The 143,428-nt window shown below is 37.8% G+C and overlaps 8 protein-coding genes, 1 long non-coding RNA gene and 1 other non-coding gene across 17 annotated transcripts; 2 read left to right on the forward strand and 8 right to left on the reverse strand.

The window, feature by feature from the left end:
• Window positions 1-3,763: 3,763 nt before the first annotated feature.
• ubl3b (ubiquitin-like 3b) lies at window positions 3,764-12,195 on the reverse strand. The gene is made up of 6 exons (XM_044126202.1): window positions 12,015-12,195; window positions 11,388-11,492; window positions 7,957-8,065; window positions 6,746-6,832; window positions 5,239-5,316; window positions 3,764-5,049 (listed from the first exon to the last, which is right to left on the reverse strand). The coding sequence occupies exons 2-6, from the start codon at window positions 11,412-11,414 to the stop codon at window positions 4,997-4,999; spliced, it is 354 nt and encodes a 117-aa protein (XP_043982137.1). The 5' UTR covers window positions 11,415-11,492; window positions 12,015-12,195; the 3' UTR covers window positions 3,764-4,996.
• Window positions 12,196-14,942: 2,747 nt separating this feature from the next.
• Window positions 14,943-25,929, forward strand: foxo4 (forkhead box O4). The gene is made up of 3 exons (XM_044127636.1): window positions 14,943-16,838; window positions 20,469-21,912; window positions 22,678-25,929. Exons 1-2 carry the CDS (start codon window positions 16,389-16,391, stop codon window positions 21,891-21,893), a joined length of 1,875 nt encoding a protein of 624 aa, XP_043983571.1. The 5' UTR covers window positions 14,943-16,388; the 3' UTR covers window positions 21,894-21,912; window positions 22,678-25,929.
• Window positions 25,930-29,376: 3,447 nt separating this feature from the next.
• Window positions 29,377-42,617, reverse strand: sesn4 (sestrin 4). Its single transcript, XM_044127637.1, has 9 exons — window positions 42,218-42,617; window positions 33,381-33,578; window positions 33,111-33,293; window positions 32,053-32,298; window positions 31,527-31,641; window positions 31,277-31,401; window positions 30,196-30,362; window positions 29,962-30,106; window positions 29,377-29,690 (listed from the first exon to the last, which is right to left on the reverse strand). The coding sequence occupies exons 1-9, from the start codon at window positions 42,281-42,283 to the stop codon at window positions 29,601-29,603; spliced, it is 1,335 nt and encodes a 444-aa protein (XP_043983572.1). The 5' UTR covers window positions 42,284-42,617; the 3' UTR covers window positions 29,377-29,600.
• A 913-nt stretch (window positions 42,618-43,530) lies between these two features.
• On the reverse strand, window positions 43,531-55,979 carry zgc:92907 (uncharacterized protein LOC436733 homolog). Of its 3 annotated transcripts, XM_044126226.1 has the most exons (6): window positions 55,783-55,979; window positions 55,609-55,704; window positions 52,400-52,662; window positions 52,149-52,311; window positions 50,910-51,048; window positions 43,531-50,834 (listed from the first exon to the last, which is right to left on the reverse strand). In XM_044126226.1, exons 3-6 carry the CDS (start codon window positions 52,478-52,480, stop codon window positions 50,723-50,725), a joined length of 495 nt encoding a protein of 164 aa, XP_043982161.1. In that variant the 5' UTR covers window positions 52,481-52,662; window positions 55,609-55,704; window positions 55,783-55,979; the 3' UTR covers window positions 43,531-50,722. The 3 variants fall into 3 exon arrangements, with proteins under 3 accessions (XP_043982161.1, XP_043982160.1, XP_043982159.1); XM_044126225.1 differs by having other exon boundaries at window positions 52,400-52,659; window positions 55,609-55,979; XM_044126224.1 differs by having other exon boundaries at window positions 55,609-55,979.
• Window positions 55,164-55,973, forward strand: LOC122836597. Its single transcript, XR_006371572.1, has 2 exons — window positions 55,164-55,359; window positions 55,600-55,973. It is a non-coding gene; the product is annotated as an uncharacterized LOC122836597 (long non-coding RNA).
• Window positions 55,980-57,025: 1,046 nt separating the features above from the next.
• On the reverse strand, window positions 57,026-62,504 carry rap2c (RAP2C, member of RAS oncogene family). Its single transcript, XM_044126548.1, has 4 exons — window positions 62,246-62,504; window positions 61,541-61,885; window positions 59,469-59,754; window positions 57,026-58,165 (listed from the first exon to the last, which is right to left on the reverse strand). The coding sequence occupies exons 2-3, from the start codon at window positions 61,811-61,813 to the stop codon at window positions 59,476-59,478; spliced, it is 552 nt and encodes a 183-aa protein (XP_043982483.1). The 5' UTR covers window positions 61,814-61,885; window positions 62,246-62,504; the 3' UTR covers window positions 57,026-58,165; window positions 59,469-59,475.
• A 4,947-nt stretch (window positions 62,505-67,451) lies between these two features.
• mbnl3 (muscleblind-like splicing regulator 3) lies at window positions 67,452-95,184 on the reverse strand. Of its 5 annotated transcripts, none has more exons than XM_044126770.1 (8): window positions 94,900-95,184; window positions 86,951-87,861; window positions 78,351-78,515; window positions 76,797-77,000; window positions 76,464-76,703; window positions 75,525-75,678; window positions 72,199-72,290; window positions 67,452-69,866 (listed from the first exon to the last, which is right to left on the reverse strand). In XM_044126770.1, the coding sequence occupies exons 2-8, from the start codon at window positions 87,122-87,124 to the stop codon at window positions 69,864-69,866; spliced, it is 1,032 nt and encodes a 343-aa protein (XP_043982705.1). In that variant the 5' UTR covers window positions 87,125-87,861; window positions 94,900-95,184; the 3' UTR covers window positions 67,452-69,863. The 5 variants fall into 5 exon arrangements, with proteins under 5 accessions (XP_043982705.1, XP_043982702.1, XP_043982700.1 ...); XM_044126769.1 differs by having other exon boundaries at window positions 69,714-69,863; XM_044126767.1 differs by lacking the exon at window positions 72,199-72,290 and having other exon boundaries at window positions 67,452-69,863.
• Window positions 95,185-95,773: 589 nt separating this feature from the next.
• hs6st2 (heparan sulfate 6-O-sulfotransferase 2) lies at window positions 95,774-99,166 on the reverse strand. Of its 2 annotated transcripts, none has more exons than XM_044127058.1 (2): window positions 98,210-99,166; window positions 95,774-97,755 (listed from the first exon to the last, which is right to left on the reverse strand). In XM_044127058.1, exons 1-2 carry the CDS (start codon window positions 98,782-98,784, stop codon window positions 96,975-96,977), a joined length of 1,356 nt encoding a protein of 451 aa, XP_043982993.1. In that variant the 5' UTR covers window positions 98,785-99,166; the 3' UTR covers window positions 95,774-96,974. The 2 variants fall into 2 exon arrangements, with proteins under 2 accessions (XP_043982993.1, XP_043982992.1); XM_044127057.1 differs by having other exon boundaries at window positions 95,774-97,758; window positions 98,210-99,164.
• A 1,465-nt stretch (window positions 99,167-100,631) lies between these two features.
• On the reverse strand, window positions 100,632-100,794 carry LOC122837652. Its single transcript, XR_006371805.1, has one exon. It is a non-coding gene; the product is annotated as a U1 spliceosomal RNA (small nuclear RNA).
• Window positions 100,795-102,209: 1,415 nt separating this feature from the next.
• On the reverse strand, window positions 102,210-115,063 carry slc25a48 (solute carrier family 25 member 48). Its single transcript, XM_044127189.1, has 7 exons — window positions 114,838-115,063; window positions 112,708-112,751; window positions 112,107-112,178; window positions 111,542-111,794; window positions 109,047-109,334; window positions 105,374-105,507; window positions 102,210-103,075 (listed from the first exon to the last, which is right to left on the reverse strand). Exons 1-7 carry the CDS (start codon window positions 114,887-114,889, stop codon window positions 102,971-102,973), a joined length of 948 nt encoding a protein of 315 aa, XP_043983124.1. The 5' UTR covers window positions 114,890-115,063; the 3' UTR covers window positions 102,210-102,970.
• Window positions 115,064-143,428: the final 28,365 nt, after the last annotated feature.

The raw sequence follows: 143,428 nt of genomic DNA on the forward strand, positions 1-143,428 counted from the left end.
TCTGAATAGGCCTCTGACTGAAAATGCTGTAGTTGTGTGACAAGGATGATCTGAGTTGTCTGTGAAGTTATTTTATTAAAATCCCTTCTCTGAAAAATAATTTCTAGAGGTTCTAGACCAGAACAGAACCGACCTCGTCTGCTCTGTCTCTTCTTTTAGACGGCTTCGCTGTTGCGTCTCCAGATCAGGTGAGCTTCCATCTCTGATCCACCTGACAACCACAGAGTCATCCGAGTATTTCTGCAGATGACAGGAGTTTGTTTTGTGCTGGAAGCTCTGAAGTGCACAGAGTGAGAAGAAGTGGTGTGAGTACAGTTCCCTGTGGTACTCCTGCTGCTAACCACCTGGTTGGACACACAGTCCTTCAGTTTCACACTGTGGTCTGTTTGTCAGGTAGGTATTGATCTAGCTTATTATTGAGGCCTCTACTTGTGTCTTCTAGAGTTTTTGACAAAAGATCCGGTTGAATTTTGTTAAATTTACTGGAGAAATAAAATCTCCACATAATTCTTATCCTTTAAGATTTGTTTGTTTAAAAACCAAGACTGCACGCTAAGTAACTGGCTCATTCAAGGTTTTCCTTGACTTAAACTCTTCACTTTTATGGACATCGATGCTGCATTAGAAACAAATATTCAGCATTAGCCAGAAGATGAAATAAATATGATAAATAATATCTGGACTTAATAAAGTGATGCTTATGCTGCTCCCCATCATAACCATATGAGCGGTTATTCTGTAGTTTTTGCCATCATCTAAGACTGTTGAGAATTTATCAGTCATATAAGCTTCAAAACTCTAAGGATGTGGGTTTTCTGGTGGTACTGGTGTGGACTGGAAACCAGTACTATGGTTTTCATACTCCTCCCTCCTGGAACAAACTCCCAGTTTTATTAACAGGCTTCTTGCTTTTTAGTAAATTACTTAAAACTTTCTGTTTTTGAATAAAGTTTCCATTTGCAAACTTTTCCTCTTTAATGTCTATTAGGATTACTAATATAATTTGTTGGTAAATGTCACAATAATGAGGAAATGTTTGTTTAAACTGAAACATTTAGACACACTAATGTTACTACACCTTAAGACTCTTTTGGAAAGCGCAGATGATGATGATGATGATGATGATGTCATGGCTTTAACACACTAACTACTCCCTTGTGACATCAATTGAAATAAAAAGTATTGAGTTTCCAGAAGTCTGTTTCATCTTGATGCACAGTTTCCAGATGCCCAAAGGGGAAAATGTTGATCTGTTCAAACAATTACTGTCAATCCAAACATAAACAAAATCTTACCAAGGATTTTTGGAATACTTTGTAATGCAAATAACTTCCTTCCTGCCTGCAGCATCATCATCTGCAGCAACTATTTGATGAAACGTAATATGAATTGAACATTTAATTTAGGGATTAATGGATAGTTGACAGAATTTTCATAGAATTTAGTAATTGATTAATCATTAACTAGAATATACAGATGTTAAAAAAAGCCATATGATGAAAGAATAACACAGCTTGTGTTATTCTTCTTAAACAAACATTTCATCATTATCGTGACATTTATCAATTCTCGGACCAGGCGATATTTGCCGCATGTCTTCCCCCCTCTCCTGTCAGCCTACTTTCATAATAATCAAATTTACTTTGTCAAAGGGAAATTAAAAGTTCTTGTAACTCATTAATTTAGATTTTTCAAAGAATTATTGAAGATAAGTTTCTTTCACAAACTTTGCTATATTTAGCCAAATAAAATGGATGGATATAGCAGAGTCTGTTTTTTAATAAAAACTGGCCAAAGTTATTATGAAATAGAAATAAAATGATAAAAGAAAATTCATTTGTGTTGTACTTCATATTTTCTGCTTAAGAAGATATGAATTCTTGATGGAAATTATAAAAAGTGTTGTGTGGCCCTTCACCATTCAGTCAAGGGCCACACAAAATCAATCCAAGGGCCACGAATTTTAGCCACACCTGGTCTGAGGCCTTTAAATAAAAATCAGAAAGTCTTTTCATCTCTCTAGACTCTGGCTGCAGGCGCGCTTTGAGTCATGTCAGCCACAGAAAGAAATTCATCCTGCAGAGGTAGCAGGAACTGTGGGGGGTTTCGGTAGCCGACAGCTCAACAAATCGCCTCTCTAGACTCTCGTTAAGACGCAGCTGATCACCTCTGTGGTCAAGTCCTGCTCCGTCACTCTGCAGAAACTCCCAGAAAAACAACTCCAGATAAGTGGAAACTGTGGCACACGTCTCCTCGCTACATTGTGAAAGAGGCGTTTGTTGAGAGATTTGAGGATTGTTGAGAATCTCTGCCAGAGTTAAGTAGCAGCAGACCAGAAAACAGCTGCTGAAGTTCAGCTCGGTGGAAACTTTTAACTCCTCAGCACGCAGTGATGACAGCTTTCCATGCGACACTCAAACTGTTAAATTGTTTTTATGCCTCTAAACTTTCAAATACTACGCTGCAATAAATAGACTCTTATTCCTAGTTCCGGACTACTTAACATATTTTTTAAACACCCTATTTAGGATCCCGCATTAGGCTAACAGAGGGACACTGCCACCTACAGGCCAAATAGAACAATACACCACCTATCTGAAGAGGATATTCACTGAATAAAATCAGTTTAAACAGAAACTGATGAAGAGTTTTGGATTAACCATTCAGTCTTGGATTAAGTTTGCAGTATTAGTTTTTGTATTCATGAACAAAGAGGAGTAAGAGTTTCTTTGCTACAGTTCTGGTCCGTTCCTCCTGATAAAAACAAACAAACAAACAAACAAAAAAATAAAAATCATTAGTGCTTCAATTTGGTTTTTTTATTTCTTATCTTCCCTACAACTTTCTAATGCGTCCTCTTTGAAAAACTGCTATAAAGTCTAATATGCACCACATTGTGTCGGTCTAACATGTAAAATCCCAATAAAATGAACTAAAGTTTGGAGTTGTAATCATGCCTGTAACTAACTATTATTGTAGTAATCAATCTATTTCTAATTTTGATAATTGACTCATCAGATAAAAAAGTGCCACATGCTACAGTTTTTTTATTTAACTATTTAAGTTTTTTATGCACAAAATACATAAAAAAAATTCCATTCCTTTTTTTTTTTTAATAGGGAAACATTTTATGGCCTAAAATTAAATGTAGTGACATTCCTTTAGTAAATCTGAAGCAAGTGAAGCTAAAACTCTGCAACGTGAGGAGTTTTGGCTGAAACTTTAGAAGCTAAGGTGTTTATATATTAAATGCAAATATGTTTGGTAGTTTTGAATTAGTTGCTGCTGTGAATATTCTGTTGTTTTTAACAAATGACCTTTTGTTGAGTCAGTTCACAATTAATCGATTGCTAAATTAGAAGATAATTTCAATAATTCATCACAATCAAATTTATCATTTCATCTGTAGTTTTAATGTAACAAAATGTGGAAAAAAATAATCTATTATAAATTGTAGAAGGAACAAGTGAGGAAATGGGTGATAAAATTTTGAACAGGAGAATTTTATCAATTTAATATCTTTAGAAATGATCTTAAGATTTTAAGATGTAATAGTTGGTGTTTGGGTATTAATATTCCAGTCTTCCAAAAATGCATAACTATCAAGTTCAAACTTCCTGTCAACTTTAAACATTTTTAACTCAAAAACACGGCGGCCGGCTGCGTGAATGACTACCAAGCGCCCTGAGCCTAGCGAGTTTTCTGGGGGAAATTCTGTTTAAAAACCCAAAAACTGAAAAAAAATGAATCTGAACCCAAAGAATCTGCCTTATGTAAAGATTTATTAATTTATAATACAAGCTTTTATGTTGACAACATTGCATTTTAGTTTTTTTTTTCTTTTACATTTATTCATACTGAGCTAAAACGTCATAGCAGTGACACTGACAAAAACACAAACCAAAGGACACTCAATGGAAGGAATCGAAAGGTTTCCGCAGCCTGTCACAGTGCACCACTTCAAAATAAAAATCTCACTAGTCCTCACACAGTCTGCAACGTGCATCACACACCCTCAGACAGACTCGCACACAAACTCAACAAATATCTATACACAAGATAAAAATTGATATATTTAAATTTCCTTATTAATGATATTAATGAATTCCACAATAAAAGGCAAACATAAAATATAGACGGCATCCAAAATGAAAGGGAGGTGAAAACCCACCCTGCTTTCCTGTTCTTCCCCACATCAACCACGGGGGGGGGAACTAAATATTCTGCCTCGTTGTGAGCCTCCGTTGGTTGGAAGGAGGATTAAACTAACACCGTCTCTCCCTCCCGTCTTGTTTTTCCGCTTTTGTTTCTACTCACATACCGTTATTGCAACAAAATACCAAACAAATCCGTGGATCCAAAACAGTTTCTCTTCGCCGAAGCTTCTCCGACAGAAACGAACAAACGCAGGCGGTTCAGTTAGTTCCGCAGAAAATGTCTGGGAAATTTTCTACTACATGAGAGAAAAAAAAAGAATAAAAACAATGTTGAAGGAGGAGATTAACCAATAAACACTTCATAATTAGACAGGTTAAGTGCAGCAGGACCCGGGGAATTGTCCATGTAAATAGTAGAGGCGGGTTAGAGCTCACAAAATTCTCTATAAGTCCTTTAAAAAGCTGTGAGCTTCCGGGTCTTTAACACTAAAAATGCCAGCTTTTTAAAAACACCTCATGTGTGGCAGAGAGCATGTATCGGTGGAATCTTAAAATTAAAAAGAAATGGCTACAGAAAGTAATGCTGACAGTAAAAATTGTTTTGGTGGGGTATATTGGCACGAACAAAAACAACAACAACAAAAAAATGCCTCAGATCGGACAAGAGTTCAACCAAAGCGTCCCCGAAATGGGACTTCTTGTGATTTCTTCCAGATCTGCAGACGAAGAGGCGAGCAGCAGGAGAAAAAAGTGAGGGAGTTTGTGCATGTTTAGGTGCGCGTTATGTTTAGTTTGCATGATGTTGGGGTAGAGGAGGAGGGAAGGGGGTTTCTGATGCTTTACAAGAGGAGGCAGCAGTTGCTTTCTGTGGTTTTTTCTCTGTTCCTCTGACCTACAAAGACAAGACAGGAGAGACGTGCAGATTTAAAACCTCGAGTCGATGAGAAACTCCAGCCGTAAACAGGATGAGCAATGAATCTGTGCCTTAGTTTGTTCCAAACATGCAAATATTTACTAAATATTCCAGTCAACAAATTAAAACTTGGAAGGAAAACTCTCTCGGTTTTAAGACAACACTAACCATGAGAGTTGGGTTCTGGAAGAGTCTCCCTGGCAACCAAGTGCATGACGGTTGTTCGACCCGGTGGCAATTTCAGAGCTTCAAACAGGAAACGAACATCAGTAAACTGTTTTATTAATTATGCTACTCTATTCAAAACATGTCCAATACATTTTATGCACAAAGTTATTCTTAGATAATGAGATTTAAGCTTAGCCTTTGAAAAGTAGAAGCGGAGTCTGCTGCACAACCAACAGGAATGTAGCAAGTGGTTTCTGGATGGTAAGTGAACAACAAAACATTTGTCTTTTCCAGCAGCCATTGTACAGCGCATATAGCAGAAAATCCAGCTGGCAAAACATGCTGGAGGTTGGCTTGGGTTGCTAGGTAACAGGGCTGGGCACGGCAGGGGTTGTCATGGGGATAATTTTGAGGTTGAAAGAAAAGGATTCGTAAGTAAACCTGTCTTGATAATAACTTTTGCTGGATGATAAATTGTCCCAAGTTTGTTCTCTCAAAGATCCATAAACTTTAATTTTGTAAACATTTAACACTGGAGATGGAAGATGTTTTAAATATCAAAAAATATAAAAATCAACAACCAAAAAAACAATAAATGAATCAGAAACAAAATCCACTTAAAACAGAAACCATAAATAAAATGAAACGTAAGGTCTTTGTAAACCAACTGGCCTTCCAGAAAATATTAATCATCTGAATGAAATGTTTTTAATCCAATTCAAATACAAATAAACTTTTCACTTTTTCATTTTCTACTAGCTGAAAATTCAAATAACAAATGATACCCTCATTGTCTCAATTTCACTCAACCATGTCGTTTTAAGTTTTATCATCAGTAAAACTCATTTCTGGGCCAATAATCAATCAATCAATCAATCAATCAATCTATATAAATATATATATAGATATATCTTTTGCTCTATAAACATATATAGATATATATTTATTTACATTCAGTATTGAAACGTTTCTGCTTTATTTTATCACAGTTACACCCTGAATGTTACAGATTGGTTAATCAGACTAGTGTTCAGTCCACTGAAGCCAACAATCAACTCGTTCATTTGACTTCGAGCCAGTGAGCTCATGCGGAGAGTAGCGGGGTCAAAAGGTCAACTGCTTAATGAGTTTAAAGAAAACAGATGATCACATTCATTCGCTCCTTAGACCGCTTTGGCGAGGCTTAGCCGTTAATTTCTTAAACCACAACCTGCTTAGATAAAGGAAGACTGCTACTGCAGCTGCAGGTCACGTCATTTAAATCAAATTTACAGTAAAGTCTGTCGTCAAGAATGTTCCTAAAGATTTGGTGCAAACCGTTTTTATGTTCTCCATTAGATAAACATTATTTGTTTGGTAAGTTTGATCATTTTTGATCATATTTCCTTCAGTTGTGCACCTCTTGCTTTTTAAACTGTCTTAAGCACTTTGGCTGTATGGAAACTGCTCTACAAATACAATTTTATTGATTGCCGGTGTGATTCGGTTGCATCAGAGACGGTCTCACCTCCCAGCGTAACGTTGCCATGAAGGAAGCGCCCCTGGAAAATGAGGCGCAGTATACTGGGACTGCTCACCTGCTCTTCCTCCCATCCTGTCACAGAAAAAGAAAAGCGTAATGTAAAATGTTTTTCTTCAACACCATGTACACAATTATTAGACGAGAAAGTATTTTGACCAAGAAATTGAATGTATGGCTGTGTGAATATGGCATGAAAAATAAAATCTCAAACTTTGTGGGACCATATCTATATCTATTTTTTTTCTGTCAACAAGCTGCTGCTGTGCAACCATACATCTTTGAAAAGCAGAAAGTGAGCCTCCTATACAAACAACACAAATGTAGCAATTGATTTCTGGATGGTAAATCAACAACAACACACTTGTCTTTTCCAGCAGCTATTTTACAGTGCAGATTCGTAAAATCAGCTGACCAAATGTTCTTGAGTTCTGTTTGGGTTGCTAGGTAACGGTCCGGGCTTGGCTGGGGTTACTAGGTAACGGCGTAGTGTCCATGGAATTTGACTTAGCATTTCAGATTTTTTAAACTGGTTTTAGAAGCAGTTCAGACCCAAATGGAAGTACAAAAATGTGCAAATAGTGAATTTTGCACAACAGATCCACTTTTAAACATTAATGTTTAAAAAGGTTTATTGACATTTAGGATTAACTGGGAAACTTTTTTCCCCTGGGGCCAAAAATGACAAATTTAACCAACTCATGGGCCACAAAATTTATTTAACTAAATATGCAAATGTAATTTTTCTTTGACTTTAGTTTAATTTGCTCAATAAGTTACATTTTTATTACATTTATACATCCTTAAAGATTCAAAACATAAAAAAGGCTTTAGACTGTTGCCTTATTAAAAGACAAACAGACAACTTAAAATATTTGGGGTCATTGGTAGATTTTTATTTTGTTGACCAAATTTTAATTCTTCTTGACTTTTGATCAATCAAAAATTATTTCAAGGGCCAAAAATGGCCCCTGGGTCGCACTTTGGCCACACCTGGTGGAAATGTGAAAGTGTACTAGATAGAAATATTCTAGATGTATTATTTGGTGAAGTGCAACATAATTTACAATATCCCACACTTTGGACTAAACGTACTTCAATAGAAGACACATTCACTTATGCATCTTATTGGATAAAACTGATCTACTTCCAACAGTTGATGTAGACTATGTTCAAGTTATAGAATCCATACAACGTACCTGCAGGCCAGTGGTCAAACACATGCTTGGCGATGTCTGTGGCCGAATCGTTTGGAGAGAAAGTGAAGTCTTGTGTTTTGCCGCTGACCAGGATAAGGCGGAGATGCACCTAAAAAAACAACAAATGAAAACATCTCAATGCGTCCAAAACCAGAACTCGTAACATCCGAGTCAAACGGCGTTCACACAGATACAATCTCCCCAATTATCAGCATTGAAACTCCTGCACTTCCTCTAACCTCTTCTGGCATGAGGTGACCTTCCGAAGGCTCAGATGAGACGGGCATTCCAGTCTAATTAGATTTATCCACAGCAGATCTCCTCTCTTTGACTGGCTGACTTTGTTTGGAGGGGGCTTACGGTGAAGTGAGCCCTTGGTGCCAGAGACAACAACAGATCAGGGTGGGGTTAGGAGGGAGAACACGGCCCCTTTGGTGTCAGGGTGCTGCCGCTCCGCTCCGGACCATCAGGCTAATGCGATAATCCCAGGTGTCCCAGACAGCGCCGGGTTATTAATTTAACATGAAGTCAAAAGTTGATAGTGGGTTTAGTTGAGAAGGATTTGTAACAGTGAGGCTGAATCGAGTCATCAAATTTTTGGCTTTTGAAGATTTAATTTTTGGGTTTCCAGAGTTCAGAGTAACTGAATGCCTAAGATAGCCGTCTTGTTTGACAAGCCAGTTTTACAGTTTGTGCTTAATTGGACTTTGAATTCTGCTCAACTCAATGACAGAATATGGGGGTCACACAGGGCTGGACAATAAATCAATAATATATATCGGAAAAGGCACGTGATCAATATCAATAGATAATACCTCTGATTGAACATTCAATGTTCTTTAAAGAGAATATTCACTGAAATTCAACCCAGAACTCACTCACTCACTCTTTGGTTACCTAGCAACTCACTCTTTGGTTACCTAGCAACTCACTCACTCTTTGGTTACCTAGCAACAACTTGTAGAGTAACTGCCATAGCAGCAGTTTCAGGTTTCGCCACAATGCCTCATAACTGTTTAAAAATATAAAACAGCAGCGTGGAGTGAAAACCGGATAAAAAAAAAAAAGGAAGGATGGATGCCAATAGTTTGGCAGCATTTCATATATTTAAAAACTAATCACTAATTATTGATACTGACTGATATGAAATGCTTATATTGTGATACGTTTTTCAGCCATATTGTCCAGAACTAGGAGCGTCAAGCCACGATAATTTTTTTAGCATGAGAATAAAGTCATAATATTACTGCAACAAAATTTTACATTAAAGTCAAAATAATTAGAATAACGTCATAATATTAGCAGAATAAAGTCGGAATGAGAATAATGTATCAATTTTATAAGAAAGAAAGAAAAAAATAACAAAATGAGGAATGTTGAGCATGTTGTGAAGTTATAATTTGGTATCTGTTTTACAGATAAGGAAGTACTTCATCTTTTAACACATCAGCAACAAATTATTGTCAGTATAGCAAAACTCTGAAACTACTGAGGTAATGAGGGTATTTCGAAGAACGAACCACATGATCTGGATAACTACTGAAGCTTTCCCCCCTCATTACATGTTTTTTCTTTTGATTTTAAAACATTCTTCTGGTAAAATTGCATCTTTATGAGTCTGCTTTATAATAGATTCATAAAAGAATCCAATGTAAAGTGTGTGTTATTGAGAGCGACCCAGGTGAAAGCCTTTCCTGACATTTCCCACTGATTAGCAGGCGGTCCATGAACTTTCTTCTTTTGATAAATCACAGGGAGCAGAACAAAGCGACTTAGCTGAATGAGTGTGACGTCAGGGAGAGAAAGGGGTCGACCCCGCTTCCTGATCTGTTTACAAACACAACCCACCGCCCCCACACCGTCTCACCCTGTCCCGCTTGTGAGGGTCCCTGTGAACCGGATAACCTCGCCGTTTGGTTACACGTGTGTGTCATCATCATCGTCATCAACAGGCTTTGTTCGCTTTTATCCCCAGCAAAATAAAAACAAAGTGAAACCTGCCTGGTTTCCCATGGCAACAGCATACATCACAAATTCCTGAAATGTTTTTCTAATCTGAATAAATGTTTTACAACAGAAACACGCTTATAATTGCCTGTTTTCTGGATGTGAGAGTGCTTAAAGAGACAAAGGTTTGAGTTTGGCTGTTTTTGTGAAAATATTATCAACCATAACTTCCTAATGGACAGAAATAGAATATGTAAATTTTTTCAGATGAAACATGTGAATATAACATAACATAATATAACCAAGATCTTTGGTAAACTCTTAAAAAACTATTGATGGATTGATGAAAAAGAGATTTATATCCTGTTTTTCATTAAATGAATCTAAATTAAGAACTGCCAGCATTATTAAACAATAAAAACATCCGTACTTTTTGAGTAGGCCTGTTGCAATAAACAATAAATCAATTAATTGCATAATAAATTAAAATGAGCTCAATCATTTCCATTTGCATAATTCATTGTTTTTCTCTTTTCTGTCAACCAAAAACTGTATAACAAAAGTCTTCAATCTGGTGCTTTAGTCTCAACTATATCTTCTTTTAAAGAACAATTTTGTTAACAGAGACTTAATTATTTTTTTATTTGTTGTTTTGTTTATTTATTTTATATATTTAAAATGTCGTCCAGTTCCAGTATTAAATGTTCATTGAAACTGGAAGTTTATCGATGTTTAAGGATGTGTTCTTGTATTATTATTACTATTCCATCACATTATATTACTTGGAAATGGTCTCAAAAAAACAATATTATCGTTTATCAATTTTATTCTGAGACAATTTATCATCCAGTAAAATTTATTATTGCGAGTCCAGTTTTTGAATAAAAATCAAATGGGACATATGTATTTGCAATGCATTTTCTGTTGGATTTAAAACCATTTCTACAAAGGAACCTGCAGAATGTTCAAATTTATGCATTAGCCCTTGAAAAAACAAAAACAATACATCAGATTTGGCCAAAGTCAAATCAGTAGGTAGGAATTCAAAACCCAGAAATGTTCTGGTTTAGTCATTTGAAAATATACAATATAAAGACATTTCTATTCAAGATTCCAGTGTTGCTTGGCTAAATAATCTGACTTAACTTTGGCTTCCCAAACATGTGACAAATATTTTGGTTGAAATTGGGGGCAGCACACAAAGAGGGTACAATCAATTGGTATCTAAACCTTGAAAGGAAAGTAGGCCAGCGTTTAACCGAGATTAGACAGATGGTGATCACGGGAACAGCCGTCACGATCCCAGATAAGTGTTTGTGGAAGTTGGCTAATCCACAACCCCCCTTCCACGTCCCACCGAAACCCAAAACACTTAAATTATCCCAACTTGAGCTGCTGCTTGAAGCGCCATGGCAATCATACACAATCATGGCTGATTAAAGCATCTTTTTGCTCATTGTTGTTATTGTTCAGGTAGCACTCACCAAATCATTATCCATCTGGGTGGTCATGGCTCAGACAGGAGGAAGGCCGTGGAGCAGAGAGGACAGGACGGATGCGCTTCAGCTGCTGGAGACGGGGCCAGAGCCCTGGCACAAACAACACCAACACTGTGAGGCTGGATCCCACAGCCTGGCACCGAAACTGCACCGCACTCACACTGCGACCCGCTGAGCTGGCATGTTGCTAACACTACAGACAACTTCACTGCACTGTCAGTCAAATGTAATCTATTAATCAAACTGTTGATACAGCAAAGCGAAATAAAGTTATAAAGAAACACGTTCGCGGAGCTCAGCGGCTTCTGCCAGATTCCAGCAGTTATCATGCAATAAAACTAGCTCGTAGGCTACAATTTCGTTTTTAGCAACAGTAAACCACCATAGCTACTAACTTGCTTAAACCGGAATGAATCCAGAATGATTATTTATAGGTTTTTAATGTGCAAGAAATCGAATTTTGTCAGAGCATTAAGCCCTGTCCTGCAAATCTCGACTTCAAGTCTATGCTAACGGTAGCATTAGCTTCTCTGTTAGCTTAGCTGTTACTGATGCTATCGCTGGCTAAACAAAACCTGAGAAATGACGATGTTTCTGGGCCTTTGGCCTCACCTGCATCTGATGAATCGGATAAAATCTTTCATTCAGTTAAAATGAAGGCTCGACATGAAGTAGTTTTACGACGTATGTTTTCGAAGGACTGCAGATGGATATCGTTAGGTTGGATCGGGTTTCTTGGATGCTAATGGAGGGGAAGACACCGGATGTTAGCAAAGGCTTCTGGGGATTGAAGTCTACAATAACAAAGCTTCGCTCTGACCCTTAAAATATGTCGAAGTAGTGTTACTCTACTAAAATGCATTCCCGTAAACTGCATTTTACGGGAATGCAGTTTAAAATGCATTTAAACTGCATTCCCGTAAAATGGGAATTAAGCAGACTGTAAATTTTTTTTAATAAATTCTGACTTTAATCTTAGAAATGTAAGATTAAACATTCAGATATTTGATCTCAGGGGATCTCTGAGATTCTGAATAGTGTGATTAAAGTTAGCAATATATATATATTTAATATTTCTGAGAAAAAAGTTTGAATTCTGAGATTAAAATCAGAATTCTGACTTTTTTGACAAAAGGGGGTCCACCTATTCAAAATTTAGACAACTAATGTTTGAACAAAGGTGGGTAGAGCCCCCAAAAAATTACACTAGGAAAAGTAACACTACTTCAACATATTTTTACTTAAGTAAACCTAAATTAACCATCCAAGAAATTACTCAAGTAAGAGTAAAAGAGCATTTGGAAAAAGGTGACTCAAGTATCGATCTGATCAAAACATCAATAATTTAATATTTAAAAATTCCATAATCAGAAAAACCAGAATATAAAGTTATGTGAAAAGTTTGTATTTTAAATTCAAATTTAAAAACACTATTAATCCCAAAGAGAAATTAAATGTTGTTGTAATTCATTAATTTAGATTCTTCAAAGAGTTATTGAAGATCAAGATGCCTGTTGGCAGGAAAGATCTTCTGCAGCAGTTTGTACTGCACTGAATCTAAGGACCAAAATAAAAATATTATCATAAATGTCAAAATCAGGCAAAAGAAAACAGTTTTCAAATCAATTTCTTTCAACATAAAACTTATGAAACGTTAAAAAATGCAGATGTGTGTCTGTGTATGGTGAATTTTTGGGTAAAACAAGCTTGTTTGTTGGGTAGAATATCCAGAAATGTTATTTAAGTAAGACCAAAAAATACACCTAAAAGTACATGTTTAAAAAAAAGTTATGCAATGTAAAGTAGAATAAATATAACTAATTATAAATCAACATATTTGAGTAGAGCTTTCTGGATTGGACAATATAACTATCCCCTGATATTTGAATTCAAAAATCCTAACGTAGAGGATCTTTAATTCATAATGATACTGGATCCAATAGAGAAATTTGACTGACATAAAAGAAAAACTCAATCTGGTGGTTGGATTCCTTTACATCACCATTAGTGCTTTTAGTGTGCCAGAAACGGGCAGAGTAGGTCTGCACCTGGCAGTCAGACACCTGGAGCCAGTGGACCGTCCCAAACAGGAAACCTCTCAGCAGTACTGTCTCAGGCATGACTCAACTAACAAGGAGCGGCACAGGTTTAAAAACAAACATTAAAGATGGAGATTAAGTGCAGTTTCGGTGGGGCGTGTTACTATTCATCTCAATGGACGGGAAGAGTCACTGGTATGCAAGATGAATCAGAATTACAACACAAAAAGCTACTCAGAGGTTAAACCACAAACGTATACTGTTAGATTATCATGCAGATAAACTACAGTAGTCACTTCCTACTATACAATACTGGAACATTTTTCAGTATTATAGAGGCTCAAATAACAAAAATATTAAAGATAGACGCTCTTTGAAGACTAACTATGACAACTTACTTACCTTTTCATGGATTTATCCATCAATCAGAACTGGCTCAGAGATGGAAAAAAAGTGCAGTTAAACCTGGGGCTGAAAATCAAGAGTGGATCTGCCATTCTGCTGGGGTGTGTGCTGGATTAAAATTAATAAGCCATTACCCCTTCTTCAAATCTAGCATGTGGATTTTATTGATTTGCTGCATAAAGAAAAGCATTAAGAAGTAATGTGCAGCATAGCATTTAGAGTACAATCTAATTTGCAACCTAGGTTAGCATTTCAGTTACATAACATGCAATTTAAAACAGCAATAAATGACAAAATATAGGCATTAAACAAATAAAGCCAAATAATTCATGAAAAAATAATGTTCTAGCGTCACCAATCTATTATTCCACCTTCTTTTTTTTGAAGTGGCATATTGGAAAATATTTCCAGCAGTGACTTTTTGAGAACAAACATGTGCATGCATTGTTGTTAGAAGTATGGACATTACCTGGAGAATACTAACTTGCATAGATAGATAGATCATACACATCTACACAGGAAGTCCCCTGCAGAATACTGCCACACTTTACAGCCCCTATCATAATAAAAAAAAAAACGGAATGGCAGTCATTCTTAAAAGTATTTGTGGGAAATGTTATTTAACAATAATCATAATAAAGCCTATAAATGTATGCCATTATTATGATTATTGTCTTCTGTATTTAGACCCTAAGCAACAACAACAACACATTTTGGCTTGATATTTCCTGAAAAATGTGTATGCTTTTTATATAAAGATAGCTCAAAATACACATTTGCAATATATATATTTTTTTATTTATGACTATTTTTGTAGTCAAGTTAATTTAATAGTTGTTTTTGTTCACTCTTTATTCCCCTATTTTATTTAAGTAATTTTATTTGTCCTAATTTTATGGCAGCCTTAATAGTCTATATTTAGTCATGTGACATAAATCACAATAATTCGTAAATATAAACCGCTATGGTCTAGAGCTCTGAGAGCAATTACCGCTCTAACCTGTTTAATTGCCAGTAATCATCTTAAACGGACAGCGTGTACTCAGCAGTCTTTCATAAACAGTTACATAATACAGGTACATGTCGCCTCTTGGAGCTGCTGCTTATGCCAGCGCTGTCTGACACATGGGGGGACTCCGTTTCCCAGAGTTCCGTAGGGCGCAGGCGCAGATCGCGTTGCCTAAGAGTGGTAAACAGACGTCAGAAGGGAGTCTTCGCCTCGAGTCAAAACAAAACAAAGCAAAATAAGTCAAAAAGAGAGCGAAGAAGCGGATATTTGGATCGCTACGACGACAGAAAGTTTCTCAAAACTCGCCTAGGACCTGAAACGGCTGCTCGACGGAGCCTATCTGAGGTTTTTCGCGGAGTTTTTCACGGATTGTAAACTCTGGAGTAGCAGGAGCTTAAGCAGCTAGCGTTGCGGTGGCTATCGTGCTGTTTGGAAAGTGCGGCGGCGACTTGGAGCCGACAGACCCGCTGACGGCTGAGCTCCGCTGAGTTCCCTGGAACAAACTGTGGGATTCCTTCACCGAGTCCGCTAAACTAGACTGGAGTTTAGTTTAGCGGGCGGTGTGTGAAGTGTTTGACCGCCGTGTGAGGCGGCAAGACTGTGGGAGAAACATGGCAGTTGGTGACATGCGCCTGGCCGCAATGTGGCGTATGGAAAGGACCTAAGGCACGGACTTCAGGACTACGGTTTTTTTTTAACACTTATCCTATTTTTTTTTTTTTTACTACAATAAACTTTATTAAGTTTTAAGGTTAGACTAAAGCACATTCCCTTCCCCTTTTGTCTCTTTTAGACATAAGTTTGGATGTTTAAATCCCAGACGGGACACAGAGACAGTGGACAAAGTCTCAGGATTGTTTGCACAAAGTCGCTCCTTGGACATTTTTACTATTAACTCTAATTCAGCCGCGCTGGTTAGTGACTGCTGATTTTTATATTCTTGCTACTTTTTGTTTGTTTGTTTGTTTTTATTTGCAAACGTGCTCTTCAAACATAAAAAATATGTTTGACGGAAAAGTATGAAAAAATAATCTGGAAATTTGGTACAGTAGGATATTTTCACTCATTTCTAAAATATTACTTTGGTGATTTTAAAAAACTTTTTATACTTAACTAACTTATTTTTTTTTTTTATATGAGCAGAAACCTCTGTAGATCCAGATGTTTAGATGCTCATTGACACTCCTTCACTGTTGTTTGTGTTTCATTGAAACAAAGAGACTTCTATATATATAAATCGGAAGGTTTATGATAGTTACTATTAAGGAGATTATTTGGGTTCCCTAATCTCCAATCTGAGGATTAACAGAGGCCATTGGTGTGTCCAGATTATTGCGTCTCCTTTCTAGGCCCCTTAGTTGAAGCCCCCGTTGTGACTGAGGTATATATGTGTGTATATATATAGATATATATATATATACACACACATATATATATATTTATGTCAGCAACTTTTAAATTTACATTTAAATATTAAAAAGGTAAATGTTTTAGGAGAACAGAACTTTGTCAGAGGGAGTTTAGAGAACCAGCATGGAGGAGTCTTCAATGCCCCCCATCGATCCCGATTTTGAGCCGCAGAGCAGACCCCGCTCCTGCACATGGCCGCTCCCGAGGCCCGACATCTCGGCTGTCAAAGTAGAAGGGGCGGATGGCGCCGAGTCCGCAGCCGGGACCCCGCCCGCAGCCGACGAGGACAAGCCCGAACCGCAGCAAATCATCTCCGAGCCTGAGAAAGCTGCTGCCGCGGCGGCGGAGGAGGGCGGGGTTGTGGCCGGCGTGGGCGGAGCCGGAGCGACGCCCCGCAAAGGATCCTCCCGGCGCAACGCGTGGGGGAACCAGAGCTACGCGGATCTGATAAGCCAGGCCATCGAGAATTCGCCAGAGAAAAGGCTGACCCTGGCTCAGATCTACGACTGGATGGTGAAAACTGTGCCTTACTTCAGAGACAAAGGAGACAGCAACAGCTCTGCCGGCTGGAAGGTGAGCCCTAGCAAAAGTAAACCTGTTGCACATAATGACTTTTTTTTTTTTTTTGCACAACAAATCAAAAGTAAAGTCAAAACTATATGATGATTTAAGATTAGGAAAGATCTATGGTTGCATTTTATGAGATTATTATTGTTTTAGATGTTTCCCACCCTGAACAACTGATTCAAATTATGGCATTCCCTCCTTAGCCTACATTCAGCTGCAGCAGGAGCCTGTTAATCATCCATTCATTTAAGCCATGTGTGCAGCAGCAGGGAAACACCAGAGACATGAAGGGCACCATGATTAAGTACAGGGTCTCTATGCAGTCTGGAAAACTATTGACTTTATTTATTCTATATATACCTTGAAAAAGAGCATAATGGGAAAGTATTTAAAGTAGAAATCTAAAACTATATTCTCCACACAGCTGTGTGTGGTGCAGTGGTGTTCAAAATATTTTATCACGTAGGCCAAAATTGTCAAGTCAAAATGACTAGTGTGCCAACAGAATTTCTAAAACTACAAAAAAGCAATCAATGTATTTCTCTTTTCACTTCTCGACAATAAACTAAACATGCAATTTTTCTAATTAAACAAGTAGAGAAGGTAATTTTTTATAGGAAAGAGAAGATCAAATGATTGTATAGCTAAAAGTATATTTAAAAATGGAGACAACAACAACAATATAAACATTCTTTAAATAGGAAACAATTTCACAAAGTGAAATAGCTGTTACTACATTAACAATTAAAAAAAATAATATGGTACAGATTTAAAACACAAACACTGTAAGAGCGAAAATCTTTCAGTGAAATAAGTTGGGAAAATGTGGATTTTTTTTTTTACCTCAACAAAATTAACTGTGCTACAGACTTATGAGCCATGCCGCCTAAATAAACATCACTAATATGCTAATTAAGGATCAAAATAATAATTAAAAAATCACTTCAAAGTTCAAGTTAATTGAAACTGAATTTAAACTTTAAAAGCCAAGTCAGTTTCACTGTAACATAGAAACAGGATTTATTCCCTTGATTAAATGTAATATTATTAAACTCTATACTGAGAAGGTGAGAAACTGCATCAGGTGTAAAAATAAAAATAATTTTTAAGCTTCAGAAGTTGCATGTTGCATGCTTTTCCAAGCAAAGCACATCTAGCATTTCTAAAATATTTAATTTAAGAGCAATACATGCAGAAAAACATGTAAAAGTTTTTCTTTGAACAGCTGATTGTTTTGTTCCATCTTTAATTTGTTGCCACTCTGTATGGCAAGCCATGCAGGCCAAAACAGACACAGGAATTAGGAAAAATTGACTCCTTAATTTTGGGATATTTGTGATTGGCTAGAAAATTGCAACCTATATTGGAAAAAAGATATCAATCATCTAATTGGTTTATTTGTTCTCAAACTTAGACTTATGTCTATAGACACACCACTCATAGCACTCTGGTTTTAAAAAGTGTGGACTTAGAGCAGGGTTGGGCAATCCTGGTCCTGGAGGGCCGGTGTCCTGATGTCTTCCTGGTCCAACACACTTGAATCCAACAGCTGAATCTCCTCCCAATTGCAGTCAGGTTCTCCAGAGTCCTGCTAATGACCTCATTATTTGACTCAGGTGTGTTGAAGTAGAGACGCATCTAAAAGTTGCAGGAGAAAAATCAGATCAGACCCTCCTCTACCACCCACCCACTCTTTTGTTATGGATGTTTGGTTTCTGTTCCAAAAAAAAATCCTGGATGGGCATATGTTACACCGTTCTGTATTTCCACTGTGTTGGAAATTAAAATGTACAATGTAATTGTAACTTGCCCTTCCAAATAAAAAGTTAAATAAATAAAAAAAATAAAAGTTGCAGGAGACCTCGAGGACCAGGATTGCCCACCCCTGACTTAGAGTAATGACTTTCTGTTGCTAAGCGACAGAATTTGTGTTTCTTGAACGTTGTGGAAAAGCCTTGTGAGCATCTTTCAGCCAGCTGGCAGACAGTTTCTCTGGCATCTGGATAAGAAACATGGCCATGAAGAAGTCTTTAAAACTTTGACCCTTTCTGCAGTGGAACGATATTTAACTCTGTATCTTTGCAGCCATAACAGGAAACCTCCATGACCTTCAGGGTGTCACGTCTGATAGGGAGGCCACTGTGTTCTTAAAACGCCTCCAAAGATTTCACACCAACCATCTGTGTTCTTTATTTAAATTTTTATGCACAGTGAAGGTAAATTTAAGAAAATAATGTAGATTTTGCTGAATTTCTGATTACCAGGTCCAGATCTGAGTTTTCCCACATAATGTTCCAAATTCCATTGCAACTAAGTTACTTCAGTTAGTAAATATTCTGACAATTAATGAGCTAAAAATAATTTTTACTGAAGCTTTTTGTACAATATTTGAAACGTCAAATCCATCCATCCATTTTCTAACACTCTCGTCCATTAGAAAGGTCTGGAGGGCTGCTGGTGCTCATCTCCAGCTAACATTATGGGCGAGAGGCAGGGTACACAGAAACATACAGGACCATGCACACACACACCTATGGACCAGAGAACCCGGAGAGAACCCATGCATACACAGGGAGAACATGCAAACTACATGCAGAAAGATCCTGGGCCGGGAATCGAACCCAGGACCTTCTTGCTGCAAGGCAACAGCTCTACCCACTGCTCCACTGAGCAGCCCTAATTCATAAAATTTTTTAAATAATAAAATAAGCATTTTTTGCCCAACATACAGTAAGATAGCATTCCTTTAGTTTACGCTTTATCATTTGAAGCAAATGATACATCTGCAGGTAAAAAAAATACTCCTCATCTAAAGTCAGCCTTCCTGCTTGATTTAACATCAATACAGTGTAGGTCTGATCGGGTGATAGTATAGTATATATATTGTTGTACAAATTTGGCTTAATTACTGCTCTGAATATATATTGTTTTAGCAAATTTTCTTTCTTGACTCTGTATACTCCAGTTAATGATTAATTGAGAGATAAAAAATCAATAACGATATCTGTTGGGATTGTCACGTGATCAATATCGATAGGTAATCTGATAGAATATTCTCTGAACTTTTCACAGTGGAATCAACTAGGCCGCTCATTCTTTGGTTACCTAGCAACAATCTTCTCAGCAACTGGTGGTTACCTAGCAACAACTCATTGCGTAACATGCCCAAAATGTATCTTGTGTGCAGCTCCACAGCTAAATAGATTTCTCCAATTTTTGGAAAAAACTGGATTCTTTTTTTTCACCAATGAACTCCCTGGATTCTCAGGGTGTTTTATAGCTTTGATAGAATATTCTTATTAATATATAGAATAATCAACTAACTCACTGTTTGGTTACCTAGCAACAGTAAGTTGAGTAACTGGCACAGCAGCAGTTTCAGGTTGTGCCGCCATACGTCATAACTGTTTAAAAATTAAAACTGTGGATAAAGCAGAGAAGGTCACACCAACAATTTGGCAGTATTTCTTATATTTAGAACAAAAAAAAACTGATCAATAATTATTGATATTGACTGACATGAAACGCTAGGATCATGTTGTTTTCAGCCATGTTGTCCAGCCCTTTAGTAACTGAGAGTTTTTTGTTTTGTAAAGTTAAATTTTTCAGATTGTTTTTTCTTATTCTTTTTCTCAGAATTCAATCCGCCACAACTTATCACTCCACAACAAGTTCTTGAGGGTTCACAATGAGTCCACAGGGAAGAGCTCCTGGTGGATGCTCAACCCCGAGGGTGGGAAGACGGGGAAAGCCCCCCGCCGCCGAGCCGTCTCCATGGACAACAGCAGCAAGCTGCTGAAGAGCCGCATGCGAGCCAAGCAGACCAAGAAGCAGGCTGGAGCGGCCGGCGGTGGCGGCGTGCTGCAGGGAGACGGCGCAGGCGGTTCTGCCGGCGCTGAGAGCCCCAACTCGTCGCAGCAGTTCCCTAAGTGGGGCGTGAACAGCAGCAGCCCGTCATCGCGTGGCAGCCTGGACGATGCTGACATGTGGACCACCTTCCGCCCACGCACCAGCTCCAACGCCAGCACCTTGAGCGGCCGCCTGTCGCCCATCGCCCCAGGCCAGGAGGACGATGACAGCCTGCCTGACGACGGCCTGCTGGGCCGCTACGCATCCAGCAGCCTGACCCCGACGCTCACAGAGACCGTCATGGAGGAGCTGGACCTGATCGACAACCTCACCCTGATGACGGCGCAGCAGGGCGCAGCCAGTCCCAGCACGGCGCCGCCGGCACCGCCCACGCCGCTGCCCTCCGCTTCCACCTTGCTTCCGCGCGGCTCCGGCTTCACCTCCTTCCACCAGGCGCACTCTGCCGCCCAGCCCGCCGTCTCCCTCAAAGAGCCGCCGGCGTCCTTCAGCAACTCCCTCTTCAACCCCATGAGCAGCTCCAGCGCTCACGGTGGCGGCCGCTACAGCAGCCATGTTCCCTCCAGCCTGGAGGCGCTGCTGACCTCTGACTCCCCTCCACCCAGTGACGTGCTAATGGCCCAGGTCAGCCCGCTCATGGCGAACTCTGGAGGTCTTGGTCAGATGGGTTTGGGCGTGCGAGCCAAACCCGCTCAGCTGCAGCTGAACAAAGCGCTGGAGGCGAACGCCATGACGCCGATGGCGATGCAGACCCAGATGCAGCCGCCGCCGCCACAGCAGCATTTCCGCCACAACCACCAGCAGCATCAAATCGGACTGGGGATGATCCTGTCCGGACTCTCCCAGGACCCGACTCCCCTCTCCACTCTCAAAACCCACCAGGTGCAAACCATCAGCGCTCATCACACCGCCACCGCTCCGGCCCCAGCAGCCAATCAGAGCCTGAGCCTGCCGGCGGTTGGTCCGTTTGGCGCTCCGACAGGGTTCCAGCCCGGTCAGGAGCGACTGCCCACGGACCTGGACATAGACATGTTCACCGAGAACCTGGACTGCGACGTGGATTACATCATCAACAGCGACCTCATGGACGGAGACGGCATGGATTTCAACTTTGACCCCATCCTGCCCGGAGGTCAAGGCTACACAGGGCCGACCACCACGCAGGGCTCGGCCCACAGCTGGGTGCCCAGCTAATCCAGCAGAACCGCATCAGGTACGCCAACTCCTCTGCTTTACCTTACAGACGATTCTTTAAACCGCTGAGAGTAAAAAGCTGCAAAATCGCCATAAACTGGAAAAAAGCAGCTGAAGTTTGAGTTAAAGCCAGAGTTTTCACAACCCGTCCACCTTGGAAAAATGCATTTATACCAGCTAACATCAGTTGTCACGTAATGCCTTACAAAAATTTTCAAATGCTTTGAGTCTTAATATTTTGCCACGATATTACAACCTAAGGCAGGACAATAAATCAATAACGTGTATCAGGATAGACAAGTGATCAGTATCAATAGATTCAATAACTTCACTGAACTCCAAACAAGAACTGCACAGCATTCTGGGGGATGTAGGCAGAGGAAGGACTTCAGCTGTTTAACTTCCTCTAGGTTGGTGGAATCAACTCATTCGCTCGTTCATTGGTTACCTAGCAACAACAAATTGAATAATTTGCGCAGCAGCAGTTTAGGGTTTTGCCACTGTGCCTCATTACTGCTTAAAAAATAAAACAGTGATGACGTGGAAACTGGCAAAGTTCCTCCATGTTGTTCACACTTTTGTGTTCACTAAGTAAACTGTCAAAGTAGCAGCTTGTCCACATCGTCTGAAGTATTTTCCTTCTACGTCTCATGCGGGTCAGTCACGACAGCAGCCATTTTATTCATCTAAATTTCTCTCACACATTGATCAAGAGCGTCCACATATTTATGATCCAGTCAGCGGTTATGACTCACTCTTGTATCGATTATGTCTTGTCTTGCAGGATCTCACCTCCAGTCAACTTAACCTCACTAAAACAGCAGAACAACTGGTGCACCGCCCCCTGCTGGATGAAAACAGCAAATCCAACATCTGACCTCACGTCACTTGCCAAGACGTTCGGTTACAGGAAGGCAACTATGCACTGCTTTCTTTTTATTTTTCTCTAAATGATTTTTCTTAACAACACTTGGCAACAATTTGGCTGCTTTCTTAAGAACCGGAACTGATGACTTTATTATTATTATTATTGTTATTTGTGTAAAAAAAAAAAAAAAAAGGCGAGAAAAGAAAAGAAAAAAATATATTTTTTGGAGTGTAAAGACAAATCATCAGAGGTTGCATTTCATGTCATGTTATGCCGCAGCAGCTGTAGAGATGGTACGTCCAGATCAAGCTGGCGCTGGTTCTGAACACTTTATTCTTGTTTTTTGGCCAGTTTTGCACCAGCGCTCGCTCGATGCGTTGCTGTGCAGTCGACTGAAAGAAGTGCGGGCGATCAAGCTGCACAGACCCGAGAGAGAAACGGAGAGTTGAGATCAGGAAGACTAACGGACTGGACGACCTTTTGGTGGCTTTACATCGACCCTGTAAATTTAACTCAATTGGAGTTGTTTTCCTTCTGTTTGGCATTTTTTGACAAGTTTGCTATGATAGAAACCAGCTAGAGGGTGTTTTTGTTTTCTCTAAATCCCTGAGGTGCAGTTGAACTAACAAAATGAAGAAATCGAACGTGTGTGGGCATTTCAAAGTATTACACGCCACCAGAATGCCTCCGCTCTCTTATCGTTGTTGTTTTTAGGTTTTCCTCCTTGAGTCTTTGCATTTTCAAAGCACTTAGGTTTCCTGCCACACAGGGACCCCAAACTGTAAAAATTAGTTTGTCGTTTCAACAAATAATAATAATAAAAAAAGAGTATATAATCCTTTAAAAGAGACGATGAAATGAACACGTTGCACCTGTACTTGACGGCACGCTATGCAGATTTATCAGGAGACAGAAATAAAACCTTGAAGGAAATCAAAGGTTTTTGTTGTTGAACGTTCTCCTGGTTACTTGGTGAAATATTCATCCTCACTAAACGTCTCGCGTTTTGTTACAAAAACAAACTCCAATGTGTTCTATTGGGATTTTATGTGAAAGCTGGAACATTTCTCTTTGCAAATATCTGAAAATTGTGGCGTTCAATTTCCTTTTGCTATAGTTCTAGTTTTGTCTCTACCAACTTCTTGCATCTGGAGACAGAGACACATAGGATTTGGTATATCTGCAAATTTGTTTTTGTCGGCTTCTGTTTTTAAAAATCCAGAAATTATCATTTTTTGATTGATAGATTTTAAAACTCTGATTTTCCCATTTTAGCGTGTACATCCCAAAAAATATGCAAAACCCCCCCAAAACAAAACACTTTTTCAGTTTCATTTATAAATTAATTGACTTTTGAAGAAAGTTTTACAAGATTTTTAAGGTGTAAATTATTAAACAATGCATGTCACACTTTTCAGATTTAATTTTTTTACCTGGTCACATTTTTACACCACTTTATTCTATTTTTTCACATAAAATTCCAATAAAACATTAAGGTTTGTGGTTTTAGCGCCTCAAAACGTGGAAAAGTTTCTAAAAGGATGTGTATTTTTGACAAGGCGCTGCAAAACTGTTGTTTTTTTTACAGAGCAGGAGCTTGTAAGAGTCTCCTCTCACACTTTAATTTTTAAATACTAACATGAAAGCAATTAAATCACAGTGTGAGAGGTACCAGAAAAGAATATATTTGATTATAGTTTTAATATACAATCTAGGCTGAGATGATAAATCAGATATTAATACGTATATTACTAATAACAAGTGATGTTTTTTTTTTTTACATTGGAAGAAGCATTCTCAGATTTTTAACGGTGATTTTTCTATACTTTTATTTTTGTAAAGGACAAAATGCATGTGGATTTTTTATTATTTTTTTACATAACCAAAGGAACACTAATATTTGCATGGCATTTAAAAAGCGCTTGGCCCTGACACGGCATCTTCTGTGTACATAAGCTTCGCAAAGCAGACCTGTAATGTGATTTTTACTTTTATTTTTTATTGGTAAGATAAAGGAGGCGAATACTTGATTATGTCAGCTACGATTCCCAGCCACCTGCCTCGCGCTTTTTATTTGTTTTACTCTGAAAATCTGCGTCGGTTCTCATCTCAAAACGAGTTACCTCTCAGAAGCAGGAAAACAGCTGCGTGCAGATTTAATCGGATATTTATTTTGCACAAGACTGGAAACTCAACATGCCATGTCTTTGATTTAATTTCCTCTGAGAAAAAAAATAGCTGAACTAAAATTAAACTTCCTGTTTTGTTTTTTTTCTTTAAAGAGTTTTCATGTTTAGTTGATCAGCCATGTGTATCAGTGCTAGTTGTACTTCGTTTTCTTTAATCTGCCAATATCCAAAACACTAGAGCACGATGTTGCTTTGTAGCAATACTTAAACCTATCATCTCCCGTCTTTTAACATTTTGTTTTTGTTGGTTCTGTGGTCAGAAATAACACCCACCCTGCATCTTGAACTCATTTTTTCACAGTAGCATTGTTAAAAAAAACAAAACAAAAAAAAAACATTAAAGCACTCTCCTTTTTTCCCTCCCCACAAATGTTTTATATCTTGTTTTTGTTTTTGCGAATGATGGTGCTAGATGACATCAGTGCAGTCGGTGCATATCAGGGCCTTTGTATTTTGGATTATTATAGCTAGGATGCAACCAGAACTTTTTGTTTTGTTTTTTTCTGATATGTACAATTTAACTTGGAAGCAAAAGTCAAACTTCTTTAATTATGCATGATTTTATTAAGTAATATCAGTAATTATTTTAGTCATATATGCAACCAGGCTTGTTTTTGTTTAATATCTGATAATTCCCAGCTGAGAGGCTGCAGCAGCTTCTTTTTCTCCAGTTTACGGTCGCTGCCTCTGTGGTGTTTATTACCTGGCTTGTATCTCCAAAGCTGACACAACTTTCTGCTTGTTCTTATTCTTCTGTTATTGTTGGTAGCAGTTAGTTCCTGTATGGTTTTAACTTTCCCCCCCATTTGTTACAGCATTAAAAGTTGGCATAAGGGGACGATGGGTTGTGCAGAAGCCAATTAATGTTTATGGTTTTTAATCATGTGAATATTTTCTTCTTCTTTTCTTTACACTTTGTAAAGTCAGCCAGAGATAAACGTAGAGATGCAGAAATCAATTCAATAAAATGTTTAACCCACTTGGTTTTGCTCATTTGTGACGCTGCAGACTTCAGGATCTGACACCAGAGGGCGCTGTTGCTTCAGCTACTTCCGTTAGTTTCTGAGATAAACATGAGTATGTTTAGATTTATATAAATTTGTTTTTTGGATAGAGCTAACACTTAAGTAAAATAAATGTTTATATAAACGTAATATAAATTTACACTTTAAATCAAACAGCATCTAAGTAGAGCCATGGTTTCTCAAATGTCGCTGCTTTTATAGTTTACTGCAGTTTTATAATACAAATTGTAGGATTTTATCGACGAACAAGTCAACATTATACCGACTCTCAATGATTTACTGGATTTCTGGATCAGATCCTGATTGATGGTAACCCGTTTGGTTAATTAGTGAGTTCAGGTTTTTATTTTTGTTTTGATGACAGACCTCAGGCTCCCCATCGGATTAAGATCTCGAGTTTTTTAACCGTGTTTATAAAATTCACTCATTGATTTACAAGAATATTTATAGCACTTGAAATTTTTCTCGCATTACAGCTACAAACGTCAACTTTCGCATACCGTTAAAGTTGAGCTCTAGAGTTAGCATTAGCATCGAATTGGACTCTGATCCAGTACTGGACTTGTTTGAGTTTTAGCTAAAGAACTCGGATTTCTTTCTGTCAATAGGCAACTTTTTGTCTGAGCAGACATAACGTGGGATAAAAATCCATATATATTGTTAAAATAATATAATAAGACTAATAAGTAAAAAAAAAAAAAAACAAAAAACAAAAACAGAAGAGCTACGGTATCAAGCTTCAATTGAATGGCAAAGAATAAAAATTAGTTTTAAGAAGCGATTGGAAATGATCCAGACTGTTGGCAGATCTAATCTGGAAAGGTAGATTATTCCATAGATTAGGAGCAGCAACAGAGAAAGCCCGATCTCCTTTTCTCTTAAGTATAGCTAGATAGTGATCAAGCCTGAAATCTGGGTGTAGATGGACTTGAAACTCCTGAGACACATAAAGACAGTTACAAAGTCGGCCTTTTATCACCTGAAGAACATTTCCAAGATAAAAGGAGGAATGTCCCCAACAAGATTTTGAGAAACTCATCCACGTGTTTATCTTTTTTCTAATGTATGGAGTGTTTCCCAACCCTGGTCCTCAAGGCACACGGTCCTACATGTTTTAGAGGTTTCCCTACTTTAATGTACCTGATTCAACTCATTGCAATTAAATAAACGCCTGTTAATCAGTCATCAATTGAAATCAGCTGGACTGGAGCAAAAAATACCTACAACATGCAGAGCAGTGTGCCCCGAGGACCAGGTGCCCAAAGTCAGTCCTCGAGGGTTGTCATCCTGCATGTTTTAGTTCTCTCCCTGGTTTAACGCAGTTGGATCCAATGGTGGCTCGTTAGAAAGCCTAAGAAGAAGACCGACATGCTGAAAAGTTGTTACTGCCACCAGAGAGAGAACTAAAACATGCAGGATGCCGGCCCTCAAGGACCGACTTTGGGCACCCCTGGTGTTGCATCAACCTTGCAGACCACTCGGGTCTTCTGGTTCTGGTCTGCTCTGCTCTACAACCCCAGTACCAGAACCAAACATGGAGAAGCAGAATTTCAGCGTCTAATCTGGAACATTAATCTGTAACAAACTTCCAGAAAACCGCAAAACTGCCGAAATACTTACTTCCTTTAAATTAAAACTAAAAACACATTAGTTTAGAGTTGGGATCGATTCATAATAAACTGATTATCAATTTGACAGTTTGCTTGTTTTTTGTATGTTACTTTAAATTGCTCTGGTGCTAAAATGGATCTGAAAAACGAAGCTGTATTCTAGCCTTGGTGCTTCTCTCTCTCAACCCGTCCTCGATATTTTTTTGTTTGGAGACAAGTGGCCTCTTCTTGACTCACACCTGCCTGTTTGTTATCCTTGAGCAAGAACTCTCCGGACTTTCTTGGGAACTCTGAAACTCCAGTCCTTGATGATTTGATAAGTGGCTGATCTGGTTGCAGCAATATCTCTGATAAATTAGCATGTTTGCTTGGAGATAAAATGGTGGAACTTGGACTCAGTGCAAACTTACAACATAAAAACTGAAGCTGCAAACATCTTTTTCAGCTCCATGTGTGAAAAGTGGAAGTATGCAGGTGGGAGTCGGTTTCTAAAGAAAGACAAAAGACAATTTATTTTGATGATACATTTTTTTTTTTTTATAGAAAACATGTTTACATTTTCAAAAACATTTTTTGTCTTTGCACTTATTCTCTTTTTTGTACTTTTTGTTTTAAATATAGTTGTCCATTTTTTTAACATCCATCTGTGTCAAAGGCTCTTGCTGAGATGCTGGGACTTCGCAGAAGGTGAAAAAAAAAAATGGCCGTAAAATGCATTGGAAATTATGCCGGCCATCTTGCGGGGGGAAAAGAAAACATCTGTTTCCACTCGGAGAAGCCGCCGCCGATCGATGCCCGGGTCCAGCCTCCAGCAGTAACAACCCTCCACTTGAGCAGCGCTCCAGTTTTTCTAACCTAAAGGCACCTGTGTTATAACAGCGCTTTTGCTTTGTTTTAAGTCGATATGCACTTGTTTCTTCTGCACGTTGCTAAATCTAACTACAGTCTGTGAAACGTCTACGTCTACTCGGGTTGCAGCGCAACGAGCAGGTCCTACAGTCACACCCAGAACAACACGAAGGGAGTAACGCCAAAAATTTACAGAAAAATGTAAAAATAATAAGAAAAAAAAGACTGAAAATGGATACAGTTTGCTTATTTTCTGCTTTTCAAATTTAGATGATGAATTTTAACCTAATTAGACATGAAAAAGTACAAATGCAAAAGCCCAAACATGCAACTCAAACACAAATTTTCATTCACCAAACTCTTCTGTTGCCAATAACATTCGATATTAGGCGTGATCCGAGTGGCTCAGCTTCTCAGAGGAGTTTGTTTGCAAACGTCCACCGTCTTTAAATTCCTTCTGTCTCCACGTAACGCAAGTAGGAAGAAAGGAAAACATCTCAAATCGAGTACCTTCTCAGAAACGCAAAAACAGGAGGAGAGGAAAGGTGTCAGACCCACACACTTTGTCTTAATGTCTATTGATGAGCTACATTGCATTATAAATATATAAAGTTTAAAAAAGTGCTTATTAAAAGAAACTATAGTGATGTGATAACTTCCAGCAGTCGTGGCTGTTTGTTCTCGACCAGCATCAATACAAAATGTCAGGGAGCGTCACAGTCCAAGAAACATCCTTCAAAGTTGACAAAGATTGTCAAAAAATAAACAAACAAAAAGCCCCTGATCTCCCATTAACATTCATTCACCTTGTACGACAAAAATCTTTTTTTCTTTTTTGGGAAAGCATAGTTAATACAAAAGGAGACTTGTCTAATGAAAAAATAGGAGTGTTGGCAACTGATAACACGACGCCGCAAACAAGCAGCTTCTCACAGACTCAACTGGAACACAAGACAACAGGGAAATTTTAAAATAACTACTAATAATTGCACGTAACCTTTAGAGAGGCAGGATGTTTTCTGAGAAAGGTGAGAGATGTGGTGGGGAGGGGCATAATAAACACGTTAAATCTGCCGCTTCCCGCCTCGCGTCACCGCCGCCTGCAGTTCAACGTTCCTCGTCCTCTCAGGGTCTCTCTGTACCGGCGGGCCGTCTGAACCAGCGCTTCAGGCGATCATGTACCCAGTGATTGCTCTCAAAGCGTAGAGCAGCTCCGCCTGCAGCCGGGCCTCCATGATCAGCAAGTTGACGTGTATCTGAGGACGGAAGAAGAAGAGTCAGAGACATTAATTTTTAAATTTTAAATTGATGTTTTGATCAGTTCAGCACTTAAGTTGAATTTTTAACCATTTTTTTACTTTACAGTCAGAAATTAATATAAGTCACAAAATCTAAAGAAACGGAGCCTGTTGGTCGACTTTGAAAAGCTGCTTCTAAAGTTTAATCTTTGTACAAATTAATTTTGTTTTTTTGAGCAGATCCTGTAAATGCTGGTTTCTGTAACGGGCCGGTGAAATCCTGTCTTACCCGTTCTGAGGCTTTCAGCAGAGTCCAGCTCAGCGGACACACTGGGGTTTTAGTGACGTCTGGAAAACAAGCCACAGCCTTGATGTACAGCTTCAGGTCTCGCTCCAGCAGCTGGTTCACCTCCACGTAGTCATAGTCATCATAACTGAGAACAAAAGTCGGCAGATGCTTATCTAGTAGAGGAGCAGGAGTAGCTCTTGTTTTAGTTTTAATTTGGCATGCTGGTGGTCTTACCGTATTCCTAACACATAATGGATGTAATTCCAGATGGCTCTCTTCAGGTCGGAGCTGTGCAGCGACGGGAGTGACGTGACGCTCCTGAACCTGTCATCCAGCAGGTGACCGATGTCCGAGTACAATCTGTTGATCAGGGAGAAGCCGTGGACTTCCCAGGAGTAATCCTACAAATAAAAATAATGAGACAAACCCATCAAATGTATCTGTAGTGGATTAGCTTTTCATTTACAGAAGACTGAATGATTAAAACCATCCAAAATATAAAGATGTAAACCAGGCTGACGATTTTTTAAAAGCAGGATTGTATTTAGATTTTCCATTATTTCTATTTATAAATTAACTAGAAGAATAAAAATACTTCACAGTTAAAGTGACTGAAGATTTTCTCATTAAATTCTATTCAATTAAGCAAAAATTAAAAATAAAATTATATATTTGGGTTGCAAGAATGTCTAATGGGATAAATATTAAATGCACTGGATTTTATTATATGTTCCAACACCACATTAAATTTTCATTTGTAAAAAAAGAAGAGATTTTTTAGTCTTTAGCTGAATTTGAACCAGGTGGAACTAAACTAGGACACTTGAGGAATTCAGGTTAGAAAATATTTGTAGACAAAGGTTGTTTTTCCTAAATGCTGAATTTATATATATAGGCTATATATATATATATATATATATATATATATATATATATATATATATATATATAAAATATATATATCTAAAAAATTTTTTTTTAACAAATTTGAGTTAATTTCTGCTCTGAGTTTGTTGGTGTTTTTTAGAATCTGAATATTCATGTTAATTACTAAATTAATAAGTTTACCTCAATAATCGATTAATTCTGATTATTTTAGCCGTAATAGAAGATGAAAAGGTAAACAGCTAATATTAAATGCACTGCATTCTTTTTAGGGATACAGGAGGTTTGAAATTTTCAGATTTTCATTTGTGACGTACCCAAAACCACATGATACTGAAAGGCATTGAATTATTGATCAAACAGATTCTGGCTCAAAGTTTGCATCCAGCGTCGGCGCTGACCCGCTCTCGTTTACAACGCCTGGCCTCACCTGAACTCTGAGCACCTGGAGGTGATCCTCGTCCCGCCGGGCGAACTCCTGGTAGCAGAAGTCGGGGTCTGTGATGAAACGTGACGGATCGGCGAAGCACAGCATCTCCTCTTCGTCTTCCACATCTAAAAAAAGGAAGCCGGTGACAGGAATGGAGAGGAGAGCGTGGCGTCCGCTCAGATTTCACACCCTGGAACGCCGTCAGAACGTAAAGAGGAGCTCTGACTGGTTGTTTGTTTATTTCTGCTACCTGTTTGCTGGAGAGTCTGCGCCTGCAGGAGACGCTCCTCTCTCTTCTCCTGCTCCTCCTGGGACTTCTGGATCCTCTCCTTCAGGCAAACCATGTCGCAGCTCGAGTCCAAAGACTGTTGGCACGAAAACGAACCCAGGGTGAAAATACTTATTCCATATTTACAAGAAAAAAAAAAAAACACAACATATCTTCTCCTGTGATGAGAAATGATCTAATTTTGTGTGTAATGTCACAAATGAGACCGTATGTAAAAAAGCAGAAGCATTTATTAGCTAAGGAACAAAAGGAAACTGGCCAGGATTATCAAATAGTTAAAGGATAAAATTGAATCAGTTATGGTGGCTTTCATGTCGCATGTTTTCATTTACAAGCAGCTTAAACCAGTTAGAAAACAATAAAAGTTCAGACATGTCTTTCCTTTGATACGATAACAGCTGAACATGATGCTCTCGTGTTTAAATGATTGTTTATAACGCCCTTAATGAACATTTTGCGTCTGCAGGCTGAAGTCTGGATGGCTTACCCGTCGCCGTGTGATATGTTCGGAGGGTTGCCTGAGCGACTGAGGCACGTTGGCGTTGCCGTTGGCAGCATCGAAGGGGCAGAAGGTCGGCGGGGTGCCGTTGGGAGATTTGGCGAGGTGGGCGAGGTCCGAGTCCGTGTCGCAGCCGAAGACGAAGCTGCAGAGCGAGTGGCAGTGGGCCAGGATGACCACGGCCTGCACCAGCTCGGCCAGCGACCAGCACTGCTCACCGGCCTTCAGCAGCGACTGGAGACAACACAGAGGGAAAACAAGACGCTTAACGCACCGCTCCGATTAATCTGACTGGCTGGAAGGAAAATAAAAACATGTTTAATACATTAATATAGAGATTAAAAGATACCATTTGAAAGCAACGACCTTTAAGGAGATATTAAACATACTTTCTATTAAGCAAACATTATCTGATGAAATATGTTGATTTTAAATGTGTTTTTATTATTTGTTAGCAGAAAATGATCATAATTAGAGAAATAAAGGTAATAAATCTATATAATGTGAAATAAATGGACTTTCAATTTGAGTTTATTGAACGGGTCTGCATTATTGGAGTGAAAACTAATAAATTATTAAAAATAATTAAGGCTTGTAAGTATGTCCACTGACAACAGCAGATAAACGGTTTTCCTGGAACAGTAAGATGTTTTTTCCCCATTGACACATCCAGCAGCGCATACACAAACATGACTGACGGCGCTAAGATCCTCCTGCTGGCTTGGTTGTGAGTTTGATCTTTTCATAGATTGTCTGTCTCATGTTAAACTGTCACAACATGTTAAAAGTTTCAACAAGCATGTAAAAATTAGATTGTTGTAAAAGTTACACACTGCAGCTTTAAATTGAACTTTTATTCAACAGTTCATTTCTTCTTCCTGGAGAAAAAGGTGTACAACTAAGACTATTTATCTCTGCAGCTCCTCCAGAGCTACCATGAGCCTCTTGTGTCTCGGTGTTTCCATTCCAGACGATGGATTTAAGTTTAAGTTAGCTTAGCTTAGTGTAGCTGTCAGACCAAAGGGCACTGAATAAACTCTGCATACCTGGATGTGGGAGCAGGCGGCGAGCCAGGGCTGGTGAGCCAGCACCTTGTTTATGTGGTCAAGCAGGCGAAGACGAGGTGGAGCTGCTTCCAGACCCTGCAACCACTGCGGGTCCCCGCCGGCCCTCAGGAACTGGGCCGAGTGCAGGCACATCAGGTAGCTGCAGTGATAACGGGCCGCCGCCTGCAGAGGAACGTTCAGAGGGGAACTTTTAAAAGAACGGAGCAGCTGAAGCCGAGCACTTCCAGCGTCAGCAGCCAGGTCACCCACCATGATGGCGATGTAATGGCGGTACGGCAGCGGCAGGGGGCCGTCCATGTGCAGGATGTAGTGCTGTGTGCGCAGGAAGCTCTCCAGATACTGGGGGTGGGATGCCATCTGCTGCGACACGGCGTCCACGCTCCCCCTGCTGACCAGCGTCTTCATAAACAGCAAGGACACGCGCTCCTTCTCGCCGTTCACCATCCCCTGCACAAACCAGAACAAACAGACGACAGGTTGGTTTGTGGCAGGGAAACGGTGGAACAAAGAACGTTCCAGCCATTGTTACAGAAAAACAAACCCAAGGAAGTAACTGTGAAACAAAATCCAATCAGGAGGAACTGCTTTTCTCACTGTTAAGTCAAAATAATTCAGAGAATCGCAGTTAGGAGACGGGGGTGGGCGATATGGACTGACATTATTTCAATAACGATAAAGATGATGATAAATAAAACTATTTATTATTACTGCTTTAGGTAACTGTATAGCTGTGAAAACTGTATAGCTCCACTACTAACCCTTTAACTGCGCTTTTACCAGCGTTGCACTGAGAAGTAGCTCAGCTGGTGCAGCTCCACCAGGTCTTTGCTAATTGCTGCTGGCTAGTCTGAAGGAGCTGAGTGGGGGAAGCTTGGAAGCTGCAGCTCAGAGGAGGAGCTGCGTCTCGAAGGCGGAGCTAAGGCCACCAGGCGTTTTGCACAGCTGAATGGTTTTCATGGAGATTAAAGGATTTCTAAAACATGCATGGAAGAAGCAAAGCAACACTCCAGGAAATATCATTATAACATAATGTAAAAGCTCTAAAAAGTTGATTTGTCATGATACTGCCCCTCTATAAATTGTGATTTATATCACTAAACTGCACACAGTGACTGTATTTAATAATATTTTCAAATTTGCTGACATTTATTAATGTTCCCATGGAACAAACAGAGGAGAAATCAGCAAAAATAACATTTCTCATAATACCCTCAGTTTTGATTTTTTATTTACCATCATTATCCAAAATGTATCATGGCAATAAGAAGCTCTTCATGATAAATGCCCACCACTACTATGAGAATCAAAAGGCATCCATAAACTTTTCCTCTAAATCCAATGAAACAGACGTAAACATGAGCAGCACAGCGCCGTCCTCCCTTCACAGCCATTACAGCCCTTAGATTTATAGCCAGGAACGTCTTGGCTCGAGATGAAGTTGGAGCGTCCAGCACCATGTGACGGCGGGCTCAGGCTGCGCTTTGGACCGGAGTCATGTTCCACACCTTAAATCAGAGGAAGAGGGGCCGTTTTGGAAGAAGAGCATCGGCGCCACTGGAGAGTTAACGCATTCCTGACTTCCATTTTCCTAGAAATTCAACAAGCACCCAAACAACATCTCAACAGACGCAAAGTCGGATTGTGTTCATGAGTGAGAGAGGCTTCCTTAGCTTGTTTGATGTTTATCTAATGAAGTCGAGACGCTGGATTAACTTGTTTATTTGAAAGCTGAAAGTAAGAAAGAAAAAAAGAAAAAGCACAAAAAATGCCATTTGCAAAGGGGCTTTACACTGAGGAAGCAAAGATGAAGAAACTAATATGAAAACTGAGCGGAGGAGGCCTGAAAGAGGGAAGCTCGGCGAGGATCGAAGACATGGAGGAGGCCAAAGACTCAAACATGGGAGCGACTGCACTGAGAGGCCCGGGGCCAACAGAAACAGACCCATGTAGAGCGGGAGGCTGGCCGGCCCTCACTGGTAGACATTTACAAGCTTGTTTTCCTTCTCTCTACATATTATAACGGCTTCTAGGAAAAGGTGTTCATGAGCCACAGATCCAGTTCCTCTGGACGGATCAAACGGTTTCATTTCAACTTCAAATGTAGAAACTTTACAACTTTATCTGGATCTGATGGTCTGTTCTACCTTTGATCGTCACGCTTAAACCAGAGAAACACTACCTGGGTAAATAAAAAAAGAAAACTGCAATCTATTAAGGAAATAAAAGCTAGCAAAACCAACCAACCCTTGTTAGGAATAATAAAAAAGTGTTTTGGGTCTCCTAAAATGTTATTTCTCTATGGGTGGAGGGGAAAACAGTTAAAAACTTTCCTGATTTATAAAAAAACATTTCTGTGTTGATGGTTGGAGGCTACATAGCTCTCATTTAACGTCACACTTCTGAGAACTTTGTAGCTGGCAGCCATCTTGGTAGGTATGAGTTACTAACTCTCATGACAGTTGCTATGATAACAATAAACAAGCCACAAGCTTAGAACTAGCTCTCACCTCATTCCTATCTAACTTATAAACAATATAAGAACATTAGATCTATTACTTCATTACAATTTTTGAGCACTCTTGTTGTTGGTCTCCTAGCTACGGTTCATCTATGCTTTCAGCTTGCCTACCAAGATGGCGGTCCAGTGGCACAGATCACTTCTGGTTCAGACGTATGGGGTGATTACTTTTTCATCCAAGGTTTCCGACGGCTTAATCTCTTAATAAGTGAAGCAAATTAAAAACTGTACTTTATTTACTCATATTATCTTTGCCTAATATAAAAATAGTTTGATATGATACCATATATGTTGATATGTGGAGAAACGGGGCAAATATTTTTCACAGCTCTGCCTGTAGGATGACCGGTGCGGACAGAGAGTAGAAGAGCTTGTTTTTGCACCTAAGCCCCGTATGGCTCTTTAGTATTCAGCAGCATGTTTATCTGGCTCAAAGCTCCATGTGGTATTTCACTTCTCCTTGCAGGGGATGATGGTTCCTGCTTGATCCTGCAGTAAGCTCCACCTCATGACCCAAATAGTCTTAAAGGACGCGCTAAACAGCTCGATCCTTATGAACGACACCTTAATCTTATAGTTTCATACAAAGCAAAGTAACCAAGGGGGGTTTGGAGTTAAATGAAACATGCTGAGGCACAGACCCTGACCTTCTCCAGGCTGTCGGCGCCCACAAGAAATAGTGGAGGAGGAGAATGTGGAGAGCACAGGTGGCTGCCAATCAAAGGCCTATAAGAGCACATTCACATGGGTGTTACTCCTCGAACACAAACGCTACTGATTAGCATGCCTAGCTGCTGAATCTAGGTTACTGCTCCATGGAGCGCTGGCTGGCCGGATCGCTGAAAGGAGCAGTGTTGCACCAAGCAGCCTTTCAGAGGCCTGCGCTGCAGAAAACACGCCTCATTTCTCAAGGACCTAACATGTCGGTTGGCACTGGCCTATTTTTATTCCTCCTCATGGTAGAATGGGCTCAGATTGCGATGTTGAGTGATCAGACTTCCATTTTTAGGGTAAATGACACATGAAGCGGCTGATTGAAAAATTTTCTGGCAGAATTCACTGTGGCTTGAGAAACTATTCTACCTCTGAGATTTTTCAATGTTTTGTCACATCAGTGATTTTAAGCAATAGATTGACACAAAATGGTGCATAATTCTTCAGTGAAAGGAAAATAATCCATGTCTTTCACATTTTGACTCAATAGCTGTTTCCATTAACTATAAAATTGTGCAAGTTTGAATAACAATTTAAATTCAGTTAAAGGAAACGCAAATTTAAAAAAAAACTTTTTTGCTAAAGTTTTTGCCCCAGGATGAGGCGTTTATTGAACTGTGTCAAAATTTGTGTTTCTTGCAAACCTGCAATGAAAACTCTTTTTTTGCATCACACAAGTCATGTGATCAACAACCGGATGCCACTGCTGTTACTCTAACTGGTGTAAAGTATATCTTGCTTTTGTATAGAATAGATGAATGTGTTTACAAACTATCCCTGTAAAATCAAACATAAAATGAAACAGGAAAAACCAGTGGGTAGCCACCAGCATCAACATGCTACTTGTTAGTCTCTCCAATCCTATGCAAATGAGTACCGGTAGTCTCTTTCTCTTTTGCCAGTGCCAGCCAAACATTAATTTGATCAATATCTGGCTTCAGAATAGCCAAGGAAGTAGCTGCTGTTGGCAATAGTCTCATAAATTTATGTACAATAACTTTCAACTAAAAGTAGCAGTTTCAGACAAGACATCAGAGATCTACTCAAAATGTCTTAGTGTCGTTGTTAAAAGAAAAAAACAAAACAGTTAAAGCAACAAATCCTCTAAATACCAGAATCCATGGATGTGATTTTGAAATCTAATTTAACAACACAAGTGTCAAAAGTTGGTCTTTCACCGGATTGATTAAGAAATTGGAGGTTTTTTTTTGTAATTTCTAACATGTCTGGACAAAGTCTGACAGAGAAGTCAGACAGAAACAGGAACTACAGTAAAGTTGAGCATTCACAAAACAGGAAATGACACATCCTACCTCTTAAACAACATCTGTCTGCTGACAGCAGCAAAATGAAATATGCAGTCATCCATTTGGGAAAAGCTTTCATGAAAGTCATTCTTACTGTGTTTAGAAGGAGTTTTAAAAAGACAATTTTGATCTTTACTGGATGAAAACAAGCCAGACTTTTTGATAAAGCATTCCTTACTGCCTACCTACTTGAAAAAAATCACACCCACATAAGAAAAAAAAAAAAAAGAAGTGAGAACCATGTGTGGGAGGATGCATTAAACAACAAGGAGAAATCATCTAGACAGCTGTGTATGCATTACAAAACACACTCTGGTTACAAAACCTAAATATCTGTTGTGATTTAATCAGAATAATAAAGTGTTTAAATACTCAAATCACAACAGACTTAAAAAGTTTCCAAACTTTGAAGAGGTCATCAGCACAGAGCTGAGGAAAAAAAAGTAGGTCACCTTCTAGATTTCCTGTCACAAATATTTCAAATCAAACAAGTTTTGATATAAAAGATAACCTGAGTAAATATGTCAAATTTAAATCAAATTAAATGTTTATTTGATTTAGAAAACAAGCTTGCTGAGACCAAAGCACCAGCCTGAAAACTTTTGTCATCCAGTTTTTGGTACAAGGAAAAAACAAGTCAAGCAAATGGAAATTATTGAGCTTTTTTAAATTTATGATGTGATCAATTCATTGATTTATTGCTTACCACAACAGGCCTAGCCACAACTAAATTGAAGACCTGTGATTAACATACTTAAGGCGAGGCATCCATACCCTAAAGTAGCGACGCAACCCCAGATCATCACACTGCCACCACCATGTTTCACTGCTAATATCAGAGGTAAGTAAAGTCTGCACCGATGATGATTTGTTGCATTCTTTTGTGAACTCATGAATTTGCATGTTCTCTTCACTTGTGTATAATCACCTACTTTATAAAATGAGACAGGCTTTATATAGAATTAAATGTGGCAGTAATCAGACCAAAAATTTGGATAATTACAACTAATTATTGGTTCAACAAAGAGGACAATTTACAAACAAACATTTGAATACATTCTGGTTATGTTTGGTGATCTTAAACATTTAGAAGTGTGCAAATAAACTTACTCTGTGAGGGGGCTGATACTTTCTTTTTAATGACACTGTGTTGATCAGAGATCGCATGAGGCAGCAGAGAAATGAAAAACACGGGTGACGTCACTGAGGGGAGGATAGGTAAATGCAGACAAAGACAGGCTTTGATTGCTGCCAGAAAAACAGCAGCACTGTGCAAGTTGCAATATGAAGTGGAGCAAGGGTCCAAGATGACACACAAAGAAGTGGAGGAATGATGCAAGCTTTCTTTCTAAGAGTGAATGATGCAGATAAAGAGAGGGGCATTGAATCTGCATTCTGACTGATCCTAAAGAGATTGTCCATCGTTATCAGAAAACATTAACACCCCCTTTCCTCCTTGCCGGAAACAAGCACTCGGGACAGATTTTGGCTCTGCAACCTGAACTCAAGGAGTAATGCAAAACAACCCAGCTGCAGCCCTGAGCAGTTTGCACAGAGCAAGAGGAGGAGGGGGGTTTGGAGCTGCACTGCCAGGAGAAACAAAGAACTAAATAAACCCACATTCATCAGTGAGTGATTAGATCTGCTGTAAACAAGGCAGGCAGGTAAAGCAAGTGAAATTTCACTGATAAGCCTCATTTATTGAAGTTCATTCCCCAACAAGAAGCTCTTTAATAATGAAATATAAAATTATGTGTCATCATCTATGAGGAACTGTGAAGACAAAGGAAAGTGGAGAAAAAGTGGCACATGCTTGAAATGAAACCAGAACTGCAGCTCACATTGCTGTCTGTTTTATTCCATTTTCTGCATTCCATAATCTGCAGCAAAACATGTCTTTGTTGGACTGCGTTCGGCACAGCGCCCCCTTTCTGTTGCAAAGCGGAGAACAACACTAAGAGGAGAAAAACAACTTTGATTGGCAGTCCAGTTCAGGCGAAAAAACAGCACAATAAGGACGCTCACAAGGGCTGCCGCAAAGCTGAGAAATCTGTCTGTTAACGTGGTTTAACACAATTATCACATTATTTTGTTCATGCATTTAAAACAGCAGTAATTAAATGGCACTGCATTACTTCACACCACACTTAAACACCTTTTTTCCTCCTCAAACCCTAAGATGATGTCACCTTCACCTGCAGCTTCATCCACATAAACGTCCCCAGCCGTTTCTCTTTTATCTCCAACGCGATAAAATTCAAAATATACTCGGCCTCATATTTTAAAATGACACTGAGGGAAAAAAAAGAAAACGGTACAGTAGAGGAGGCGTTTCTGTCTTTGTCCGGCCACATCGAAACTAACCTCCCAACATCTTATACTTGTTTTCTCCTCTATAAAAACAGCCGTTTTTAGATCAACTCTGAGTTAACATTTCAACACAGATGGCTCGAGCTTTACGTGACATTTTAACGGCTGGTGATGAAAAACCACTTGAATGGTGAGTAAGCCAGAAATAAACCAAATAAACATCATCCGGTCACTATAAGTGTTTAATCTGAGTTTCTGACCCATTTCCCGAGCGATAGATGTTAACGTTAGAAGTTCGGTTCGCCTATTTTCGTTTGCTAGCGCTAGCAAACTACAGCCGCTACAGTTAACGTTACTGCGCTGAAGTTGGGTTCCGATTCGGGATAACCGTAAAAGGACATTTCGCAGCTTTCTCAGAGTACTTTTTAAAAATAAGTTATAATTTCAAGGTATTTAAACTGATCAAACCTGAACTGAATTATTAAACATCGCATATAGAATCTTTAAAAAGTCTGTGATATGAGAAACTTGCATTTTGTTTGTAAAAACACAAAAAATAAAAATTTGAAGCCACTTTTGATATGTACATCAACTTAAATAGCCACAGAGTAGTCATAAGGAATCTAAATTTAATACAGGATAACATTTTCAAGCTGAACCTCTTCTACATTCGTTAAAATGCCCAAAAAAAACAACCTTCAAAATGTTATGTTTTTGAAGACCTGGTAATGGCAAAAAAAGTTTTGTGAATCAAAGAATAATTGTGTTCAAGTTTGACCAGTCTAGATACAGCAGATTATACATATAAGCACATAAAACCCTCATCAAAGTAGCCCTCATGTATGTCAAGAAGTATAATAAAGATTTCACACATCAAACTGAGATTTGAAGGTAGTTGAACAATGAAGAATAATTCATCCTATATCTGATTTGCCTAGTTATTGTGAGCTTAATGTTATAAAAGCATTGATTTTTTTAAAACAAAATTTGGCTAATAGAATAATTTAGCATATTACGATATGTGTTTTTAAGCACTGTTCAGTATAGAATACTTTAGCTCAAGATTGAGCTGCCAAATTGTTGAAGTTTTCAAAAATAATCCAATATAGGGTGGTGCTAATACTAAAAAAACACAGGTAAAACACATCATAAACAGTTTCATTACTTATTTAATTACTGAAGTCCATCATAGGCCTGGCTATTCTATTAGAAATTTTATGCTTGTCCTAATTTGACAATATAGAATAAAGTAAGAATGGTGTTAACAGGTGTTAAATAATTCAGTAAAGGTTTGACTGTCTAACTACTTTGGTTTTAATGGTTGACCAAATCTAATTTGGCCCTAATATTGCAATTTGAAAAAAATAAGCTTTCAAATTGCCCTTTTGGTTGTTTCACTTATTGAATAATGTTTTCATGATTATTAAACATGTCCTAAATAGTCTCTGATCAGTCTGTTTATTGTGGTTTTCATAATCCACTAAATCATCATTTCTTATGGTTTCACATTCATAATACGTATTTTGCAACATCACAACTGTGTTTTTAAAATGGATTCATCCTTGTAGCATAATCCTTTCTAGGTTTGACTCGTCATAACCATTGTGATTTCTGACTTAAAGATGGGCAAAATACTTAGATTTAAATGGCCTTGTTTGTGTTTTGAGTGATAGAATAAAGGATTCACAAATTAAAGCTGTATGAAACCCCGAGTAACCTATAGTCAAAGTGACAAATGTCAGTCCTGGTTTAACCTTCCTGACAGTTGAGGCTTTCACGATTTAATGAGGTGCTAAAGATAAAAAAAAAAACCATGAAGTTGCCCTTTTTGGGCTTTGTAAAGACCAATAACAACGCCATGAATTATAAACTGTTTTTGAAGGCTGTGTATTTAACGTAGGCTTTACAGTGATAAGTATGTTAGATTTTTATTTAGAGATCGTCAAAGATGAGATTATCCTTAAAGATGCGGAATAGCCCTTTACACCAGTTCCAAATCGAAGGCCAACTTCAGCGTCTAGTCTTACACTTTGTTTCAAAGTTTCCTATCTGAAAACAAATGAACCAAACTAACTACCAGTTCAACTGACAGCAACGAGAATATGTAATTAACGATTAAAAGAAAACTGAGGCTTTGTTTTAAGCGCCTGTAAAGAGTAGAGCCGTTTTCTTGACAGAGAGACAAATGAATGAACGGTTTTGACTTCCCAGGCTTACACGTCTAATCCCAGCCTTACCTGCTTCTGGACCCGCTTGCACTGCGATATTAGGGGGTACTCCATTTTATTCGTACAGATGATCATTTTCCAAAAACGGCGTCGTCCTGCATGGATCCGGTTGGAGCTGCTAACAAAAGGGAGCGCTTCTGCCGCTGGCCCCCGGTTCTGCCTGTCTGAAGCTGCAGCCTGGACTGAGGAGAGCAAAGCTTCCCGGAGCAGAGCTGACAGCTCCAGTAACAGCCCGGCCAATCACCGCGCAGGAGGCGGAGCTGCTAGCCGGAGGGGGTTAGCTACATGCTAATGAACATCTGCAAAACAACAGCGGAGAGGCAGGGGCACGGCCAGACTGTCAACTTTTAACCAGCTCTGTGTGGGACGAGCTTCTGTCTCTGCATCTTTGATCCAGTTTGTTGTCTTAAAAAAAACCCATTGCAACAATTTTTATTTTATTTTTTAACTTTTCCACGATTTGTGACAAACTTTCCAACATTTTTACGGAGAGTTTAAAGCTGAAATATGTAATTTTTACAATAAATGTGTGTCTTTGTTAAAATGGTTATTATGTCGCGATATAATAATAAAAACATGAGGTCCTCCACCTTCTCCCAGTGTTCCCAGTACTATTTGCTAGCATGGGCGGAGCTACAGGGGACAAAGGGTGGCACTGGGACCAGATAATTCCTGCACACTAGTTGGAATCATTGCAATCTATCCAAATAGGGGGGAAAATGATAAATGTGAGTGGAATAGAGAAAAGAAAGTGTATAAAAGCAGCCTTGGCTTCTCTTTGGCTTCGCCACCGACTGGTAGTGCAGAAAAAGAAAAACAACTTCATAAAGAATCACTATTTCTAGTCCAATTCCATATTGATTCAAAATGCTCAAAAACTGATTTTAAATTGTGTTTAAGTTGTACGTCTTTGCCTCTCCTATTTGCGACTATACTGCTTCTCATATTACACATCCACTTGGCCAGTGTAGAAGAGTGTCTTGCCGACCAAGTGTATTTTGAATAATTATTTGATACTCTTTTATTTAAGAAAAGGTCAAGTAGTTAAGTCAGTAGGAGGGTTTTAGCACTGTTAATCACTTTCACCCCTCCCTCCTAGCTCTTTGTTACACCCCAACAAGCCTGCCAGGAATGCTAAGGCTAACTAGCTTAGCCACTGATGACGGCAGGTAAACGGTTTACCTGTTGATTGTCTGTCTAATATACTGTCACAACACCGTGACAGTTTAAATAAATATGGTAAAAAAATGTTATTGGTAAAGTTACAAATGTATACAATTGAAGATATATGTTTACATACATTGAATGAAAAGAGACATTTATTTTATTTCTGGCTTGTGCAGCTAATCGAAAGAAGAAGCAAAACGATTCCAAATGTGTAGAAAGCGTTTTTTAAACCAAACACGAAAGTGGAACTCAAGATCACAAAACCCATAAACCCAAACAGATACCAAGTTCAGTTTTTATATGGATTCCCAGCAGTCGGTCCTTTTAAGAAAGCTGTGTTCAAAGTTCAGTCAGATTTTATGCAGTTAACAATTTCTGTCTTAACTGTATTATTATAATTCATAACAGTGAATGATGATTGACCGTTCAGTCACTGGACATGTTTACATTGTTAAATATAACCTTTACATTAAAAAAGCTTCAACAAACCTAAATGAAGATACTTATTAAAAAGCCTTAATACTTAAAAAGCACTATTTTTAGGTTTTCCTAATTAGATTAAAGCAGCTGCACTAGTCTGACTCAGACACCAACACTTGGTTTTTGCTGGAGAGTTACTTTTAGGCATAAGAAATATGGCCACAGAATTAATAAAAGAACTAAAAGCCACAGAAAAAAACCCTTACTCACTGAAAGCAGAGTATGTAAAAACAAAAGAACTAGAAATTTATGTTGCTATTTGTCATCTTTGTGGATGAATATAATATTTTAGAGCCAGAGAACCTCAAAATCTCTAAATTACAAAATGCTTATAAATTTTTAGTGGCCACTGAAACAATAGGAGTTTTTTGAGGCACAGCAACTAAAACAGAAAAGCTCTACATTAAATGGATCGTGACGTAACAGCTCTCTACAACAGTCTGGCTAAATGGATAGATTTCCATTGTTTTCACTACAAAATTTATGTTTTGGGTAGATGGATCACTCAAGGAAGGAGTAAAAAGCAGAATATGGAGGCAAATGCAGCTGTTATTTATATATTTATCAAGTGAGATCTTAGTTCACCAAAAATTAGGTGTAATCTAGCAGCATTGTTTATTTCCTCTGTGTCTGAGCCAAATGAAGGAAGGTGAAATTTGACATATAGAGTTTGACTGGTGTGAAAGAATAATGATTTGATAGCTACTTTGCTATAGTGCATTTAAACCCTCAGGTGTATGTGGACTGAATTAATGGAGAAATGTGAGACTTGCATAAACATCACCAGCTTCCAGACATAAAACATTACAGTGAGAAATGCTTGGGGCATCAGAATAATGCTGGTCGGAATTGGAACAGAAATTACATTTAAAACAAAACACATTTGTTAATGTTTTGAATTATTTTTCATTTCTCACTATGTCCACACTTTTAAATCTCTAGATAGGATGTCGGTTTGTTAGATTTCTGAGCTACTGCTTAAATTTGCCTTGATCTCTTTCTCCAGAAAAATCTCCACTACAGTTATGTGATTTGTCCAGACTGGACAAATCACATAACTCTTAATTTTCTAAATTTAAATTTGAGCTGGAGACTTTGCCAACACTAGATTTGTCTTCAGTGAAAAAGAAAAGTTGTAAAACGATTATACGTGACATTTAAACGCTCTTGTGTTATAAACTTTTAAATCTTTCCTTCTCAGCTTTCACCAAAGTTGTTTTTGTATGTGTATTTAAAACCTTAAACCGTTTGCTCAGATTACTCCTTCTTCAGACAAATGTAGGAAAACATTGTGCATTTGGGTGTGACCAGTGATCAGAGCACTGACCAAAACATGTAGGAGGAGTTTCACCTGCAACATATAATTATATTTAGACAGTAGCGTGTTTTAAATTTTACCCCGTCTTGTAGGTGGGGAAGAATTTAAACCAGAGCCAACACCTTAAACCTCTACATCCAAAACAAACCTTGGGCAAAACCTCCCCACAGTGGTGACAGCATGCACTAAATCTAACTATAGTTATAGAGAGTATTTTACAGTAAAAAACAGGCTGAGAGTCATGTGATGTTTTGAAGAAAGAAGCTAAACAAACAAGGTTCCTTTGGAGCTCTTTTTTTCCTGTGATATCCACTGTTGGATGTTGGATGTGATTTTCTCTGCATGGCTGAATCGTGTCCACTTGGGTCAGTCCTGGCTTGTTTTGATGAAAGAAACATTTGTATGGTTTCCAGAAACATTTTGAGCTTTTGGCTCAACCAGTTCAAATGAAATTGTTTTCATAAAACACGAGTCACAACCTTTAGATCAATTAGATGCACTGACGGTCATCTCTGATGGTAATCAGATTCAAGCAGCTGCAACAAAGAAATGGTTAAGTTTCAAATTGGACTTTAATTTTCTTTTAAAAATTCAGATTTTTCTTTTTTATTTGTGTTAGAAATGCTTACAGAAAAGAGGTTAAACAAATTGTTTAGTGATTACTTTTTTAAAATAAATTTCCTTCCCAAACTCGCTGCTTGTTTGAAAAATTGCTCAGATTTTTATTATTATTTTTTTACTAATATTTCAGTCAAAAAATAAATGAAGATTTGGCCATGAAATGACAAAGGACTTGACTATCTTCCTCTTTAAGTAACTGATATATAAAAGTGCTAATCTGGACCTTCTGGAACCAGGCCTTGCTCGCTCCTCTGTATCTTAAGCAAGGCAAAGTTCATGACTGTTATTAGGATTATTTCAAAAGTCCAAACACAATACCTGTTTTTGTAATTACACAAGGTTGTGTACAAATGAAAGCATCTTAATACAATGGATTCACGTTTTAAGGTTCTGAGGAAGAGAACGTTGTGTGCTCCCACTGGGAGCAGCCCAGTAAGGACATATCAGGACAGCGTCTGTCGAGTGGAGACTGGGATGAAACCACTGGGAAAACAACAGCTGCTTTACTTGTTTCTACTTGCTCACTGGGAAGAGCTGGGGCATAAAACGGGTTGCACCCTCTTGCTTTGCCCCACTGCCTTACTGCATGCCAACAGGCCCTAATGGAAGAGAAATGTAGCCAGCCCACAAAGGTGGCCATTTCTTTTATTTGTACCATGCAATTTTCACTTTTGTAGTTTCGCAAATACTTTATGTTTTAAATGTAGAGTAAAACATAAAGTATTTGCCTTTTAATTGTAAAAATCATCACAACTATTCGGGGATTTTTTTTTTTAGCAAACCTGGATGCACTCTTTCATTAAACACAGCAAGAGAACAGACAAAAATATAATAAAGAAAATAAAAATATAATAAATTTAGGGTGTTTTATACATTTTTTGTAATATGGCAAATGTACAGTACCATTTATTGCACAAAATAAGACTATTCATTTTATTAAAACATTGTATGTTTACTGTTGAGTAGGTAAAACATAAAATTCACATTTTTAAAGCTTTTAATAAAAATTAAGTGTTTGTGGTGAGCAAGACATCTGCATGATCTAACTATAGTGGAGATTTTTCAGTTTGTTTCTTCACTTAGTGAAAATCCAGAATGTCTGGTTACAGAGGGTGAAGCAAACGTCTGGCGCTTTAAAACAAGAATATAAAAGCAGCTTGTGTGAACACCTGATGAAATCTTAAACAGTTCTCATATTCCCTTTGGAGGAGAAATTACACCCATTATTTACTGTCTAAGTGGAGGTTGGAGGTGGAGCAGCACCAAACATCTTCCTGAGTGAAACACGTACTCCAAATGGAATAAGTTAAGAATGCTTTTCTTTACATTTGCATCAGTCTGACCAGAAACAATTTACGTTTCATTTTCAGTATGCGTTTCTCACAGGAAGATAATTAATGGCACACAGCCTCCAATCTCTATTCCCCTCATATGCAAATGTGACAAAGTTTAAAGGTTTTAAAAAGCAATCAAATAAACAACAATCGTAATTTTGAGATTAGAAACCTCCTTCACACCCAGCACCTCTTGAACAAATAATCTGGATTTGCACTAAAAGAAGAGAATTTTCTACTGCACGTAAGATATTAGCTACATATAACTTTTTAACAGGACCTCACTTTACAAATCCTCAATTATCCTTTTAGGATCAACTGGTATTTATTTTAAATGTGTTAAGGTTAAAAAGTTTTTCTCTAGAGAAACAGCATCAAATAAAGCACTGTATGTGCATTCGAATCGCTTGAACACGGCCTCATTAGAGAGCGAGACACTTGTCTGTGTCCTTACAATTTGATTAACAAACATCATGTGAATCATATTGTGTCAGACTGAACCAGTCTGAACCAGACAGACTAAACCAAGAAAAAAATAAGACTGCTGTTTTACCCAACCTGTTTATGATGACGGTTTTAATTAAGTAGCATGTACTGCTGACTATCTAAATGATATTTGATGGGCATAATAAAAAGCAGGGAGTTAAACATGTAAAACTAGTTTTATTTTTTTTTTAAAAGGAAGCACTATGTCCTATATTAACTGTCTGCATCCTGTAATTGCCCCTGAATTGAAGCTGTGAGATTGAACACATTTAGTTTGACTTTTCAGAACTGCTCTTTTCACAACCTGCTGGGTGATTTCTGTGAGCTGTGACTCGTTTGAAGAAAGGAACTGAAGAAAGCCACACATCCCAGAATTACAGCAAGACCTGTTCCTCTGAAATTCAGCTGCCAACAAAACAAGAAGGAACTTTCCTGTGAAGGAAACCTGTCAGTTTTTCTGATTTATTCCTCTTATATAACATTCTTAAGAGTTTAGTTAGTGGAAATAACCAAATACACCCTGAAGCGGGTTTTAGACCTGTTCTATTAGAAAGATTTTACTTTCACATAAAGTCACTGGTTGAAAGAACGAGATTATCAGTTGAGTGTTAGTGCATCTGACGTCTGCGTAGCAAGAGCAGATGAAATTGTTTCCTGTTGTGGTTGTCACTGTTTATAGGTCGAAGGGGCAAACTACAGTACGTGCAGCTTTTCAGTCAGCTGTGTTTCAACATCCAACCCGTTAGAAGTTAACTCATCAAGTGCTTCTTGTCTGGGTTTGGGAACCATTGTGAAATGCATCTTCTAATTGGGAATAAAAAAATTTAAGTTGTTAAACTCTAGATCAAAGCTGCTGAATATTGGTATCTGTTTTTGACTGGAGGAAGATTAAGTTGTTCTGAAAGGACAGGAGATAATCAGACCACAAGGTTATGCTTTTGACACCCACTCACCTCTTCCGGCACGCCGACGGTGCCCTTTAAACGTATTTATCCTTTTCACTTTTTCTTCATAAACTTTATGTATTTGTCTTTATATTTAGAACAAACATCTGAGCTACATCTGAATGTCTTTTGAAGCATTTCTCGATCAGTTTTCTCGGGAAATATTTTTGCCCAATCTTCTACGGCTCAGTTTGGCTGGATGGAGCGCATCTAAAATCAGTCAAACAAATTTTTATTTTGGGCCATATAAAAATTAAGAATCTCTTCAACTTGTCTCTGCATTTGATGAAAACCTCTTGAAATCAAATAACATTAGATATATTTTCACAGTAATGTAATTTGGCACAGTCAAAGATTAAAATGCAGATTTGATCAATAAAATAACATTTAAGCACACTTATCTTAGGTTCTATTTTTGGAGTCCACAGGGCCACATAAAAACTTCTGGTGGGTCGTATTTGGCCCACAGGCCTCAAGTTTGACAAATGTGTAATAGATGAATGTCTCTGACTCAATTAAATTAAAACATATTTATATATATCCCAAAGGAAAATTGGATGTTGGGGAGTCAGGGATGTGATCTTTGTCCATTATGATGGATGGAAGAGATGGTCTGAAATTCCAGTGAAGTCTGGCTTTCAACTCCTTAGTTAGTTAGTTAATCTAAACTAGTGGTGTCCAAAATTTTTTACCCCTAGGATAAAAACTGGCATATTTAAACAACTCACAGGCCGCAAAATTCATAAAAATTGCAGAAATTAGTTCATTGTAATTTTTTCTGTTTTTATTTTCACCTGCTCAATAATAAACAGCATTTTTATAAAATCTTAAAGATTCAAAACATAAAACAATGCTTTGGACTGTTGTCTTATTAAAGGAAAAACAATCTCCAAATTTTGAAGGTCATCAGTTGTTTTCTATTTTGTTGGCCACATTTTTCTCATTCTTCACTTGTGGTCAGGGGCCAATCAAAATCAGTCCAAGGGCCAGGAATGGCCACACTTTGAACATCCCTTTCTCTGAATGTGACACGTAGGCCAGAAGTTTAAATGTTTTGGGCTCATCTGACCACAGCTCTTCTTTCATGTTTGCTATGTCAACTCCACAGTTTACAGAGGACTTCATATAGTGTCCTTCCTGCGCTCTTCCATAAATGCCAGATTTGTGGACTGCAGAATCATGAACACTTTAAATTTCTTCCTGTCTGTTGGGTTCCTCTGTCTTCATGATGCTGTTTGTTCTCTAAAAAACACCTGTGGCCTTCACAGAACAGCTGCATGTATGCAGAGATTAAGTTACACTCAGGTTTTATTTACCGATTAGGTGATTTTGGAAGGCTGTTGGTTGCTCAACATTTTATTTAGGGGTATCGGAGGGAAGACACCGCTGTGTGAGGCCTTATTAGTACCAAACATACTTTTTGTGAAGACAGTTTTTTTTTAGTTCATTGATATTCATAAAGAAGTGCACTGTGTAGTTTAGATTATCCAAATAGCATTTTATATTATATTAAACTTCTTCACTGTGATCAACTTTGATTACAAAGTTTCTGATGCAAAAAACAAATCGGATTAAAGCAAAAGAGCTGACCTGCAAGCAAAGATAGATTTCTATCTAGTGGAAAAAAATAATAACGAAAATATTTCCTGAAGTCTTCAAACTAAAATATTTGTGAATATAAACTCTCCCAAAGCAAGTAAAATGCTTGTCACTTTACCATCAAGCAATGTAATTTGAACATTTAGCAAAAAGGATGCAAGAGGCTATTTAGTCTAAAACTGAGTGTTATCATTAGTTCTGACCTTCTTTGTTTATGAACTCAGCTGCAGCGGTCAAACTCAATGACAAAATGCATGAACTGCATAAAGATTTAGAAGTTCAGTCACCTTACGGATGGCGATTTTACATTTGATTTATTGCTTTAGTTGACAGTTTCTGCAAAGCTTTTTCATAAGTCCTCAGGCCGAGGAAGTATTTAACTATAAAGTCATTTTAAAATGGAAATATTAAAAGACTGAACATTCATAGGATCTCATGACTGATATATATATATATATAAAATAAAGAATAACACACCTGCAACATCATATCGTCATGATCTTTCACAATGTAGAGTCAGCACTTTCATGTGAAACATAATCCGCAGTGTTGTGGAATTAAAACATCATTTCACTCCGAGGGCTTTGTCTAAAAAGTTTGCAAAGTTCTTCGGCTGTCCAGGCGGGAACGGCTGCAGAACAGAGAGGTCCATGTTCTTCAGCGTTTCTGTCAGAGTGCTGGACATAAGCGCACACCGTTAATGCTGGCTAGCGTCACATCGTTACGCTGCGGAAGGAGTGAGACGGACATACCTGCATGTGCAGTACAGCAGGTGGTGGTCCATGTGCAGCTGCCGGGCCAGCTCCAGCTGATGGTTGTCCATCAGTTTATCATTGACCACAACTAGCAGAGGTTTGCCGGCACCGAGAGCTTCCAGACAACTTCCTGCTCCTGAAAGGAGGTTTTAAAAAGTAAAAGAGAATTAAAGTTGTACTATTTGTTTGACTTAGTTTTAATTCCTAGAGTAAATATTAGAACCAATAAGTCAGGATCTCATCTTAAAGAAAGTTAATATTTTGCACATTTTATACTTCCATTTGGGTCTTAACTACATCTAAAAAGAGCCGAGTGGTTTAAAAAAAAAAAAAAAAAAAAAAGTTTTTTGGTGTCTGGAAAAATCCTCTCGATTGTTAAGTTAAAATGGGCACTGTGTTGTTACCTAGCAACCCAGGTGGAGCTCCAGCATGTTTGGTCAGCTGATTTAAATGTTGTATGTACTGTACAAAGGCTGCTGGAAAGGACAAGTATTTGGTGTCGACTTACAGAAACCACTTTCTGAGGTCTTGTTGGGTGTGCTGGAGGCTCCACTTCTGCTTTTCAAATATGTACAGTAATTGTGCATCTGTATGCAGCCATTTTCATGTATGAGTTCAATGGTTGAGTTAAACCATTAAACTCAACCAATGGTTTAGTTTAATGGCCACCTGAAGCTTGTTTACATTTAAAGTGACAAGGCCCAAAAACAGCTCATTCTGAAAGAAGCTCAAATTAGGGCAGACAGACCAGACTAACATATCTAAAAAGGATGATTTTGTGCAAAAATAAATAAATAAATAAATGTAATAACCATGTTTTGTACAGTCTATAAACTGTACAAAACCTATCCTAAATTGTTTAAGGAGCCATCATAGGTCACCTTTCAGTTCCTATTGTGGAATATAAACTTTATGGGCTTTGTTGCTGACATCGTTTAAGTACCTCCTCTTTGTTGTTTCAGTCTTGTTTTCATACTGAAACATAATCAGTCTTATCACTGCGCAGGCTTGTTTAATATTAATCCCCTTAAACCCTGGGTAATAAGTAAAAAATGATTCTGCTAATCTGAGTTGACAGACTAAATCAAGGAAGCACAACGAAGTCGCTATATTTTAATAACCGATTATTTGTGTAGAATATCCAAAGTGTCATTTAAATGAGACGTAAAATACGCAACTGATGACTGTTTTGCTATTCTTTGATTTGTTTTTTAAGTGGTTTTGCTCCTGAATTACCTGCATGGCTGATGACAAGATCAGCTTGCTTCATGTCTTCTGCTATCGAGTCTTTGAAGCGAAAAGCCTCCACGCTGAGGTGAGCACAGCTGTCGGCATCTGGAAGCAAAGATCCTTTTCCGACCTGAAGAACCAGACGCTCATATCCCCGAAACTTCAGCACCTGAGAGAGGGAGAGAGAGAAAAAACACCATCTAAGTATTAAAACATAAAATTCAGTTCCGTACCAAACTTATGAGACGCCTGCTCACCTGTGTGGTCTCAGAGGAAGTGACGCTTTCGATCAGCTCATCAAAGCGCGTGCTTCCGACGGTAACGAATACCGTCTTCATGTCCACTCCGGTTTTAAACCCTCACTTTTTACCATAAGTTAAGATTTCAGCTTGTTTATCTTCATTTTACAGACCACAGACTTGACTTCCGCTGCTTCCGCTTCAAACGTCGTCGCGTCACCAGCATCCATGAGAGACGCACAATATCGCCATCGGGAGGCCGGAGGCCTTAGTTGCAGCTACTTGAAGTTAGGAAAAGGAACAAAAAAAAGTTGAAATAAAGGTAAGCCTTGCTAAAATAGGAAGAAAATAAATTTAAACGATACATTTTCTTTTATGGGAAACTGTCGTTATGACGGTATAAAAATTATATTATATTGCATTTTATCCAATATAAAATGATATTGGATATGATATTGGGGGGGGGGGGGGGGGTTCAGGGCAACAACGGCAAGAACAACTAGACTAAAGAACTGTTTCTGCCCAACAACTGTTACCCTGAACACCACCACAAATTCATCCAAACCCCGATCATCATTTTCTTAACAGTCTGATTGTTTCAGTTCCCCCCTCTCTGCTTATGTGGTTTTTATGTCTATTTAAAAATATTTTTAAAAATTATATTTATTTACTTGGCAATTTGCACTTCAAGAGTTGCTATTTTTTAAAATGTTGTTGTGTTTTCTCACACAATGAGAGTAAAGGAATTCGTATTCCATTTTCACAACTAAACTAACTAACCTTAAGCTCTACAGTATAGTCTGCAGAACTCTCTGCCATGACTTTTTGTGAAGTTGTGGTCCAGAGAAGACTTTGAGTAAAATACAGCTCACAATATTTGCATGGCTTCCAGCACTGATACTCAACTGCCTATGAATCGTCAAGGCTAGGGTGCTACTTTAGATTTTTATTTGTTGTGACATATGGGACAGAGGACTGTCTACCCTTATTTTGAATCCAGCTCCTACATGTATATGTGACATTGCATAAGTGCCTTGTCACTCTGAAGGTGTCCTCTGTCCTCTTTAGTTAGTGCCAAGCTGTCACTCCAGGCTGACAGCTCAGAGGAGTGGTTGTGATGTATAGATGGCTTGTACCTGCTGAATGCAGGTGCAGCAGCTGACGGAAATCCAAACAGCAATCAGGGCAGAGGTTTGTACTCGACACTGAAAGCAGGGCTGTGTGTGGGTGGATTGTGATTGCTGAGGATTTTTCTATAAAATACAGAAGAGCCAGTGGCTTATACAAACACATTGGAGGGTTATATAGATGTTTCTGCTGCATGTGGCCATCAACCACAAGTTTAGATTTATATTACTGGAGTTCATGTGATTGACAAGCAGAAAGAATCGATTAATCAGTTTTACTTGTATGGCGCATTTCAGCAAAAGTCATAAAAGAATATGTAGTCAAAAAACAAGAAACCAGTGACAAACATTACATTTTGATGACTGTCGTCATTAAAATGATCAATACATGAATATATTGGTCAATGTTCCATTTATTATGGTTCAAATGCAACTCTAAACAGGTGGGTTTTTAGTCTTGATTTAAAGGAAGTCAGTGTTTCAGCTGTTTTGGAGATTTCTGGAAGTGTGTTCCAGATTTGTGGTGCATAGAAGCTGAATGCTGCTTCTCCATGTGTGGTTCTGGTTTTGGAGATAAAGAGCAGACCAGAACCAGAAGACCTGAGAGGTCTGGAAGGTTGATACAACAGCAGCAGATATTTTATGTAATTTGGTGCTAAGCTTTCCGGTGATTTATAAACTAACAATATTTTAAAGTCTATTCGTGGAGCTACAGAGAGCCATTATAACAATACACCATTACAGATTTTGCTAGGTGTTTTAAATTAGACTTAAACTTATTTTATTGCACTGAGTTTAGAATTTTTAGCATCCATGCATAAATTGTCAGTGTTTAGTCTCACCCCTTATTTTAGTTTCAGGTGGTGGCCTGCTGTTGTCTCCCCCTTGTGGTCGAGTAAAAATCTTAACTGTTTTTTTTATTAAGATGACACTTCAGTAAGCAGTTTGTTTATTTTTTACTTTTTATTCTGAAAACTTCGTCCAAGCTACACCTTCATAAAACCTGTCATTTTGACCTGCATATAACCAAAAGCTAAGAGATATTCTTTTGGCCTTGGTGCACAACCATAAATGGTGTAATTTTCCTCATTCCTGCTGTCAAAAATGATGTATTTTCTCCAAAAGAGATATGTTTGTATAGTGCAATTTCATTGGTATAGCATTTAGAAGTAAGAAGTTATATTTGAGTAACTTTAAAAAAAAAAAACTTTTAAGAGTAGCTGTTATACTTTTACTTGAGTCATTTTTTATGAGGTTCTCGAGTAAAATTTTTGGATACTTCACCCACTGCGAGTAACTTCACAGAAGGAAGAGCATGTTGGTTTTATCCAAAAATTCACCAGACAAGTTTAATAAATTTTAAATGGAAAGAAATTGATTTGAAAATATTTGCATCTTTTGCTCGATTTTGTTCTCATGTAAATTACTTTCATTTAGGTCTTTTAAATACCAGAACAAAGCAAACGAAGTACACGGAGTAACATACACGTAGGCTACATGTCCGTATTGGCTTGCAGATAGAAGCTACATTAGCTAAATTAGGTAGTTCGGCAGTAACAGTAGTAAATATCAGATATTTATCAGATATTTACTGGTGGGTAGACTACTCAAAAACTGTAACTGAGTAATCGTTGTAATGTGCTTATATTGTTTATAAGTTAAATTTGAGGCGAGAGCTAGTTCTAGGCTTGTGTTATGTTAACTGTTGTCATAGCAACCCCATAGCAACTGCATGCCAAGATGGCTGTCAATTACAAAATTCGTGAAAAGTGACCTCACAAGAAAACGCATGTTTTTGTACTCACAGAAAAACAGCTTTGTTGCCATGGCAATATGAAACCAACGACAGGCGTAAGCACCCGTTTCACCTCGAGTTATTTCTTAGATGGCTACTTTTCTTACTTGAGTAAAAATATGTTGAAGTAGTGCTAATTTTTTGGGTACTCTGGTCTCATTATTTAAATTCTTACATCGTTGGCTTATAGTCAGGGATAAATAAACTGCACATTTCTGCTTTTGGAAAAACCTTGGATAACATCCCCAAATCTGGATAAACGTTCACATTTTTATCTCTGTGTTGTTTCATTGCAGCTCACTGACCTCAGCTCGACACCGCGGGCCAATGCCAGTCCGGAGAGTCGGCGGTGCGAACCCAGATTAACGCAGCAGGACTCGGAACAAAAGGGAAACTTGTTTCTGTCGAGGAGTTTGGCTATCAATCTTCAAAATCACTGTAAAACTATTCACATTTCACCCATAACTGAACCAACTCACGTCGATAAAATGAAAGAGCAGCCTTGGTGTTCCTCCCACTATTTGATGGGAATGCAGCAAATTCTGATCTGAACAGGCTTCCGTTGTCTTGAACAGACTGAATCTGCATGTTTTCAATCCGCATCTCCCTCGCTGCATAAAGAGATGTTGTGGAAAGAAACAAAGAACCCATTAAAGCTAGAAATGCGGTAGTTTCATGAATTCATGCTGAATATTTTGGTGCACATAATTGTAAAATTAAAAAATAGCTATCCAAGAAATTACTTAATGGTAAAAAAAAAAAGGTGTTTAGTTAAAAGGCTACTGAAGTACTGAGTAACGGATCATAACATCTGATTTAATAGTTAAGAATTATATCAGAGAGACAAAAATGTAAAGTTAAGTTCAAGTTCTGGTATTTTAAAAACTAAAGTAGAAAACAAAAATGCTCATTACATGACTACAAAAAAAGAGATTCAGGTTTCGCTTCTCCAAATCCTAAAAAACCAACAATGAAACTAAAACAGTCGATAATGCAAATATGTTGTATGTTAGAATGGGGTGAAATAGTTCCAGAGCCAAATGGCAGAGCAGATAAAAAAATAATAATGTAACTGGGTCCATTTTGGTCAAACAACTTTTCAGCTCTGGCCACATATTTTCTAAAGTAAAAATTTTGAGAGAAAAGTCAGAATTCTTAAAAAAAATAAAATAAAAAAGTCTGAACTCTGGGATTAAAATCTAAATTCTAAGAAAAAAGTCAGATTTCTTAAAAAAATTAGATCATCAAATTAAAGTCAGAATTCAGATAATTTTTACTTTTATCCCACAATTCTGAGAAAAAAAGATCTTCATATTAAATTCAAAATTCAGAGAAAAAAAGTCTCAATCCTGGGCCAAAAATTTGGACAAAATTTTTGCTCATCTCATCAAATTTTCTACTTTTTTTATTGGCTCTAGGGGCCTTTATTTGACAGTGAATTGACAGGAAAGAGGGCAGTGAGAGAAGGGAAATACATGCGGAAAAGGTCGCGAGGCCAGGAATTGAACCTGCAACGGTTCAATTCCTGTTCATGTAGAGGACTAACGCCTCTACATGTGGGTTGTGCTTAACATCAGCGCCACCACAGCACTCCCACTAATTCACTTTTTAAATAATATCCTAATATATTGAGTCAACTGTAGGCAATGGAAAGGCTCATCTTTAACTCAAAATCAACTTACTCCACTCAGACATCTGAAATAATCAGCCGGTGCTCGTGTCTCATTTAAAGATAATACTTTATCTGTGTGTCATCACAAAAACAGAAGTTCCAGCATGTTTATTTTCAAATAATTACAGTGGTTTATCTTAGAGAAAATAAAAAGACAAATGACAAAAGGGTGCAGGGGGATGAGAAGAAATTTAAGGCTCTGTTAAATTCTCTGCTTAGAAACAACAACAAAAAAAGATCCCGATAACTCAGAAAAAAACTGAAGCTAGTATAAAATTAAGTTAAAAACTGGCTACCCACGTCATGTTTTAATAAATATGTTACTGTAATAAAATGAAAAATACAAAAAGTTAGAATCAGATGGACTGCGCCAGAACTTTCACCGGACCACTTTGTAGGGGGTTATTTGTAATGAGAAGTGAGAATGTCCCAAACCTAAAGCGATACGCGTTTATCATCTCAAAGTGTTTGTCGTTCCAAAAACCTAAAAGAAAACAAAAAAAGTGGAAGCGGAAGACCGGCGTCTAGGCTAGCCTTGAGTTCAGGCCAGAAGCAGAAAAATAATGGCTCATTTAAACATTTTCACTTTGGAGCAGACGATACTCAACTGTCCGTAATATAAATATCACCAGTTTCTCTGTTTTCACGAGGGTCTAAAACACCAAAGAGAAAAACATAGCTCAGGTTTTATGAAAAGAAAAAAAAACAACCTCTGAGATAAGAAGATCAGCACACCTGAGCAGCACACCGGTTTAAGTATGCATGCTTAAAAATCTAAATGTTCCATTATAATGAAATACTTTATCAAATTCCAAATTTCAGACATGACACAAGTAATATTAAAGAATATAATAGTGATTAAAGCAGCTTTAAAAAGATGCTGCAACCTCACAAAACACTTCTGCTTAGTATGTCAGGAAAACCTCCATCTATAAGGACAAAAGAAAATATTAAAAATAATAAGACAGAAATTCACAGAGGGCTGCTCCATGGAGTCAGTCCGTATGACTGCGTTCAGGCTCGTCACGAAGGCCGTTGAGGTTGCAGCAGAAGCATCTTCCAACACTTATCAAAAATAGGTCTCTTCTGTCTCTGTGACAGAGCGTTTTACCTGAAGCGGTAAGTTTTAGTCAACGTCAGGTTATCCTCAGGTGCTCCAAAAAGCCTGCAGGGGTCCAAATTAACGGGTTCTAGTTAGAAAAAAGAACAAAAAAGCAGAGGAGGAGAGGAAAATAGATTAGGAAATGCAACAAGTTTGCAGCTGGAAATAGACGCCACAATGAACTTCCTGTTTTGGACCATCAGGATGTGACGCCTTCCTCTTGCTGCCGTCTCCTTTCATCGCTCTCAGCTCTTTTCCTCCCTGTTCTGAGCTGCTCAAATAGCCGTGTCCTCATTTCAACATACTTTCTGCGATCTTATCAAAACAAGCTCAGCCAACGGACTGCAGCACCATCCACTCCCCTGTCTCTCTCTCACACTCATTCGTCAGCGTGTCACTTTCCTCTAGTTTTTCTGCACAAGCACAGCGGGAACATTTCATCACATTTTGTAAAAATCTGAATAAATCAGTGAGGATTCAACTCAATGATTTAAGATCTGTATCACGACAGAAATGTGCAAAAAAACCTTGAATATTTTGCATTATAATAGTGCCGCCTTTTTTGCACAGAATGCAAATATAATTTTATAGGATGGTAACAGAAGTAAAGCCAGTGTGAATTTGCAAAAAACATTAAACTCAAAGAAATTAGCTAGCAAGTAGAGGTGCAGAAAAAAAAAATCAACTCTTTCAAGAATCACAATTTGTAGTCCTGAGATTTCTGAACATAAAAGCTAAAATCAAAACACTTGATCATTACTTCAATTTAGATTTGTATTGACAGATAAGAGAAAAGAAAATGAGCACAAGCTGCAACTTTTTGCAGATTATTTATGGGACATATATTTTTGTGTGGAGAATTTAAAAAGGAAGATTTTCTTGTATATCAAAACAAGATTCCTAGTTTTGCATATAATGTTTGAGTTATTAAACACTTTAGTATTCTGTTGAATCTCTGCTGTTTGTTTTATTTGTGTATTTTTTTTACACTCTATTGCTGATTTCAGACAGTTTTATATTGTCCACAATTAGCTGGGATTTATATTTATTTATTTTATATTTCCTTTGATGCATTAAACATGTTGAAACGTCTGATTTTGTATATACTTACATATGAATATATTATTTATTATGATAACTGTTTAAAAAGGAAAGTTTGTCAAATCCAATAATAATGTGGAATAAGGTCTTTAAAATCGTTAGAGGTATTTAAAAAATATATTGTGATATAATTTTTGGAAATATCTAAAGCCACGACAAAACGTAAGAGCTATGATTAATGTATTTAAAGCCAATTAAATCCTTTTTTAACGAATATTTGACACATTAAGGCCTAAATTTTAGGCACATAAATTCCAGACATTTTAAGGCTGCGCAGACGCCCTGCCTACCTCTTCCTCACTGCACCACGCAGGCCGTGCAGCACTGCTCCTGCTTCTCTGGCAGCGTGGAGTAATTCATCTGTCGGACGATCTCGGCGAACAGCTCGTCCACCATCGTCTTGCTCTTGGCGGACGTCTCGATGAAAGGGCAGCCCCACTCCTGAGCCAGGGCCCGGCCGTCCGAGCCGGCGACCTCGCGCTCCGACTCCAGGTCCACTTTGTTGCCGACCAGGATCAGCGGCACTTTCTCGAAGCGCTTGACTCGCACTATTTGGTCTCGCATTGGCCTGATGTCCTGGAAAACACACGGAGGAGAAGTTTAAAGGTTTAAAAGTGGTCTGATTTCCTTCAGGTTATGTTTTAAAACAATAACCTCATCAGCTCCACTCTTTTATTGCTAAATATTAGATTAATTTGTTTTCATCTTAAATATTTTCATCTCACTAATTCTCATATCTAAAAAAACCTATTTAATAAAGGCTGCATCTAACAATTATTTCATTTATTGATTAATCAATTGATTATTCTGATGACTAATCAGTTAAAAATTTGGCAAATTCTGCTGATTTTTCACTTAAGCCTTTTTATGCAATATTAGAAATACACTAAAAGGTGCAAATAAATAAATAGATAATGTAATACCTTTTTCAAATTAGAAAAATAAATATATTCTTGCCTAAAATGCAACACAGCATTCCTTTAGTGAATTCTTGATCATTTTTAGCAAAGGAAGCATCTCCAGCTAAAAAAGAAAAATATTAACATGTGGAAAGCTCAGCCCTTTCTGCTCAACTTAACATCAATCTTTTTACATGTTGATGTTGGAAGTACTTTTTTTAACAGCAGATTATTTTTTTGCTACAAATAATAAAGTGTTCACAAAAGGAATAATGTGTCATTGCTTTATCAGAAACAAAATTTTTATTTTCTTCTTCAACAAAAGACCTGAATTATTTATTGACATCTTTTTATGTATTTTAAAACTGCATAAGTTAAGATTTAGATGTTAAGTGAAAAATCTCCAGAATGTGCCAATTTTAAAAATTTGATTGCTCAATTAATCATCAGAATAATCAATATAAGTCTTGATAACTAAAATAACCGCTAGCTACAGCTGTAAAATATAGATGAAGGTGAGATTAATGACATGATCTGGATAAGAAATAAGAGAGAAATGATTATTAAACATTATTATGTTCTGTCATTACACTGCAATTTCATTCTGTTGAATTTATACAACATTTACCATTTTTAAAGTGATTGGTTGTGAATGGTTTATAGAATAAAACTGGTCTGATAAAGAAATTAAAATGTTAAAATGAACAGCAAAAGAGCACTACTGCTGAGTAAAAACAGACAAGAGCACAAAATTTATCAGTACAATTAGCGATATTAATAATTATTTCATTTACCTGCCAAATTTTCCACTTCTTTTGGAAATCTAATACTGAAGTAAACCCATTAAGAATAAGTTCCAAAACACTTTGATTATTTAAATAAAGGTGTTATGAAAGAAATGTACAAAATTTGTTACTATGCATTTAAATGTTTCAGGAGTTGATCCAAATTATATTTTATCTTCTTGCTGTAACTTGAAAACTGACCGTATTTGATAATTAGTACAGAGTGGCTGGGATTGTTTCTGTTTAAGATGTCTTTTAGAGATGATTTAATCTCTAAAAGAGAGATGAAATCATCTCTAAGAGATAAAATTATGGTTTATAACAACAGTGTCTTCAGAACCGCTGTAATACAGACTGCTACAAGAGATCCTTCCTGCCCACAGCTCTCAGCATCCTCAGCTTGATACATCGTTTAATTTCCCTTTGGCATTAAAACTATATTTTTAAATTGTTTAAATAATAATGAGAATATTCTAAAAAATTGGTATTGGCCAGAAAAAGGCTAATCGGTACATCCTTAACTGCAATGGCAGGATGTTGTTTTGTTAGTAGATGTTGAGAATTATCCTACTTTTTTCTGTAAATGTGGTCAATTTTAACATATATATATATGCAAATAATTCACAATTACCGAGTCTGAATGGATTAATTATCAGCATACATGGCTGTCCTGCTTACCTGGAAGGACTGCTGGTTGACCAGGCTGTAGACCAGGATGAAACCCTGGCCGTTTTTGATGTACAGGTCTCTCATGGAGGCGAACTGCTCCGTCCCCGCCGTGTCCAGGATCTCCAGCACGGAGGGCGACGAGTCCACCTCAATCTCCTTCCGGTAGAAGTCCTCGATGGTCGGGTCGTACTTCTCGATGAAGGTGCCGGTGACAAACTGCACGGTGAGCGCGGACTTGCCGACGCCGCCGCTGCCCAGCACGACAACTTTGTATTCTTTCATTGGGGCGGTGGAGGCTGGCTAACGACGCAGCTATACTCCCTCCATAAACGCTGCTCAGGCCCGAGGAAACTGCTAACAAGTAAAAGCGAAATAAAATCAGCCCTGCTCACTCACATAAACCCCACTCCGACATTCATATTTGTTTTCCCGTCTTTCTTTCCGTCTGGCCTGTTAGCGACTGAAAGTTGATGTCGGTTAACTCCGATGTTAGCTCACGGTGAAGCTAGCTCCTGTCTGGCTGACTTCCAGCTGAGCCATCCCGGAGCTTCGAGCCTTCACAGCCGATCGGACGCAAAACACAAGTCGGCCTGGAGAACTCGCCGCCTATCTACAGCCAGCAAGTCACGGTGATCCGCGTTTAGCCTCCCTTAACCACAGCATGCCACTTCCCTCACCCACACATCAACCCTCCGGTGTCGCAGCGCTGCTTACGTCCGGGGTCCAGTCTGGGGCCTGGTTCTGGTTCCGGACCCGGCCCGACAATTTGGGAGCTTCGCCTCCTATCGACTAAGGATTTGTGCAGTTTTCCAGCGGTCCATTAGCTTGGGGTTTTTAGCTTCTTCGGCCTTTGTTGGGCTCAGTGTGGAGGAGTTTTTTCCAGGAGAAGGAAAATCTTTTTTCTCCAACTGGTTTCCTGAAGCTAACAGTCTGCTTCCGCATAAAGGCAGATTTCACAATAAAAGCCTCTGCAGACCTTCGTGCTGAGTTGCCCGTTACACCGGAAGTTGGAACGCTGATTTGAGAATGACGTCACCCCCAACGTAACTTGGGATTTGCTATTTATGCAAACTTTAATTAGAGATACAAGAACTACCAATTTATCCACATTTTATGTATTTAAACACATTTAAGGCACTTCTTTGTGTTTCTGAATTGCATTTGTAGTTAAGAAATGTCCTACAAATGTAGTACTGAGACTTTTTTCTGACTATGAAAATAAAGAAACTACAACTTCTGAGTATAAGTGAACCAGACATATCAAAAAGTCACACAAAGTATTACACTGGATCCAAATTAACCGTGTTCTCTAGTTGCTAGTCTTAAACACTGTACCAATAATTTTAAGTCAGATCAGATTGACTGAGCCAATCAATCTCACTTATTTCTGATTTATGATAGAGGGTTATGAAAAACCTCCAACTTTCCCTCTTTGATATCTGCTTTCTGGGGATATTCCAGTTGACTTATCTGACTTAGAACTAAAATATCACAACTTCTAAGCAAAGACAGATTCCAGTACCACAGAAGAAACCTAAGATCACATTTGGGTTTGACACCAGTAAAAGGTCAGAAAAGTAGAGCTTTTAGTCATTACTGCTAGGCGACCAAGCTAACATCAATTAAAAATACAATGAAACATTTTATGCCCTTAGGACTGTAGTTGAATTTTTATATCTGATTGATGGAAATGATTGATGGGAAATATTTTACTTTTCCATCTTTTGGTGCAGTTCCAGTTGATTTTGCTAATTGAGAACCAAAGGATTCCAAAATATAAGAACAAATATTTTGTACTTGTAAATTGCCACACTACCTCAGAAGTCTGATGTCTATGTCAAGTCACACCAAATTTATGCACGTCCGTGTTGCAATAGAATTGATAATTGTTATGTTGTGTTTGATTTGCATCAAAACTTGGATGAAGGCAGCAGTGCTGTAAATATCAGATCATCGGCATGTAAAGGAAACAGATAAACAGTGAAAACCACAAGACTGCAAGAGGATTACCATGATGTGTTTTATTTAAGGTCAAACAGAAACAGCAGAACTGATTATAGGCACATTAACTCTCAATACCTATACAGTGCAAAATAAATTTGCGTGGAGCACAGCAGCACATACAAGCACCACAAGCAAAAAGCCGAATGAAACAATAAATGAGTTAGAAACAGCAGTCAGTCTGTCCTAAAGCGTCCGGGAAAGATTTTCTTATGGCTTAGTCCTCAACAGCTTTAGGCCTTCTTCGTCTCCAACAGGCCGACATTCAGACTGTGATTTTTTTGTACTCAACTTATACCAAAACGCAATGATGCACAGACAAAAGACTTAGAAAAAAAAAAACCCTTACACACATTCAGTTTACCGTTGTTTGTGAATTTAACAGAAAATTACACTTTGTGCTATGAAGGCACAATAACAGCAAAAAGACAATACATAAACTTGAGAAATTATTCACCTGTGGTAAAAATAACAAAAAAAAAAGCCCCAGTGAAGAGGCTGAGAGTATGAAGAGAACCGCTGAAGCTTCAGGGAGTTTGCTTTGATCAGAGATCCATTTCAACACTCAGCAGTCGCAAAGCTGTGAACCAATTCAGCTGCATGACTCAATCAATCCACAACATGGACCGGAGCCATGGCAACAAAATCACTCGCTCCAATAGCAACGCAATCGCTTGGCATGTCACTTTCTGATAAAATCATGTCTGTGTAAGAATGCTTCTGCAGAAGTAAAATCAGAATTTCAAATTTAAACCCTGTAAGCACATCTGGCACACACTCTCCTCTTATTTTCTTTCTGCTCATTCTATTTTTTTCTTTCCTTCTTGCTATTTTCAGCTTCAGGAGGTGATTTTCCTACATGTTGTAAATAACGACATGGATTCCACTTGTTCTTTTCAATGTTAGAGAATTATAAAAGAAATATTTCTCCGGAGCAAACCAAACACAGTTTACAGTTGACACAGTTTAATGCGTGTCATCACCAACACACAAACAAAAGGACAGATACCTCAATTGTTTTCACACTATAATAAAACAATAGACACACCGCTAACAATACGCTGATTGGTTATTTTTAATCATCTTTTTTATCTGTATTATTCAAAATAAATTTGGAGTATTTATATACATAAGTGCAAACGAGGTGAACATTACACATTCTTGTACATGTTAGTCAGGACTGACATCACCCAGCACAGCTGGACATCAACATCAAGAGACTTCTGGACTATTTTTGGCCCAAACTGAAACACAACTTGCCAACAAAAGCTCTGCAGGGCAAGACTGTTTGGTTTGTAGGAGGTGAATTAGTTTGACTTTACAGTTTGTCCAAAAAGCCTCTTTACCTTGCTGACAGAAACGTGTTTGCTTTAAAAGTCCTTTCTTGTTTCTGAAAAAAAAAACATAATGTGCAAGAAGACAAACATTTATGGTCAACAAAAGCAAACAAAATAAAACATGACCTGACTTTGGAAATCGCAAAGATTTAAGCTGTCTATATAAAATATTCAAGCACAATACAAGCTAATTTTACATTCCTTTTCTCAAATAAAACAGGTAATTAAGTTTATAAGAATAAAAATGATATGATTATAGAAAGGTAGCCATGTTGTCATTTTCTTGCCATTGATTTTCCATTTATATTATTTTGCAGTTTAGTGTGAATAAGTTTTTAAAATATAAGGTGTGACATTTATTTAAATGTGTCACAGCTTCAAATGGTGGTCAGAAAAGTAGACCACCAAGTAGCAAATTCAAGCAGTTTATATTTAATATTTAATTTGATGTTTTGTCATTCAAGACGAATCAGTGGAAAGAAATGCAGCAAGACCCCAAGAAACTGAAGTCAGTGAAGGTAGTCTGAAGTTAGGTTAGCAAGAGGAGTGAGTTTTTTACTTTCTTGGCATGAAAATCAGTTTTTCTCAGCTGTTTCTGTTTACTTCAGAATGATCTCTGAAAAGATTAAGCTGCTCATTTTGAGGTAATAGGCTTGTAAAGTACATCCAGTTTGATTCACTGTGCAGACTTGCAGCAACAGCCACAGTTATTGGCACAAAATCCTTGAAGTAAATCCTTGTTTTGGAGACTTTGTGAGGCCAAAATTGACAGATTTCCTCAAACAGTGAGCTTTGGGGATTTTCTTATCTTTGTTACTCTCCTGCTTTCTGTGACTTATTCGTCACCAATCCAAGTGTTTCCAACTTTTAACCATTTTTCTGACAGTAAATATGAGCTAATTTAGAAGAGAAGCTAGTTTCTTGTAGCCATTCCTATCTTCTTCCGATACACAACAACTTCACTTTAGCGGCATGTTCTCTAAAAGTGACACTTGTCATTTTAAAATCAGGAAAAAAATTATTTTTAATTGACTTAAAATATATAAAATAACAAATTACAGTTATTTCAGAGGAAATCATAAAGGTAAAAATAATTGTGACTGTTAAAAAAATAAAAGCACTTAAATTAAAGGAATAATTTTCCTAAAGTTTCTAGTTGAAAATTGTGACGTCTCAACAATTGTGGAGGGTGCTTTTTATTTACTTTAGTAAATGCGTTTTATTCCTCAAATAATAAAAATATCGTCATTATAGAGCTGAGAAGACACAGTTCAATTTGGCAGCTTAAGGTCAGTTTAATCCAAGTTAATTAAAACATATTATTTATAAATTAGAAACATTTATTGAACATTTTTACTGAAAGTCTGTGTTTCTGTGTAAATGTGGGAAACTAATAAGGATCATTCAGTGTTTATGGGCTAAAAATCAGAAGGAAATTGTGGTTTTTCCTGCAGTTTCTCTGTCATTTGCCTCATAAGAAAAAGAAGAATAAAAAAGAAAAAAATGAATGAATGGAGAATGTGAAAGCTGCAGAGGGATGAACTGAATTTTACATTAGAAAAAAGTGAGCCACACTGACTTTCTCTTTGTCTATCAAATATGCAGATTTGTTTTTAGTGCACCTTTTCCCACATTAAAAACAGATAGAAAAAACAAGCTCCATTAAATATGAGACCAAGATGTGCTTGAAATGAAGTTTTAGACCTATACATAATTTTGTATAGATGCATGTGAGTTTTTGAGCATCCACAACTTCGCATTTAAATTTAGTCTTAGTTTTGGCAATAAAACATTTAATTAAAAGTTTGACCTGCAAAGCAAAGTTCAAGGAGAGACGTGCAAGTTGACAGAAATAAACTTTGGACACGTTTTCAAAAAAGTTTCTTACAGATACATAACCTGTTTACGTCTTTATAATTAGTGTTCTCTAAAGAAATTATTTTCTGCTGCATTTGCACCTCAAACAGCACAACTCTGATCTAAATTTTCTAAAGGTGAAAAATATTTCTGTTTGTAGCCACACCACGTAATGACATTAAATATAAATCTATATAACAATACATACATTTCTATACATCGTAACACAGTATCATCATGGTACCTCTGAAATAGTTTATATATGGTGATAGTAACATTTCAGCATGCCTGTCGTTCAGGGGGGCAGATGTATAGTTTTTGCATTAGGTACATTCACAACACATCAACATTATTCTAAAATCGAAATGCTGGAACATCTGCAGCACTTAAAACCAACTAAATCTGTGTGAAATTAATTTTCTCACATTTTTCCCCCAGCACTCACCTCACTGGTTTATGTATTTATTACACTGATAATAAGACAGCACAGCTGTCTCTGAGAAGAAACTAGACGTGGTTTCGTACAACATTAACAATGTACTAAATGAGCGATGCATCTTTGAGCACTCGTAGTTCTTACAGTGTTTTGACAGTGATGGTTTAAGGAGACTTGAAAGAGGCACATTTGAACTTGAATTAAAATGCTTTCTGCCCACTTTTCCAAGTTCAGTCTCACACACAAAGAAAGCAGTTCATTTCAGTGAAAATAACAGGTGTGTTTGTATTTTTTTTTTACCCCTAACGCCTGATTTATTTCTTCCATTTTCTACCTCTTCTAATCATTCAACTCTGATGACTTCTGACAGAAAGGACACAGCAGTAGAAAAGGTGATGATATAAAGTCGGACACGACATTTTCAAGTTCTAAGATTTCTCCCTGAAGTGCCTTTAAACAATAAATCTTGTGCCACTTATTTACTTAAAAAGCAGCATGAAACTAATAATACCACAAAGAAATTTCTTTATTAAGATGGATCTCTGCGTTCAACATTTGCACATTATTTGGAGGAATTAACTTGGGTATTGCGATAAATGGGCAACTTCTTGCATATTCAGACTTTAGGCACAACATTAGGAAACAGATCCAGCTTCCGCCTTGTGCAATGGCTGACATCAGATGGGAAGAAAAGGTGTCAGTGTTAACAGTTTGCAATATTTGAGCTGACTCAGGATTAGAATCAATTTATTATAAGATTTATGTAGAAGACAGAAACAATTATGAGTTTGTTAAATCAAATACTGAAAGAATGAAAACAAACAAAACCTTTTTTTGTTGTTGTTGTTGTTGCACTATAAAACCCTCACAAACAGAATAGATCCGGCAAGAATTACTTAAGGCAGTTTGTTTTTCAAGACCACAGTCCGAATCCCCCCTTCACACTGGACTAAGATCGGACATCAACGTTCAGTATTGTGGGATTGGTAAGGAGGACATAATTAAGAACATAATGGTTAAAATCATCAGCGTTATTGTGACACTGTTGGCAGAAAAGTGCATCACTAGCTACAACCAAATAGGCCTCTTCACTATACTACTGCAGCCAGTTGCGACAAGTGGCGCACCACCTCCAAATTGTGTCTATCCTCATTTGTGCTTGTTGGTGGCTCCAATTTAAACTAAACGTTGGCACAAATTTGGCCTCAGAGCTCACACAGTGGATATCGATGGACACATTTTAGCATTTTTAATGAGATTTTTGCTAACAAACTATAATTTTTATGAAATAGTAAATGTTAGGTACATTGCAAGTATTAGTTGTTTATTAATAATGTTTTTGCTTTCATTTTAATTTCATAGTAAGCACCTTTTCCTCAAATTTTTGCTTTCTTTTAGAGCTCAGTTTGTCTGTAAATAGTAATGATATAATTATCCTGGATTGAATTCAAAGTCAGAGAATTAAACTTTGTCTTCTCTCCCAGATTACACCAAATCTGTATTGAAATGCCTGTTACAGGAAGGGGCCCCCAAATCACATTTTGCTTTAGGCCCCCAAAAAAACCTAGGGCTGGCCCTGGATTGAATTTTGTCCCAAATGGTTTGCTGTAGGCTGGTCTTAATCTGGTGTGAAGGGGGTCTAAAAACCTCCTATCTGCCTCTTGAAGTTATACTGAATGCAACCTAATTTTACATGTTTAATGATTCCTCATTAGCTGCTTTAATCCAGATAATAATATTTAAAATCAGGCAAAAACCTTTAAATCCTGCAAATTCCTGAAACCCAACTGTTAACACCGTCATTGTTTAATACAATCGTCCTTCGTTAGCAGCCACTCGCTGATACGCAGCAAACTTGAAATTGGTATTGCCTTTAATTTCACATGTGGACATCTTTTTAATTGTTGCTGTTTAGATTTTTTAAAATCCTTTTTAGAAACCAGGTCTTCTCTGCAGCTCAGCAGGAAAAACTCAAAGGCACAAACAAATTAACAGCTTCTTTCTAACGTTTCATCAGGCATCGGATGAGAATAAACTGAATGATACACAACACATGGTACAACACATACTAGACTTGTAGCCGTCTTGAAACGTAAATGTTCACGTTATGAAACATTCTTTCATTTTTAAAACGAGTCATGGTTGAAGACCAGCAGCAGGTCCGTTTGCAGCTCCAATGTTCTGAGTATCCAGAATGAACTTTTCTTACTTTGGATCAGTCAGGTGTGTTGGGCTGCCTCAGGTAATGGCTGCAACCCATAAAGGGCTTTTAGTCTTGAATGTGAGCGTGTGCGTGTGTGTGTGTGCGCACGTTTAAGGTGTGGTGTGTGTATGGCTGTCAGAACGAGGGAGCTCTATTGCTCATCACGTCAGGATGCATCGTTACGGCTGCAGTGAAGCAGCTTTCAGTTCAGGCTTGTATTGCGTGAACCATTGCAGCTTTTTTTTTTTTAAAATGTTATTTTATAAACATTGTATAAGAAGTTTCACACTGACACTCGGTCGGTGCGCACTGTGGGCGAGGCACATGTTTGCTGCAGAGCTGCAGGTTTTCAGGGACTCTAACTGGGGTTTCGTGAAAGGCTTACTGAGTTTATTCCCACTGGAGCCGCCACCAGCAGTTTGGGGACGGGGCAGAAATGGTTTTCCATGGGAACGCACTGCAGCTCCACTGGGTCAGGGGTCAGAAGCTCGGAGGAGTCTACTGAAAGAAGCAGAAAGCAAAGAAAAGGGGAGCAATGAGATTTAGTGATTATGTGCATTTCTGAGACTTTAACTGCATCTGGTGGTCATACAGGTGTTGGCTGGTTTCCTGCAAGTATAGCAATGTGTTTCCATTCAGCTTTTAGTTGAGAATTTTTGTAATTACAAAATTAAATTTGCTTAATTTAACATGGCAATTTTAATAAAAATCAAGATTTTTGATAAAACGGTTTTGAGCTAGGAGGAGGTGGTTCATCAGCTACATTAAAATTAGTGTATTTTTTTCGCATCACACGAGTCACATGATCAACAACCAGGAAAGACGAAGAAGATGACAGGAAGTGTTAGGAAGAAGAGGGTTTTTTTAATGACTTATCGCTTGAATAAACTTATTCATGTGTGATTTTACTTGTATTTCTTATTTAATAGATGCACCACAATTGTGAAAATGTGGGGATTTTTTTTACATTAGTGGAATATGGACAAAGTAATACGTCATAAAACTTGAAACAATGAGATCAAGCAGTCACGGTGGCAGAACCAAAGAACGGCACACCGCTCCAAACTCTTTGGCTACGTTCACACAGCAGGTCTTGATGCTTATTTCCAAGTTTTTGCTAAAAATCAAAAAAAATTTTTTGCATAATTGTTCATACTGTTGAATGATGCGACTAATTAGACTTTTGTGTGGATGTTTTACGACCCCAAAGTGACCCACATGCGCAGAAGAGGAACTTAAACGTGACACAGCAGCAAATCTTTTTATGGAAGTGATAATGGACGGAGCCGTTTATGGATCGATTTTAAAAGTCTTTACAGGAACGAGAGCTGGCATGATTGTCACAAAATCATTACACAAACAAAGGAAGCTAATAAAAATAAAGCACAACTAATAGTGGTCAATTCACCTTTTGTGGAGAATTGACAGCAATGTCTGCAGATAAATCTGTTTGGATGTGCAATCAGAGTCAAGAGTAAAACAGACGATTTTTATAAACTAATAATTATGACTTTTTCAACCAAATCTGAGTGATTTGTGCTTTTTTAACTAATAGCTTTGGATTTTTAGTGGTGTTCATATTTCTTCTATTCTTATGTATAACTTTAGCTATTTTGTTTTATTCCTGTTCAGTCCAATACTTGAGCATTTACAGATAATTCATTTTGGTTTGTAAAATGAATTAAGTCAAGCATAAAATGCCCCAAACTCAAGTGATGAGTAACTTTTGCTTGCATACAACAGATGACTTAGTTAATGTTAAACAGGATTTTTGGTCTTATTAAAGGCAGGTTGTAACAAAAACACTACTTTAAAAAAGTTTTTTCTTGACTAGAAGCTTGGCATACAGTCGATGGTTGATAGAAAGATGAGGAAGGATGATGGCCCTTAGTTACACTTCCTCTTTTTATATAAGTAGTCAGAGCTACTACATACTCACAATAATGTCAGATAAAAGCACATGATTGTCAAACTTCCAAGAAATCTCTTGAAAGATTTTCAGAAAACCTGGAGAAATATAGATCAAGAACGCTTTAAAAAAATGCAGTAACGTACATCTCATCCTTAAACCTTTGGACGATAATGTAGTTTTAGATTTAGAAATTATTTTAAGTAAGTAAGCAGGCAGATAAAAATAAAAATCCATTTTAGAAATGACTGATTTCCCTTTTATTTAAGAGACAATGTGTAGTGCCGTGCAAAAGTATTTCATACAGTTGAATTTTTTCAGATTTTATCACGTTCACAAACCCAAACCTTAAGGTATCTTCTTAGGATTTCGTGTCATAATCAGCCACAAACACGAGGTAGTGGAAAGAAAATGCTACCTGGTTTTCACTTTTTCCTATTTACTAATAAAACTACTTCTAACCTCAACTTAAGTAGAGATGTTCTGTGGAGGACCGGGAGATTTTTAGAGAACATTTTGAACAAAGAGAATCATTCAAGAGTTAAGATTAAGGTTGTTGCTTTAAATTTAGGCAAATCTTGATGAGATGAAGCAAAGAGTCGAAAGTCTACATCAAATAAAAAAAATGTAATTTCTCGAGAAAATTAGCAACGTTTCTGGTTTGAGGTTTAATGAAAGCCTGTAAGACAGAGTAAGATTGATGTGATGTGGTTAAAAAAAAATCTGAGACTTCCTGATAAAATAGTTTCCCACTTTAAGAATTTCCTGTTTTAATTGGCTCGTCTGACAAAAGACTAAAAAGGGACGACAGATGAAATGTGAACAGAACTCAGTACAAGCAGATGGTTTCTTTAACCGACTAAATAAAAAGAGACAGTGAGCTAGAGAGCTAAAATAAAACAGAACTGAAATGAAAGAGCAAACCTGATTCGAGGCGGCGGATTCAGCGAAAGGAACATTGGTGACGGGGGTCGAGGCCGACGAAACAGTGGAGGTGGCACCGTGCATCATGGGAACTTTAATTCAGGCGAGTCAGACGAAAGACAGGACGGGGAATGTGGGAGGGGAAGGAGGAGGAACAGGAATGATATGGTTATCATGGCAAAATGTGCAGAGTAAAATAAAAAAGCAAAATCATGGGATATAAAGTGATGAAGATGAGTTTATCAGGAGACATGCAAACAAAAGAAGAGAAAGAAAAATACACATTTCATTAGCTAACCATTTATCAAATAAAATACTAACCAACAAATAATTAACCAAACAAGGAGGTACACGACCATACAATCTGATCAGACTGGAGAATCTGATAATTGTATTCAATGAACTGGGTATGAATATGGAAAAGAGCCATTAAAAATACAGATTTTCAGCTGAACGACAATGTAAAGATGATCTGTTTGCCTTCTTCTGATGCAGAATAATGATCCATGTCTCATGTTAGTTATGTAAAGTCAGATAAGATAAAACATGGGAACTTTAATTCAGACGGCACACAGTCATAACATCTACAATCAGATTTGGAAACAAATAGTTAAGTATCCAATTTAGTATTACACATGGAAATGGCATAAATCAGATTTTTTGGGGAGTGAAAATATTGAATTGAACCGTTCAAAGTGCTGTAAAAAGTTGGATATGTGTCATATTTGTCTGCTGTGTGAACATATGTTAACTATAGTGCTGATTTTCATATGATGCTGGATGTGCAATAAGTCCAGTTGTGAAATCTCATCGCTAGTAACGGTGTTTTCACAAAGATTCATTTCCATCGGGAACCAAAATCGCAACATTTGTTACAATTTTAGCTTGTGTGGTTCTTTTTATCACTGCACTGACAAACCAACCGAACACTTTGAACGACCTGTTCCCCTCCTCGCCTGTGGGGGCGCTGCACCAAAACCCAACGAAGGAAACAACACAAGACCTCTAAAGAAGACACTTCCTTGTTCTAGAAATGCAAACAAAAATGGAGTAGCATCAGAATTTTGCAGTTGTGGGATTTCTCTTTTGTCTTTGGTAAAAAACTACAAGCAATTTCTCCTGCTAGCGCTAGACTCAATGTTTGTTTAGATTGTTTTTACCCAGAATGCCCGGCTGGCGCTGTAGTCCACTTCCTGCTTTAGGAGCGGTTTCCAGTCTGCTTGGCTGGAAGCCAAACAGAGTTCACTCCAACCAAACCGAGACCGAGGTTTTCAGACGGACCAGTTTGCTTGTTTTGAGTGTGCATTCAAACCTCCGTAAACAAACCGGACTTTCTAAACAGAGCTGGTGTGAATGCACCCTAAATATTTCAACTCCAGCTGCTAGTGGTGTTAGTTAGGGGTCTCCAGATGAGCTGCTCAATCCAACCCTTACTTCATCAAGTCATTAAAGTTTGGAGGCTCTGGACTGCAGAGGAATGGAGGAGTGTTCCCTGGCATGACGAAGCTTGCTTCAGTCTGACAATGCCATGGGCCATGGGCGAGCCTCGTCTGGCAGCAGCACTTGCCCGGCTGCATTGCATAAAAGGAGGAGCAGCTTACCAACATTTCTTTAGAGAATTTTATGCTCCCAGCAGTTTGGGGATGGGCTCTTCATGTTCCTACAAGAGCACAAGCTAAAGACAATGAGAGAATCTGATTTGGAGGAAATGATCTGGCCTGCATATAAGAGCGACTTGGAGATGAATTAAAGTGGACACTGTGAGCTGGAGCTTCTCATTGTCAGGTATACCTAAACAAACTCAGAAAACCTTGTGGAAAACCTTTTGAAAAGCAGCAGAAGATGTTATAGCTGCAACATCATAGTGAACCATAAAAATGAATGGAATCGCCAGCATGAATGCAGATGAGTGAATACTTGTAGGAATAAAGTGTATTCCTCACTGTGACGATTCACTTACCAAAGATAACACCAGAAATAAAAATAAAACTAAACAGCTAGTAGAAGCACCTTTAGTCTTTAAAGTAGTTGTTTTACTTTATGACTTCATCAGTCTCATTTTTAGCAGCATTGGGTTAAATGATCTGTCAGTTTCAGCTGTCAGAGGATTTCACATTTGACTCCACTGGACTTTGGTGTACAGACGAGTTCGTGGTCAGGGCTGGAGCAACAAAACAAGCCCAAATCATCACCCATCCTCTACCGTGCTTGACAGTTGCAACAGGTTTTCTCCAGTTTGTAAGTTTCCTCTATTGAGCTTTAACCCTTAACATGCTTCCCGAGGCCTGCAGAGTCCAACATGTCACTGTGTGACTTCAGAGTCAATCTGCTGGTGCAAAGATGGGAAACTATCATAAATGTTAATCTATCTCATTGTAAAATTATAATATTCAAATTGTTTGGCAATGGCTTCATATTACTGGTTAGTGCCTAACCTCTCTGGCACTCTTGTTCAGAAACATCTGAAACTGCCTCTATCTTTACATTCACTGACAATCAATTAATTGCTTGAATGTGATTAACAGCGTCTGGCTGCTAATTTCTCTATAAAATCCAAAGAAAGCTTGAGAATTCATTTTTAATAACTAATTTCTGTTTTAAAGGCTGTTGAGATCCAGATGAAACTACAAAAATGTGCAAAAAAGTGAATATTGAATAGATCCCTTTTAAATTTAGTTCTTTCCTTGTGATTCATTTTTCTTTGTGAAGTGCACCAGTCCCTCCTGCAGTAAAACAGCCACCAAACACAAAGCTACCACCTCTGTACTTCAGAGATTGTCTTCTGTGGCATTCCTGTTTTGATACAAATGTGGCCAAGCACTTCTGTTTTAGTTTCAAAACTTCTTCCTTGCTGAGTGGCCTTCCAGCCTATGCTTGTGCAGAAATTATTTCATTGTGCTTTTTACCAATCATCAGATGTTTTGCCTCATGTTCCAGGGTGAATACATGAATTTAGGACCAAAACACATTCATGTCTGGGACAGAGACTCCCTTCCTGACCAACATGGCGGCATGACGTTACCATAATATTTATGCTTTAATTCTGGCACCTTCAGGCATCCATTAAGTAGGGTGGGGCAATAAATAGTTTTAATTGATTAATCAAATGTTTCTGTTTTTGAAGATTACATTTTATGGGTAATCAGTATTTTTTTTTACCAGTGGGTTTTAGAATTACAATCTACAATCGTTTTACAGCTTCAATCTCAGTCATATCATGTCCGTCTCCTCCATTTGGAGGCTTTATTTAATTTTTTTTAAATGTGACGTTTTTGCTTTATCACGACCGGTGGGCCCTGATGTTGTTGCTGCACCCAGAGACTCACCAGTGGAGATGAAGGCTGGTTGCTGGAGCTGCATGTTAGCCAGGGCTTGCTGGTAGTGGAACATGCTAGGGTTGAAGACTGCAGCTGCAGCGCCGTTGCTCTTCTCTAAAATCGGCCTCTTTGGCAGCGACTGCATGCCGCCTGGAGCTAAAGCCTTGCCAGGTGGAGAAATAAAGTGTGAAAAAGACAGAAAGGATTTCAACAGACTTTGTTTGTACAGAATATAAATACTTAAAATGCATTCAAAGCAAGTATTATTGTCTCTACTATGGCTCCTGAGATTGTAAACATTTTACAGCCACAAGGGGGCGCTGCAACCTAAAATGTGAATTGAATGGATGCAGGACCACACCAACATCAAATAAAAATGAGAATAAAAGCAAGTTTTTATTCTCCAAAAGGGGCAATGCTTCTGACTGCACAAAAGGATGACCGGGTACTAAAATGAGCAAAATACAAATAAATTAAGAATTACTACCCAATTCTGAATATTACTCAAGTAAAAGAGAAAAAAATACAGAGCATTAAAGATACTCCTAAAGATACATATCTTCCAAAAAGTTACTCAAGTAAATGTAACTGAGTACATGTAACTAGTTACAATCCAATTCTGAATGTAACTCAAGCAAAAGTAAAAAATGCAAAGCATCAAAAGGACCCCTAAAAGTATTTTTCCTCTATAAAGCTGCTCCAAATAAACCAAAGTAAATGTAACTAGTTACTTTCTACCCAACTTGAATATTACTCAAGTAAAAGTGAAGGATACAGAGCAGTAAAGATACTCCTAAAACATTTTTCTTTTTGAAAAAGGTACTCGAGTAAATGTAACTGAGTAAATTGAACTAGTTACTATCATACTCAGGTTCAAGTGTATATCTCAACATCTTGCATGGTCACAAGGACGGAGTATCTCCTGTCGCATTCCAGGGAGGAACTCACCAAGGGAACGGGCGCTGTGTTTTGACTGGCTTGGTGCTGTGAAGCCTTGATCCTGGCCTGCAGGTGAGCCGGCGGGTGGAAGTACTTGCACTTGTCCCTGCTGCAGCGGCCCTTTATGTAGTCCATGCACACAATGACGGAGTTCTCGCTGCAGTCCACCATGCCGGCCTCCAGGGGGTGAGCGTAGCGGCAGTCGCTCTCACCCCGTGTGCAGTTGCCGCGCTGGAACTCTCTGCAAACCTGGCAGGGCCACCGGGAACGCCGGTCAACATCTCCCTTTCATCGAGCTTCGACTAAACTTAGAAACGCAACAACTGCACATGGGCTGCATACCTCCAGCTTGTCTGTGCGAGTGTGCTTCTGCGCCGAGGTGCCGTTGCCCATCGCTGTGAGGCCGGTGGGACTGCCGGGTACGAGGAGGGGCGTGCTGGGCAGCAGGTCCGGCATCAGGCCCATGGCTGGGCCCATGTGGTTCAGATATGGACTGAACGCCATGCTGTGACTCGTTGCCAGGGATGGAGTCACTGGAAAGGTTGTCTTTGAGCGAAAGGAACCAGAGACAGCGTTAATAACAAAGCAAAAAGAATATGAAGCGATTTCGATTGTTTCAATGTTTAAATAAGTCTACAGCTGAAATTGCATAAAAATGTTAATTATTGTGGCGCTCATCATTTATCAGCTATCAGACGAGACGTTGGAGCCACAAACCCCTGATTCTTGGGGCAGCTACGTATGCACCGTTTTGGGAAATTGGTGATTTTACAGATCTTGTATTTGCATAATTTTATGGTTAAAGAAAACGCAGCTACTGATAATTGTTGTGCCACGTTGAGACAACAACAACACTCTTTGGTGTAGGTGATGTTACTGAGTGAAGCAGACTCAAAATTAATCATTGTCAGTAACAGTGAGGTGTTTAAAAATAGTCAGAGAAGTTATTTAGACTAGAGTATAACAAGTTGTTTCTTCACAACATCAATGAAACTAAAAAATGTTGAATCCCTTCACAAAAAAGCTGAAAATACTAATAAAAAACTTTTATTGTAGCGTCAATGAACTATGGAAGAAATTTTTAAAAAGTTTAAATTTGCTGCTTAATATCCAAAAATATTTGATGGCTTAGGTATAAAACATTTAAGAAATAAACTGTTAAATGTAATGTAAACTGTTAAATACCACAATAGTGGGATGTTTTCAGAAGCCCATTGCCTTCTGAATTGGTGTAAGTTTACAAATTTACAAGTTGGTGTAAATTTACCAACTTGTGTCAGAAAAAAGTTCTAGTCTCTGTTTTCAAGAAAAAACTAAAAGGTAAAACATAGTTAAGGTCAGATCAGAAAAGTAATCCCACCTAATCTCCACGATGTTCCGAACTTTAGAACTTCCAGCCCACAAGAGCCACAAAATTTTTAACAATAAGTTAAACTCTGTTTTACCGCATTTACACATTTCACATGAGCTAAACAAATAACATAAACAAAATCAGGTAAATCTGTCGAGGTTTTACAAAAAAACAATCCTGAACGATGCAGTTCTAGTTTTGAAACTGCATCGTTTCTTCATGTTTTGCTTAAATGAATATTAAACTTTTAATGTGATCTTAGTTTTCAGCTCTCCAGGCTTTCCGTTTGCTGTCTGGACTACATGCAATTTACCAATAAAGTAATTTGGCTTCATTAAAATTTGTGACACTTCAAACTGCTCCAGCTGTTGTTGAATACGCAGGAACAAGTGGATATTTATTCAGAAAGGCTGAGGCATCAGTATTAATGCAAATTAAAGCAGCACAGAATGAGAATTCTTTAACTAAATATTCTGAAAAGCATGAGAGAAATCTTAGATCAGTCTTGGTCAGGGTTCATGTGTGTTTTATTCTCAGCTGCTCACAATCGGCTGCAGCTGTGCTCCGGGCAGCATGAACTGCATCTGTTGAGCCAACATGGCCGCCGCGGCCTTCTGCTGGATCAGGTTGTTTCTTCCATTAATCTCCAGCTGGGTTTTCAGGTGCGGAGGTGGGTGAAGGTATTTACAATTTTCTCGTGTGCAGCGGGCCTGAGGAGGGAACAGAAAAGAAGGAGGCAGACGGTGAGAGAGCAGAGCGGAATAAAAGAAAACAACAAGAGTGAGAAACTAAACGGATCAAAGCTGGGTTTTGGATGCAAACGACCTCAGAACTCTCAAATTAAGCAGGAAATTTAATATTATTGTTAGAACTCAATTCAGTCATGCACAATTTAATTACATAAGTAGTATTTTCATCAGTCAATTCACACAAAATCAGCGAATTTTCTGCACAAATGGCCAAAAACATTGGATTCAAGTGATACTCACTCCCACCTGCAGGTGGCAGTATTTATTACCGTTGCTACACTGCAGACTTACTGGATGTCAAGTCATACTCTGTGATCAATAAAGCGAGTTGCAATTGTCTGAAAGCATATTAGGGCCATTGTAGATATCGAAAAAAGAGGAGTAAAATTACACGAAAAAACTAATAAATTCTGAATTTAATCTAGAAAACTTTAAAATTTCTGAGTCTGAAAAGTTGAAAATTTGCTAGAAAAAACTAAGAAATTCTGAGACTAACCTCAGAGATCTGGAATAAAAATGTGGAAATTTCTGAATTTGAAAAGTCAAAGATTTGACAGAAAAATCTCTGGGATATTCAGATTAATTTCTTACATTTTCTAGAAAAAATGGAGTTTCAAAAGTAAAAAAATTTTTACTTTTGAAACGCAGAAATTTTCTCCTTTTTTATCCACAGTGGCCCTAATACTCGCTGTAAAATTGAGCTATTTAAGTTCTTTAAAGGAAAAAATGTTTCTGTTTTCAATCTGTCTGTCATTTTTTCTCATCTTGTGTAGATTTTAAAGGGGTTTAAGTAGGATGAAATACTGCAAATATTTCTAAGGTACTACAAAATCAATGATTCTGATTGCACAAAAAATTTATAAACAATTTCATAGAAACGTTCCGTCTCAATTATCTCTTTTTAAGAGTTTGGCTTATTTTTAGAGGTTTTCTAGTGCAAGAAATGCAGCAAAATGGCAGAAAAGAAAACATTTTTAATGAATGTTAGACCAGGGAACTTCCAAACAAAGTATATCTAATAGATATTTGAACCACGTTTATATTTTTTATACTAACGCAGGAGGAAATTAAACCCCCAGGGTTCAGAAATAAACACAGATATAAAAGTGCTGCATGAACACTGCAGATCTTCACAGCTAGAGAAGAAACTGCAGTCTTCCTCTAACTCCCGGGCCAACAGCGCATCTCCACCGCTGCAGAAAAGCAGTAAACCAGTTAATCTGCCTCCTCCGAGCATCAACCGGGCCGTATAATGAAGACAGCACTAAAGGAAGGGAAAATTAAAAAGTCTGACGATGAGCTGAGGTCATATTGCGGGTAATCTGACAGTGATGGATGGGGACACATAAAATGGTTTAGCACCATGCAGGAGGACTTTACATGACAACAGGAGACACTGCAGAGTCTGCGTTGCCAGAATCCTTTCGCATCAGAAAATAAACACACAGGTGAGCCTGTAGCTGCATGACAAACGGTCCGACAACAAGGGGGCTAACGCGAGCTCCTGCAGCCGAGATGCGAGCAAGCTTTGCGTCAGCAGGCTTGTGTGCTTAGGGATGAGTTAATAATGAAAAGAAAGTCCCAGGAGCACAGCACTCCTGCTCCACCTCGGAGGGGACAGAAAAGTGCCTCTTAATGATCTAATGCTTCGCTTAGAAAGATAAACTACATCAGTGTCTGAATTGGGGATTTGGCAGACGTAAAATGGGTTATGTGTATCTACTAAAACTAGAGAAAGAAGCCTGTGGAAAGCGGTGCTGAGGAGAAGTCAGGAATCTCCCTTTTTTTGGTTGCCGCGGCAACACGCTATGCAACACAGAGGAAGGCCGCACACTGACAGAACAGAGAGAGATGGGAGATGAATAAATACAATCTCTGGGACTGCTGCTCACATTTTATGCCTTTATCTAAGACATAACAGCAGGAAAAACTTAGATGATTTTATTTAGCGTTTATTTAGCTGGAGAAAATAAGATTAAAAGTGCATCATTACACAGCTAAAGGTATACAGTAAAGCTTATTAGCCATAGGGCAGAGGAGTCCGAACTTTTATGTCAAAATTGTTGGATCTACAGTACTCAATAAAATGTAAAGAAAACTTGTTGTATTTTAAGTATAATAAGATTCACACTAAAAACTAGAGAAAAAAATTGTTTGTAATATTTTGGGTTTTTGCAGTGTAACCGTGAAGATGGATACATGGCTTTAAAAATCTGACAACTACTAGAGGCTCATTTTGTTAAAATAGGCCAAGAAAAGTCCAATATAAACTCATAAGACACAGACTGGGCACTCTATCTAGCGCTAGAGAAACAAATGTTCTAGTTAGTCCGCTTTAATAAAACTCCAGTCTGTTTGCCAAGACAGTCCGCTTGGTTTGGGGATGTGTGAATGCGTAGTAAAACTATGATGCGGACCAGAGTAGGAAGCAGGAAGCAGACTATACTGCAGGCCATTCTGGGTAAATACATAAAAAACAAACGTGTAAGTTTAACACCAGCGGTAGAAACGGCTCGTGGTCTTTTGCCAAAGACAAAAACGAATCTTATAACCACTAAAAACTGATGCCACAGTTTGCTTACATTTTGAGAAGAAGGAAGTTGCGCTCAGTGTCTTCTTCTGAAGTTTTTGTGTCATTCCATTCTGTGGTTCTTGGTGCAGCGCCACCACAGGCCAGGAGTGGAACAGGTTTTTCCAATTAGTTTGGTTTGTTTGATACAGTGTAACATGAAAGAGAACCTAAGCAGATTTTACAATTTTGGTCTTTAAACTGAGTCTACCTGACTATCAGACATGGAAACACAATCTGTTCATATAGTCTATATGAACAGATCTGAGATTGCGACTGAATCTGCTGTCTGATGATGGACAAACGGGATTTCCACACTAATCACATGAGATGACAGCAGCACTCCAGTTAACAAGGTAAGAAGAACTAAGTGGTGAGCTGCTCCCTCCCTCCCGCTGAAGCCCATTCAGGCAGGGCCGACAGACCTAATGGAGAAGCAACGGGGAATGACAGCGGTCGGCTTGTGTCGGCCTGGAGATGGCACATACGGGAGGGAAGCCATTAGCAGATAAATCCATAAAATTAACGTGGAAGGGAGGGGAGGAAAGAGTGATGCATGGGGGACAGAGAGGTGTTTCACAGTTGACCAAAAACAGAATCAGCTGAGTGTAATCATCAAACACACAGAGGCTAAGGGCTCTGTTTCAGGAGATGTTTGTTTACTGCAGCCCTCATGAAGAAGAGACCGGTTCGACCTTCAGCTGACTCCAACCTCCGTCCTCTTCCGAGACGGTCAAATGAGGCTTTTAATGGTTCCTCACTACCTTTGAGATATGTATATATATATATGAATATAAAGAGACTCCCTCTGTGCAACCGGTACAGAACCAGGCTGTTGCTCTGTGCTAAAAACAGCCATGCCACTCAGAAAGATCAAACTATCCAATGGGTGTTCAGTCCTGTGCTGTTGCTAGGCCCCCTCTCTCTGTCTCTCTTCTCCATCTCCCCCCTCTGCTCCGTAGGACATAACACAGAAAAATGGCTGAATAATAAATTCTAACTCAATAAACCAGGAGACAGCAGCTGCACTCAGACAGAAAGCCCCTTGTCTGAGTCTCGATTCTTCGCTGTAGAAAAGCTTTGAGAAAAATCCCTCACAAGGCTGGGAAACACAACAACAGTCTGTTTAGAGGCTAAAATACCTTAAAATGTTAGTTATTTTCACTACAGAGTGGCTTAAACTCCAGAGTGTTGATGTTGTGGTTATCAGGCGGAGGAGAGAGCAGCAGCAGCGATGGAGAAGCAGATCACCCGTAGATTAGCATTAGTCGTTTAGCTCAAATAACAATAAATTCTACTTGAAAACACTAATATTGAGCTAAATATGTGTATGGATTTAATTAAAGTCAAATCTGTGATTTGATAAAAACTGTGCTTTGCTTCGTCCAGAGAGTCTGAACTCTCGACTATTGAGAAACGATTACGTCCTGGAGGCGTGGCCTCCACTGAAGTTTAAATTTCACCCAGTCGCTAACGTTTGGCCATGACGTTTGTAATCCTCTCACCGCTAAGAGAGAAGAGCCGATCAGAACGTGGCGGCTGCTAACGCTAACTCACTAAATTTTCAAAGTTAAGAATGAAGCTAAAATGTTTCCCCTGTCATGAATATGTGTATGCCTCACTATTTGTATTCCCCTAGTGTCTTTATTTCAATAATAGATTCATCACAATTAATCAGATAAATAGCTGATTGTGTTATTTTAGTGTTTGAGTCTACTGACTTTAGGAGTCTGTATTTCACCTCCTACTCAGAGGCAGTATATTTAAAATGCATCATTAAACAGATCAACGCTAAACCTCATGGTTCATGGTGCTTATATCTGTATATTCCAGGCTGGTTGCTATGCAGTGCAGTATTTTAATAACCTGAGCTGAGGTTAGACATTTTGTCTAGCTGCTGCAACCAGGTTTGTGCCTGAAGGATAAATGCTTATCAATGAGTCACAACTGAAGTACAGGCATTGAAAATTGAAGAAGTAAAGAGGAAAACTCTCAACAACTGAGCTCAGCCGGGTAGAGGGAAAGCGTTTTCTAGTCCACTTCCTGAAATTAGACCTAAAGTAAATCGGCAGACAGTATATAACTAGTGTATGGTTTCTTTCACAAAACATTTACATCATAATCCCTCTAAAATGAATCCCTCACTCATAAATAACCAGAAGACCCAATCTTACATCGAAGTTGCTAGGTGACTTAAAGATAAAATCTCAGATTTTTTCATACCAGATCCAATTTTAATCAATTCTCTCCCCTCACTTTCTTCAAAACATAAAATAAAATTACCAGTGATAGAAAATGTTTTCAAAAAGTGGCTTATTATTCAATCACCCCTTCTGTGAGTTATACAATGGTTACAAATGTTTGAAATTGTTTAATCATGAGAATGTAGTTAAAACAGTTATAGCAGAATAAAATTGCAATTTTACCAGAAGAACGTTTTAAAATTAGTAGAACCGCAACTGGTGATGGACAACAAACTAAAAATAAATAAGAAACAAAACAAAAAACAGTAATCAATATGCATCTGATAGAATATTCAATAATTTCACTGAACTTTAATCCAGAACCGCACAGGATTCTGGGGGATGTAGGCAGAGGAAAGTCTTTCGCTGCTCTCACAGTCAGCTAAACAAGGTTGGTGGAATCAACTAACTCACTCTTTGGTTACCTAGCAACTCCCTCACTCTTTGGTTACCTAGCAACTCCCTCACTCTTAGGTTACCATAAATAAGAAACAATGACAAGAAGTGAAAACTCTCGATACAACAGCTTATTTATTTATTTAATTAAAACAAAAATAAATACTCAATAATAATTTTACTTTGAGTTTCTATGATGTTGGGTTGTTGTATGTAGTTTTATCCTTTATAAAGTGGAGCTAATCCCAGCGTTTATCATCATCAACAACATCAACAGGTCAGCAGCCCAACACAGAAACGACACAGAGACAAAAATATTAAGAAAAACTCTCCGTCATGCTAGCTAACAAACCAACCACAACCCCCAGCAGCAACAATGACTAAGTGGAAACCTTATATCTAAATCAGGGACTTTCTGGCTGTGAACAGACAATGCTAACCACCACACCGCCATCCAGACCCTGTTTTCTCTGTACTTTCCTTATATTCATCAGGGAATGATCTTTAATTGTCTATTCATCCTTTTGAAATACGTGATTGGCCTAAAACACCAGGACAGATGAATGGAGTTTTTATTTTTACAGCATGCATTCTGCTTTCAGTTTCATTTCAAAGCTTTCCATTCGAGAAACAAAAGAAACGTTACCCACACATTAATCAAAGAAACAGTCCTCCAATTTTCTCCTTACTCTCCACAACAAAATAAAAAAATAAAAGCAGCCACTCTATAATCAACTCTGCTCCCAACAAACCATTTAAACACAATATATAAAGTATCCATGTTTCCATCTTCAATTATCTGCACTTATAAGCAATAACTCTATTTAATTACAGCTATGTTTTATAGTCTGCCAGTTTTCTGAGAAAATAGTTTTAGGCTCAAATTCACTTCATGTGAAAATATTCCTCATGCGAAACCTGCCTTGTATCTTCCACAAAATGTAGAAGATAAACATTTTCTATATGTATCTTTGGGCAAAAGTTATGCAACTATATTTTGTGTTCTTCAAAATATAATGTTCGATTTTTGTACACTTTTGTACTATTATGGTATTATTTAGTACCATAATGTCGTTAAACACTGGGATATTGACAAAAATATGTTTCTGATCGGTCAGTTTACAACATTTGAGTTAAACGGAGGAAAATATGTGGATGTGTTTTAGTGCAACACCTTTAAGTTGCTGCTTCTTTGTGAAATATCATGAAAGTTACCCCACACATCAGTTCAAGAATCACAGACCTCAAAAAGTTTGATTCATCCTTGGGTGCAATTTCCAGGTGCCTGAACCTGGAACCAATGCACTCGTTGGTTCCAGGTGCCTGAAGGTCACATATGTCAGAGTCAAGGCCCGCGGGCCACATCCGGCCCGCGAGAAGATTTTCTACGGCCCCTGGGATGATCTTGATTTATTATTAGAACCGGCCCGCAGCAAGCCGGCACCCCGTCTGAAAAAAACGCGATCCTCACAACGCACCCCCGTTCGATCCTCACAACGCGCACCCGACTGTGCAGTCGACTTAGCAAGGTATAGACATTAAAATGCTGAAATTACTCACAAAACAAATAATAATACTAAAAACATTAAAATGCTGAAATTACTCACAAAACAAATAATAATACTAAAATTATGCATGACAAAAGTCCAGCTATGTAAATAAATAAATATGTTAAAGTCTCTATTGCACATTATAAAATTATATAAAGATGCTTTATTGTTAATTCAGGGTCATTATTGCTAACAGATAAAGCAAATTAGCATTGTTATTTAGATTTGTCACAATAACATTTTGCTGGATGATAAACTGTCCCACTAATTATTGCAATAAATTATAATTTTATTGTTTTCAGACTATTGATAAAGGCATAATAATGCTAGTTCGCCCTCTCAATGACCAATAAACAATCATTTTGTAAAGAAAACTTAACACTGGAACTGGTAGATATTTTAAATATCCAAAATAATAAAATAAAGAAAGAATAATAAACACAACTGAAACCACAAATAAAATGGATTAATAACGAGATAACTGCATATTGCAACAGGTTTATTATTATTTGGTTTCGAGACTGGGAAGACCAAATAAAGTTTGAAGTACGGAGGTGGCAGAATAATGCTGTGGGGCTGTTTTGCTGCAGAAGAAACTCAAGAACTTCACATCAATCTGAAAGTTCACGCTTGGCCACAAATGGGCTCTTAAGAAGAAGAACAACTAACACTGCTAAAGGCTTAAGGACAACAAAAACAATGTTTTGGAGAAGCCATCATGAAGATCTGATCTCTAGATAAATTGAGGGCAGATCTGAAAATATGTGGCTGGCAAAGCTACCAGTAAACCTGAACCAAACACACCAGTTCGGTCAGGAGGAATGGGTCAAATTTCCAGCAAACTTTTCAGAGAAGCTTGCAGATGGAAAACCAAAATACTTGAGTCATACAGTTTATAAGGCAATGCTGCCAAAAGTCTATTTTAAAAATCAATTATTCAAGATTAATAATTACTAACCTGCTTGTTTCAGCCCTAAATCCAACCTAACTTAAACCAGGAAAAAATAGTCACATTTAATTTGAGACCGTGAGAAAAAGATTGTTCTAGTTTATTTCAATAATCAATTAATATTGTATTAATTATTCCAGCCTGACTTAAAACAAGAAAAAATCATCCGATTAATATCAGACAATGAGAAGATTGTTCTAGAGTTTATTTAAGTAATTCATTAATCATGATTAATCACGATTAATCGTTTAGCCTTGAGTCCAGCCTGACTTAAAACAAGAAAAAATTGTCAAATTTAAGGTCAGTTTATTTCAATAATTGATTAATCTGACTAATCCTTTCATCCCTATTTCCAACTTGACCTAAAACAAGAAAAAAATAATCCAATTTAATTTCAGAGAGTGAGAAGATTGTTCTAGAGTTTGTTCAAATAACTGATTACTCATGATTAATCACAATTAATCCGATTAATCGTTTCATCACTGACTTAAAACAGCAGAAAAATAGCTCAATTTAATGTCAGGCAGAGAGTAAAAGGTTGTTCTACAGAGTATGTAAATATGTGGCCTGAGTACTCTAAACTTTCCCAGACGATCAAAACCCCGACATGTCTGACACAGAACTGGAGGAACAAGCGAGCTGTAATGCGGCAGGAGCTGATGCGTGTGTGATGTGCGCTGCATTGTTACCTTGAGCGAATCAAAGCAGGCGATGACTCGGCCGTTCTCCACATGGCAGCTCCGGGAGGGATGTGCAAACTTACAATCGGTGTCAGACCGCGAGCAGGTGCCTCTCTGATACTCGCGACACACTTCCAAGGTCAGCCATTTGGTGTCTCGTCCCATGGTCATGCTGACAGCCATCTGAGATGCTCACAGACACTGAGCAAGGGGTGGGAGCGGGTGGATGGAAAAAAATGGTCTAATGCGAGCAGGGCTGACTAATAGTGATTCAAGAGAGAGAGAAAAAAAATCCCCTTGGGGAAAAAAAAGCAAAAATATTTTTCCTTCAGAGCAAATAGGTAGCAAGTCCCTTTAGACTGGAGTATTTTGGGGGATGTTTATTAGCTCTTCCTGGGAAAACTGTCAGCTGAAGTTTTACTGGGTGAGATAGCAGGGGTTAACTGGGAGCAGAGACCAGCTCTGTCTCAAGAGAAAGAAAGAAAAACGTTCAGAAAACATCACCATAGTCCGCTCAGATGCGTCTCTTTTACATTCATGTCAACATGATCAGGGCAGAGGAAGTCGCCGCAGCTCTGTTGTAGTTGTTATTCTCTGACAGACAGAGAGGAAAAAGCAGAACCTTACACCCGTAATGTCCTTGTAATGATGAGACAAAGCTTCAGCTCAGCTCTGGGTATGTGGGGACTGCAGCTCAGCAACGTGGGATGGATGACTTTGTGGCTGTCAGGACAAAATATAGCCTCCATTCAAGGCCAAACGCACACCGAGCCCTCTCTGCTGCTGCAATACCGTACTGTAGGCACTTTGGAGTCCCGCTTCCTTCTCTTACTTGAGTCTGCTTCTCATCCCTCCGTCTGCGTTGCCTCTGTTGTCATCCTCACTGACCTCTCCGCTGCATGTCTTTGCTCGCTGTCTCACTGTGAATTGCAGAAAACAGAGAAAAAGCGACCGTTTAGGCTGGAAACTGCTACAGCGTCTTTAGGATCACGCTGCAGGAGAAGAAGAAAACAAGCAAAACAGAGGAGGGAGGGAGGCAGCAATGAACAGGAAAGGGCAAGCTATGTCTTGATTAAGTGATACAGATAGGAGAGAGAGCGAGAGAGAGGGAGGATGGAGGGAGGTTGCAGGCAGGACAGAGGCGTCACCTCAACTCATTTACTTTCTGCCCTGCGGAAACTGGACATCAATGCGAGACGCGGTGAGTAATATTGTCCTTGACGTGGCAAAGTTCAGTCGATTCCCCCAAATCAAGACGTACGGAAAAGACGACACAGCGTAGTTCTTCACAACTACAGCTGCTGTGTGTAATGCAGAGCAACAGCCAATCACGCTGCGTTTTACAGCCAAGCAAAGCATCTGACTGATCAATGAGGAAGCACAGTAGAAAGAAGACTCCTCCTTGCACAGAGCCTGTCCTTGTTCCTCACTTTTCACACTGGAGCCAGCACAGTCATGACAGTCACGTCTGAGCCACATGCTAATATTCAAACTGTGCAGCAGCTCTGCCTGCACACAGGGACGGAGGAGTTTCTCGCGTCTCGCTCAAACATACTGCAGCGTGATGCAAGGATGATGCATGCAGACCTCTGTTCTGCTCACAGTCAGGGAGCAGAGTCACGTGGACAGACACTAAGTGAATACAGATAATAAGACACACAAGTGCATGACGAGGGAAATGTTGTAGCTTCATTTTTAATTTAAAAGATGAAATGTAAAGAGAAGTAGAGCTGAAACGATTAATCAGATTAATCGTGATTAATCGTGATTAATCGATTATTGCGGTAAACTGTAGACCAACTTTTCCCCCACTGTCTGACATTAAATTGGACATTTTTCCCTTTTACATCAGGTTGGATTTAGGGGTGAAATTATTAATCGTGATTAACTGATTTTTGAAATAATCGCCAACTAATTTAGTAACTAATTAATCATTAACTGGGGTACACAGACTTCATAAAAGGCCATTTTCTGAAAGACCAAAAATATTCAGAGCAGTAATTATTCTTGAAGTTTTATTTAGCCAGGATAAAACTCCTTGCGATCAAATATCTCTTAAAGAAGTGTCATCTGTAAAAAAAAAAACATTACAATATAAACATCACAATTAAGCCAAATGCAAAATAAGAATTTTGCATTTAAGGTAAAGAAAAACCTCTTTGTCTGTAACCAGAACTAAATTTGCTTAGTTTTACCTTCACCTGGTTTAAATTCTGTTAAAGAAAATTCTGTTAAACGCCTTTTGGTATCTACTTTTTATCGCTTAATCCAAAATTTAGTAAATTATAATATATCTCTAATATTTCATAGAAAAGGATTAAGAGTAAATTCTGCCAAATGTGCCAGTTCATCCGATTAATCATCAGAATAATCGATTGCTAAAATAATTATTATTTGCAGCCGTAAAGGTAAAGGAAAAGCGTGGTCTGTAAAACCTCAAGCAGCTCAATACAGGACAGGACAGGAGGAGAAGAGGGCGTTGGAGCAGATATTATCAGCCTCTATGTCTGATGGAAGCAGACACAGACGGAGGAAGCAATGGGGGGGACCACAGCGAGGGAACGAATGTGTGTGTTTGTGTGTGACGGCATGCAGATACACAACATGGATGGGTAATGCTGCAGCAGGAAAAAAAGACCGATGGATGAGCAACGCAAAGTCACGTCCCTGGCCAAACAAGAGAGGCAGAAATGAGAGAGGAACAATTGCTTCGCTTGCTGAACCATTACGCTTATCGGTGCATCCTTCTCCTCCAAAGCCTACAGATCAATATAAACTTTTCTCTGGGGGGGAACCAGACAAGCGTTCCTCCTGCAGCTTTGCCCGTCCTGCGTTTATGTCCACGTCAGTGTCAAGAGTCTGTGCTTACGAACACCCTGACGAGGCAAAAAGCATCCAACATCATCAAAAAGCTCCTTAGCAACACTCTGGACACCAAATGGTGCACAGCTGCCATTGCAACCGCTCGTGGAGAGATATGCAGCAACACTGGCTCCTCTCCAAAGCTATCCTAGTTTACACTGCAGCCGGTACCTGTGAAAATAAACAGGAATGACCTTTCACCCACTGATAAAGCGCTTAGGAGTCACCGCAGCTTTTGGATTAAGGATTTTTCACTAAGATCCACCAATGCTTCCTCAATTCACTCCAACTGCACAGATCAAGCATTGAAGTATCTCTAAAAATTTAATTCTTGTTCATTAAATGCATCACAACACATTTATTTTTATGGACAATGTTTGTTACACGTAATTGATGAATTAAAACTAAATTTACTTTTCACTTGGCAGACACTTTAGACACATTGAGACACAAACACCATTTTTCGTCACTTTCTGAAGTTAAATCAGACTCGATTTCTTGTAAAAATTACCAAAATTACTTTGATTTACTAAACGCTACAATGATGAGACAGAGAACATGTCAGATATTTATTTGTTAATCAATTCAAAATCAGATGTTTTCATACATTTTCCTCAACATTTGGAAGCATTTTGCCTTAAAAATGTATGTTGTGGGTAAAATGTTTTGGGTTTCTTTCCACAAACTTCTGACCCGTTTCTGCTGACAGAACTGGTGGGACCAAGACCGGTTTGTAGGACTGAGGTTTGCGCTTTGTGATGACCAAAACATCGACTTTGTTATCCTTAAGCCATTTTATATCTACTTTAGCTGAACATTGAGTTATTGTCCATTTGGACCCACGCTTTAACCGCCTGGTCGATGTCTTTGATGTTGCTTTAATTTTTCTACATAATGTTCTTCCCTCATGACGCAAAACAGCCCCACAACATGATGCTGCCACCACCATGCTTCACAGTTAGAATGGTACAAGCATCCCAATTTTTCTTCCAAATGTAACAGTGGTTCTCTTCCAGATATCTTGGCTGATTTATTTTATTTTCCTCATCATGTCAAACAAGAAATCAGTTTTTTTTTATTTTTATTTATCCACAGGTATGACTCTAATTAACTCAAATGTGTCAGTGAACCTAAAGTGATGACATCATCACCATGTTTGAAGCAATATTCATCAGTCTGTAAGTAAACTTCTGATTTTGAAAGCATTAAGAAATAAATATCCTCTCATTATTGTAGCATATAGAAATAATTGTAATAATTCTAATTGACAGAAAACAGGAGAAGTTTGGTCTGATTCAACTTCAAACAGTGACAAAAAAATGTGTCCGTCTTTTATTCTGTGTATGTTCAACTGTACTGATGTTACTCTATAAAGAGCAGCACACAAAATAAGACATAATATGATGCTCAATGGGACACATTACTTAAAAACTAAAAATATTTGCTTTAATGTTTATAAATAAACCCCTGAGACCAGCAATAACCGAGATTATATAAATACATTTTGTAGCAGAATAATCATTATTTCATGATCGTTTGATCAGATTAGGTTCCCCAGTTTAGTTTATGTTTTCGTTGTAAATGCTGTGAAGCTCTGGTATTTTTACTTGAGATTATCATGCTGCAGAAATCTCATGTCAGACTGGAAATCCTCCAATAGAATTAAAAACAAAATTAACCCCATAAAATAATCGTACTGGTCCATGAAAACCCTGATCAATGCGTCTATCACAGCAGACATGAGATGAACAAATCTTTAGATAAATGACCAAGCATTTAGTTTGGAACATGTTGGTTCATATTGATCGAGTAACAAAGTTCGATTGTTTCTGGATGATTAACGATACATTTGTTATGCAACCTCACTCCTGAAGTCACCAGACAATGAAGAAAGTGTCATTTAAATATTACTTTTACAGTTAATTTAGAGCAGAAAAGCAGCAGACCTATTGAGATGTAACACTAACACATCTTTAACTTCAGTAGTAAAATAAAAGTGCTGATATTTGTCCAGTTTTTGCTCTGCAGTCTAGAGAATAAAATGAATAATTAAACAGTGGAGGGAGGCTGGAGGTTATGGCGGTCAACATTCAGGTGGAACCTGGCTGGGTGGCACAAGGTGGACAGACGAGAGCAACAGTAGCTGACGTAACTGTGCAGCGTCCTTCATCAAACACGGAGCAGCAAAAGGCTTCCGACAGCGTAACCTTCAGCTGAGCTCTGACGTCTGCATTATGGCTGCAAACTGAGGGCCACCTAAACAGGAGGGCTGCAGAACGGCACAGAGGAATATCCTCATTTTCTCTCCAATCTAATCTACTGCAAGATTTCCTGCAAAACGTGAGTGTTTATGCTTGCTGTGTGTTTGTGTTGAGCATCTGGAGGACAACAGTGGAAATAAGCTCTTTGTTTTGGGTTTTTATCCTTGGTGATGATGTTTGATTGTCGTGATATCAATGATGTTTATTTGTGTTATTGCCAAATGAACACAACTCATTTTTTCCCATTATTAATAAAAATGAAGAAAAGGAATAAAAATAAAAAAGAGAATCAAATAAATTTAAAAATTTATGACAATTCAGAATATTTTTGAAGTTATGGCAGAATTATCGTGGGTTATTTTTTAATCTTTTCAAGTCCATCCATCCATTTTCTAACACTCTTGGCCCTTAGGGGTCGGGAGGGTTGCTGGTTCCTCTCCAGCTAATGTTCTGGGCGAGAGGCGGGTTCACCCTGGACAGGTCGCCAGTCTGTCACAGACATACAGGACACACAACCCTGCACACACTCACACCTAGGGAGAATTTAGAGAGACCAATTAACCTAGTCATGTTTTTGGACTGTGGAAGGAACCCGGAGAACCTGGAGTGAACCCACCATGCACAGGGAGAACATGCAAACTCCATGCAGAAAGACCCCGGGCTGGGAATCGAACCCAGGACCTTCTTGCTGCAAGGCAACAGCTCTACCAACTGCGCCAATTTGAAATGTTTAGCCTTAAATGTCTGAACAAGTAAAACATGTATTTATTATTCTAATACATAAAAAGCAACAATATTGACATATTGGGGCTTGCAAAACTATCAATGTCTCTTGATACTTGTTTATAATTTAATTTACAACCACAAATAATGTATTTTATCATTTTATTTGAATGAATGAATGAAAACAAATGTGAAAGGTTTTTCTTGTATTTGCTGTCACTCCCCTCTACTTCAATGTCCTTAAATAAAATACAGTACATCTAATCGCCTCAAATCAGAGCATATTCTCTTAAAAACTGATTTTTAAATCTTCTTATCGATAACATTTGTCTGAGCTACTTAGAAAGGCAAAATTAACACAAATTATAGTTCCTTTAGTTACTATAATTTGTACCTAAATTTAAATAGCTTAAAAAATTTGAAGCTGTAATTAGAGCAAGATGGTTTCACAAGGGAGCTGGACATAAATGCACTCCACACTTTTAAGATTCATTTGTAAAAAACTGAAGTCATGTGTGATTTTCCCTCCCACTTCACAATTAGAAACTATTTTGACATGGTGCATCACATGAAAATCCCTAAAAACCACAATGACATTTTCAGGATGTAAAAATCTAAAAATGTTCATATAAGACACCATGAACTGAAAAACACAGCAACTTGTGAGGTGGGGATTCTCTGGTAAAATTTCATCTTCCTAGTTTTTATTCCCTTTAGTGTAAACAGTGTCAGTCAAATTTCCACTTCTGGTTTGAAAGCATTTGGGTTTTTCTATTATGTCATATGAGAATACAACTTCCCTGTGGTAGTTTTTAATTCAAATTGGCGTTATCTCACTCCAAAAAGCTTGGTGAATTCCAGTTTTAGAGGTGAATGTGGTTGTGTAACAGCAACGAAAGCTGTGAAAACATGACTTTAATCTTCATCTGCGTTATCTCAGGGTTATCATTCACTAACTTGAAAACAGGTTTTCAAGGATGAGAGCAGAAACAGTCAAACATCAGCCACCAAACGATTGATTTAAAAAGCGTAAGGAAACCAATCTATAAATCACAGTGTGAGAGAAAGGCAGCAGCTTAAATGGAGAGAGCAAAAATAATTAGGTTAAGTATTGGTAATCCTTTCAGCTCGTTAAAAGCACCACAGCTTTAAATCACACAACCATGCAACGAGTCACTTCGACAAACAAATCAGCATCACCTAAGCATAAAAATAAATAACTTAGGCTTTTACAGTGTCGGCGCAAATATACATAAAAACTGGTCATTCCGAAAGAAAAAAACATTATAAGCAGTCAACAGCAAGATAACTAGATTGTGACCAAGTCGTATATGTGTGAGAGGAGAAATGAAAACTGGTTGCGTGGGAAAGGTGACTCCACGCACGCCTGTCAGTGTGAGCCTGGTTTGTCAGTTTATCTCTGTTTATATTAAGTAAAGAAAAACTAGCCAGACAGGTACAGAGTCCACAGCCAGGAGGGAGTGTGAACTTGTCTTGACTGGCTGTTTTGTTGAACCAGACAAGATAAAGGCCAAACGACCAGTAGGATTGCATACAGTTTATGCAAACCAATAGAGACAACACAGCATGCTATGGCGGTGTAAGTCTGACTCCTTACAGGACAAGCAAGGACAGGACTTCATAACTCCTCCACTTGTTGTATGTACAGACACTGATAGCGAAAGCCTGCAAACCTGCAAGTCAGTAACGAAAACGCAACCTGCATTGGATCTTCATTTCACCTTTAAATGCATTTAACTCTTACTTAAAAACCTAAACGTGGTAACTGCAAAGACAGCTTATGCTATCTCATAATAAAACAAAACCCCTTTTTACTGGCTTGGATATGGAAATTTTTCACCACATCATTTGTATCCAGACAGAGAAGTCTCAGACCTCCCAACCCATGTTTAAACAAGAGCGCTATGACTAATTTGCCTGAATTACGCCCATATTTAACAACAAAAGCCAGCTTTTGCGCGGCCATGCAACAGGCAGGAGTTGCAGAAGCGAACAGACGAACAATACGAACAAAACACAATTTCTTTTTATAAATGCGTCAGAGCGCATTAATAAGGCTGCAAATGCACCAGGCGTGCCGCGGCTGCTCACCTGTTATCGTCCAAACAGATCAAATGTCTTCTTTCAAATCAACGTCGACTGAAATGAGCTTCTCGGTTCGGTATTTCCCGCAAAGACGTCGTTATTTATCTGTATGAGACTATAACAGCGCTGCACTGAAGCGTAGGAAGGGTGGCTGAAATAAAACGCGCTAGCGAAAAATAATGTACATAAAAAAAATCAGGGCGAAAAGCGCGATACAGCTGCAGAGGAACAGGAAAGCGGCGGCAGAAATGTCAGCTGTAACTACAGTGGATCGGCAGCAAAGCAGACTGCTCTCAGCAGATAACAGATTTGGGCGAAAAAAAAAAGACAGAGGGAGGGTTTATCAAATGGGAGGAGTTGGACGACAGGGGAGTGTTTGTTTATTAGTTATTATGAAGTCACGACTAAATGAAAGATGGTGCAAACTGCAGGTAATAGGATAGGAAGACCATTTCCGCCAATTCATTCGTCCCTCTTTAGTCATATTTAAAAACGGCCACTGAAAAACCAACCTGAGACTAAACTTTATTCCAGTTCAACAATGGCATCAATATTCATGTTTATCTAAAATGGCTTCATGGCCAGTCATAAACGTGTAATGTAGTATTATTGAATAAATCTGTACCTATAGTGAAAATACTCGTTTTTTAAAAATTGGGAGCAGCAGAATTAAACTTTCATAAATCATTTGAAAAATTATCAAGGAAACAACCAAAATCCTATTAAACAATTTTTTCAAAATGAGTTATGATTTGATCCAATTTCTTTTGCTTATGCCCTAAGGAGATTTCCTAACACTGAAAGTACTTTACCACCCCCTGCTGGTAAACCCCAGACTTGCAACTGAGAAACCTATAAAAGCACGAGAGTAAAACAGCAGTTTGATAAATGTAAAGGCAAAGTTTATATAAAAAGAGACAAATTCCAATGTTCCACAACATTAGGAGATAATGCCACAAATTGAGGGACTGATGAACTAATTTTCCTTTTCTGCTGTTGAAAAGACACAAACAAGCACATTTCAAAATATTCAAGACACATTTTGGCAAACATAAAGATTGTTGATCACAAACCTGTAGTGTTTCCTGAAAAAAGACAAGTCATTTTCTTCCAAGCTGCATTTTCTGAATTCCAATGTGGTTAAAGTCCAGAGAAAACATGCTGAAGGCTGGCGTCATGACGAAAAGAAAAACCTTCCTATGTTTTGACCCGATTAGAAAGTCTGCTACAACAATCTGTTTAAAGGAGACGTATTATGCAAAATTCACATTTTGCAAACATTTGTACTTCCACTACTTCTGAAAGAGGCTCAAGTTCGAAATAAAAACTCTCCAGACAGTTTTTGGCAGTAAGTTAGTGTTTTTGGAAAATGAGTCATTTTAAAAACCTTAAGATTGTTGAGTCACTCTGCGCAGTCACAAGCGGAGATCCAGCACATTTAGTAAGCTGGTCTTAACGCTGTATGAGCAGTACAACAGCTGCTGGATAAGACAAGTGTTTTGTTGTTGACTTACCATCCAGAAATTACTTGCTGCATTCTTGTTGGTTGTACAGGAGGCTCTACTTCTGCTTTTCAAATACAGCATTCCCAGAATGTTGTGTGGTTCTGGATCAAAGTTCACTGAAGTGGTTGAATATTCTATCAGATGTAATATCCATTGATACTGATCATGTGTCAATCACAATATATATTGTTAAGGGTTTATCCAGCCCAAGATGTAAGGTTGTATAATTACGCATCTGTTTGCAGCCATTTTTACCTCCAAGTGTTTCACCAGCTTATTAGGATTTAAAGTGACAGAGGCCTTTCATTCTGAAAGGAGCTCAAAATAGGCAGAACTGAGCAGGTTAAAATCTCATCATCTAAGAATAATTTTGTACAAAAAATGTTACAAACATGGTTTGTATATCCTATAAACTGTTCAAGGAAGCATAATAGATCGCCTTTAAAATAAATAAATAAAAGTCACATTTAAAACATTTCATTGTCACAAAAGAATAAGAGAAGAAGGCATGTACTGAAAATAACCTGAATTAGCAAAAACTGACAAGGCAGCTCTTGGTACAAAGACAGCCGTCTGCTACCATTGCTCCACATTGCCTATGTAGTCCTCCATGGTGCTGTTCTCATCTACATCCCACCAGTCTGACAGAAGCACTTCGGACTCCGTTCGACGCTCTTCAGTCGAGCTCATCGTTTCAGTCGGCTTTGGCCGCCGCCCTTGTTTTGCTGAGAATCTCCCCCGGAGCCGCCTCCTCTCCTGTTGTCGCCGCTCCCTGGCCTGCCTGCGCTCCTGCTGTCTCGCCACCTGGAAGCGCTGCAGGAAAAGGTCACGGGCGTACTCATACAGCTCCACGTCCCACCGGTTTAGCTGGCGAATCCTTTGCTGCTTCTCGGAGGGTACCTCAACGCTGGAAGCTCGCGTCCCGTTCAGCTGCGTGAAAGGTGCGATGAACTGTAAGTTGAAGGTTCTCTCGAAGAGGTACTGCGTCTTACGCTGGTACTCGGTCAGGCCAAAGAAGGCCATCCCCTTCAGGTTGCGCTTGGCGCTGTCCAGAAGCACCGCCCAGCGTTCGTCTTCGCCCATGGAGGAGACGTTGTAGCAACCCACCAGACTGAGATCTGCCAACATGCGGGTCTGTCGGTTGTTGGCCAGGTTGTAGGGGCAGTCCATGAACTCCTGCAGGGAGCAACCCGACCAGTCGTCACCTGGATAGCAACTTGGGAGCTCTGACAGCGTTGGTGAACGTCCGTCGCACACGTGGAGGGAGGCTTTCCAAGTGGCTCCGCGTTGCACGTGACGCCACTCGCTGAGGTAACGCGAAACAGGATCTCTTAAGATCGTAATGTAGTAATAGTTTCTACTAGAAAGAGAAGAAAACAGAAGTTAATGTTCACAATTAGGACAGTAGCAATAAGCAATAAATCAATTAATTGTATGATAAATTAAAACAAACTCAATTTCCATTTGCATGACTTATCGTTTTTCTTTTTCTACCAAAAACTGAATAACAAAAGTTTTCAGTCTGGTGCTTTGGTCTCAAATTGTCCTTCTATTGACTATTTTGTTTACAGAAACATCATAAATTATTTTATTTGTTGTTTGATACAGTTGATCATAATACTTTATTGAGTAGACTAAATTGTTGATTATGTATTAGAGATACTGCTCTGAGTTTGTTCAAATCTTGTCTAAATGATGGAATTTTTTCCGAAACTTCTAGCAATAATTCTTCCAGTTCAGCTTCCCCAACTATTATTCTCCATTTAAATCAATCGCTCAATAACGTGAATTTAACGTGATTTTCCTCTAACCTTGGCTGGTTTTTCTGGGCCTCTCTGGAGTCCATGCGTGATGGGACACAGTGGGTCAGCTCAGTCCAGTCCGCATGAAGCCCGCAGCTCCATCCGGTGGAAAACCGAGAGAAGAGCCAGGTTTCCTTCTTACCTGGCCGGAGACAGGTGCACTTCTTCTGGCCTGCGTGGCACTCACAGGGCCTCTCCAGCTGGATGTTACGGACCAGGTGTCGGCCAAAAGTTGTGCCCCCCGTTTTCTGGATGTGCAGAAATACAATGACATCATCCCCTTTGATGTTGAAGTCCACCTCTCGGTTTAGGTCGGCGCTGGTGAAGTTGAATCGAGGGACAAATCGGGCCAAAGCGCCGTCTTCTGCGATGTAGGGGTCCTTCTGGAGCCCGTCCTGCGATTCACCATCACCGATTCGGATGCCAGGTCCGCCCCTGAGGGTGAACCAGGCCCCCAGCTGGTGGAGCATTTGGCACTCGGAGCTGCTGGGACAGGCATACTGGATCATAAACACACTGAAAACCGCCACCATGAGCAGGAAGAGCAGGATTCGCTGGTGGCTGCTGGTGGACTTCTCATCCATCTTCCCGAACCCGATGAAAAACCATCCCTCGGGTCCCCGTTTCAGAGCAGCAGACAGGAAACAATAACAATGCAGCTAAAAGCCGAGAGCGAGCGGCGTTAGGTAACCAAGTAGTCAATCACAGCGCAGCACTGTCTGGGTCCATCTGGGTTTTACCAGGCAGAACCGGGCGGTTCTGTTTACTTAGCGGACGGATTAGTAGTATAAAAAATATCTTCTTAGGCTAATGCTCATCTTCAGCACCAATCGATTCTTGACCTTTCTTCCCGTGAGTCACTGCGCGTAAACGTGCGTCATCCCGCTACGTCAAAGTGGATTTCATTTTCAATGTAGTTTTCTTAGGGGGGGAAAAAACCAAGGATTTGCCTACAAATACGTTTTAAATAATACAAAAGTAAAACAAGAGGTTTCGGGAAAAACATTAACGGAAATGTTTTTTTTCCAGAAACATTTCCGTTAATGTTTTGGAAAAAAACATTAACAGTCCAGTTAATGTTTTTTTTTCTGGACTGTCTAATTAAAAATGCTCAAAATCATGCTTTAGTTAGAATAACATCATAAAGAGAAAACCTCATGAAGGCATGAACTGACCAAATTTGAATATAAAAAGCAGTTTAAAAATGAAATTCCTGTTAATACATTCACCAGAGGTGTTAAACATCCATTTACTTTTGAAATAAATGTCTCCAATAAAGCTTTGGTAAAATTATAAAAATCTAATTCTTATGATAAGAAGAAATTTATTATGATATCAATAAATAATAGATGTTTATAAATGCACAGATCTTCATCTGACATTGCATATATGCAAGTTTGTAAACCTGAACGGCAGAAAGACACAATAAACATCTGAACGAGTGATTATGCAATCTACTGGATTATTTTACCCGTAAACTAAAGGATTCCTTATATTTCCTGCAGTCAGCAGTGGACAAATTTGATTTATTTCAGACACAGTTTGACATACTCTGCAGCAGGGTGGGGATTAGTACTGTAATGAAGCTAGGAATTGGGGTTGCAATTAGTACTTTTAGGAGTAGTTTTACATTGCTGCACTTTTTATTTTCACTGTATCTTTTATGTGGTACTCAGTGTTACCTAATATAACAGTGAGTTACTGTTGTATTTGGCTCAGCAGCTGAAATGCTATAAAAATAGCATATCAGTTTTATATAAAAAAAAAATGGATTAGGAAATTTCTTTCCTATTTTAAAATTAGATCATTTATTTGAACGATTTTTTTAATTTCAGCATTTAAAATACCAATATTTGCACATAAATGTAGGTTTTGGTCTGACTATTGACATCATTTTTAATATTGAATCGGATTTTACATTCAGCTACTACTCAGTACTCAAGTTGTTGTTTTTGATCAAATACTTTTTACTCTTACTTAAATTATTTCTAGGGAGCCGGTTGTTGGTTTGACTTGAGTATATATTTGTTAGCATTTTGCTTTTACTTGAGAACAAATATGGTTTCATTCTGGCTTAATTTCTGTGCTGGAATCTGAAGTAGGATTGCAGTTCTGACAATGAGCCAACAGGTGGCGGCATTTAACAATCATGACACCAGTTTCAAATCACACATTGTCATTTAATTAGCCCTAGATCCTTAAGAAAAGGAAAAAAATATGGTGTTTTATAAGACAATTTATCTTTTATGTTGCCAGTAATGCCGAAATTAATAAAGACTTTATGGTATTCAGATTTAGTAATGTAATTAGATTAGTTGGGTTCCCACCCCACGCCACTAGTGACGGTAAAATACGACCAAGGAGCAAATTTAGAAGTAGCCTACACCGAAAGCGACTAGTTCTGAATTAATTTATCATCGAACATAAAAACCAGGGGAGAGCGCGAACGCAGTCCCCCACTACCATAAATTGTGCAGTTGAGATTCTCCCTTTAGAAGAATTCACAGAGGTCAGATCGCCGCAGTGCAATGACTGATCCTCACTCTGTGCGATCCACCTTCGGGACCATGGAGTCGCACCTGCCAGGTAAGTATGCAGCTCAGTCCTTTGACTGACGATTAACAACTTCAGACATCCGGTTCTGACTCACGGTGGGAAATTAAAATAAACCCTGAGTCACGTTAGGATTTAACATTTAACTAAACACAATCAGAAACTCAAAGAAATAATAAATAAATATAAATATATATTTTAAAAAAACTCAAAATGAGAAACTTAGAAAACTCAGAAATGTTAAAATTGTATACTTTTCAAGTTCTAATTTCAGAAACTTTCTGTAAACTACAGCTAGCATAGCCTGACCTGAATGCTAGGCTAGTTCGCATAGTCACGTGGATAAACGGTTTCACTGTAACTCTAAATTGTTTCTCTGTTAGCAAATTTATCAGGACATACCTGAATGAGTGAGAGACAGCGTTAAACGCCGTATCCTGGCTCTGATTGGTTGTTTGTACTGGAAGCAGTGGGAGTAGGCAGAGCAGCTGGATTATTTCAGATTATGAATCATTTTTACAGTGGCGTATTACAGAAAAAAGGTTGAAATAATAAAAAAAGTAGTAGTAAATTTCCACTCTGATTTTAACATTAATCTCAGAAATTTTCTAGCAAAAACGTAAAAATTTTGACTTTTAAGACAAAGAAATGTAAATAAACTTCCATGACTGTTAATAAATGTTTTTGTAACATTGTGCAATCACTGTGATCAGTTCTTATGCATAATGCAATTAAATAAATGTTTAACTGAGTAAAAGTATTGTTTAAATTGCACATACTTTTCTTAAAAACTCTGAGGTTATTCATAATATATTTTGTAAAAGTGAAATTTGTTTAATATAAAAATCAACAAGTCCACTTTTATTTTAGCTCTATTTAATCTTGCAATGAGTTTACTTGTGTGGCCCCTGGAGATCAGACTAAGCTGTATGTGGCCCCTAAACCAAAGTGAGTTTGACCCCCCCTGACTTAAAGCATGAGAAAACAAAAGTCCATTATGTAGGAAATTTGATATCACCCTTAACTGTCCAGTCTATTAATATATGAGAAGATGCATTTTAATGTCTGAGCCTGTCAGTATTTGCATCCCCTGTTTATTGTCCTGTTGATCTTAATACAGCAAATACAGCAAAGTGTAAAGAAAATGTATGGAATAAATAAAAATGTAATTCTGTAGGAATACTTTCTCTGCCATTTTATAGTTTCATGTTTTAGTTTTATTTCCCAAAATAAATGCTTCAGCTGGAATGAGCACAGATGTTGGTCAGTAATATTGATTTAATTCAAATGACCATGTAAAATCAGACTGGTTTTATGCTGAATTAATGATCAATTTCTTTTGCAACATGAGCATCAATCTGTTATGCAACAAGAACAAACATAGTATAGTGACTTTAAATGAAATCTGAAGTGTAATCACATTCTGGCAGAAGCAAATTCAGAACTGAAACGAGGCTCATGAGGTGTTTATAAAGATTTATTTAAGTATAATAAGACACTCTAGGCTTTTCAATATCCAGGAAAGCAGTTAAACATATTTACACTTATTTACATGAGTATAAAGCTATGTAAAATGTTAATATTTCCGTTTGAGTTCCCTTCTGTGATGGTAATGTTGATTTAGTGGCTGAAATGTGTTGATCTGCTGCAGAACAAAAGTAAACTTAAAACAATGTAAATGTGCCACTGTGGCTCAGAAAAGGTATTGGAAAGTTAAAATTAACTGAAGGAAAACTCACTTTTCTTAATATAAGAAACACAGATACAAGTAGAAGTAGACAGTATCACAATATTGAGTTTGATAATCACAGTGTCAAAAATGTCACATACATTAAAAATATATTTTTTTCTCATTTTAGTGATTTCTAAAAATTGCATCTCAACCCTTTTAGTCTGAAAAAAATCCAAATTAAATCAGTTATTATTCGAAATTCATTAAGAAAATCCACATCTCTGAGTACCTGCATGTCTAACTTACATAATGTCACTAAAATAACATTTTCAGATCTTCTTGCCTGCTGCATTTTTTATCCAACAGATCATCACATGAATGCCATGTAACACTGTAATACAAAGGGTCATTTTGGCTCAGACCTCAAACATTTGACTAAAAGCTGCTGACTCAGCCATTATAAAGTGCTCACAATCTCTCGTCTAAAGCAGACTGGTTCCGGTTCGCTGGGTTTCTGGCTGAGCGTTTCCGGATTCCCAGGCGTCCTAATGACTCCTGAAGAACTGTAGAGAGAGTTCGTACATCAGGAACATGGTGGAGCTCATCGGGAAACCTCGGATGGCGTTCACAGAAGCTCCCCGGAAGAAAACCTGCAGAGAAAACAGTTCAGTTCTGATTTTAGGAACTGCATTTTGAGCTTTCAGTTTGGGTTTTCCGATGGTTTTTATAGTTCAGGTGGAGAGTCATGGATTTGCTCTTTTCACTCTATGAAGACACATTTGCAATTACATTAAAAAATCTAAAAACATTTTTTTCAGAAGTATAAACATTTGAAGCCTCTATGTTAAAGTATTCTGATGCAAAACATTTGGGAACATTGACGTTCCTCTGAAATCGCCTGTACCAATTAATAATAACCGTTGGTCATTGCAGGTGTTTTGCAGCACTGTCCACCATTCACCACTCTGAACATCAGAGTTCTGGATATGCGATAAAACATGAAAAAACAGAAAACGTGAGCTAAATATCAGCTAAATCACATAGATCTTAAGATAAACTTTAAATAAGTGCAAAATATATAAAACGGTTGCATGATTATTGGCATAATAGTGCCCAACCTATTTTCATGGTAATAAAAATAAAAACTCAATGAAGCTTACTTTTTAAAGATAAATCTAGTTTGATTTTCCTGTTCACACCAGTTGGTGGCAGTACAGCACCTTATAGTTCGCCTGGCAGCCATCATTAAACTCCAGAAGAAGGAAAAAGAAAGCAACAAAAAAAGTGAAAGAAGGTTGATTAAGGTTAATTTGGGCTTTCTCTGTCATCTCATTAAAAATGACTTCATTATAAAATCCTCACGAAACTGTTTTTATTTGCTTTAGACAGCTTTGTGATTAGTTTCCTCTTTGTGTCTGAATGGCTTTTCATCAACTCTGAAATCAAACAGCAGGACGAAGATAACCGACTTTTATCTGCTTAAAATAAATACATTCAGGTCATACAGAGCGACTTGTTATTTAACTTGTCAGGACTCTGACCCGTTTTAACCCCAGTCATTGATCAGCAAGCGTCATGCTGCACAAACAGTCCAGTCCACTTTCTCAGAACCTCAATGATCTTCTGGTATTGATCACATGACTGCTGCTGTTCTTATCAACACAGATGCTTTGACGTTTCTCCACTGACACAGCAAACAGTCCGAACATCTGGACGCAGAGTTCAGCGGCGGACCGGGCCAAGAACGAGGCCGGGTGACAGCCAGCAGTCACCTGATGAACACCCCACCATTCAATCAGCACAATGTCGCCAGAACACGTCCTGTTTCTGGAACATTTGCCTTCTTCAGTCGTCACTTGTTTTCCAGTTAGTCGCTTTTTTTTATTTTATTGTTCTTTTTAGTGACTTTCAAAGGATAAAAAGTTTCAGGGGAATTCACACAGTTTGTCTCCAATTGGGATTTTAATGTGTAATAAACCATTAAATGTTCAGGAAATAACAAGTTTAATGATTAATGCAGAATGTTTCCATGTGAACTGAAGCATATCCTGTAGTTCGTAGTAAAGAACAAATACAAAACTAAATGGTGGCTGTTTTATCCCCAGTTTAATGACACAAAACCTAAACTGGAATATGCAGAATATTCACACCCCATAAACTTTACCACAACTAGGAAGTTACACTTACAATAATCTTTAATAAATTAGGATAGACATGCCGAAGACTCTAGTTTGTCAGATTAGGAGTACCTTTTGAAAATAACTTTAACGCATTTATGTTTTAATTTTTTTTGGTTTTGTTTTTCTGATGAAATATTGTAAATGTCATGTTTTCATGGAAAAATCATCATAATTAACAGAAATAAAGGCGTTCAAATATCAATTTCTCTGGAAAAAATTTATATGTCGTGTTTCAGTTAAAAATAAAGTTCCTAAAATAATATTTTTATATATTGAATGGTTCTGTAGTTGTTTGGAATTTCAGGCAATTAATCAACAGAAAAATTAGCAAGAAGAAAATAAGGTGTTCTGGTCAGATGAGAACAAATATAAACCTTTTTTGGGGAAAAGAACAATAGATCAAAGAATATTTATTTTTTAGGGGTCTAGTCAAAGTTCACACTTAAACTCAATTGGAAATTGGTGCAAAGATTTGGATAATCTACATCAAATCTGGTAAAGTGCTGTGTAGAAAAATGGTCAAAAACCTTAGACTTTTCACCTTTTGATTTGAGAACATACAAAACATTTCCAGTGCTTCTTAGTACTACTTGGTACTTTATGTTGGCCTATCACTTCAAACCACAATTTATTATTTGTACAGTAGAATAAAATAGTTGTAATGTGATAAAATGCAAACAATTCAAAGGGTATAAATATTATTAAAATACTTTGAAAATCCAGTGAGAAGACTAAGTTTTACTAACTGATTACGGTTCATCTGCTCACCTCTGCTCCCTCGGTTCTGTAGCTTTGGACGATGCAGTGCAAAACTCCCTTATACTTCTTCTGCAGCTGGGCGTCGGCCTGCATTCGGCTCTTCACCACGTCAGCTGGAGTGGCCGTGACCCAGGAGATGGACCCTGAGGAAGACCAGAGAAATCAGACCACCAGAACAAACACAGTGACCACTCTGGGCTAAACCAGAGGACACGCTTGATACAGGAAGGAATTCACCAAGGAATTCAGAGTATATGCTCATTCATTCATTTTCTACTGCTTATCTGAAGCCGAGGTTCGAGCAGAGGTTCTCCTCACTTCCTCTTCCTCCTTTTCCAGTGGTGTTCCTTCACATATAATCTCTACAGGAAGTCCCAGATCTTCTCCAAGGTTTCCTCAGGGTGGATCAGGTCTGAGATACAGTACAGACCAAAAGTTTGGACACAACTGTGTATCCAAACTTTTGGTCTGTACTGTATCTTCCTCAGAAGTAGAAGCTTGAAATGCGTCACTACTAGTTTTGATTTCCTTTGCGTCTAGAAGGGTCAACCGTTCCGTAAAGAGGGAATACTGTGGTCTATTTAGTCCCCACCCAGACAGGTGATGACTGAAAGGTGCATCGACAGGTAACGGAGCATGTTTAACTCCGTCATTTAAAGGGGATTTATTATGCATAATTCACATTTTGCATATTTTTATACTCCCATTTGGGTCTCAACTTCTTCTTAAAACAACCCAGTTGTTTATTAGCAATATGTTAATATTTTTTGGTGTTTGGAAAATGAGTCATTTCAAAGACCTCCAGATTGTTGAGTCACATTCAATGGAAACTGAGGTGTTTCCTAGCAACGCAGGACTCCAGCACGTTTGGTCAGCTGGTTTAACAATAGCTGCTGGATAAGACAATTGTTTTTATCCAGAAACCACTTTCTGGATAGTAAGTTCTTGTCAGTTGTGCAGGAGGCTCTACTTCTGATTTTCAGACATGTGAGGTTGTAGTAGTAGTAGCACACATGTGCAGCTACTTTCACATGTGACCGTAAATGTTGACATGAAGGGGGGCTGAAAGGAGAGATGCAAAAAAAAGAAAAAAGAAAAGAACTTGGCATGTTACTTTTTACTTTGAAGACAAAATGTTATTCAAAATGCTTTAAGAAAAACATTTTGGATCAAGTTTAAATGCGAATAAATGGAAGATAGTTGAGATTAGTTCAGTTAACATGATTGGATTCAACAACATGGCCTTACATTTTCTGGCAGTTCTGGTCATTTAATTCTGTTATTTTCTGATTTCTCTTATACTGTCCATAATTCAGACTGTGCTCCAGTTTTTGCCCATTTGGGCCTCACTGATTCAGAGCAGCTGACCGAGTCCCCCGCTCTCACTCTGTCACGTGTTCGCAGCTGGTCGGCCTGCATCTGGAAGCAATCCTTCGCTACCACACGGCGTTTATCTGCCCTGCACATTCAGCACACATACACGCCAGCCGAGCCGGCTGATTGGCTGTCAGCTGACACACCCGTTCTTCTTCATGGATCTGGGTCTGGAGTTTTTCTGACTTCGGTTTTTTAGTCTTTCCATATGCTGTTTGTTTGGAACTACATTCCCTTGAAATGGAGGTCACTGCACTTGTGAAGCTTACAGGCTGCAGTCATGTGGATTTCTGAGTTATGAGAGAATCACGAGGAAAAGAGATGATAAAGCATCAGGATATAAGACTGAGCTAAAACGTAACATTTGACAAGATGCTGACAAATGTGAGAGCAAATGTTGGCTAAAGAGAAAAAATGCCAAAACTTTTGCAACATCGCAGAGGAAATGTCTGATTTTTGTGCTCAAAAGTAAAAATAAAAATATTTTCTTAAAAATTAAACTGAAATATCAAAATGCACTGTAAGAACACAAAATTTTACCAAGTATTTTTAGTCTAACTTCTGGTGAAAAATCTTATTACATTTGAAATAAGAGAAGATAACTGATAAGTAACTTTTCAGAAAAGTAGAGGAGCTTGTTTTAATTACTGTACTTAGTATTGCTAATATTAAGGAAAAAGTACCAGTACCAGTAAAAGTACCAACAATAAAAAGTACCAGTTCTATTGGCAGATTATTTCACTCATAAGTGGGAAAAATGTCTTGTTATAAGTGAAATTATTTGCCAATGGAACTAGAATTTCTTTTCACCCATATTAAGGAATTAATGATTTAAAACAAGCTCATATTTCTTAGTTACTCGTAAGTTAGTTTTGTCTTTTTTCAAGTGTAATAAGATATCTATACTAAAAACTAGAGAAAGATACTTGTTAAGACTTTGTGTTTTTGCAGTGTGTGTGGCAGTATTTTGTAATTCCTGTGAGATAATAAACTGGGACATTTTAGCCTTCAAATTTAGATTGTAGGAATTTTTAAATGCTTCACAAAATGATGCATAAAAGTCACTTAATCTTATCCTTAACATATCCAAATGTTAAGGATAAATATTTCTCTAATTGAAGAGAAATATTTCCAAGTTCAGCAATGCTGTAATATATGGAAAATAAAATATTAGCATCATATAATCAAACTGGCATGCAAAGGTTTAAAATCCTAATAAATATTCAACATCGGATCATTTTGATTACGACTGAAGTTGATCAAAGTACCTAAACAAAAAAAGCAGGAAATAATATTAATCTGTGCTGTCTTTATAGCCACTTTTGGAAGTTGGCAGTCTTATCCATAACAACCAGAAGCTACAAAAAAATGTAATCATGCATAAACGTTAAGATGTTGGAAGAAAAGCAATTTCTTTTTTTCTATAAATAATGTGACATTAATGTGTCTGTAAATATATGTTGCATAATACACTTTGGTTGTTTATTCAAGAGACAGGAAACTAAAATCAACTGGTAATTGGTAATAATTAAAAAGGGAAGGAGGATTAAATAAGCATGCTTCTTCTTCCTACCCCCTTTCATTGCTCTTTTTAGTTGTTGTTTGTCTATTTTGATTGTTGCCAAGTTGCTGTTTTAATCAACTAAAACACTTAAAAGTCAACATGTTCTAATCCAATCAAGCCATTTTGTGAACAATTTGAATATTTCAATTTATTTGCAACATCAGAAACTCGGTTATTCATGTGTCCTTAAATCTCTCAGCCACATTTCCTGCAGTCTGGTTCAGTTGTTTTCAAAATACACTCCTTGCATATAAAGTTGAATGCAAAGAGCAGGAATGTGTGGTTAGACCATGCATTCCTTCATACCATGTGTGCACGTTATTTTAAGATGTTAGGTTATGGCGACGTGAAGGGAAAATGCAACTTCAATTTAACCGTTTACTATCACTTTTTTCCAAATGCTTACAAAATGTCTAGTTTTTGCAACAATTTGCATCTCATTTTAACCTGGACGTCTTATTAGCTGTTTTTCATGTACTTTAATTGCATTTCCACTGACCAGATAACTGACATTTTGAAAATAAATTCACTTAAGGAAAAGACTTCAATTTTGAAAAAACTCTTGTTAGATTTATCACCATTATTTATTGATTGCATTCAACTGGATTGAATTGGACTTCTTTAAATACCTTTTAGTCCTTCGACCTTTCAGTTTGCGGCTACTTTCATAACCAACTTGAAGTGAATAAACAACTGAGAATCCAAATCTTTATAGTAAAAGTTAGTATTGATTCCACTATTTACCTGCTAAACCTCCGGCTAGCCAGATGGAGCAGGGATGAGGGCTGGACGAGCTGGAAGGGGTCAGCAGGTCACAGAAGATGGAGTAAGGGATGAAGTAGAGTGCGTATCCGGGGACGTCCCTCAGGATCATGGCCCCGGCCCCCCTGTAGAGTCCCTGTATGCCCTGGGTCTGCAGGATGCTGCTGATGCAGTGAATCGGGCCTTTGTAGAGTCGCTGGTTGGGAATGTCAACGGAGCGAAGCGGGATGTTGGTGCCGTTGGCCACATTACCAGCCAGCTGGAGGTTCTCTGGAAAAAATAAAAAATAAATATATATTTACATTAGTTTAATAGAAGTATCAGGGGCAGACTGTGATGGCACAAAGAAGGAGAGAAGAAAATTTAATTTATTTTGTGATTTAAAGAATATTTTTGGATGTCTGAAGTGCCAGCTAGGACTATAGAGCGCACCTCACTAAAGGCCACAAAGTTTTTCTAAAAAATCTGGAAACGTACCGGACTATAAGCCGCTGGTATCTCCACTGCTCTCGGTTTTCCGCTGCGTCCTTAATAAATTTGCTATTAAAGACGCAGCCCTGCGTTGGAGTTTATGTGCAGCAGCTATCGATCTGTGCTGCCAGATCGATAGCCTTCAACTTAAAAGCGCCATCATATGAATTTCTTCCTGTTGTCTCCATGATGAGGCGGTATGAGTTTGTAAACATTTCTCCGTAGTGCCTGCTGCTAGCACGCGCTTGTTCTAAATGAAAATCAGCACTTTCTTCTTTGATCTCCTATTTTCTGATTCACTTCCCGCTATGGAGCCCCCTGGCGGCTGAAGAAAAATCCACAGAAAAGCCTCACCGGACTGTAACCCGCAAGCTTCAAAGCGGGAGGAAAAAGTAGAGGCCTATAGTCCAAAAAATACGGTAATAAATATTTTTACTTTTGTAGCTTTCTTCTGATTTTGTGTTTTTGTAATATTTAGATACCTGTGTTTCCATTACTAATGTGTATAAAACTTTGTCAATATTATGCTAATGTTGCAATTGTGTTTTTTCCAATTAAAATTCCATGTGAATAAGTTATTAAAAAACATCCTCTAGCCTGCTGTCTTCTTTGTCTTATACGGTGAATGGAAACACAGCTAATGTTTCAATTCATGAAACAAATCCTAAAATAAACACACAATCTGAGTAACTGTGAATCAATGGAGATAAGGAAGATGTATTCTTAGGAGAAAAAAGCTAGTCAAACCAGGAGGTTACAAAAGAACATCCACCAGCCTCTTTTAAGGTGATTGCTGCAAAAACACAACATTTTACCATTTAGTTTAGTTTCTTGTGCAAAAATCTTAGTACACTTAAAATAAGACAAACAAACTTACAAGTAGCTTTTCAGCAAGATGTAAAAGCTTGTTTTAAGTAAATAATTCCTTAATAATGATGAAAAAATATGCTAGTTCCACTGGCAGATTATTTCACTTATAACAAAACATTTCTCCTATGTTAGAAGTAAAATAAACTGCATGTGGAGCTAGTGATTTTTTAACAACATTAAGGAATTGACTTAAAAAAAGCTCCAATGTCTTACTGAAAAGTTACTTGGAAGTTAGTTTGGTCTAATTTCAAGTGTACTAACAAATTTGCACTGGAAAATAGCAATACTTTTCTATTTTTGTAGAGATGGTATCGGGATAGTTTGGACTTTTTAGCTGCTTCAGGATCAGGATAATTTGATTAAATTAAATTATGCTCATTTGCAGGAGGATATTAATGTAAAACACATCAGCAGGTTTTTCTCTGAAAACAATCCTAGAGTTTTCAACAACTTTTTTGTCAGGTAACCTCAGCACTTTTTCACAGTCACCATTAAAAATCTGACATAATTTCACCACATGACCAACTGCGCACCACTGCTTTAACAAGCTGGAGCTTATTAACCACCAAGAACCACGAAGCTGACCTCCAAACCGTGTCCTCAAGTCTGACTTAACTTTCTGGCCCTTTGCACCACTATAAAACAATAAAAGAGATTTTAGAAACCAAAGCCAAAGTGTCTTTGAGGAACTATTAGATGAGGTCAGAGGTAAAAGGCGTGAAGCAGCTATAAATGTTTCATCTACCATTTTATCTAACAATTGACCTACATCCGCCCTTAATTTATTGGTTTACTGTTTAACAGACCAAACTGTCTGCCACAGATATGACCTTGCAAGACCCGATAATGGTGAGACTAAGAAATTTATAAGCCCTCAGAAAAAAAAACTCGGACATCACATAATGAAAATATTTCAAAGAGGAAGAAAATAGAGTTACTGGAAAGGGGGACATTTCATACATGTTCAGTTTTGAAATTGGCTTTGATGAAACTGAAAGTGACATATCTGGAGGAAAAAGATCTGCAGGAATCTTACAAGATTTCTGCCAAGAAAAATAGTAGTTTTTACATTTTCCTCAGTAAATAGAAAAATAAAACCTCCAAACAGGAAAAAAAACCCAAACACACAGATTTACCTGCCAGAACCATTTGTGTCTGCATTTGCAGTCGGATCTTGACCAGGTCCACTGGAGCGCCGAGCCCCACTGAGATCAGTCCAGTCAGCATGCTGGCCACAGTCAGGTCCAGCATGCCGCAGGGATGCCGTCCGTCGCCATAGCGATACTTGCTTATGAGCCTTTGAGTGTTGCTGAAGAAGCCAAACACAACTGAGTTGTAGATAGTGATGCTGGCGAGCGGGAAAGACATGCCCTTAAAGAACCCCATCACCTGAGCGTCGCATTAAAAAAAGAAAAGAAAAATCAGGACTTCTGGTCCATTTAAACAAAACAAAAAATAAGTGGAACAAATAGAAAAAGAGGCAACAAAAAAGGTTTTGAGGATCAAAACACAGCTGTCCACAGAGCTGTAAGTATGTACAGTAAACCAATAAAACTGGTCAAAACTGACAAAAAGAGAAAAAATAACCAGTCATAATGTAATGAATACGATGGAAATCAACAGATGTTTATGTGCCGTAAGATGGATGTCACGTGCAGTTAAAATGGTGGCTGAGAGGAAGTTCAGAGGTCAGGTGTTTACCGTCTCCTTCCTGTAGATGGAGAGGATGCAGTGCAGCGTGTTCTGGTAGCCACTTCCTGCCTGGAGCCGCGTCTGGAGGATGAAAACGTCCAGAAATTAGTGAGGAGCATCCAACCAACCAACAACCAACCAACCAACTAACAACCAACCAACCAACCATCCATCCATCCATCCATCCATCCATCCATTCTTTTCTATAGAAGAAAGTCTAATTTCCAAACTGTAGGAACTTTTTCCACCTTGTTCCAGTTAAATACCAAACTTTAAAAAATTTAATTATTAAACCTTTTTATTCAGAAATGTCAGAGACAAATAATCCCATTTTCTTTTCTGTGATGTTGAGTAACGTCACTCTGTCTGAAAATGCATAAATGTTAACCCTGCTTGTTGAAAAGAAGAAAGGATTGTTGTTTGTCCCCTTCATACTTTTTGTAGCTGCACATAAATAAAATCAAAGCAACGTGTCTAAAAGGTTTTTGTACAATGAGGTAGAAGTTATCGAGCAACATGTGGTAGTGTCTTTATAGAGGCTTTTACCATGCTGCAATCAGGAGGAGACAGTTGTAAAGATTGAAATGCGGGGAAGTTCAGTCTTAATTACCTTCACTGTATCCAGCGGATGTCCTACGACCACACTGGAGGCGCCTGCAGCCAGCAGAAAAACACAGGCAGACACAGTGAATACACAATGTACCAGGAGAAGAAGAAAACACAAGGTATCTTGTTGTTGAGGGAAAACTTTCTGAGAGTTTTGTTACTTTTTAAGACAAAAACATGCTCATTCATCAAAGAGAGAAGAAAGGAGTCTGTTAATTTACTACATTTGGATGGTAGCTTTGTGATGAAACTTTCAGAGATATGCAGAAAGGTTTGCACAAAGAGTACGCTCTGGTCAGTTGGAGCATGCAAAGTGGATTTATCTCTACTGGGTCTTACAGATAAAACATGGACACTATTAGACAGCAGCACAAAAGCAATGTTAGCAAACAAACCATTCAACGGGAGAGTTTCCAACCCTGGGACCAAGATAATGACATGTTCTGCTAACTCAGTGAGCCCCAGCAAACATAGTTAGGACTCAACATAAGGCTTTTACATTGAGTGTAAAAGCCTTATGTGCTCAGAGCTTTTCTAAGCTCTGGGAGCGATGCTGCACATGACGCTGCTGACACATCTGAAGATAAAGCCTTCTTTTATCGCCCTGACGGGTTGGTATGTCAGAAAGTATGAATATGAGGCCCAGCCACACATGCAGCAAGCTGTTCCCGATGCCGTGCATATGGGAAAAAACCCATTAATCATCCGTTAGTCAAAAAGCATCAAAATGTAAAGTAAAATTGCAACAAGTTTTGATTAAACAACCTTTTTATAATTTAGCTTTTAACTCCTTAACTAATAAGTTGACAAAATGACATCCTTAAAATGAAGATCTCAACATATTCGGAGTTAATTCTGCAGCCATTATTGTATCTGAAACATGGAAAAAGTTAACTCAAACAGCTGTATTTTTCATTACTTGAGCCGTTGGGAGTTGATGAGTAATTTTTAAAAAATCAGCTAAGTCCATGACTCTAAGACTTTGTGCAATCAGAAAATCCAGAGGAGCTGCAGAAAAGTGTAATTTGTAATCTGCTCAAGATTATATATTTTTGCTGTCTACTTCATCCATAAGAAAGATGTGAAATTTATCAGAGGAAGAAAAGTATCCATGTTTTTCTCAGTAAACATTATTCTTATGGGCCCATTTCAATGAGATTCAGTGTCAGTAACAAGCTATATAATTCACTCAAAAAAATAAATCTAACCTAATAAATCCATAAATAAAGTAACGCTGAGCTGAATTACAGATTAAATATGTACTGGATGGAGGAAATACTTGAGATTTGTCGAGTGAGGTACTGTAAATAAAATAGAAACACTTTTTATACTTTTTGCCACACAGAAACAACCAACCTGAACAAGATATTTTTCCAGTTGCAGATTCTTGATTTTACTGCATTTAAACCAATTAAATTTTTTTCTTCACATTTTTGCAGCATTTAATTTTTTTGCTTGTAGTATACAAAAAAAATATTAATATGATGCAACACTTTAAAAAAATTCTTAAAATTAATTTACTTAACTTTATTATTGCATAAAGTTTTATTTTACATGATTGGCAAACCAAATACTTTCTGTTTACTGGACAAACAACCACTTGATTCTAAACCCAGGCCTGCTTTTCTATTGGAGTTACGCAATGTATGAAAGTAAGCAGTAGGGCCCCCTACTGGCCACATTGTTCACTGCAAGCATTTGACTAAAAGCGGATTTCAAAGTAACAGGAACAATTTGTACGCAACGAGTAACGCACAGTCAAAAAATATTTTATATAAGCAAAAATGAAACATTTTACAACTTTATTTAATTTTTGGTAATAAAAGGAGGGAAGGAGAGAGATTTCTAGTATGGTGAAAACGGAGGAGGGAGGAGGAGGATTCCTGTATAGACCCCCCTTTGTTTTTACAGGATGTGGATGCAGTAGTTTTCCATCTTAAAAGTTGCTGAAGGACATTAACCGAAGATTGTGCAGGTGTATGAAGTAGGTTATCTTACTTCTCAAATGTAATTTAGCAAAGTAATTCGTGGTTATAGAAAGGAAAAAATTTGAAAATAATTCCCTTCATCATTTTCCTCCACTGAACAACGCGTTTCTGACCCAATACAATAAGCAGAAGAGTTTATTTCTCACCGCCGATCCATCCTGCGACGAAATCATCCAGACAAAAATTCTTTGAGCTCATTTTTTTAAACTTAGAAATTCAGCTCATCAGCCTAGCGCATCAAAACTCCGCCAGAAATCCTCCGTATCTGCGAAAACAGGCGAGCATCGCTTCTTATCAAAACCCAACTGACTTCACGCCTTTCTGGGAAAACAAAACTATATTTTAGGCGCTGTCTGAATTGATAAAGAGAGAACGACGCAGCTCTCCGCAGCCAACCAATCAGGATTAAGTGTGGGTGTGCGGCACAGATCCAATACCCAATCAGGGGCGGGGTTTTAAAGCCGAGCAGCCAATAGGAAGGCCTTCATGGTAATGAGCCATGAGGAGGTAAAAGCAGAATATCAGAACCGTATTTCTGTTAATAAAGATCGAATTTGAAGTTCGTCTTAGAGATACGGATCTTTTGCCTTAACTAACCTGAAAGAACCGGTTCTTTCAGGTCCCGAACAGATTTTTTTTCAACGTAATATTATAAGTACTTACTTCAAAATTCAAACTAACTGTATAAACATTTTTTTCTTTCAATATGTATTGTCAAAAAACGTATTTTCGGTGTTTTTATTATGATATTATAAAGTAAATACGATAAATGGTGGTTTTTAAAAAAACTTTAAAGATCTGGAGACAGCCTGTGTCTCACAGGTTATTTATAAATAACATTTTATGTCTTGAATATACACAGCAAGTTAATTAATAATTGCATACAAACACATGAGATAAAATAAAATATTGAATATACTTAAAATTTTAAATCGAACATCATATTTACTTAACAGGCAGATACAATTAGTACCCAGAAATAGACAATAAAACTATTCTAACACAATCCAACCTCATATTACAATTAAATTCAGTTTAGTAAAACATTGTTTATGATTGGAGGCCCAGCTGGTCGCGTATACATCAAAACACAAAGCTCTTGTTTTTAGGTTTTCATAATTGGTAAAGCTGATTTCTTTTTGTGTCTACATAAACACAAATATCAATACTCGGCATTTCGGTATTTTACAAGCACCATCTACTGTTCATACCAGTGAGTCGGCACACAGAGTCCGACACTCAACCAATATCAGTTGTATGCTATAATGCAGTTTACTGTCTGCTATCTGACACATTCTGAATATTTTTACGGGAACAAATAAAATGTGTTCCAGCCTTTTAGACCCTTCTTACAAGCGAGAAGAGCCAGCCGAGTGCCTGGAAATAGATCTGTTCTCAGGTCACCTCCTGGAGCTGAGGGAAGCAGCAGGAGGCCAACCTAATATTTAAACCAGTGAACCTGCAGAAAACTCACACAGCCATGGGAACAGACTGAAACCGACCCACACCGAAGTTCAAACTCTCACTGAGATGGTACATAACAGCTCATACAGGAAGAGAAGTTCTGATCTGAGACCTTTTTTCTTCTTTTTTTTGCCTTCCAGCATCACACAGACAGGATTTGTGTTGATTTCTTCAACTATTAAGTCTGACTTGTGTGTCGTTTTATACTTTTAAAAATAATTTCAACCTTCACTTTTATTCTAAAAACCTTAGAAATTCACTTTACACCTATAAACCTGCTTTTGCTTCCAGAAAGGGAACACAGGTATTAGCTGCATTCATTCCTGTGGAATTTAACTAAAATCAGGAACAGCCTGACCCAAAGCAATGCTAAAGAACCACTCCCTGCTAAAGAACCACTCCACACATTCATAACAGCCTGACTGGACTGAGCTTCCCAGAATTTCCACTTTGACCGCTGGAGACAGAGTTTTGTAGTTTTGAAGCTTCTCTGCTAAAACTCTGAGTTTTATTTTATCTGTACAAGCTAATCTTGATTAATGTCCCCAATGGCACCCCATAACTGTTTGTCTGTTTTTACAACATAAACAAAAAACAATCACACTCAATAAATCTCTTATTTTTTTGACTCCTGTTCTTTGGAAGCACTTTAAAATGAATATTCACCTGAAGTACCTATAAATAAATAGCATCCAGTTTGAATTTATTACAAATTATGACAGAAATGGTGCCCAGACATTTTCTTTACCAGCTGAAAAATTCTTAGAAACAAAAAGTTGCTGCCTGGTTTGGCATTTAAGGGGTTAATTGGTCTGTAAACATATAGTCTGTATAAAATAGCTGAAGTTAATGTTTAACACAACCACTGGAGGACTCTCCCAGCTTTCCTCCACTCAAATCCCAACACAGAGATAAGGCTGAGATTGCAGAAACTTCAAAAGAATAACCGGAAATAAACAAAATGTATCTGTTTTTCCTCAGGGATTTTAACTCTCCCATCTAAAAGCAGGACTGATAACTATCCAGGCAACTTTTAGAAAGCTATTTGATTTAAAATGTATAGTTCTTTTTTCTGTTTAACCCACTTTAGTTGTTTCTCTTGTTTTGCTAGAGTGTAAAAACACCCAAAGTTGTTGTGAAACCAAAATGTCATCAAAAACCCTCACAAAATGTATTATGTTAATCAGTTTATGTAAACTTTTTGTTTCAACTTTACGTAGCAAAAACGTACATATGTCACAATAACCTAAGAGATGAAACCAAGAAATGCAACTATTATTGTTTGGAAGGGATGTAAATGTTTGTCCCATTCTACTGTAACAAGTGGAGAACATTTAAGTCGCCTGTCTTTGCGTGAGTTTCTTCTGTTCAGAGAATTGACAAATCCCCTGTTCACATGTTAAATGTTAAGGACAGGACTTCCAGAAGACTGAGCTCAGTACACTTGTAATTAGACAAAAGTAACTTACAAGCAAATTTTAAGCAAGATACATGAACTTGCATTAAGTAAATAATTCCTTAATATTCATGGAAAACATATTAGTTCCACTGACAGTTTATTTTACTTATAACAAGACATTTTCCCATCATGTTATAAGTTCATTAATCTCCCAGTGGAACTCGCACCTTTTCATCAATATTAGGTAAATTATTAACTTAAAACCAGCTCCTATTTCTTGCTTAAAAGTTACTGGTAAGTTAGTTTTGTCTTTTGCCAAGTGTACTAAAATATTTGCATTACAAACTAGACAAAAATAATCAGTAAGATTTTGTGTTGTTGCATTTTAAAAAAATATATTTTATTAATTTTCTTTCTTAATGCTAATTTGGTTAATATCATTTCCTTATTTCTCCGAAATTCCAAGTATTTACTCTAAATTATAACTTAAATAAATTAAAATCTTAGTTATTTAGGCGACTGTCATCTTTTTCCAATACCATAAACTTTCTAAAATAATAGACCAAATCATTTTTTGCCTAAATAATTGTCCGTAAAGAAATGATTTAGGCCATTATTAAAGGAAGGTGACAACCTGTTAGGTAATGGAGAGACCTAACAGTAACTGTAGTTTATTGGCTGCTCTAAATAATCTTAGGTAAAATGTTTTGCATGATTAAATATTTTACAGGTTTATCATGTCAGCTCCAAAGTAAATCTTTAACCAAACAATTTTTTCCTGCTCTAAATGAGATTTATAGCATCTGAAGAGCCTCTAAGACAAGCTGTCCAACATAAAGCTGGCAGAAAGTTGTAAAAATATTCAGAGCATTAGAAAAGTTTTTCAATGTTTCATGGCGTCTTTGAAAGAACAGATGAAATCCTGAAATGTTTTCAGTCTTTTCTGTCTTTACCATGAAACTGGATTATTTAAGTTTAAAAGCCTGTTGCAGTTTAAAGGAACAGTTGGTTAAATGAAAGAGTATTGATTAGAAAAAACATACTATCAAAAAATTTATCCAGTCGTCAAGTTTTCTGTTTACTTTTGTTTTCTAATCTCAACTAAATATTAACTCGCCAATAAAATAAACCGACTTCTATCGGTCTCAGACGACTTTTGCTCTTTTGTTTTACGTTTCTTGATTTCATAATGCGTATAATTGGTTCCATAATTCAACACATTTTATCCAAATGGGCAGCACAGAGAGAGTGTAAGGAGTGTTTCTGTGTGAGTGTTAGCTTGCTGGTGATGCGTCTCACGTTTCCTCAGAGTCACCTTTCACAGAGCTGCTCCTGATTATTGACTCGGGTCAATAAGGTCAGAACCAACCAGCAGCTGAGCCCAGAAGTCCAATCACATGCAGAGTTTATTTCTTCTGTTAGACACGCTAAAAACACTAAAGCCATCAGTTTAACTTCTCAAAACAAAACTCTGAAATACCGGCTTTGGAAATTTTATTCCTAATTTGTTCATTTTAATTTGTAAAATGCATTCCTCTTGTTATAATGAGCCTCAAAGTGTTCATTAATTTAGATTTAGCCACACATCTGCCACATTCCTCAAACATTTGGAATTTAAGCAGTGAAAAATAAGAGAAATTATATTGTATATGGACTTAGATTTAAATTTATCTGATGATCTGATTTCATAATTGTTTGAAAAATCTTAATATCTTTTCTTCTTTTCATGCCTATTTTATGCCACCTTCCTAAAATAATGGCCAAAGGGCATGATTGTTTGTGGTCAAAATCACTTTTGGGATAAAAAATCAGGTCATTATTTTAGGAAGGTAACGATATTTTGTCAGCACTGCGGTTCAGATTCAGATGACACACATTAACCAGTCAGTTCGATTCCTGCCCAGTTTTATCAACTGAGCCCAAAGTTCAGGTGTTGATAATAACATAAGAACTTGCTCACATCCCAGCAAAACAAGAGCACATGGTTACCCTGTCTGGACCTTGTTAGGGGCGGATGTGAGGTGTGTGCTGCATCTGAGTGCTGATTGGTTTCTGATGTGCAGGTGGGACGTATAACAACCGTGCAAGTGAGGTTGAGTTTGTCCTTTCAATAAAATGGGTTCATCAACAAACAGTGGTTGGACGCCACGTGCAGAACCGAGTCAGAACGGCACTTTTTAGCTTCAGCAATACAAAAAGTTATTCTGAACAGGAGGTCTTGACTGAACTACTTTGTGTTTAGTAAGTTTTTACATGGCAATGGATTCAGGAAAATCTGCTATAGCTCGGTCATGTTTTGATTATTTTAACCCAGGCAGTCCTTACAAGCTACATATCCGTACAGCAAATTAAAGGTCAGGAAAAAACTGCAAACATTTCCTGCAAAAAGCACACGAGACAGCAATATAAATATGTGACTGACAAGTTTTCACTGTGGCTGAGCATCAGAGAGGCTGTATCACCCATCATGAGTACTTTTCATAATATTATGAATGAGATAATAATAATAATAATGTGGAAGCACCTTATAAATCAAATCATTAGAAAATCAACAGGATCTTTCCTTAAAGCTGCAGTATGTAACTTTTATTTTAAGCATCGGTCTCCTACATCTTCTCCATGAGCTGCTATTGCCCTCTGAAGAAACTCACCACCTCCAACCAAAAACAACCAATCAGGAACAGGGGGAAGGTCTTGGCATTGTCAATCACCCTTGTGAACACGCTGCTAAATGTGCTAATGACACAACAGCAACTCATCATTACAGAAAAATTCTATATCTGCTGTCATTGGTGGGTATGCTAATTATATTAAGCATTAGAGAGTCAAAACTATTCGCTGGCCAAGAAAATAAAAAATAAAAATAAAAGAAAATCAATAAAGTAGTGTCTTTTTTTATAAGAAAAGGTTGTGATTCAAAAATAAAAAAAGAATTTTGCAAGTTTGCTGCCCAGTTTTCACTTTTTTTTTTTTTTTTTTTTTGACTCGATTTAATAAATTTATTCCCAACATGGGAACAGGATTTGGGTCACTTTCTATTAAAACATTTGTTATAATTAGCCAAGTTTAATAAATTAGAAAAAATTGATTTGGGTGCAGCAAAATCGGCTTTTCAGTAAAAGTTCCTGTTATACTCATCATAGAAGCTCGGTTGTAAAAATACAAATAACTTATGTTGTACTTGACATTTTCCATTGTAAGAAAAATATCAAAGTAATAATTTTACCTGAATTTGAATCATTCTTGGGTCACAACAGTTGGGGGCCGCACAAAATCAGTCCAAGGACCACAAATGGCCCCTGGGCCACACTTTGGACATCCCTAAACTACACCTTTCTGCAAATTTTACCCAAATGTTTTGTAGTTTAGCTTTTACCTGCATACTTGTCCTTGTGATTCTATCTGTTATAAAACTGTTATTTATGCACTTTATTTTAAAATTACAGTTAAAATGTATTCATTCAACACAGATAGTTCATTCATTCATTCATTCATTCATTCATTCATTCATTCATTCATTCATTCATTCATTATTTCAGCAGCTTGTTTCTAGAATCTCTCTCCAAACGAGTCAAAAGGACTTGATGTGCTTACAAGATTAGATTTGAACCTTAGCCAATGTACAGCAGGATGATTTTTAAACTGGTTTTCTGACAGGAGTGGGAGCTGATTATTACATCAGAGAAGATTCAGTAACAGAAACTCCCTAAATGATTTAGTTCTCCTGTTTTACTAACAGTTCATTAAAAAAGTGACCGTCATGCTGACTTAAAACTTGTGATTACAGCAGCACCTCTGTTCTTGGGTTGTGAAAAGGTGATAAAATAAATATATCATGAAGTCATAGTGGAAGAAAATCACAGTGACCTGAATCTGCAGGTGTCTGTTTGCTCATGTCAAAAGAACATTTTGTTTGTACTGAGAGAGAAACTGCGATCAATGATTTTCTCTCAGGTCAATACTAAAATCTTTTTCCCCCCAAGTTGATCTTTTTTATGTTTAGGATTTTTTAAATGTATTTTTACAGAGAATTAAAATTAAAAAAATCAATTATTAACTTTGGGAAAATATTGAAGTTTATTTAAATAAAAAAAAACAACTCTAAATCTTACCAAGTATTTTTTTGCCTAGTTTTTGGGGAAAAATCTCCATACACTGAAATGAGACAAAACTAACTCACAGGTAAATTTTTAGCAAACTATAGAAGCTCTTTTTAAGTAAATGATTCCTTATTATTAATAAAAAATAAGTAGTTCCACTGACAGATTATTTCAGTTCTAACATGGGAAGATGTCCATAATGATAACGATATAATGATGTTATAAGAAAATGTGTCAGTGGAGCTACCACTTTTTCTTTTTTTTTCTTCAATATTAAGGAATTATCTTGCTAAAAAGTTACTTGTAAGTTAGTTTTATTTTATTTCCAGTGTTTTAAGACATTTGCACTAAAACTAGATCAAAAATAGAGTTTGTATTTTTAAATACTAGAAATACTTTCTCTGTTTTTTTCATTATAAGCAATTTAATTACTGAATTATTCAGAATTAACTAAACAAGCCTTTTTCAGTTATAAAGCTTTAAAAATAGTTCTTTTCATATCAGTCTGAGACCTAAGTTTGAAGCCAGGCTTCCTCTCGGTGCAGAAAGCATGGTGCTCACGTTTCCACGAATCAACAGTTTGTAGGGTCAAAGGTCGGAATGTTTCAGCGTATTTTGTAGAAACTCCCAGAGCTGCATTTAAACGCTGCTGAGCATTTTAAATTCTTCATGTCTCTCATGGGTGGACATGTACTGTTGCTGACACTAGGGGGCAGAATAGGTTCATGTTTAAACACCGGTTTGGAGCATTAATTACCGTCCTGTCCTGCCTTTTCAATGTCACACTTTCAATTATGGACGACCTTTTTTGCCTTGCACGGCAGCGTTCGTGCATTTCGATGGAATCCGGTAAATATATGTGACCTCAGAGCAGACGCTCAAAAATGAGGAATTACTTGGAGGCTGATGGAGCCCTTAACAAAACACAAAGGCCATTCAAAAGGTCTTGGCTGCCTCTTTTTGGAGCTTTAAGCTGCCTATAACATAACTGGGAACAGAATGAGTAAATAATTCAAGATATATGATCATTTAGTTTTAATATTAGGATTTTTATTTAAAAAAATGATCCAATATTTAAACAGTTCAGTTTTTTTAAACTGCAGCACAGAGGTTTAAAAAGCATGATATAAGCATGCTTTTTATAGCATGTTATAAATACACAAAGGTGACTTACATTATTCCAAATGATTTTTTTATTAGCAGAGAAAATGATAACTCTGTAGAGAATTATTTAATTTAAACATATTACTCAGCAGAGGTTTTGAAAGTACAAGGCTGAAGTGGTGAAATACTTAAGACAAACAATAAGTCTGTTGTGACCAATCACAGCAACATTACATACATGGTATAAATAGACACAAATCCCTTTTTCTTTAATTTTGGGTCATAAAATTAGGATAAACTTTTGCTGTTTTAGAACAATAATGAATTATTTTTATCAGGGAATCCCAGAGTTGTGACATAAATTAGGTTGACTTGGGTAGATTTTTCTTGCAGACAAGAGAGACCAGGATGAGGGAAAGCACTTAGTGACTCTGTTGATCTATTTAGCAACTTTTTAAACTCCTCCAGTGACTTTTTCTTTTTCTTTTTATAAAGCGAATAGCTAAAAAAATATATTTTAGTAATCCAAACTGAACTAAAACAGGAAAAGGTTAGTCTAATTTAAAGCTGTAGTATGTAAATTAAAAAAAAGAAAGTTTTTTTACATACTTGTTGAAACTGTTATCATGACAGTGTAGTATGAGACAGATGATCTGTGAAAAGTAAAACTATCCAGCCTTCTCCCGGGGCTATCTTGAAACAACCAATCAGAGCCATGAGGAGGGTCTTAGCGCTGTTAATCACCTCTCAGTCTGGCGCTGCTCAGTGTGGTGCTGCCAGGCTTCGGTTCTTTCTGAGAGCATGGCCTGTCATGAATGCTCAGGCTGGCTAGATGGTCAGCAAATATGGCAGATAAATGGTTTTTCTGTAACAGTAAGTTGTTTCTCTGCCATTAGCAAGAACATGAGAATGATTGGCAGCGTTAAGACCCGTCCCTTGCCTCTGATTGGTTGTTTTTGGTTGGTAGCATTGGTTGCCTTTCCTCAGACTGCAATAGCAGCTCATGGAGGAGGAGGTTGATCTGTTCACTGATTATCTATCTCATAACATGGTGACAGTTCTAACAAATACATCAAAAACATTTTTTTAAAATAAGAGTTACATACTGCATCATTAATGTCAAACAGTAAGAAAAAATGTATTGAACTTCTTCTATCTGTGTGTGTATATGTCTGGACTCCACTGCGTTTTCTGTTGCAATAAAACTTTAGGTTTTACTTCTTTGAGTCGGTACAAAAACATCATTCTGATTAAGATGTTGTGATTTCTACACAAAACAACTTCAGAGCCAATGCACTTTATTAAAGAAACACTGGAACTGCGTTCGGTTGAGGAGTTAAATCAATTCCACACTAAGGATCTTAACAAGATTAAGTTACTACTTTTTATGCTGTGCATGCTACGCCATGCAAACACATGTTGAGACATGGTGCACCGGCAGAATGCTAATTCATGCTAAAAGCAAGCTAAACATATGCTCTGTTTTGTGTCTCTAGCTGCAGTATTAGATCAGTCACTGGAAATGAATCCAGTCAAGCTGAGAGACTCCGGTACCAAAAGATATCACTGGAGCATATGAATTAACCTTCGTCTCTCTCATCGGAGCCATTTAGGACGGGAGTTATGAGTTCACATCAATGTCCAGAGCTCAAGGTGCCCACATTGTTTCCCACTTAACAAAATTAGCAGACTGAATTTCTTCTGGAGTGTTTCATTATCATCCATTTGAGGCAAATAAGCAGACACTGAGCTAATTATGCTGTGAAGCATCGTTTTCAGCTCATCAGAGGAGGAAATTTGAAACATTTCCATTTTCATTAAATAATAGAAAATGACTTGCTTATACTCCCCCCCAGCTGATCATCTTTCTCCAACATACATCTCTTATTATTCCTTTAAATATTAGACTCTGCCTGAGTTGACTATTATTTACTTAGATTTGATTCTGATACTATGATATGTTATATTTCCATGTTCAACATTTCTCCTCACATTGTTTGATTTTCTTAGAGTTTCAAGCCTTGAAAATGACATTTTACATGTAGGCAGAAAGAACTTTTTCACACGGAAAGCTTCGGAGAAGAAAAGATTCGGTTCAGTCTGGGTTTGAATTTGCTATGCTACAATAAATCCTGCAGGTGAGGTGGGAGTGTTTGACAGGAGATTGAGCACACACTGAAGCACTGACAGCATCTGGTGGGAGCACAGAGCTGAAATCAAACATTATTACAAACTGAGAAACACGCAGTTCTGGGGACTGGCTGGAACAACGATGCAGTTTCAAATAACTGTAGGCCAGCACGATATTTAAGTTTTGACCACAAATCACCAAGAAAAAGATGTGACATTATTTCCAAAAATCAAAAACACAAATTGCAGAGATCTTGGCAATGTATCGCAAATGCAGAACTAATTTATGTGAGCACAGACCAACTGATCCACAACAGACTGGGGCTGCAGCCAGTGACTATTTTAGAAATTGATTATTCTATTGATTTTTTTAATTGGATAAAAAAAAGGCATATTTTGCACAGCTTTCATTTAACCATTTAAGCATTTTTTATACATTACTTTAAAATATTTACATAAACAAATAGAATTCAATTCCTTCTTTAAATAAGAACATAAACATTTTACTGCCTAAAATCCTTCTAGTGAACTCTTGATCATTTGTAGCAAAGGATGCATCTGCAGCTAAAAAATCCTTCTAACATCAACATGTGAAAAGTTCTGCTTCAGTCAACATCAATGCAGTGTTAGACTGATTTATTGATCATTTTTGGATTGATAATTGGATAGCAAAAGGTGCCTCATATAAGTTTCCTTCTTTCCAGAATTTTAAGTTAAAATTATGGACCTTAAGGGGTTTTAGGTGGATCATATTAACAAATAAAGTTTTTATTTTGCAAAATCTAGATGTTTTTGTACAGTTTTGTCTTAATTTCTTCTCTGACTGTGTTGTTCTTTCAGAAAATATCTGTAAACATCAGTTAATGATTAACTGATTACTAAATTAGTTGTTGATTTTAATAATCAATTCATCACAATTTATCCTATTAATCATTTCAGCCTTACAACAAACCCACCAACTGCTTACCAAAGACGACGCAGCATCCAGAGAGACACAAAATGGAACTGCAGTTAAATTAATATATTGATTAGAAATCGACTTGATTTGAAACAATGAAACTCCTGGTGAACACAGCAGCAGCATTAGTACCTCCAAGTCACTTAATGAGGTATTCTGGTTATTTTACATGATGCAGAAACCGTAACAGTCACTGTTTACAGAATCTAGGTTTGCAGCTCTATATTACATTTTGTAACTCTGCTCGTCTGGAATCCAAAGGCTGAAGTTGATTATCTGTGAGCCAGTAAACACTCACACCACACGACTCACAAATACATTTAAAATGTGTTGTGAGGCTCAGCCATCAGTGTGGAAGCCTAATGATGATGCATGTGCAGCACTCGGCTGGTGGATGCACAGGTTTGTTCTCCAGCTCATTCTGGCCAAGACAGCGATTGTATTCACTTCTCTGATAGTCAGTTTTGTGGAATTAATTGTTTTTATTGACCTTCAGACGGTAATCAGCTCAAACATGTTTTATTCTGTTTGGATCCTGATGAGAGCAGAGTAATGAGAAAATCTGTGGGTGGTTCTTTTTTTATCAACTGTTGAGTTTTTGGGCTTCCAGCAGCTGTAAGAGAATCAACAATGTTTTTATTTTTACCAGTGGTTTAATTTTCATGAACTTTTTCTTGTATGCAACATTTCACAAGGCAGCTGTACCGCTTGAAATTTCAATCATTTTGTCATTTTACAACTACAAACTTCCACATATTTTCCAGGCATTTTCTCTGATAGATCAACAGAGTATTTGATAAATGTATTACAAAACAATGTGCTCATCTCCCTAAGAACAAACTTTATTGGAACAACTTTAGCTGCATCTTTTTTGGGTTATATCTCTGCCAGCTTTGCAATTCCAGAAACTAAAATTATTGCCCCTATTCCATATTTTTGTTTAATAAAATCCCAATAAAACTCACTGACATTTGCAGATGTAAACTGACACAATGAGTGAAGGCAGAATGTTCTCTTCAGGCAGCAACGTGGTTTTTGTGTCAACTAATAGCCATCTTTAAAGTGGACCCATTATGCTTCCTTGAACAAGTTAGGATAGGTTTATGTGTGAAACTAAAAATGCTTCTAACACTTTTGCACAAAATCAGTCTTAGATCATGAGATTTCAATCTGGTCAGTTCTGCCTATTTATAGCTCCTTTCAGAATGAGCTGTTTTACGGTCTCTGTCACTTTAAATCCATTTAAGCTGCTGCTGGCCATGACCCAACTCAACATTTACACTTGCATGTGCAAATGGCTGCAAATAGATTATACAGCCATATATCTTTGAAAAGCAAAAGTGGAGCCTCCTGTACAACAAACAAGTTTGCAGGAAGTGGTTTCTTAATGAGTCAACAACAAAATGCCTGTCTTTTCCAGCAGCCATTGTATTGCAAATACCGCTGTAAAACCAGCTGACCAAACATGTTGCAGCTCCACTTGGGTCACTAGGTAACGTGTGACTCAACAATCAGGAGGTTTTTGAAACACCTTATTTTCCAGACACCAAAAAATATGAACTTTTTCCATAAAAAAAACCACCTGAAGGTTTTCAAGTGCTTGGGTTATTTTAGAGGCACCTTAGACCCAAATGTTTAAAATGAATTGTGCAAAATGTGAATTTTGTGAAATAGATTCCCTTTAAGCACTTGTTGGGATGAAACTTTCTCACAAAAGCTACAGTTTTCTCATTATTCTTTTACTATATAGACCACACTGTCATGAGTTGTGGTGGTGAGGCAAGAGCTGGAGACCCAGGTATAAGGCAAAAGAAAATATTTAATGATGAAAGTAATCCAACAACAGTCCAACAGGCAGGCAGGACGACTGAGCGCTAGACTGATTAGACGCTAGGACCCACAAGGAACAAAGAACACAGGTGGGGTTAAATACACTGAGGGTAATCACGGAAACAAGACACACCTGGGAACAATCAAGGGGAGACCGGACAACACGAAGACTCAGAGACACAGAAAACTCAAAATAAACACAGATCCAAGTCATTTTACAGCAGAACAACACAGTCTTAACAAGAGAGAGAAGCATCATCTTACCCAGAGATAAAAAATAAATGTCCCTGACTCAAAGTGTGGGATCTTTGGAGAAGATGAAGTGTGTGTGTGTGTTTGAAGTGGAGGTGAATTCGTCCCTTCCAGCTGATGTCAATCCCTTAAACCAGGAGACGGCGTTAGAAAAGAGTCGCCATGGGCAGATCACTGAATAGCGGAGGCGCCTCTGCAGGGTTACGTTAGACAACTGAAGGCGAGATCGCACCCCGACTCATTCTTTCTTTAGCTCAAAAGGAGGCAGAAAGCTTGACTTTGATTTATACAGCTGCACAGAATAATGGCTCCTGGAAAATAGAGCAACACGAAACTTTCCTCATTGTGTTTGGCTGTTTAAAAAGGAGCTGGAACAGTTTTAGAGAAATTCAGCAAAATTACACCAAAGTGTGATTAGGTAATCTCCAATCTTTGACTTTTAGGATTAGCACAAGATCAAAATGTGTAAAAGGAGGGCTCTCCTTCTGTTCACCAGTCAACTACCTCCCTGTTCAAACTAATGAGAGCAGAAGCCATGATCATTAGACATGTTGCAGCCATCTTTACTGATAAATGTAACATTGTTTATATCATTTGTTACAACAAGGTGAAACATCAGCTCAGCTTAATGGAGCTGGAAGTGGTAAAATTGCAGTTTTATTCGTGGTGAAGGTGTGTTTTGACAGGTAGGATCATACAGAAAACTGAAATGGATGAACAGACAGAGTTCAGCTGAGCTGCGTTTGCACTGATCCCAGACGTACTGTGTGTTTTCTAAATACATGTAATTTTTTGTGCAGTGTCACATGCAGTGACACGTCAGGCTCATTACTGATGAGGTACAGATTCCTGAACGTTATTTAATAATACTTGATCAATTCTATAATGCACAACAATTATAGCAAATAAAATGGTGTAATTTGATCAAATGTGGAAAATAATACCAGGTGTCATAATTATTGGATCTTTGTGTTTTTATTTATTTGCTGATTTGTCACTCCTGCTATTGCATATACAGTCAACTCATTTGTGTTAATATTGCTAGTGCTGCTGTACTTGAAGCACTTTTATGTAATTAAGTTCTGATCTGAAGCGCAGTGTTCCCACAGCATAATACGACCACCACCATGTTCTTGCATCCAAGCAGTAGAAAGTTTTCTATTGGAATTTACAGTTATTTTAATTTTCTAAGATGAATCAATACATAATAATAATAATAATAATAATAATAATAATAATAATAATAATAATAATAATAATAATAATAATAATAATAATAAGCTAATTAGTCAGAAAAAATGCACGAGTTATTCAGCTGAGAACTCGGAACACAGATGATCTTTAAAGACATGAATTTCAATCATTCTTCAGCTGCTGCAGTTATTTTCCCCTTTTGTTTGATACACTTTTTTATCAACACAAACAACACAATATCCTGCCAAGGTCAGTCACTGGAGTGAAAATCACTATAAAGCAGGGAAAGGATGAAAACCCATTAGAAAGCCTGTACTATTGATCAAGCTGTTTGAAAAGGTTACGAGGAAATCAGTGTACTGAAAGGAAAACAGAAATAAAATGGGGTAATTTTAAACGTTTGTGTAGCAGAAACATTTCAGGATAATCCCATAGTTAAACAAAAGTTTGAGCAGATTGGCTAGAAGAAAGTTAAAGACTTTAACAATTCTCTAGTAGTTTAAATAAAATTCCTACCTTTTGCATCCTCAGTTGAACTTTCAAAGTTTTTTGAAACATGAATCCAAATTTCGTGGGTTTACTTTTGGGTTGGGGTTTTTGCAACTTTTGCGTCTTTTTCCATAAACTCAGGTCAGTCCTGGAAGCAGGGAGCCTCATGTGAGGTCTACGTTTCCTGTTTTTGGTGATTGTGTGTGACAGGAGGCCTTATGTAAAACAAGTTTATTGCTGCGGCCTCCAGGAGGTGGTTTGAGGGTGAGCATCCTAAATGTGGAGTGACAGAAGTAAAAAAGAAGAGGCTTCCAGTCCTTTGGCATCAGTTCCTGACATGTGTGCTGGCAGAGATTAACGTGTTGACTCTCTGCGTGGGTTAGCCACGAGGTTGGAGAGGAGCTTTTTATTTAGGACAAAAAAAGATTGAAGTTTAGTTCAGGTTTTTTTTTAAATTTTATTGCATATTTACATTTAATGTCAGTAAAATTCCTTGACCAATAAAGCAGACAGAGATGTTAAAATTATTTTATCACTGAATAAAACATATAAATATGCTGTTTAGATCTTAGATAAGACTGAAGAAAGAGGAGTTTCAATGAGAACTGAAAATGTTCTTATACAATCCTGAAATTTGTCACTTTATAAAACAATTATGAAAATTGATTTGAAACAGTTTTGAGGATTTTTCACTTGCCAGTCAAAATATCTTCAAATTCTTCAAAATAGAAAGCGATCCAAAATGAGGACAAGTCACAAACGGCTGGTTGCTCACAGGGAGTTGTATGTTAAAGGAAAGTTAAGTGGAAGAAAAAACATGTGTAGAGAAATGCACGTATATCTCACTCTGGATGCAGTAAATCCATATAATTCATATGGTCCACCTATTAAACTGAATTAGTCAGATAATTTTTGTTTCTTGGATATTCTAATTTAGTGAGATGTACCTGCACATGAACAAAATTACAATATTCAAACATATGTGGAGGACTGCTGGTGTCAAACCATTTAGAGTGGTTGTAAACATAAACAATAGAGTGAATGCAACTTATACAGTATGTGCAACAGAAAACCTCTGAAAAACAAATTGTGTTTCATTTGCTTTGTTATCGGCATCATTAATTCCCAGTTTATCACCTTTATGTTTAAATTCTGATTCTGCATCATAGCTTTCATTGTGTCCATTGAGGACGTCTTCTTGATAATGTGCATGTATTTAATTTTTGAGAATAATTTCCTGCCCTGCAGATTGTCCTGGAGCAGAATATTTCCTTCATGTTCATTCTTATGCTAATCTGTTTTGTAGAAGATGCTCTCAGTCCACTTATCAGTAATTCTTAAGCTTTTGTTTTTATTTCTAACAGGAATATTCAATTAGAAAACTTAGTGAACATTCCTCTTTTGTTTCACTCTTCAAGCAACTTTATTTAATTCTAACAACCATCAGTCTTTCTCCTCAACCTCACCTTTCTCCATTTTACTTTTTTGCCTCTTTTATCCTTCCTGGCTGCTTCAGAACACCTCCTACTTTTAGTCTGCTTCTCCTGCTCTCCACCCATCACTTCCTGTCTTGCTTCTCCCCGTTGCCCTGAAGACCACCAGGATGAATAATGAATAAAAGAAGCTTCTTTTCTCGGTTCCTCCAGGTAGTCTTGTTTTTGTGTTTGGATGTGTGTGTGTTCTCGTCTGATCTCCCCCCTCCACCGACACCGAGTCCGTGGACACAGACAGTTCAGCCTTTGACTTGACACCTGAATAGTAATCAAGAAACAGACATGAGGTTTCCAAATCCACCACTGGTCAAGGCTGTCAGAATGCATGCTTCAGAGGAGAGCGAGTCTGAAGCATGATATGGATTTCTGTTCTTGTGCACTTCTGTTTGAAAAGTGAGATTTTAAATCTGATATCCAAGCAATAATTCAGTTATGTGACAAAATTCAATTTGACAAGATCTACAAGCTGAACTCAGTATAAAAGTTCTTGAACAGGCTAGGAGACACCTGTAAAATTATTTTCACTGCATTTTTTTGCAATTTTTTTTTTCTTATATAATGAGATTATCTAAGGGCCTCTGTCACTTTAAATCCAAATAAGCTGCTTCTGGCCACGCCCCCCAACTCAACTGGCTGCAAACAAATGCGCAATTACACAACACACGTCCTTAAAAAGCAGAAGTGGGGCCTCCTGCAAAACAAACAAGAATGCAGCAAATGGTCTCTGAATGGTAAGTCAACAACAAAACACTTGTCTTTTCCAGCAGCCATTGTACAGAGCACACAGCAGCAAAACCAGCTGACCAAATGTCCTGGAGTGAAATCATTACTGTTGCTAGGTAACCGTGGATTACCTAGCAACTGCACCATTGCTAGGTAACGGTGCAGTGCCCATCAAACTCGACTGAACAATTGAGAAATCTGAAACGTTTCACTTTCCAAACACCAGAGAATATTATCTTATTGGCTGGGTGTTTGTTAAGCTGCTTTTAGAAATGCTAAAGACCCAGATGAAAGCATGAAAACGAGTTCAGCACATGAGCATGGTGGTCAGAACGACAGCCTTCATCACGGCAGGCTGCAGTTCTACTTATTAACTTTCTGCAGTGTAACTCCATTCATCTGGGTGTGGCTCTCTGGGTTCAGGAAACATGAGTCAAGGCAACATGAAGCCTCTCAGAGCATCTGCTGATTTACAGCTCATCTAATCCTGTTCAGCTGATAACACAGAGGAGAGCAGGGCTCCAACACTGCCAGGTTAAAGGTTTACTGTCCTCTGAGGGACTTTAAATGTTCCCATCACGGTCCTGGGAGGCAGCGTAAAAGGCTGCGGCTGCCTAAAGGTTCATGTTTTCCACACATCAGGCTCCCATCAGAGACAAAACTCCAGCACCACCAAGCCTCTGCTTGAAATGTTCATATTTTTCTTTAAAGCAGAATGTATGACTGTAAAAAGGATAAACCTTCTGCTCCTGTTAAAAAGCACCTGGGTAAATCTTCTGTAATTGAATCTTGACTGTAAAAGAGAAGTATAAACTGCATTTCCACACCCGCCATTTTCTTTGAGTAAGAAAGTCTAACTGGTATAAACACTAGAGATATTTTTCAGGAAATCTTTTTCTCTGAGATTCATAAAAATGCACATCTAGTTAAAATTTTCGATACAACTATGCTCAGAGACACACAGAGAGAAAGAGAACTAGGCTAAAAAACTTTCAATTCCTTGTTTTGCATTTGTTAAATTTATTGGATGTTTTTACCCCCACAACTGAAAAACATATAGATGAAGCTAATTTTTCTTTCTTCCTTTTACACTTAATGGAACTCTACTTAGATGTAAACTGAAAGAAATCTGCCACATGATGGGCAGTGCATTGCTGGTCATTATTCTCTCAGCCCAGCTAAATAAAACTTGTACATGTTACACAATCTTTTGAAAAAAGATTCCTTGTAATGTTTGATAAATATCTACTAAAGAAAAAACATTTTAATTTGACTTCAAAACAAAGAAAGAGAAAAAATTTGAAATGAAGTGGATGGAGGCCATTTAAGGAAATACTGCTTTGTGCATCTCTGTAGCTGCTCCTTTAGAAAACTAAATAAAACACATTTAAAGGCTTTAAAATCAGACTGAAATGGCTCCAAGACCAATCTGATTTTATTCATTATGTTCAAGTGTTGCACAAGATATGACACAACTGATTAAATCAGAAATGTAAATCAGAGAAAGTTCACGGAAGCAGCTGATGAGAGACTTCAGTCAAACTCTCCCATTTTAGAGATGAACTTCGTCTTGTTGCTGTAGTTGAACAAAACAAACTAGTATTAAACATATTGAGTTTCAGCAGGAGCTTACTTTCTCCTTAGTCCTGATAAGCTACACAAACAACTCCTGAACCTGCCATGCAGACCGTACCGTTAATCCATTTCAAGGTTGATATAATCTGTGAATCAATACAGCCTTAAGTCGCCTGGAAAACAAATATGTCACAGTGGACTCAGGTAATGATCAGGGCTGATCGGACGCCATCCCAGGCGAGGACATCATTGTTTATCTAATGTATATTGTACAGTTTGTATTCACTTAGCCTCACATGCACGTGTACATGTGTGTGTGTGTGTGTGCGTGTGCGTGCGTGTGTGGGTGTGTGTGTGTGATGTGAATATTAAGTTTTTCTCAATGTTCCTGTTCAGTTTCTGGTCTTAAATTAATCAGCCCTGCAGAGGTTTGAATGAAAATCAGTGCGCAAGATTTAATTCAAACGATGAAAGAAAGGGCTGCACAGTGGCGCAGTTGGTAGAGCTGTTGCCTTGCAGCAAGAAGGTTCTGGGTTCGATTCCCGGCCCGGGGTCTTTCTGCATTGAGTTTGCATGTTCTTCCTGTGCATGGTGGGTTCTCTCTGGGTTCTCCGGCTTCCTCCCACAGTCCAAAAACATGACTATCAGGTTAATTGGTCTCTCTAAATTCTCCCTAGGTGAGTGTGTGTGTGTCCTGTTTGTTTTCTGTGTTGCCCTGCGACAGACTGGCGACCTGTCCGGGGTGAACCCGCCTCTCGCCTGGAACATAGCTGGAAAGGAACCAGCAACCCTCCTGACCCCATTAGGGACAAGGGTGAACAGAAAATAGATGGATGGATGGATGAAAGAAAATAAAGAGCAGGTGTACTGGATGGGTTTTTTGCAATATAATGTATCTTCCATAATAGTGAAGGAATAAAAAACAAATGAAATTATAATTCCCTGAATCAGATTAAAAAGGGAATTAAAAATAAATGATTGAACTGTAATGTTTGCACCATCTTTCTCTAGAGACTAGAAGTGAAAGTCTCTAATTTTACTCAGGATGTGATAATAATCCTTTTCAAAAGAAAGCCAATAAAGCAAACTTCTGGCATAACTAAAGCTTATGCCAGAACCAGAACCAAACATGGAGAAGCAGCATTCAGCTTCTATTCACCACAAATCTAGAACAAACTTCTGGAAAATTGTAAAACAGCCAAAACACTGAGTTTCTTTAAATATAGACTAAAACTCCACCTCTACAGAATCGATTTTGTACCATGATAAATGAAACAAACCAACATTTTGATGTGCAAATGATGACAATCGGCAAAAGTTAATGTTTCAGTCGTTGATCTTTGTGTTTTAATGAGGCAAAGCACTTTGAACTACTTTATTTCTGAAATGTTTTCACAATTAAAACTGATTGGTTGCAGGAAGGTTTCAGTCTTCAGCACAAAGCAAGTAAGAAGCTACAAACAAAAAAGATCCTGGAGGCCAAAACTGTTCCTATGTTTCGAGGCCAGTGTGTGTTTATCATTTTCTTCAACATCTTGTATCTTTTTGTTCACCTGCTGAGCTTCCTCGTGTGGTTTGCCATCCCAGTGTGAGATGAGGAACAAGTGTGGAGACTGAAAAGCTCAAACGGGGATGTTTCATACTGGAGAGCAGCGTTAGCAAAAGACGCATCTGGTTGATCTTTTCTACTCTTTAAAGAACATCTTCACACCTGAAATAGTTGGAAAATGCAAACGGTTACCAAGGTAGCAGATGGGATGTGAGGAGTGAAGAAATTGTGTTATAGTGGAAATCGACGCTCTCCAACAAGAGCATAAAACTGAACATTTTGTCCTAAAAATGATGAAACTGAGTTTTATCAAGTTATCTGGAATAATATCTTAGTTTTATTTCTCCTTCTGTCTCTGGCAACAGGCTGGAGTCACGGCGCCCCCTCTCCGTTACCTCCTCAGTCCTTCCCAGATGGCAGAGGAGCTGAGCTAATTAGCATAATTTCAACTTGCAGGGGTTTTGTGGAACAAGCATCCTAAAAATCTCTGCGGGAGGTTGGTAATTTTGGACAGATTTAAACACATGCAGGTCAATAAATCTAGTCAGTCATCTGGACACTGAAGTGATTAACCGCTGAAGGAGATGGGAAGTCTTCTCAGAGCTCTGTAGGTTTTAGGAAAATAACACACAATGAATCCTAATTTTACCTGCAGACAAGTTTCTACTAGCTGTGAACTGTGAGCAGGGTATGACATCCTGTAGAGGTCTGTATCACATCTGTGGAGGAAAAGCCTCTGACTGAAAACATGCTGGTATTGTATGAGGATTGGATAAAGAGAATCCTCAGGGTTGCCCATAATTTTCATCATGTCTTTACATTTCATAAAAAAATTTGATTGTACGCAGTTTGGAACCAAAAACCTCTTAAAGTCTTTCAACTTCAAGTGAGTTACTTGCAGATTGTTGTGAATCTACACCATAAAGAGTTTCAATTAAAATAAATAAAAAAATGACAGTTGCTTTACTGTTTTACTTGAAGCTCCATTTAGATTATATACATATAAATCATATGACAAAACCAGATCCTTTTGGTCGTATTTGAATTTAACTCTGTGACAGTTTCTGACTTCAGGACAGGTGAAAAAAGCAATTTGTGATTTTTTATTTCATCTGTTTGTGCTTTGAAAGGGCAACTGCTGACTCAATAACTAATCAGATAAAAACATGACATAAAAAGCAGCTCATATATCCAGAGGCTTTTGATTCATTAGTGGGAAATGAGCCACCGTGAGGAATCTTCTGGATAGTTCATGAAAGAGTTCATATTCCTGATGAACTCTTTGATTTAAAATTTAAATGTTATTTGAAACAATAAAGATTCTGCTTCATGAGAGAAATAAATATCTATGGAGGAAATACTGATGCCAGTATTTAATATTTTAACCTATTTTAACCTGAGTTGGTTATGATATATTTACAATACTGTTTCAATTTTAGTTTTAGAAAATGGCTTCTTTTTTATGGAAGAGGATTAAATCTACTGGCAAAAAAAATAAAAAAAAAATAAAAAATCTGATTTTTTCTCAGGATTTTGATCCCTGATCTCAGAAGATTAAAATCAGAATTCTGAGTAAATAAATACATAAATAAACTTTTTAGAAAAAAGTCTGAATTTTGAGAAAAAGTCAGATTTTTTTTGTCTGTGGCCCTAATCCTCTTCTGTATTTTTATAAAAATAAAATGTGTGCCACCTTTTAAAAATGCATTAAATAAATACCAATAAATGTAACACCAACTTTTTTTTAGGTGAATCGATGTCTTTATTTAGTAAATTTTAAAAATCTGAATAAATAACACAGAGGAAGAACAAGTAATTTGTGACAAAGTTAAATTGTGAACAAAGAGCATGAAAAGTAATTAAGTCAATTTTGAGGTTAAATGTCATGTAATTTGCAAATTCATTGTGCTTTTAAAATCATAAAGGCCTCTGATCACAAACAACTGTAGGCATAAAGTGACATTTTTTATCCTTTAAGCTGTTATCACATTTAATAATAAGATTTGTTCATCTCTGGTATTTGAAGATGTCTGTGTTTACTTACTGGTGTTTAAAAACTGACGGGTTTCTGAGCATGTGAATGAAAAAATGTCTGTTTTTCTCTTCGACTTGCGATGCTAAAGAAAATGGCTGTATAAGAACTTTTCCTGGTGATGTTCCTGATCTTTCACAGCACAAAGAAACAGTTTTTTAATGTTTCAAAGATGAAATGAAACATTTCTGGTTGGAGTTCATCAGTGAAAGATGTTAACAAACTAATATTTCACAGATTTTTGTTGCTGCACGTTTCTGACCTGCTGGCTTCAACACATCTTGTGCGTTATCACGCAGAGTGAGACATCAGGGTCTTGAAGTATATAAAATAACAAGCTGACTGACTCATAACTAAGATATTTCTGACTTTTAAAGGTCAGCATTAGTTTTCTTTAATCCTCGCTGGGTACCAAGCTCTGAAATAGCCTCAGCTTCACCCAATTCGTGCTCTCCACTAGGAGGAATGAAAACGTTTACAGTTCTTGAATTACATTTGAAACCTGGTCTTGTCTGTGCTCAGTTTAATTGGAGCTGCTGGTCGACCTTGAGGAGGCCAGGTTGTCTCTGCGCTTGCTGCTCCTGCAGACAGATTTGAGGGATGAAAAGCTGAAAAGCTCCTGTTCGCTGAGAGGAAACAACAAGAATAGGTTATCTGCGGCTGTTGCTGGCTCTGAGGAGTGGTTTGTAGCTGCTTTAGCAAACATTAAAATCCTTGTTGGCATTTGGCTAGTTTGCTCTTGGAAGAAGCTTCAATCTTGTTGAGGAAGTTACAAAATGCCCTTGGATGCTGCAGGCCTGTAAGTATCAGCAGAGATAATGGAAAACAATCAGTCACTCGGGACCCGCTTTAGAAAACAAGCAGAGACTAATTAGTTTTGTAAAAGCAAGTCTTCATGTAGTTACAGAGGCTTTTTGCAGGCGGGGGTAATCTCTGAGGAGAGGGTCTTAAGTCTCTTTGAGTGTGTGCTTCTACTGCTACCATCTTATTTCAATGTGGAGGGTTTGTCCTTAAACTTTGTGACTTTTTACTGTTTAATTTTCATTTTAGTTAACCCTCCTCTTTAAGTTATAAACTGTATCCCCATCTGATAAAATAAACTGCTTGAGAAACTGGCTCCATGTTGTATCAGCTCCTGACTTTCTCCCATTTTAGTTAGCATCATCACAGCTCCACACAGGTCTTCCTGCGCCTGGGATTCCCTTGGATACGTGGAAAATATTAATAAATACTACTTGTTAGACAATGTTTAACATGCCGGGCTCACATAAGCTACTAGATGCAGTTAGTCAGTAAGGTGTGAAGCGCTGCTCACTGCCTTGTCACCATCATATCACACTCATTTCAGACACTGCAGTGCTGAGTGGCATGCTATGTATCAAAATAGTGTTTTAAAAAATGAAAAAAGTTCTGCAACTCACAAAAAATATTCCTGCAAACATGAATTCCTCAGATCCTATCAGTTGTCCTGTTGTTTTCTTTCAGGCAGTGTCTTTATGGTGGATGTTTTCATCTCTGAAGTATTTACAATCTTACTGCGGTGGGTTGAATGATGTTTTTACTTCAAACTTGCAACTTATTGGCAGAAAGTGACTCCACTCTTTGGTGTTCTTCAGGAGGATCATCATGAAAACTGTGCTGCTGACCGTCTCCTCCCACTACGCTGAGTTTGCTCTCATCTTGCCTCTGAGTGGTTCTCAAGCTGCGCTACGCCACATACTGAGGTACCACAAACTGTCCTAACTAATGCAAACATCTGACCTGATCTAATCAGCTTTCTTGCTTCTTGTTAGCCACTGGCAAAAGATATAAGCCACATTTGGTTTATTTCTTATCTACTCTTGCTGCATATTTCATTCATATTACATTCTTCTCATGTGTTGTATTTTTGCTCGGTATTCAACATTATTTCATAAACATCGTTTTGTGTATGTTATTGTTTGGTATCAACATGGTTTAAGTTCTCTAATTTTATTGTTGTATTGCATAAAGTTGTATTGCTAAAATATTATCCATTTACATAAATAACTAAACATTCTTGATGGAATCAAGGCAATGCTCATCTGACTTGCAGTTAAATTTGTCAGAAAAATTTAACATTTGTACATTTGTGAAAATCACATAAATGGTGAAGACTTGTATTTCCTGAGGGCTGAGTGAATCATGTTTGAGCCGATTAGACATCTGTCCATCAGACAGACGGAGGGCATGCAGCCTCTTTAAGGCTCAGTCTCAAAGGTCAGAGAGTTCAGTGATGTGATCAATCTGACAGGCTGATGTCACATCTTCAGCTGTTACAGACACTTCAGCGCAGAAACCATCTTTAGCTGATCATCGGTGCGTGAAGACTCAATCAGCTATTTAATTGCTGTTTCTATCAGAAAGTCTTTGTTGAACTTTCACTATAAACTTTTGCTCTGTTGCTTTTTCATCCACCTTTGAACTTTGCCAAGTCTTTCTCAATTAGTTGCATCATTCTCAACTGATTACTAAGAAATATTAGCGGGAAATATTACGCATACTCTTGTGGTTTCCATGGGATTTACCCAGGTGCATCGATTAAATGATCATCTGCATGTTTGACCACATCGATAAAAGCAGGAGTTTTGCTCTGGAGCATATAGTTACATATCTACACCAAGACAGAAAGGAAAGCAACTGTTATGCATCAATATGAAAAGAGTTATGAAGCCATTTCAGATCATTATTCTGCATGCCTGCTTCTCTGTGGAAGAAGGCAAACTCAGACTTGTTGGTCTGAAGTCTAAGTTATCTATAAGGTTTAAAATAATGAGAAAATAGATCCCAAATGATATTCAGAGAAATTAAATTACATAGATATCTTAATTAATTAATCTCAAATAGCTTTCTTTCTTTTTCCCCTGCAGTTTTCCTAAAATAATATCCAAAATGAGTGAGGCACTGCCTCAAGAGCGTTATTTTACTATTTAATTCAGAGGAGCACATTCAAAATTGAGGTTAAGATTGGACTTATTAGTTATTAGCCAATATATTGTCAGAAGAGCCAGTAATTTTAATTTGAGCACACCAGAAGATGTCTTTGCATGCTTTAACATGTCAGACAGCAATTATATGTTCCTGCAGTTCCTGCACTCACAAAAACTAATTTCTGCTCCCTTTGAAAAGGCTCCAGTTGCCTTCATTCCTAAGGAAATGTGTGAATTTGAAGCTGCTATCAACAGTTTATTTGGACCTGGCCAAAGTAGCAATTAAGTAGATAAGTGTCATAGTAACCAACAAATAAATGTTGAGAAAAACTTTCTCTATAATCCAAATATCTGCTGAAAGTTGCCACCCCTGTCCAAGGAGCAGGGCACTGGATATTTTGTTTAATATATTTATTATTCACAATTTTAATTTTTCTTTTCACTTTTCTTCTTTTGCTGTTTATGTTGGAATAAAAAAAATGCGACTTTCTGGACTTTCCCTGAAGTGTTGACTTTGGTCTAAAGGTTTTTTGTGTTATTTTTCAGACACGTAGCACCGTGCACAACACTTTAATGATGGTGCAGTCATGCAGCAGTGAGAGTCCTCCAGTGAGCAGTAAATTACCTTCTCCCCTCTCTGTAACCATTCTGCATCCTGTTTTGCCCAGCAACATACTCTTTGGTTCACGGCAATATACAATATCAAATAGCTGCTCTTAAAGGAGCTTTTATGTGTCGCCTTGAGGGATGCTGAGCACAGTAATCGAACATTTGCTTGGAAGATGCTGATGCACTTTGTGACACATCACAGGGCAAAATGCGACTGCATGCATTTTGTTCAACTATAAATATGCAAAATGGAAATAATAAATACCGTAGTAATGTTAAAGGCATCTTTTATTGTTCTTCCTCCTGAACCCAGAATGTGAGGTATGAAAACTTTTTAAATCATTGGGGCTTTTATTAAATCATCAAAGTGTGGGGGCTGCACAGTGGTGCAGTTGGTAGAGCTGTTGCCTTGCAGCAAGAAGGTCCTGGGTTTGATTCCCGGCCGGGGATCTTTCTGCATGGAGTTTGCATGTTCTCCCTGTGCATGGTGGGTTCTCTCCGGGTTCTCCGGCTTCCTCCCACAGTCCAAAAACATGACTGTCAGGATAATTGGTCTCTAAATTCTCCCTAGGTGTGAGTGTGTGTGTGAATGGTTGTGTGTCCTGTATGTTTTCTGTGTTGCCCTGCGACAGACTGGCAACCTGTCGAGGGTGAACCCGCCTCTTGCCCGGAACGTAGCTGGAGAGGAACCAGCAACCCTCCCGACACCATTAAGGATGAAGGGTGAACAGAAAATGGATGGATGGATCAAAGTGTGGTTTATTTTTATATACAGAAGTTTCTTGATTCAGTTACATCTGTTGTGAGATATGCTCAATTTCCTGCCGCTTAATTACTTCAGTTGGACTAATTTATAAATTTCCTCTATGCCCACTTAATAAATTATAAATAAATTGTACAAAGAAATTGTTTTATCTTGGAAATCTATTTGTGGCACTTTTTTTATTTTACTGCAAATTTTCTTAAATTACTGTAAATATTAAGCATTTTAAATGTTTTTGTCTCACTAATATACATGCATTCAAGTTAATGTTTTTTTCTGAATTTTGAACTTGATTTAACCAACAAATCTAAATATGGAAAGATTTAAGCTCTTCTTTCTTCCAGATTGAATGTAAAATCTGCAACAAGATGATCACCATTAAATTTATGAAAGACCAAATTATCAGTGGATCACAACAGATCAATTATGTGCAAATAACTTGAAGTTTACTGTAAATATTAAGCATTTTAAATGTTTTGTCTCACTAATATACATGCATTCAAGTTAATGTTTTTTTCTGAATTTTGAACTTGATTTAACCAACAAATCTAAATATGGAAAGATTTAAGCTCTTCTTTCTTCCAGATTGAATGTAAAATCTGCAACAAGATGATCACCATTAAATTTATGAAAGACCAAATTATCAGTGGATCACAACAGATCAATTATGTGCAAATAACTTGAAGTAAAAATCCCATAATTTTCCCAACACATAATTCAACTTCTTTACTTGTATGTAGAAGTTCTGGAGGAACTGTGAATTACTTAGTATTTCACAAATGTTTAGGTTTTGTTTTGTTTTGATCACTTCAGGTTAGACTCGAACAATTTAAAACCTGGAAAAGATCAAATCATTTTTTTATGTTAGGTTTCTTAAACAAATATTTAATCCTTATTTATTTACCACTTAAGCGGAAAACACAGCACTCATTACTGAATAATTAATGTTCTCCATCAGAAAATCACATAATTACCTCCCCAGTTGAAGAAGGTACTCTTCAAAGGAAAAATAACATATTTATTGGACTTCAGTGCATCACACTGCAGAGATGCTGTGTGATGCCAACAGAACAATGCACTAAGCACAATTATTACTATAAATAAAGCTCAATACTAAGACAGCTTAATAGTTCTTACTTTAAGAGGTTATTCTGTCTTGAGTGCATCTTCTCTAAGCCTTGTCCACAACAACGCTGCTGATTCCTGTCTGCTTTTGTAATGTGGACAATCGTTTTCAGGATGTCACTGCAGAAAGCTCGCTCTCCATCCTCTTGTGAGGTGTAGACATACCTAAAGGAAAGTGTTTATTCTAATTAATGAAACACATTTGCTCATGATCTCTACAGACTGATGGACTTTTGTTTCATCTGGCTGCTTTAATTGTAACATTTAAAATACCATTATTATTTTTTTTTATTGCATTATGTTGCAACTTTTTAAATATTGCTTGCAACAGTGCTCAGAAGACTTTTATTCACATAACTTAAAAAACCTGCTGTTGAGTTTTCACTTATAAGTTGTATTTTTTAGCTTTAATTTTTCTCATCTGCTGTGGAAGACAGCAATATGCTTTCTAAGGGAGCATATTGCTGGAACCTCAAAATATTCAAGAAACCAGTAAGTTAGACAAAAGAATCTGAAGCTCCAAAAACCAGGTCACCTTTGTTTCCAGGTTTGCTTAAAAACGGATCCCCAATGCCTCTGCTCTGAGATGACAAGCAACATTCCTCCTGTACTGTTTGACTGCAGGACACCGTTCTTCCTGTCGGTTCTCCACACATTCAGATTCAAACCAACAGTCATGCTGCAGTGTAATTGCCATTCAGCAAATATCTCTGCACGCTTTGGCTGCTGCATGCACGCTCGTAAACTCCCCCGCTCGGATGGTTGCTCAGAGACAGACAGGAGTATTACTCACCGTGCCGTTATAGCTCGAGAATAAAGCCAAAGAGTAATAAAAGTGATCCCTAAAAATTTCATGTGAGCTGAGGCAGCTACTGACTGTGGGTGGTGAAGTGTGAGATGTGTGCGTGTGCGTGCGTGGGTGTGTGTGTAAGTTTGAAGTGTTATATTAAATTATTCTGATCATTAAGCTGCATCAGCACCTGTGTGTCACGGCTTTCTG

This window comes from Gambusia affinis, linkage group LG09, assembly GCF_019740435.1.
Source record: "Gambusia affinis linkage group LG09, SWU_Gaff_1.0, whole genome shotgun sequence".
In the NCBI taxonomy this organism is placed as follows: Eukaryota; Metazoa; Chordata; class Actinopteri; order Cyprinodontiformes; family Poeciliidae; genus Gambusia; species Gambusia affinis.

Excerpts from the sequence above, each read along its gene's own strand:
- slc25a48 (XM_044127189.1), bottom strand. The coding sequence starts at position 114,889 with ATGAGCTCAAAGAATTTTTGTCTGGATGATTTCGTCGCAGGATGGATC. Across the intron at positions 112,752-114,837 it reads CGTCGCAGGATGGATCGGCG|GCGCCTCCAGTGTGGTCGTA; the intron begins GTGAGAAATAAA and ends TGCTGGCTGCAG. Across the intron at positions 112,179-112,707 it reads ATCCGCTGGATACAGTGAAG|ACGCGGCTCCAGGCAGGAAG; the intron begins GTAATTAAGACT and ends TTCATCCTCCAG.
- ubl3b (XM_044126202.1), bottom strand. The coding sequence starts at position 11,414 with ATGACCACCCAGATGGATAATGATTTG. Across the intron at positions 8,066-11,387 it reads CCCAGATGGATAATGATTTG|GTGCATCTCCGCCTTATCCT; the intron begins GTGAGTGCTACC and ends TTGTTTTTTTAG. Across the intron at positions 5,050-5,238 it reads TCCAGAACCCAACTCTCATG|GTCAGAGGAACAGAGAAAAA; the intron begins GTTAGTGTTGTC and ends TTGTCTTTGTAG.
- hs6st2 (XM_044127057.1), bottom strand. The coding sequence starts at position 98,784 with ATGGATGAGAAGTCCACCAGCAGCCACCAGCGAATCCTGCTCTTCCTG. Across the intron at positions 97,759-98,209 it reads GCCCAGAAAAACCAGCCAAG|TAGAAACTATTACTACATTA; the intron begins GTTAGAGGAAAA and ends TTCTCTTTCTAG.
- rap2c (XM_044126548.1), bottom strand. The coding sequence starts at position 61,813 with ATGAAAGAATACAAAGTTGTCGTGCTGGGCAGCGGCGGCGTCGGCAAG. Across the intron at positions 59,755-61,540 it reads TCAACCAGCAGTCCTTCCAG|GACATCAGGCCAATGCGAGA; the intron begins GTAAGCAGGACA and ends TGTGTTTTCCAG.
- sesn4 (XM_044127637.1), bottom strand. The coding sequence starts at position 42,283 with ATGATCATCTGTACGAATAAAATGGAGTACCCCCTAATATCGCAGTGC. Across the intron at positions 33,294-33,380 it reads GCCATTACATCGCCATCATG|GCGGCGGCCCGTTATCACTG; the intron begins GTGGGTGACCTG and ends GTTCCTCTGCAG. Across the intron at positions 30,107-30,195 it reads CATTATGTGTTAGGAATACG|TTATGATGACTATGACTACG; the intron begins GTAAGACCACCA and ends TTTTGTTCTCAG.
- mbnl3 (XM_044126765.1), bottom strand. The coding sequence starts at position 87,124 with ATGGCTGTCAGCATGACCATGGGACGAGACACCAAATGGCTGACCTTG. Across the intron at positions 77,001-78,350 it reads GAGCACAGCTGCAGCCGATT|ACAACCTTTCCAGTGACTCC; the intron begins GTGAGCAGCTGA and ends TTTCGCTCAAAG. Across the intron at positions 75,679-76,463 it reads ACACAGCGCCCGTTCCCTTG|GCTTTAGCTCCAGGCGGCAT; the intron begins GTGAGTTCCTCC and ends CCACCTGGCAAG.
- foxo4 (XM_044127636.1), top strand. The coding sequence starts at position 16,389 with ATGGAGGAGTCTTCAATGCCCCCCATCGATCCCGATTTTGAGCCGCAG. Across the intron at positions 16,839-20,468 it reads ACAGCTCTGCCGGCTGGAAG|AATTCAATCCGCCACAACTT; the intron begins GTGAGCCCTAGC and ends TCTTTTTCTCAG.
- zgc:92907 (XM_044126226.1), bottom strand. The coding sequence starts at position 52,480 with ATGAAGACGGTATTCGTTACCGTCGGAAGCACGCGCTTTGATGAGCTG. Across the intron at positions 52,312-52,399 it reads CTTCCTCTGAGACCACACAG|GTGCTGAAGTTTCGGGGATA; the intron begins GTGAGCAGGCGT and ends TCCCTCTCTCAG. Across the intron at positions 51,049-52,148 it reads TCTTGTCATCAGCCATGCAG|GAGCAGGAAGTTGTCTGGAA; the intron begins GTAATTCAGGAG and ends ACCTCCTTTCAG.